General features: G+C 32.8%; 5 protein-coding genes across 7 annotated transcripts in view; 3 read left to right on the top strand and 2 right to left on the bottom strand.

Annotated features, from left to right (window-relative positions):
• LOC139517307 (uncharacterized) overlaps positions 1 to 1,750 on the bottom strand; it is a 14,588-nt gene extending 12,838 nt beyond the window's left edge. Inside the window, exon 1 of the mRNA XM_071308228.1 lies at positions 907 to 1,750. Coding sequence (XP_071164329.1) covers positions 907 to 1,162 — 256 coding nt within the window. The 5' untranslated portion in view covers positions 1,163 to 1,750. The remainder of the gene's footprint in view (positions 1 to 906) is intronic.
• Positions 1,751 to 14,099: 12,349 nt separating this feature from the next.
• Positions 14,100 to 17,677, top strand: LOC139517306 (glycosyltransferase family 92 protein F13G3.3-like). Its single transcript, XM_071308227.1, has 2 exons — positions 14,100 to 14,775; positions 16,777 to 17,677. The coding sequence occupies exons 1-2, from the start codon at positions 14,237 to 14,239 to the stop codon at positions 17,666 to 17,668; spliced, it is 1,431 nt and encodes a 476-aa protein (XP_071164328.1). The 5' UTR covers positions 14,100 to 14,236; the 3' UTR covers positions 17,669 to 17,677.
• Positions 17,678 to 38,881: 21,204 nt separating this feature from the next.
• LOC139517305 (uncharacterized) lies at positions 38,882 to 66,348 on the top strand. 3 transcript variants are annotated; one of them, XM_071308224.1, is made up of 5 exons: positions 38,882 to 39,154; positions 53,935 to 53,965; positions 54,852 to 54,995; positions 63,348 to 63,593; positions 65,766 to 66,348. In XM_071308224.1, the coding sequence occupies exons 1-5, from the start codon at positions 39,071 to 39,073 to the stop codon at positions 65,804 to 65,806; spliced, it is 546 nt and encodes a 181-aa protein (XP_071164325.1). In that variant the 5' UTR covers positions 38,882 to 39,070; the 3' UTR covers positions 65,807 to 66,348. The 3 variants fall into 3 exon arrangements, with proteins under 3 accessions (XP_071164325.1, XP_071164326.1, XP_071164327.1); XM_071308225.1 differs by lacking the exon at positions 38,882 to 39,154 and adding an exon at positions 48,139 to 48,560; XM_071308226.1 differs by lacking the exon at positions 38,882 to 39,154 and adding an exon at positions 53,689 to 53,839.
• Positions 66,349 to 92,285: 25,937 nt separating this feature from the next.
• On the top strand, positions 92,286 to 92,879 carry LOC139515406 (uncharacterized). The gene has a single exon (XM_071304976.1). The coding sequence runs from the start codon at positions 92,286 to 92,288 to the stop codon at positions 92,877 to 92,879; it is 594 nt and encodes a 197-aa protein (XP_071161077.1).
• A 12,098-nt stretch (positions 92,880 to 104,977) lies between these two features.
• On the bottom strand, positions 104,978 to 133,002 carry LOC139517304 (uncharacterized). Its single transcript, XM_071308223.1, has 5 exons — positions 132,589 to 133,002; positions 111,681 to 111,711; positions 110,533 to 110,676; positions 105,989 to 106,231; positions 104,978 to 105,286 (listed from the first exon to the last, which is right to left on the bottom strand). The coding sequence occupies exons 1-5, from the start codon at positions 132,589 to 132,591 to the stop codon at positions 105,255 to 105,257; spliced, it is 453 nt and encodes a 150-aa protein (XP_071164324.1). The 5' UTR covers positions 132,592 to 133,002; the 3' UTR covers positions 104,978 to 105,254.
• Between the last annotated feature and the right edge of the window lie 11,177 nt (positions 133,003 to 144,179).

The raw sequence follows: 144,179 nt of genomic DNA, 5'->3' as shown, positions 1-144,179 counted from the left end.
CCTTTATTCCTAATGAGGTTGATAAAATGCAAATTATGCTTCTAGCAAAATATATCTATAAATAACCATTGATAATTGTAAAATTTTCGAAAATAATTTGACCTATTTCAAGGCTGCAGGACCATATTTCCTGCTCCTATCGCAGATCAATGAAGTTACTAGTTCCATTATATGTTTTGCTTCAAATTCCCCATAGTAAAGCTGCCTTAGTTACAAAATGTATTTTGTTCTTGTTTTGTTCTTACTGTTTTAATTTGTCCCTGTTGCTTTTATTACGTCGAATATCTTCAATTCTCTTTGCTTTCAACAACTAAAGCTAGATAATAAAGTCAATAATGAAACACAATTTAATCGCAAAGACACATACATGTTTTATATCATAAACTCGTAGTTTGAATATCTCTAACCTCTTCGTATGTTACATGAGAGGCTTGTTGAATGCCAAATACATGAGCTTCTGAGCTATAAAATACTTAACTACACTTCTTTCATTGCAAATTCATTATCTCTGCTTGTATTTTTTACGTGTTCACATAAATTATTCAAGAGTTGGGATATTTGTGTCTTATACTTGCCATGAATCAACACAAAACATTAAAGTTCGTGATACATTAGTGTACAATACGTGAAATACATTCAACCCAAAAGCATAAAAAAAATCAACATCTGGTAAATTTACTCGGTTGTAACATTACACTGCTATTAAAGAAAAAATATTTGTAATACAAACTAAAGCTCTCATCAGCGTTCAGAAACCATTCTTATGAAAGCTTACGGTACATTAAAAAATCAGTTTCATATTTGATGTGTTAGTATGAATCGATATATAATTGTTATATCAATTGAACCACACGACAGAGATTAGTACAGAATAATATGAACATGTGTTACAATAAGTAAACCTACCTAATCCTGGAATGATAATATTAAAGATCAAACACATAATAGCTACTGGCTTCATCATGACTGGGATAGAATCTCTCAGACTAGATTCCGTATCCTCCTTCTCCCGTTCCTTTGATTGAGATCTTGGTGTACTTGTATGGTGTACGGTTGGCGGAAAATATCCTGGTAACACAGGTCTCCCGTAACCTTTAATCTGTTTCCTTTGAAGGCGAGGTGACGGTGTCGGGGTAGAACCACCACTATACACAACCTGCATATTCCTTTTGAAAATATATGTCACTACAGATTTTAATGGATGAACTTTTATCTAATAGTCTACACCATACCTTCAAACATATAGATCAATCATCACAGTAGGTTTTGAAATCACATGTACACTATAAAGAAGAAAATCACAAAGTTTAAAGAGATATCGTTTAAAAACTTTTTGATTACGAGGAACGCAATATATCAATAAAATAAAAGAATAAAAAATATCCATATGTTTCTTGAGCACAGCTTTATTTTCCTCATTGGCATTAGACAGTGTTTAGATTTGAAATGACAGCCTTCATCGATCGGAGTCTGTTCATTTTATATAGCTCTATCTAAAACGGATAGTTCTTAGAAACAATAAGTAAATGCCGGTTGCCATTATTTCGATCAATAACTACCAATTAAATCGCAATAAATTTTAATCAGATAGACCATAACAATAACGATAAATTTATCTTATTAATAAATTGACTTAAAATTGAAAAAGCCACATTTTCATCCCACTTTTCATAACGAATTACAAATCACACATTTTCACAGCTACAGCAAATATTTGTTGTTTTAACACAGCTTACTGAATTGAACATTCACCGGTTGCCAAGTTACATGTAAACAATAGTATGAAGTGAAATAATTAATGTTTTGCCTTATACATGGAAGGCAAATCCAGAATATATGAATAAATAACAATAAGTCAAGTGTCAAAGATATTATGACCAGAAAGTAATAAAAAAAAGTACAGAAAGTTAATAATTTAAATGTACCCAACGTGCCGAAGTCTTCGTTACTTAGATTTTAAGAGGAAGAAGTCTCGACATCAGATACGTTTAAAAATGAAATCGCAGATACCACCTACATAAATAAATGATAATTAAAAATAAAAGACCAACGACCTATCAATCACGCCAATCAACTTAGTTTTATTCAGTTATGACGTATTTATATTACATTTTTTTTTATGAAAGTCTATGTTAGTTTAGATTAACAATAGGTTAAAAAAAGATAAGAAAAAACAAAGGATGCAATCAAAAACTACAAGTCGAAATCAAGATACACAACACCACGGTCAAAAGAAATACTACGAAAAAGTAAATTAACAAACATACTGTACTCCAAAGAAGATTCAGAACGGAAAGTCCCTTATCAAAAGAAGAGTCAACAACACACTAATTCAAAAACTAAAGATTAGGGAATTCAAACTCCACCAACATTGAGGTTAACTTAGCTGTACCGGGAGGGTACAATATATACAGTTACTTCTTAACTGGTGACACTAGCTGTGTGACGTTAGTTACATGTAGCACTAAGTGATAAGTTGAATTCGTTATCACAATGACTGAGGAAACGAGGACGAGATTGTGGCAACAAGTGGTAAGTCATTGTTTTCCCAGAAAATCTTACTCTTTTTGGAGTGACTGGTACAATTTCTTTTTAAATACAGGACATTATACCCTGATAAAATAAAAAATCAATTCACAAACCTTAATAATATAAGACAAAACCATCAGTCTTCATGACTCACCTACGATAGAAGAGGGGCATTATGTTTTCTGGTCTGTGCGTCCGTTCGTTCGTACGTACGTCCGTTCGTCCGTCTGTCCCGCTTCAGGTTAACTGTAGTTTTTGATAAAGTTGAAGTCCAATCAACTTGAAACTTAGTACACATGTGTCCGATGATAAGATCTTTCTTATTCTAATGCCAAATTAGAGTTTTTATCCCAATTTTACGAGCCACTAAACATAGAAAATGATAGTGCGAGTAAGTCATTTGTGTACTATGTATGAAAATGCTATTTTCAATTCTCAATAGATATTTGAGTTTTGATAATAACACAAAGGCTGAAGCACATGTCTTCGAAACAGTATTCTACGTCCACACACACACACACACACACACATACAAATACACACACTTTAAAACATTTAGAGATCACCATACGGTCTTATACAATAAAAAAAAGTTTATTAATCATATAAACTTTAAAAGTTGACTAGTAGAACTCTTCCTTTTTGTAAGGAAAACCCAAAACTTGGGATTCTAGTTGCTAAGTCGTCAGTTGTTTATGTAGTGTTTTGTGTCATGACTATTATTTCGACTTATGAGTTTGGATGTCTCTCTGATATCTTGCGCCTCTCTTGTATAAAGGGCCCAAAGTGACTAGTAAAAACTAATTGAAACAGGAAAACCAACGGTCGAATTTATGAAAGAAACGAGAAAAAAACACACCAACAAACGACACCCACTGAAAAACAGGTTTCTGACATAGAACATGGTGCATAAACATGACTGATTGCAGAAAAAAATTATAATATATTTATCTATATCACCGTATACATTTGAACGGACGTCCCATGGTATTTAACTTGGATGCACAATCTTCAGCATATACATTCCAAATCAGATAGGAAGTGTCTGTCCCACACATCAAATCATTGTTGTTGTTGGCGCTTTTGTAAGGGTGATTTGTATAAATACTCTCCTATCCATATATCGACGCTAATGTTCATCAAAAGTTCAGACGTGTATGCGTATTTAAACAGTCCTCAAAGCAAAAAAAAAAGCCAATCAATGCCTTTTGTGAAGCGAGGTTATAAAAGTTCATTGAACATAATTAAGAATGCGTATGAGATTGTCTTAATATTTTGACCTGGGAACTGAATTGGCTTCGCACAAGACATATGTTAACAAATCAGCAGTTACAACAGGCTTATACTTGTTTGGCTTTGTGGCTGTGTTGATCTGAGTGTCACTGAATTATACTACTAAATTACTAAATTATAATCTTGGTATTTTTGATAACTAATTATATCATTGTATGAGGAGTTCATACATATATTACAATCAGGACAATTTGTTCTGTCCCAGGACATGAGACTACAGCTGTTTACTCAAAATATGCAATTATTTGAGGTATCAAAGAGTAAAACAACACCCAACGGTATTATATGTATTAATATTGATTTCCTAATACCTTTTTTGCAATATTTTATTAGTTGGTAAACTGCTATTGGCATTATAGAAGATTAGTTATAACATTGTGCATTAAGTGCCGTTTTCATGTCATTTTTTGTAGTATTATTGTTCTTCCTCTTGACAGGAGGTTTAAGTGCTTACATACGTAGAAAGTAATTTACCTAGAAGTACGTCAGTCTTTATATGATTTCGATTAAGCAAAGACAAGTGTTTAAAAGATTTAAGAATTACATGAACCTTTGAAAGTTAAGTTGATGATTTTTGAAATTTGAATTGTATGATTACCATTCATATGGAGATAAATAAATGATTGTATGATATTTCTATATGTTTTACCCTCCTTTTACCAAAGGGTGAATGGGGACTAGAAATATGGTCACTTTGAAACTTCTTTCGACAAAGACAGGCGTCTGTTTCGTTGTGTGGGATATACAAGTACGCAGCCACGTTTGATTGAAATTGGAAAGTTAAATCCTATTTCTCGTGTAGAGAGAGTGCTATTCTCTGTGCATGTTAAGAACCCTTACAACAACTCTTTGATGGGTCTGTAGGTGGCCTGTTGCAAAGTAAAATTTCTGTTCCTACCCTATTTACTCTCATTTATCAGGATAAATAGGATAGGACAAAGGTATCAACATCGCACATACAAATTCATCAAATATACTTTCAAGTGAACTTCTTATATGCCTTGGTCATCGAGGCCCCTAAAAATGAAGAAAATAACAAGGGGACAAAAAAAGATATATCGAGACAAGCAAGGTAAGGTGAATACTTGATTTCATCGTGTTGTTTCTGTAGCAACTCTATCAAAGCCAGTGCTACTTCTAGTGTTTTAGACAAACAAGACATACAAGAAGACGTTTCCCAGTCTCTTTCAACTTATTTATTAGAAATAAAGTAGATCAAAATACCAAACTCCATTGCAAATTAATAAACTGATAAAATCAAAAGCTATCTATCGACAGAACACTTCAAAACAGCTGACATAGTCCTGGCTTAGTACAGGCAATGTCCGAATCGGGTTTAATAGCTAAACCTCCACCTTGTATGACACTTGTTTGTAGTTCCGTTATATTGAACAAAATTGGCGAACAACTCAAAACAGACATAGTAGGTTAATGTGACAATTTGAATTGAGATTTTCTCTAAATAAAAAATGTATTTTCCAGATGCAAAAACTTTCTTTATTTGAGGTAGCAGAACACCAGCTTCTATTTTATATATGCATTATGATTAATTAATTGACTCTAAATTCATTAATGGATTGTGCTTCTTTATACTTTATTCACATCTGTTCTTAAACACAACAGAGAAAGAAATTATATGTAATTCTCCACCGAGACTGTGTGTGGCGAGACCATTAACCTTTTTGTGTTTAAATATTGATAATCCAAAATGAAACTATTTATTCTGGAACAGAATCTAAACGTTCGCTGTATCGTTAAAATTTTAATGGAAAATTAATTGGATAATTTTTCTAACATTTGTTTGCAAAATAAAATGCCAGGCAACAGTTAGCAACATTAACACAATCTTATTCTATGTGTAACTGTTCCTAGTCAGGAGGTCATTGAATAGAAGTTCTTTCATAATACATGTATACATTTTAAACGTAAGAAATATTCTGGAATATAATTTCTACTGGAACAAATATTACAGTATTTCTTCCATACGGAAACAAACGGTATATAATAGTTGTTCTCATTGTTGAAGACGGCAACTGCCTATAATTACTTACATCCACATTGTTCTACCTTTGGTGTATATAGTTGTCTCATTGGCAATCATAAAATTGAGAATGGAAATGGGGAATGTGCCAAAGAGACAACAACCCGACCATAGAAAAAAACAACAGCAGAAGGTCACGAACAGGTCTTCAATGTAGCGAGAAATTTCCGCACCCGGAGGCGTCCTTCAGCTGGTCCCTAAACAAATATATACTAGTTCAGTGATAATGAACGCCATACTAATTTCCAAATTGTACACAAGAAACCAAAATTAAAATAATACCACATTTCCTTATATATTTTGTTTGTATTTACATGGACATATTGTATGACATTGTGATAAGTCTTCTGTTTTCTATGTTGTATTTTGTGTACTGTTGTCTGTCTGCTGGTCCTTGTCATTTTTAGCATGTTGTCATTACATTTTGCTTGAAACACGGAATATACCAACAAAACATTGACAGGAATGTTCTAGTGAGAAGAAAGCAGGATAATTCCACGTTTAAAATCAATTATAATACGTCATAAAGCTGAAATTGGCTTAAAAGTGTATAGCTCCTAAATCGTTTTAGAAATTTCAATCAATTGTGTATGTATATGTATTTCATAATATAATAATATAATTATCCTTATTTACAAGATTTATGTCAATCACTTTTTTCAAATGAATACAAATTGTGATGTTGTTTGTCCTATTTTGTCCTTTTTCTTTAATAATATCTAAACTACAACAAGTATTTATTGTTCGCCCCACGAATTTTGTGGTCTTCAAGTTCCTTTGCTGGAATTTTTACATAAGGCATTTTTTATTTTTGCTTCCTTTTTAATTATATTCATATGAACTGACTTGTTTGTCCGTCCTGCTCTTAGCGTTCATACCAATAGAATGTGAAACCTACAAACCAAAACAAAGTTAACATCTATTAAAAACCTATTCCTATAAATCTGAGGAGATTTACTATCCAATCACAAGACTTGACATACAAATGGACGCTATTTGGAAACTTTCCCTAAGAAATAGAAATATGGTTACCTGAACTTCTACCGTACTGCAGTTTTACTTATGGTGAGAGGGTTTCGGTTTTGCTTTTTATGGATACATAAATACACAGCCACGAGCGTTCACTGCAATAGAAACGTAATAGCAGATGTCCCGTGGTTGGAGAATGCCAATGCAGTACTCTTAGGGGTTTCACAATAATCCACTGCATTACACACTTTTTGATGTTACAATTTTAAAAAAGCATTTAGAACTGGTGTATAATGCAAATGTTCAGTGGTTGTCGTTTGTATACGTGTTACATAGTATGAAATTCAAAACAGTGTAGCTGTGGCCATTGATTGACACATTAAAATCATTCATTGACTGGGACAATTTAGGTGAACGTTTGTATGTAACGACCAATGCTCACTATGTACTTTTTAAAGACACTTAAACTATGGGGTCACCAAAGGTTCTCAACACCTAAATAAAGTAATTCGAAAAATTAATCAGAAATAACACGATATTTTGATTTATATCAATTATATAAATCAAAACACAAAGGTTATTCCTGATTAATTTTTCGAATTATTTTATAATTAAAGGCGTTAAGAAACCTTTGTTGACCCCACAGTTTAAATGTCTATCGTAGGTACGTCATGAACAGTGGTTGTTACAGACAAACGTTCACGTAAATTGTCCCAGTCAATGGATGATTTTGATGGGTCAATCAATGGCCACAGCTACACTGTTTTGAATTTCATACTATTTGTTTTTCGTTCATTTTTTGTACATAAATTAGGCCGTTAGTTTCGAGTCTCGTTTGAATTGTTTTAGTTTTAGCTTTTTAAGTTCAAAATTTTTGATTATTCATCTGATTGTTAATCTGAATTTTGGTGAAAATTGACAATTTTTGACTAAATTTTTTTTTTAAAGAAAAAAAAACACACGACTTTCTTTTTATTTTCTGAATATATAGAATGTGGTCTTTCAAAATTTGTCAATGACATGTCATGGTATTGTTGGTCTTGGGAGATAAACAGATTTAAAATTTTAAAGTTTTTGAAATTTTTCATTTTCCAATTTTAACACATTTTTAAATGGTTGCTATGGAAACAAACTATTTAGTAAATTCACAATTTTAACGTTTTTATATAGTTTGGGGTTTTGTTCGTCAATACTGTAAATATACATATCCTTTGTATTGATTAACTTTATTTCTATGGGACTTTAAATTCCCTTATTTTATATTTTCAAAAAGGGTCTTTTTTCACATATTCAGGCAAAATGTTGATTTGATGGTTACCATGGCAACGGGCATAATACAGGGAAAATAAAGACAGAATTTTGACCATCTACCAAAGTTCTTATGATATAGGGCAAAAAAAAATTACTTCTGTGACATGCCATGAATCACCTTCTGCATGATTTTTACAAAGACCGGTACTTAAACGACTAGACTGGACGTCAATATTACTAAACGTCTATATAATATGATTTCGACGTTAACATACGACGTTACCAAAAGTGACACCAACATCGAGCGTAACGTCTTTACATTGTCATTTCGGGGCCTTTTATAGCTGACTATGCCGGTATGGGCTTTGCTCATTGTTGAAGGCCGTACGGTGACCTATAGTTGTTAATTTGTGTGTCATTTTGGTCTCTTACATGGAGAGTTGTCTCATTGGCAATCATACCACATCTTCTTTTTTTATATTTGCGGACACACAGTTAAAGAAAGCCAGATCAAAGACTATTTCCCAGTTATATCCACTATTATTATTATACGATTCTTTATTATTCAATATTCAGGGATGCAGATTTTACATACTTGCAAAGAGTTGACATGGGCATAGTAGTATGATCACATAAACTCATCCTTTCAATAGTAACACCTATATGCAAAAAGGGGCGTCCATGATTGAGTGTGTTAACTGCCAAGTTATGTCAGATTGTATTGAAATTCTTATTGATATTCGTGGACTGTTTAATCCCTTACAACAACTCTTAGTGGGATCGTTAGGGTGCCCGTTGCAAGGCAAAATATCTTCTCATCCAACATAGCCCCACTTTACTTTGTAAATATAAAAAAGAAGATGTGGTATGATTGCCAATGAGACAACTATCCACAAAAGACCAAAATGACACAGACATTAACATTTATAGGCCTTCAACAATGAGCAAAGCCCATACCGCATAGTCAGGTTCATTTGCCGTCCTTAATCCTTGTCCGGATTTAGTTTCTAGTATTATAATCGGATATGTACAAAGAAAAGCAACTCTTACATATTCGATGAATAGATTTTATAATCAATATATAGATACAAATTGTCAGTTATCTAAAAATGTGAAACAGTATTACCACAATTTGTTTGTAAATGAATGGAAGGCTCAGATATTTAATACGTCAAAATGTTTAAATTATAGAAAGTACAAGTTTGAGTTTGGTTTTGAAGATTATTTAACTACATTGCCTTTTGATCTAAGAATTAATTTGTGTAAATATAGGTGCAGTATTCATAGGTTACCTATTGACTGTGGTAGATTTTATAGCATTGATAGATCAGAAAGAATATGTGATTTATGTAACAGCAATGTGCTAGGAGATGAATTTCATTATATATAATATGATTGTACTTTCTTTAATGCTGAAAGGCTGAAATTTTTGCCTGCAAATGTTTGTAAAGTTTAAAATACTATGAGTTTCTCTAATTTAATGAACAGCAAAGATAAATTTGTTCTTGTTGGCTTAGACAAGTTCTGTAAAATTGTAATGTCAATTAACAAATGATATTTACCTTCCCATTTATTCATGCATTTGTAAATATGTTTGTTCATGCATTATATCTTATTTGTTATATTGTTGTACTATCATGACTCATATGAGGCCTTCAGTGAAATAAAATGTTTCATGTTTCATGTTCTATTTATTATGTAGGTAATTGTGGAATACGGTATTCCACAACAGATCTGAATATTGTATACAACTTTTCTACCGATGTCCGAACGTTAGGTGTAATTTATATTAGAGTTTCAATTCGTTACTCAAAAAAACAGCAAGCATTTTTTATGTTGTCTCATTTACTTACAGTGATTTATATTATAGTTATTGACCAAGCAAGTTGGTATAAACGATTTAATCTGCACGGCTCTGGTGACCCTAACTAACCCGAACGACGTAGGAGTTCGTGTTAAAGGGTCATCCAGAACGTGCAGATTAAATCGTATATACCGATTGGATTGGCCAATAACTGTTTTAACACATTTTACGTGAACGTTTTAGAAATGTTGACGATATTCCGCAATCCACGGATAGGAATAGGAAAGTTTCTTGTAGGGTAAAGAAACGGGAAAATAAGACTTTGGTAAGTTTTAAATTAAAAACTTTTTTTTTTATATTAAGACTTATTCTAAAATTTGCGATTTAATGGTAGATTTTTTTTTATCGTTTCTATTAAATTTATTCCCAATTTTTATTTAATTAGTGACAATTAAGACTTTGACAAATAGTGTATTTTTAGATCGTGTATGAAAAAAATTCATAAAAAAGGGTTATTGAGTTTGAATTAATTGCTTTTGAAGTTCTTTCCCTCAATGATATGCTTAGAGAAAGACAAACCGAGGAATATGTTATATTACCTAAATCTAAAATGTTAAATAAATAGAAAATACGTTTGTCTTTCCAATCTTTTACTCCCCCAACCCCACAAATTTCTTTTTATCTACTGTATTAATTTTTAAGACACGTCCATCTAAAATCTTCCCCTGTTTTGAAACAAAGTTAAAAATGATCCTCATTAAATTTGACCCAAAATAGTCACTTTATAGGAATAGATATATTCAAAATGTCGTTATAAATTACATTGAGTCTAAAACTAATCCAAATCAGATTTCTGTTATTCGGATATTCTTAGATACATCTTTTTTGGCAGAAATTACCAAAAATTGTTGTAACTATCTTTCTGACTTTAAAACACTGAATTAAGATTTACGTTGTACATAAAATATGATGAAATATTTTATGTCCCAGCTGAGATAAAAAAAAAAATAAGGAATGAGGAACCCTTCTTTTTTTTTTACTATTTTGAAACTACGATGTTTGTACAAAGTTAAACTTTGTCGTAATTTTAAGGCAGATGGCGGATTCGGGGTGGGGGCGAATAAGTCGTTAACCCTTGGATTGGAAAAAATGTCGTGTTTAAGCATAAAATCGTCAATATTGTTTTTTAGTCTCGCTAAACTCGGTGATATTTGTTTTAAATTTTAACGAATAACGCCCCTTTCAAAATCCAGGAACCGCCCCTAAAGGTAAAAAGATTTAAACTGTGCAGTATATCTGAGGTAGTTAATGTACACCTTTGCTGTGCATTATCCAGATTATAGCACAGTAAGAACAAAGATATTTTACCCATGTCATGTGTTAATTTTGGTTAACGTATTTTGAGGCTTTGGACTTCTTTTTTTTCTTTATTTTTTATTTGTCCATTTGCGAAAGGTGATTTTCTTAGGACAAAGCGGCATAGCTGGTTTTGTGTAGTTTTTGTGACTGGTTTAAACATAAAAAATCCGAATAGAAGTATATACAAAATCACAGAAAACGAGAAAATAACACAGATGAATGATCATTTGGTATATTTGATGCGACAAGCTATTTATTAACTAGTAGTTGGAATACCTATAACATGTTTTGGATGGCCATAAACACAGTAAAATACAATATAATACATTTTTCTGAAAGTAATCAAACTTACAAGCGAGGCAAAACAGTTTTTTGATATGTTTTTTGTTTAAATATTTACCTCAATTTGTTTGAACAGAATCTCATTGATATACTGAGAATTACCTCATCTCATCTCATTGATACAATGGGACTTGTCTGGCCGCATGACACACTGGGGCTGACTTCTTCTCTTTGGTACGATGGGAATTTAATTTACCTCCATTTCATTGATGTAATACGAAGTAGATGATGATTTTTCTTATATGCATAGTCACTTTGTTGACAGGCATGTTTTTTAATTATGAATTGGCTGTTTTTAATCATAAACATAATTGTCGTAAATTGTTTTGTTATTCATTATGCTATTAGTTTTCTCAATTGACTTGTTTCATATTTTTTTTATATCGGGGTCTTTTAAAGCCGATCATACGGTATGAGTTTTCTCGTCGTTGAATTTCGTACGGTTACATCCACATTATTTGAACTTTGGTGGATAGTTGTCCCATTGGCAATCATAGATTACCACCTCTCGTTATTTTATATACACAATTACACTAGTAGATTCACATTATCGTTGGCCAGTTTAACAAAATGCATTGCATCATCTGTTACTAGCCTTGAAATTTCCATGCTTATAAGTCTAAAATGAGGTTATTGAACATTTCTCTATTACACACTGAAACAAAACATTCTGTCAAGTTGTTATGAAATATTTGTGAAAATAAAAATGACTAGAATACCAACCAGAACAATGAGACTCCGTTTTCGATGGCGACTTTTTGATTGACGAACGCAAGAACTAAATTCCTGTATTATTGGCGCATAAATATTTCCAATGTCGTATTTAAAAACTTTGAATTAATCAAAATTTACTTTTAATACAATCAGTTATTTGCTCTTTTATTTTATATAGAAAATGTAGTTACACTTGTTCTGATAAGGTCCGGGTTCAAAGTTTGTCTCAATGAGAAAGCTTAAGCTGTTTTTTTTCTCATAAATATGTCTTTTAATTTAAATTTGTGATTCATGTCATTAACACACATGACATGTGAAGCGCAACAGTTTATAAGTAGTTGATACCACATATATAAAAATTACAGGGGCGAATCCAGGGTTTTTGAAAAAGGGGCATTATCGCAGAAAAGTACATATCTAAATCTAAAATTATTGTATCCGTTCATAAACATGCATTTCACTTTGGTATTTCTGATATATCTGATTTTTTTAAACTTCTTATTGTATTCAACATTATTATCATTAGGGGGAGGGAGGGAACCCGCTAACATGTTTAACCCCGCCACATTATGTATGTATAGTTGCCTGTTCCAAGTCAGGAGCCTGTAATTCAATGGTTATCGTTTGTTTTTGTGTTACATATTTGTTTTTCGTTCATTTTTTTTATATAAATTAGGCCGTTAGTTTTCTCGTTTAAATTGTTTTACATTGTCATTTCGGGGCCTATTATAGCTGACTATGCGGTAGGGCTTTGCTCATTGTTGAAGGCCGTACGGTGACCTTTAGTTGTTAATTTCTGTGTCATTTACATATGATTGCCAATAAAACTCTCCACAAGAGACCAAAATGACACAGAAATTAACAACTAAATACTTTTTTTTTTATATTATATGTTTCTTTTTTCAATTTAGTGTAACAACTTTTTCATTTCTATATATTCTACTTCTTGAGTATTACACACATGAAATGTTCATATTTGTATTAGGAAAGGGATTTGTATAAGTAAACAGCCTGTTTCCGGATCCTATTTAAATCATGTAATTGTATTAAATATTGAAAGTGTGTATGCTATATGGATAAAACATGTTAACACTAATTTTAGAAACTGAACTTAATTATACCTCCTCGAGAGGCGAGCGGAATTTTTTAACGGTTTTATTCGGAAAAAATACATAAATCGTGAGAAATAGAGAAATCTTGCGATCTTGCCCAATATGCAAGCCAACCCCTCCCCCTGAATCTGTCACTGATTATTTTGCCATTAGAATAGAAGGGCACTGTGCCGCGGATAAGTTTATAAATCTATTTATATTCAGTGTCAATTTGGAACAATTTTTAGGAAAGGTTTTTGAGCAATCGTATTTTTTAATTGAGAAAACGGATATTGAAAGCGCTTTTTTATGTGAATTTTAAACATTTATGTATCTATATCACAAATGTTTTAAATGTTTGTTTATTTTGAAGTAAATATGTCATGAAATATATATGTTCCTTCCTGAGTTTATTAAAGTTCCAGTTATTTTCTCTAATATTTTTTCCACAGGTACAAATCTTACAGAACACAAATGTTACAGAATGTTACTTGTTATTGTGTTCGGTATAGAATATATGTAACATCAAGAACAGATATTATAATATTACATTATTTATAACAAAGTTTCCACGGGAACGTCTAGTATAAATATACACATGAAATTAAAAAATAAAATCCAATACATCATAATTTGAATAGAAAAATACATGTTATGTATTTTTCTAAACAAATTATTACGTTTAATTCTTATTGACTGTTTCAATATTCTAAAAATAAATCAATATTCTCAAGGGTATTTATGTAAATGTGAGTTGTTCATACCCGACATTTAAAACGTGTCGTCACGAAATCATCGATGTATTTACCTGTGTTTGTTTATAAATCGCCATGAATCTCATGAATGGGGACGTGTTCTCTTCCCAATAAACCTGTATGTGGTGTGTATCGTATTATGTTACCACTAACGAAGGTGAGAAGGATATCTAAACAGTTACTTAAATGTGTTATACTATCCAGTGTAATCGGACTTATTATACCTCTTGTGATATTCTGGAGGGGAGAATACGTTCATGTATTAAAATATCAATGGGTACCAGGAGAAACATGTCAAGACATACCGGTAGTGAGAACGGACAATACAATAGAAAAACGGGAAATCTCAGTAAAAATGACGATCCAGCATGGTTGGCAGGCTGTGGATAATGAGAATTTATTTTATTTGTTTTCCAGTTTCTATGTAGTGGATCGCGACAGTCGTTATGTTTTGTTAATAGGTGCAATGGATAAACGGACATACGATGATCTACAGTGTGCTGTCACTGACAACAAAACAATTAAATACGTCCCAGCTAGATATATGGCTATGTGGGATGATCAACTGTTATGTACTCAGATCAACCCATACTACACTGTAATATGGGATGATCAAATACTTTGTAGGTAAGTCAAACACTGTGTCCAAACTGGCACGGGATCACATTTAATTTTTAATTCAGCATGCCGGCTTCATACGTGCTAAATTTTGAACTTTTTGAACTCAGTTACTTAATCAGTTTACCTGTAAATTCATAAATCAAATTTAAAGTATAATTTCACCGCATCCCCTTTTCTTGTGTATGAAGTCTATGTCGCACGACATCAAGCAAACTGCAAGCAATATTTTTTTCTTTTTCCGGGGTTTGTAGCATAAATCAGAACCTTGGGTTTACATCCTCGTCCGTTTGTCTCGGATGAATAGTTATCTCATCTACAATCATATTACCACATATCTGTTATTCTATACAGCCAACTGATATACTTCCTGTTTGAACCCTCTTCTTAGCGAAATAAGCATAGACATACACGAATGGGGTAATGTTGCTGTAAGGAAGCCATAAATAAAAGTGTATTTATATTCTATTGACAAATTTCTAAATTTATCACATATTGTTTTGGAGTATTCACTTTGATAGTACGGATACATGTTTTGATAATAAACCCCGTGGTGTAAAACGACGAAATAATTTATTGGTCAATTTATTGAACATTTTGTTGAACGCTTGAAAAAATCAAGCAGGCACATACGCGTTCTTTCTGTTAAAGCAAATAATAGAACTTTGTATACCTTCATCATCAATTTATTTTCATCCTTTAAGGTTCATATGGACCCTTTGGCTAAAATGGCTGCAATTTCACCTCAAAATTTACTCTGAGTACCACATGAACCTTAATGTGTCTATGAGGATTTATGTCTTTCACTTTGTTTCTTTAAACAAAAGTGATGCTTAAATTTTCCAACATAGTATCTTTGGTTCTTGCCGACAAACTTTGGCTTTTTATAAATTTGTTTGAATATATTCAGAAAAATTAAAAATCATAACATATACAGAAAAAACTTGGTCTCGCTGAAATATAGAACCGAGCAGTTTATGCAGCAACATGCAACTTGTGTGTTTTAAATGTTAAAAGGCAATTCTACCGAATTATTTACATTTCACAAAAACTGAACTCGCGAATTATTTTGTTTATGTTTTAGAATTATGGTATGGACAGGGTGTTCATGATTCCACTCTTCCAACTCCTACGTCTTTTCCCAGCTCTCATTTCTCTCTGCAAATTCAAACTTCATCCCCCTTTACTAACAAACTTAAATCGGCCTAAGAAGCTTTTCCAGCATATTCCTATGTTTACGCCTCTTCTTCTTCTTGCTTCTCTTTATATACCTCTTCTTTTGGTCTCCGCTCCATTCATTGGGAGGTTCCCTTATCTCTGCCCTTCTCTGTTGTAATAGGGCGAAGAGCAGTGACTGGTTTGCATTTTTCAGATTCGTTAAAGCACCATGTTTGCTATTACATCTGGTCTTACCATTAGCATACTCTTAAATTATATGAGGTGAAACCCAGCCCCTTACACATTCGGCTTTCCTATACTGTTTCTTATATTAAAAATGTGTATTAGAATTTAGAATATCAATTGGTTTATGCAAGCAGCGAACAAATGAACATCAATCACTAAAATAATAACTTCCACGTGGAAAATATGGATAAAGGAGCATAATATATAAACAACTATAGAGCTCCAATTGTTTTATGCTATTCCGTATCAAAATAAAGCTTTCTATTCTATTCTATACATATATACATTTTTAGAAAGTTTAAACTTTTCTTATGCTTATGTTTAAGCGTTCCTGAAATTAGTAAATATAAAAAGGATTTCGGACGCACGGATGTGTTTTAGCGTTTTTGTTTTTATTGAGTATATATGAGATATCTTTCAATAAATCATTTTTAACTATAATGCTGATTTAAAAATAGAAAAATATGTATGCGAATGTGCTAAAGGACTGATTTACGTAAGGTACAGCCATTTCATAGAAACGTGACATTAGGTTTTAGTTCTCATGGAGTCTTGCATTTTAATCATTTTGATAAATCAATGAATAACATGTTTTGTTTACTTCAGATATAGTCCTACATTCTTTACATGTGTCTTGCCAAATAACTTCTATCCAACGAGTGTTACACTTTCCAGAAAATTCTGTCAACTACCATCACAGATGCTTCCAGTTATATATCCTACCGAGATTATCAAGAAATTTACAATCTGTGTGGCACCACTCCATGGACCATATGATAATGTCAACGAATTAATTGAAATGATAGAATTGAATAAAATATTAGGTGCTGATCATTTCACTTTTTACAACTTTAACATTAGTAGTAGAGTCAATCGAATTCTCGACCATTATATAAAACAAGGCATGGTTGACATTGTTCCATGGAATATGCCTATTAACTTAACTAGAATACATTACTACGGACAAATGGCTGCTTTAAATGATTGTTTATATCGCAATAGGCATAAAAGCCGGTATATTGTTGTGCAGGATATGGACGAATTTATAATACCAAAAAAACATCGGACGTGGCATGAAATGATGTTAGATCTGCCTTCTGGACTGAATGTTTATAGTTTTCAAAGTGTGCAGTTTAGCGTTGATATTCAAGATATTGAAACTAATTTTAAAGGAAAGGAAAGTGTTAAAAAGTTTAACCTTGTCACGTTATTGAAGCAAAAACACGGTCCTGTTTATGATAGAACTACTCGCACAAAGTATATTGTCGAAGCTAGTAGAATAAAAGAGCTTGGTATTCATAATGTATGGCAACTAAGAGACGGGTCCACCGGAAACGAATACCACGTTCCACCAGAGGACGCTTTAATGTTCCATTATCGACATTGGTTTAACGAAAAAGAAATATTTACAGGAAAACATAACCCTAGAATGATGATGTATAAGGATAACCTACTAACAAATATTCAAAAAACTTTTGAAAAATTAAAACTTATTTAAATATTGTCATTTCTAGGATTTATACATGAATACAGAACGACAGTTATACAACAACAGATACACCCATTCAAAGAAACATCTTTGGATTTAACATTTGACAAAACCGGGAAAAATAGCACTGTATAGTATCTGAACCGCATAATTAAATATTTAGAGTTCTACACACTATTATTAGGATACTATATGGATTATATGATACTGTGCATATATTTCATTTACATATACACACATTGGATTAAACACAAGTCAACAGACTTGTGGAGTCTTCTCCATTTAACATATTTAACAATACAATTTAGAAGAGCATGCAAACAATACATACTATTTCAACATTTGCATACCTTAGTTTTAAAATTTTATTGTCGCAAAATCAAAGAAACAAAAGAAAAAGAACACAAAAAGAAAAACATAACAAATCAAAAACAAAACAAAACAAAACAAACAAAACAAAACAAAACAAAACAAAACAAAACAAAACAAAACAAAACAAAACAAAACAAAACAAAACAAAACAAAACAAAACAAAACAAAACAAAACAAAACAAAACAAAACAAAACAAAATACACAGACAAGAGTGCACACGCTGAAATATCTCGCCTTCTTTTCTTATCATGGATATTATGTTGATAGTTCTAAATATAAATCTTTATTACAATTGTCACATAACCAAGAAAACATTTAACTAAACATTGACTAATGAACCATGAAAATGAGATCAAGGTCAATTGAACCATGCCAGGCAGGCATGTACCGCTTACAATTCTTTCATACAACAAGTATAGTTGACCTATTGCTTATAGTTTAAGAAAAACAGACCAAAACACAAAAACTTAACACTGAGCAATGAACTGTGAAAATGAGGTCAAGGTCAAATAAAACCTGCTCCACCGACATCATAAAATATTTCCATACACCAAATATAGTTGACCTATAATTGCATATAGTATTAGAAAAATGACATAAACTCAAAAACTTAACTTTGACCACTGACCCATGAAAATGAGGTCGAGGTCAAATGGCACCTGCCAGCTAGACATGTACACCTTACAATCTTTCCATGATACACTAAATATACTAGACCTTTGCTTATAATACCTGAGATATGGACTTTACCACCAAAACTTAACCTTGTTCACTTATCTATGAAATGAGGTTGAGGTCAAGTGAAAACTGTCTGGCGGGCATGAGGACCTTGCAAGGTACGCAGATACCAAATATAGTTATCCTATTACTTATAATAAGAGAGAATTTAACATTACAAAAATTCTTAACTTTTTTTTCAAGTAGTCACTGAACAATGAAAATGAGGTCAAGGACATAAGACATGTGACTGAGGGAAATTTGGTAACATGAGGCATCTATATACAAAGTATGAAGCATCCAGGTCTTCCACCTTCTAAAATATAAAGCTTTTAAGAAGTTAACTAACGCCGCTGTCGTAGCCACCGCCGCAGCCGGATCAATATCCCTATGTCGACCTTTCTGCGACAAAAGTCGCAGGTTCGACAATAAGATGAGATTTTAAAGAATGAAGACATTCAGATTTTCATCACACAGTAAGTTCTCTTTATGATTTAAAAAGTTTGAATTTTATAGAATTGTTCCGAACGCAGGAAACAGCTGGGGGTTACAACATATGAACACATGTAGACTAACCGCAAAATGGTGGCTTGCCATTTTTAAATGCTAAGACGTCGTACGTCAGTTGAAGCATTGATATTGTTTGATTTGTGGTCTTTATTCAGGTAAAATGAATCGCTTTACAATAAATCAATTGTTACATTAACATAATGCTTATAATTTAAAGGTAATAAACATTAAATACGCATTAAGTACAGAAATGGCCTTGTATGTCTACAGATTTATGTTTTCAATGAAGTCGACTAAATATATTTCATAAGGTTAAAAAGGGCAATTTAAAAGTGGTATTATGATTTTCTGCTATATTGGGTCGTTATAATAGATATAGGATAAATAATCGTAATGGGTTTTTCCTTCACTGAGCAATTTTGAGAAAGGAATGCAATATTTATTTAAGTGAACAAAAAAATTATGATTTTTTATCTCTATATTACGACTGCTTTTGCAGACACTGATTTATTGATTGATACAAAAATATTGAAACCAAAATAATTTTATTTATAAAGAGTCAAAGAAACGTCAGCAATTTTCTAATCATGTATTTGTACGAAGAAAAATGATACAGTGACTAGTTAAGGTCTTTCCTTTCACTATAAGAAATACCTGACTGGCTTCTGATTATTTTTATTCTTTAAGCCAAACTTTAATGGATTTCCCCAAAAAGTACGCGACATGTTAAAATTATATTAGGTATCAAGTATCGGTTGACCAAAAGCTATTTTGTGGTTAGGGTACCACCCGTAACATTTAGCATGAATGTTTAAAGCCGCCACTTCTTTGTGTGCCATTTCGAAGACAGGAGAGTGTAGTACAATTATGTTGTTGGTTAATATTCAATTTGGTTTATTATTAATTTGATACCAAACAGACAACAATAAAATATAAACATGTATATATATACATGTAACACATGTACATGTATAGTAATACAATGAAGGGTTCGTACCGCTAAAATTAATTAAAAAAATGTTGCTATTTTCTTTTTAGATAAATATTTGGAACTGATGTCGGCGACGTTATCATTCAAGGGGGAAACATTAGCTTCTCGTGCTTTTAGGGGGGAAAATTGGCTTGATCCTGGTTTTCCCCATTAACACTGAGGGGGAAAAGTTGGATCATGCCAATTTTTCCGGGGGGAAACATATAGCGTTTTTCTCCCCTAACACAGAAACCCTTGTTATCATTTTAAATCCGTAACCATGATAGGTAGAAAAAAAACCGAAGGATGGAATTTATTCACTACCAGACCCTGGTTCTTCGTTACATTTGGATTGAAAAGATTCAACGACTCATTGGTACAATTATGTACCCATAAAAATTAACCAATGTCGGTTGGCCACTAAAACGCAGAAACTGTAAGTTGTAGCCACCTAGGATCTTCACAAATGATGATCATTTCATGTGACCATGAAAATACCCCAAGGTAAAAGTCATGACCTAGATTTTGACCTTAGCTTACTATCGGATTTACTCAATAACCGTAAAAGATGGCTGATAAAATGTAAAGGAGCTTCTGTGTTTCTTGTCTAAATCTGCATTTGTTATGTTGGTCCAAAACTATTGGACCAACTATTATGGACCAAGGGCACCCAAACTGTTTTGGGGTCCGAATTGAAGGTTTCTTTGCTATTAACTCAAAAGTGGTTAGAGATAGAAAGAAACTTTGAATTGCAAAAATTTTCAGCATAACATGATCTACAAAGTCCAGAGGTCAAGGTCCCGAGCAACGGTCAAAACAAAACCCTTAGCAACCATATATTTATGAACTTAGAAGGCTATGAATAATATAAATACAACATTTTCAATACTGGAAGTAATATCTTTATCCTAAGGAATAATTTTTGTTCTAAGTAATCACTTGTTACGAACATAAAAGTCCTTAGCAACTTATATTTTTGAACTAAGAAGGATATTGATAAAAAGGAAAAAGGAAAGACCTGTTCAATTGTTCATGAACAATTGAATTTTAGTTTTTCTTTATTTTTCTATCTTCTAATCTTTTTAAAATGTTTTCATTTAAAAAAAAAATTCTATTTACATAATCACGTTTTCCCTGTATATTCCTTACAACTAGTATGTAAGTTTTCTCCACCTGTAGCTTGAAAACAAACTTGGTACACAAATCGGGCTGTTAATTTTACTCATTTGAATTGTTTTACATTTGTCTTTTCGGGACTTTTTATAACTTGTTATGCGGTATAGGTTTTGCTCAATGTCGAAGGCCGTACGATGACCTATACAGTTGCTTAAAAATCTATAATTTTAATTGTATATTTAGACATCACATGAAATAAAGTTCATTTTGTCAACTATATAGATTTCTTTCATTTGTATGTGTATATAGACCCCCAGACTACCTCATGTTTTGATTCACAGGAGCTTGGAGAATAAATCCCCAACATGTGTGTTATTGTTTAGTAAATATTTTGTAATATTTTAACCTTTTTCACTCAATAAATTTGTTCTTATCCATACGATTATGCAATTAAAGTAGTCGATATATAATGACCATCTTTTCTTGTTTTCTTTGAAAATAAATATTAATAGAATATTAATTGAAATAAAAACAGTTAAGAACAAGAATGTGTCCCCAGTACACGGATGCCCCATCTGCACTATCATTTTCTATGTTCAGGGACCGTGAAAATAGGGGGAAATCTCTAAACTTAGAAAGATCATATCAATGGGAACATGTGTAATAAGTTTCAAGTATATTGGGACTTCAGCTTCATAAAAAATTACCAAAAACCAAAAACTTTAACCAAAACTTTAACCTGAAGCGGGACAGACGGACGGACGAACGGACGGACGGACGCGCAGACCAGAAAACATAATGTCAATAAATGGGGCATAAAAAGGGGTCCATTCCCTAAACACCTGTGTTTTGGTCGGGTTAATACTTTCATTTGCTGTTTAAGAATGATGTCTTTCATCATCTAAAATATGCTGCTTCATCGATAAATCCCCAGTGCGTTACATAACTTCAAGGATTACAACCAATGGCTGCCGCGGAGTAAACTATTTCCTTTCTCAATTTTATTTGTTTGAGGTTTTAGATTTCAGACAGTAGACGACCTTGGTGCTTCATACTTTGTATGCAGATACCTTACAATACGAAGTTTATATCTGCCATATATCCATTGCCATCGATCTCATTTTTATAGTTCGATGAATGCTTAAAAAACATACATAACAGGCAGGATTCATATGAACTTGACCTCATTTTCATGGTTTATTGATAACAAATCATCGTGGTTTTGTCTGGGTTTTTTTTTTAAAGTACTATAGGTAATAGGACCTATATGTTTGGTGAATAGAATGATTGTGTACATGTCTGTCTTTTAGCTTCATACAGGGCCGTAACTACATTGAGGCTCATGTTTTAAATTTCAAAAAAAAAAAAACTAAAACAAAAGATTGTCTTCATATCAAATTGTTTTCACTGAAAGTGTCTTGCAAGAAGCAAGTTCTCTTCACTCTCTGGTGTCGCCCCTGCATATTTTTCGTAATCCATGTTTCTATTTTGCTTTTGGTTTTCAGAGTTGATGGTCTATTGTTTCAGTAGTTCTGTGTCCTGGGTTTGTCTTTTGTACATTTATTGTCCTACTTAATGACTAGTCTGAGTGTTGATTTTCATTTGTAAACGTGTCACACTGTGTAATGTTGCATGTCCACCGATGTCCAGGCATTATGCGAGAAAATATTTTAAGAATATACGATGCTACTGGACACAGTAAAAAGTACTCGTTTCTGCATGGAGAATTGAACTTGATGTCAAAGAATACGAAACTGCCTTTCTTGTATATAAAATCATATCCAATTTTTCTTAGTATGGATTGCAAAATTAGGTATATTATGTAGGTGAGATATGCACAGAAGTGATAGATATGTATTATAAATATAGAAAATTGAATATCTTAATCAACAAAAAAATAATAAAAAAAAATAATTGTATCATATACCCAAGCGCCTGTGGATAAAACTAGATAGCTGACATGCATGGTTTAAATTAAAGTAAGACCACCAATTTCCCGGTATCAAATCATTTGTTGAAAAAAACATCAATGTATTGTCATATGACCTTTTACATTCAAGGGTTAAATTTGCATTAAGTCGTGTTCAGACCCTTTAACAGAAAATAAAAGAATATGAAGTACACGTGCACGGGAGCTAATCGCACACAATGTCAATGTATAGAAAAATATACAAATGATCAATGGTCAAAGTTTTTATTCCTGTTCTTCATCTTGATAGTTGCTGGAGGGTCTTCAATAATGAAAGAATCATAAATACCGTAAAACAAGGTCAATATGGTCCCTAGTGTCGACTTGAGCAGTACTAGTATTAAACGTATATTACTGCACTAATGACTGTCACTATATTTAAATCTAGTCATAAAAAAAGTCAGCACAATACAAGACAAGAACAGACAGACAGATCCGGTATTAATGATTATGAGAATTACAATTTTTGCTTTATCCTACATTGTACATATCGGTCTTTTAATGTTTTGAATTTCCCTAAAACTTTTAAAGTCTTAAATAACAATGAATCTATGTTTTTGCTTTGAGACCAGAATATTGTCGAAAAAATAGCTATAAATGATTTGCGTTTCTATGTAAGAAAGAGTCCGGGAAACGCTCAGAATGCACGATTTTGCGTTATTTTTCTCAGAGCTTCTGGGGGCCTTGAGCGGCCCCCAGACCCCTCGCCAAAAATTTATATTATATAAATATATTTGCCTCAGTATTAAAAGGGGCTAGTTACGGCCCTGTCATATAACCATGACCATATTTTCACAAAACATTGACTATGTTAGGTCTGATTGTTCACCCTAACACTACACACTTTCAACATAAATATAATCATAAGTAAAGCAGGTTAGACATTTCAGCGTATGCACTCTTGTTATGTTTTATATATTATTAATTTATTATATTCTGCTACTGGTAAATTGACATGTATTGTAAGAAGCATTTTGTTTTCTACTTATAACAGTAGGGGTTATTATCAGCCATCTATAAATATACAAAACCGCAGATACTTTATGATGTTACCAAGACGTTAATGTACACATGAAGATGCGACTCTGTAAACTTTAGTGTATTTTCACATCATAGCTGTGCTTGTGAAAGAGATACAAGGAAATTTGCCCTTCATCTTTTTATTTCTTTGGTGATCCTAATGCTAACCACTTTCATACAAATGAGAGGTTAAGCTAGCTATAAAACCAGGTTCAATCCACCATTTTCTACATATTAAGAAAATGAATGTACTAAGTCAGGAATATGACAGTTGTTATCCATTCGTTTGATGTGTTCGAGCTTTTGATGTTGCCATTTGATTAGGGACTTTTCGTTTTGAATTTTCGTTGGAGTTCAATATTTTTGTGATTTTACTTTTTTATTTATTTTGTTACTGTTGATTAATTTCTTTTTAACCAAAGGTAACAGGTAAGTAATCCAGGCTCCTATGATACTTTAATTTGTTTTTTTCCTCTATATTTTGCTGTTGTACATTTCCAAAATAATTTAAGTGTTGATAAAGAAAAATTTGGCGAGTACGTGCATGATACAATACATTATTTTTTTTAAATTCCCTAAAAAATCCCCGGAATTGACAGGGTAGCTTTAGGTTAGACACTTGAAATTACCTAGAAAAAAATATACGTTTTTTCCAAATCTAATTAAAACTTCTATCTATCTTTGCTCGCTTATTAGTTGAATTCTAGCATATGTTTATTATTTCCAAGCATTATTGATTGTGCCTTGAATGAACAGTTGTCGTGTCAATAGAATCAAACATTTGAGGTCATTTAGACCAAGATGAACTATACTCCTGAACAATAACGATCAAACATACATGTTTTCAAATGTATAAATAGTATAAAGATAACTCATATCTTAATTCGTAGGACGAACATATGCATCAAATCCTTTGAAAGTTTTCTCGAAGTGTATATTAGGTTTACGAATTTGTCTGCTGGACTGGAATTTTAGAAAATGATTAAGGTTTTGGTTTTATGCAGTTTTCTTGTCCGTGGGTAAGTAAACTAACATATACACAGCCTATGAATTTTGCAGTCGTATTGTTGTCAGTGGGTCAATATGGAAATCATATAGAGACTAAAACAAAATGTTAAGACTACATCTTAAATCTCGATGTGTACATCTCCTTCTAAAAGCAATATTTTCATGTTTGGTTTACACTCAAATTGGTATGGTCATACAAGCTGGACCTTTAAAAAAATCGAATCTGCTTGTTATGAAATTGAATTGCACTTCAGAATAAATTTTAAATGAAGATCGTGTTTAAACACTATTTATCTAGTATTTTTTCAATATTTAAGAAAGCTTAAAATACAAAGGAGTAAAATGTAGGTTCGGTAAGGGCCTATTTTGGCCTAAAAATTCAGGTGCATCTGATTAAAGATTTTGGACACTTTTTTAAAAACACTCAAGTGTCTTTTTCAGTCGATTCAAATAGTTGATGTGAAAGATTTGAACTAATTTAGTCATTACAGACGCCCAAATTCAAGCTTTAATATGAAAAATATATCAAATATGCCATAAAATGTCACTTTTCAGATGTTTTTTTTGTCAAAAATGAAAGTGGCCGCATTCTTGTCCATTCTCAAACTTTATATGTTGTAGGTATTTTTTTTCAAGTACAGCATAATTTTAAATATTAAGACTGAAAACAAATGCGACCACTTCCATTTGAGATGGAAACCGACTTAAATTAGCTCAAATGCTAAAATTGTGAAAATTTCAGTAATTTTGCATGACAACTTAATGACGCTAGTACGTGATACATATGCATTGTATTGTAAAAAAACCCAGCCAATATGTATGTTACAGAAGTACTTTCCAATAACAAGCTAAAATAGTTAACATTTTAACAACTTTTGTAACACTGATAAAATTGAGAATGGAAATGGGGAATGTGCCAAAGAGACAACAACCCGACCATAGAAAAAGACAACAGCAGAAGGTCACCAACAGGTCTTCAATGTAGCGAGAAATTTCCGCACCCGGAGGCGTCCTTCAGCTGGCCCCTAAACAAAGATATACTAGTTCAGTGATAATGAACGCCATACTAATTTCCAAATTGTACACAAGAAACTAAAATTAAAATAATACAAGACTAACAAAGGCCAGAGGCTCCTGAATTTGGACAGGCGCAAAAATGCGGCGGGGTTAAACATGTTTGTGAGATCTCAACCCTCCCCCTTTACCTCTAGCCAATGTAGAAAAGTAAACGTATAACAATACGTACATTAAAATTCAGTTCAAGAGAAGTCCGAGTCTGATGTCAGAAGATGTAACCAAAGAAAATAAACAAAATGACACTAATACATAAATAACAACAGACTACTAGCAGTTAACTGACATGCCAGCTCCAGATTCAATTAAACTGACTGAAAGATTATGATTTCATCATATGAACATCAGGCACAATCCTTCCCTTTATGGGTTTAGTATCATACCATCATAACATATATGAGAAGAACATAACCCGTGTCATGCCAACAACTGGTTTTTGAATAAATGTGTTTAGTTCCGATGCAAAGACCCTATAAGTGAATCAATATTAACGCCAAAATATGCAATCTTTAATGACCTGACAACAGTATCGTAACTATATCCCTTCTTAATAAGTCTATTCAAAGGTTTTGTTAGTTTTTGAGGTGAATACCGACACCTTTGTGCTTTATAAAGAATATTTCCATAAAAAGTTGGATGTGAAATACCTGAACGTATAAGAAGTCTGCATGTTCAGCTATATTTACGAATGATGTCCTTATACCGATGATAAAATTTAGTAAATGTTTTGACTATTTTGTGATATCGAAAACCCTGGTGTAATAATTTTTCAGTAATACATACATTTTCTCTCGTTAAAATCTAAAACATTGTTACATACACGAGCGAATCGTACAAGTTGAGATATATAAACACCGTAAGATGGTGACAAGGGAACGTCACCATCTAAAAATTGATAATTAACGATAGGAAATGAAAAATCATCTCTTTTATCATAAATTTTAGTATTCAGCTTTCCGTTAGTGATATAGATATCAAGATCGAGGAAAGGGCAGTGGTCATTGTTAGTATTAGCTTTATTTAAAGTAAGTTCAACAGGATAAATTTCTTTAATATATATACTGAAGTCGTCATTATTGAGAGCCAAAATATCATCCAAATATCTAAAAGTATTATTAAATTTGTTTATCAGATGTTGTTTCGATCGGTCTTTGCTTATTTTTGTCATAAATTGTAATTCATAGAAATACAAAAACAGGTCCGCAATAAGTGGTGCACAGTTAGTCCCCAATGGAATTCCGATAATCTGACGATATACGGAATCCCCAAAGAGAACAAAAATGTTATCTAATAAAAATTCAAGGGCATATATAGTATCAAAGCATGTCCAATTGACATAGTTTTTTTGTTTATTGCTGCTAAAAAATGACCTAAAAGAGTTTGAACATATATATTCACATTCTGATTTTTTAAATGCCCATTTTATTAGGTGTGTGAATTTTTTCTTAATGAGAATGTGAGGCAATGTGGTATACAGGGTAGAAAAATCAAAACTTTGAACAGATTCAAAATCACCAATATAAGCATGCAATTTATCAAGTACTTCCAACGAGTTCTTGACACTCCAAAAGTAATTAATTCCACTATTTTCGAAGGCCTTATTTGAACAATTTATTATCAGGTTTTTAATTGTACTGCTATATTTTGGGTTCAAACAGGGGTCTTACTGAGCCTACTCCTTTATGTATTGTCGTACTATCACAAATACATGTTATTATTGAAAATGACTTATTGTCTGCATACCCCCCCCCCCCCTAACTTGTTTTCTTCATAGATTTTATTATTAAAATACGAAGCCGTTACACCACAAGGTGTTTTGAAAAATGTTCGAATTATGAATGAAAGTAGATTTAAAAAATGAATACAATCACATGCATGATCAGGTGGAATCCTTTATTTTCAGGAACGATGTTGGTGTTCTCTGAGAGATGTCATCACTACCCTGATTGTACGAACACACCATGTTCTGGCAATGATACACATGCAGAATGTCATCATGACACGTGCACATGCATTTCTCATCTTAGTAAGCTTATTTACTTTAAATTTATTTTTATCTTAAATTAATACCATATCTTTGTTTATAATAGTTCCGTCGAATGCAAGATGAAAGGATATATTTGCAGTCAATTGATATTATTTTCCATTGGCTCCCTATGTGTTATTTATATTCTTTATATACTTTTCCTTCGTGAGATAGTACGTTAAATATTATGGTCTCGTCATATAATTATAACAAAATGAAAAAAAAATGTATGTAACGAAATGAAATAATGTGCGTAGTTCAGTCAGTATCATGACTTACATTAAGACCTGAACTTTAATTGGAAAAGTTTAGCGTAGGGTCTAAAAGGCTATATATAACTGTTTCGTTCTTTAATAAATAACACATATGAAAAAAAACATCACACAACCAGACATAGAAGGTAGATACAATAAGTTTATAATACAAAAAGTATTTATCTTTATTTAAGTGTAAATTCGACAATGAAATGATTTGCATAGAGTATTAAAGGAACGTTGAACACTACATGGAATTCGAATTGTCTTTATTTTTTGTTTCAGCTTGTGATCAAGTAGCAGATTTCGTGAACGCTTGTACATGTCATACACGTGACAACCACCACCATTGTGTAGATCACATATGACATTATTCACAAACTTTGATTCTAATCATAATAATAAAGGAATAGATACATAGCTTACCTTATCAATGTTGTCCAATCTATATGTAAGAAGTATCATGTATCAATTTTAATAATGTAAAAGACTTTAGTATTACATATTTTTAGTGTGTAATTGGCCTGATCATTCAAATCAAATTGGGAGACTCTGATTATTGCCCTTGAATTTTCTTCCTTTCCCGAAATGTACTGACATGTACATACGATTATTGTTTTATACATACTGTACATCTGATTCCCTGACCTGGGGATGGCTTTTCTTTCCACAATTTTTTTTTTTTATCTTATCACCCTTTCATTGTTTGTATAAGGTTTTTGATTTTCAAATATTTTATCTTAGAACAACACCGAAGAGACACGAACTTTCCAAATGCGCATCTGGGGCAGTAACAATGGCACAGTTAATGTTAATATTGCTTCATTTAGATGTGATCTTTATCATACCTCAGCGGTATTATGGCCATAGTCCAGACTTGTTGGTCTTAAATTGCCGACCTTTATCATCAGGAATGGAAAAGAAGGAGCGACTACCATTACTAACTCGTGACCAAAAATCCCTATAATCAACTGACTAATCGTTAGCAGAAGTACAGCGCTAATGTTGCTGTATCTTCATTCAAAGTCAGTGTGACCTTTAACAAGACTAGTAGCAAACGCGCACTAAGTTCAAAGTGTCCCGGTCTTGGCACTAGTTAGAGTGAACATTTGTTTTATAGTTTACAACTTGCAGAAATATAAAAAAAATAATTATACATCTAAAATTCAGAATAGGAATGGAGAATGTGTCAAAAAGACAACAACCCGACCAAAGAGCGGAAATCAGCCGAAGGCCACCAATGGGTCTTCAATACAGCAATATTATCAACCTTTCCTACCATCTTATAGGTTTTCAATTTGAATTTTTTTTGTATATTGGTCAAATATACTAGTGATCACTGTTTTCTGGTTATATTTACATATGAAATAAGCATAAACGTGGCTCAGTGCAGCACTAGGGATACATTTAATAATGATTAAATTGTTTACAGTATTTTTGTAGTGGAAATTTTCAAGATATTTAAAGACATATTGATAGCAAAGGTTCCTAAGAAAATCACTTACTTTGTTTTTGCAATTTAGAAGTAAATAGCACAAGTCTGAAATTTCTGAAAATTCCGCGATATTGTTTGTTAATATAAATGCGGTATATGAAAATAAAAAACAAAGTTTAGACCCGCTGCGATTTATGCACCTGTCCCAAGTCGGAGCATATCGTTCAGTGGTTGTCGTTTGTTTGACAATTGTGTGGTTCGTAAGTGCTTCTCGTTTCTCGTTTTTTTAATAAATGTTGTGTACTAGTTATCGTTTGGTACAAATTATAATTTATATTGTACAATTTTTTTTTACAAATTATAATTTGTGTTTTGGCTTTTTACAAATTTTAATTTATAAAAAAAGTGCCTTCACAATTAACAATTGTACAAAATTTGACTAAAATTCACCTATAACTTGTAGAAAAATTTATACGGTATGAATTTTGTTATAAAAAAAAACCTTGATGCACACTATTGAGTTTTTATTATATTACCACATTATAAACCTTATTTACAAAATTAAAAAAAAATCCTAGATGGAGTTAGGAAATGTAATTGATACATGTATGCCAGTTAATATGTCTCATCATGGAAGTATTATAGTCAATATAATACTTCCATGGTCTCATTTGCACGATTACAACATCTTCCTATTTATATCAATTAAGATCCATCAACACTGTTATTACAAATACTATTCTCAATATTAATCTGTTTGTACTTGTTTATATTTGCTTAAAGGCTTCTGGTGAGAAAGTATATTTTCGGATAAATAAATAGCTCAAACATGTTATCTTGATGTGATGCACAGAACATAATTATCATTGTTAACCGGTCAACCCACTTCAATACTCTGAATTTTGTCCATTGTTTATTATCAATTCGGTTTCATGTTTAGTACGAAATAAGGCTGAATGTTTATTTTCCCCTTGAAATTCTGTACAATGTCTTAAAAGGAGATGTGGTGTACATGTCAATTTCTGGCAACTTAACCTGCTTAAAAAAGTATTGCCGGTTTATCATTATTTACTGGTACCTTTATTTTTGTTTTTTGGTGTACTATAATCAGTTTTAACCGTGTGGCTGCAGCATTTATATTTGATATGGCATTCCCTGTCGAATATGGAGAACAGAGAAATAATTACAGCTTTTACATTAATGCTAGCAAGACAAATCTTTGTTTGGCTTGCTTGCTTTGTTTGTATCAATGTTTGCTCAAGCATGGTAATTAAGATAGGCGGGGCTTCAGCTTGTATACATCATTCTTAAATTTTATTGGACGTTATGTTGGAGGTTAAGGACGCTAAATTTTAAAACATCACATGACACGTATTCTCATATGTTTCCTTACCTGTAAATATACAATACAGACAGGATTCTAATTCGTCGAAATTATCTTCCTATTTCGCCAGTTCATTTTCACAATCGTAGAAACGGAAGACAAATTTTTTTTCAGAGATCCAACTTAAAGACTGTCGTCAAGCACTTTTAGTAAAATAGCTATTCGAACACACCTACTCTGATTTTGTGATCCATTGGATAGGTATTTCACTTGACCCCTATATTTCATCTTTTAGTACTGTGATTTTTTTTATGTTATAAAGTCAACCTGTAGATTTGCTATATAAAATAATAGAGTCTGAAGCGAGATGATGTATCAAATACTCTTGTTTTGTACATTTTCAAGACAAAATATTCATCTCAAACACGTACACCCTAACATAAAAAAGGTGCACTCGATTTTCTCTTCGATACAATTGTTTCCCATTTTTATGCCCCACCTAGGGGCATTATGTTTTCTGGTCTGTGCGTCCGTCCGTCCGTTCGTTCGTCCGTCCGTCCGTTCGTTCGTTCGTCCGTCTGTCCGTTCGTTTGTCCGTCCGTCTGTCCCGCTTCAGGTTAAAGTTTTTGGTCAAGGTAGTTTTTGATGAAGTTTAAGTCCAATCGACTTCAAACTTAGTACACATGTCCCCTATGATAAGATCTTTCTAATTTTAATGCCAAATTAGAGTTTTTACCCCAATTTCACGGTCCACTGAACATGGAAAATGATAGTGCGAGTGGGGCATTCGTGTACTGAGGACACATTCTTGTTTAAAATATTTTCTCGAGTTGCATAATCGAAGGACAGACATGGAAATAACTGACTGAACTAATAGATTGATATGTTATAAAAACAATATTAGGTCAATTAATGTTGAAGGCCAGTTTCTCAGCTCATATAAGAAAAAAGTTTATATTTTTCTTTCATTGACAAATTATTGCATTTTTACAGGTGAGAAAACATGTGAGAATATTTGTCATGTGATGTTTTAAAATTAAGTGTCCTTAACCTCAGACATAATGTCCAATAAAATCTAAGTATGATGTATACAAGCTGAAGCCCCGCCTATCTTAATTACCATGCTTGAGCAAACACTGATACAAACAAAGCAAGCAAGCCAAACAAAGATTTGTCTTGCTAGCATTAATGTAAAAGCTGTAACATTCTCAAAAGTTACAATTCCATTGAAGAAAAATATATATTTTACATGTGTACAAGATCTGATTTGTGAGACCTATATAAATAAAAATATAACTCGGTGCATGCGTTGCTATTCAGAGAAAATTGGAAATTTAGATGCTATAATTGTTAAATTTATCATCGAAGCACGTATGTTATTTTTTATGCACTGACCGTATATGTTTTCACCTCCAATAGAAGTTTGCTTTTTTAATAAGAATTTTCTTCCTTTACGTTTTGTTGATAATTTCTGAATATTTACCACAAATCAGCGAAATTTGCAGTTAAGAGCTGTTTTCAACTGTTAATAATTTGGTCATATCGGAAGAATCAAATATAACTAAATCATATGTATTCGTTCAGTGTAAAATGTATATTCACTTGTTTGTTTTCATATGTCTTTTAATTGAGTTAAGCATTTCAATTGATATTTATAGTGAGTCTTTCTATGTTGTGATGTTATACTAATGTTTCAGGTAAGGGTGGAAGTTAGTACCTATTTAAACGTTTAAACCCGATGAATTTGTTTGCACATGTACTAAGTTAGGAACCTGATGTTCAGTGGTTGTCATTTGTTGTGGTTCAAAAATGTTTCTCGTTTTTTATATAGATTAGACCGTTGGTTTTCCCGTTTGAATATTTTGAACTAGTCTTTTTTGGGGGCCCTTTATAGCGTCGGTGTGAGCCAAGGCTCCGTGTTGAAGACCGCACTTTGACCTATACTGCTACAATGTATAACGGTTTACTTTTACAAATTGTGACTTGGACGGAGAATGCCTCACTGGCACTCTTACCACATCGGCTGATTTCTAATACATTTTACGCCTGTCTGAAGTCAGGAGCCTCTGGCCTTTGTAAGCCGTGTATATTTTTCAATTAAGTCATTTTTATATGCTTAAGAATTTAGTGCGACGTCCGTCTTCACTGACCTAGTACACATTTGTGTTTAGATGTCAGCTGTCGCCAGCTTCCGGGTGCGGAATTTTCTCGCTGTGTTGAAGACACATTGATGACCTTGGGCTGTTGGGTTGGGTTGTTGTCTCTTTGACCCATTCACCCCCGATTTCTATTCTAAATTTTATAATATGTAATAGTTGTACAGAATGATATCTTTTCAAATAAATTATAAGAAAAAATAACTAAAGTATCTGTGTTTTACTGAAGGAAGTTATACATTTTCTGTGAATTATTGTCCTTCCAAGAACATCTTTGTCATACTCATCAATTGGGCAAGTCCTGAAAGTAAAAATCAAAATTTAGGGTACAAAAAACTGGGGAACCATGTCCATGGAAGTATTCTTAGGCAGGCCGTTAGCATGTTAGATAGTCAATAACTAAAGACTCGAGTTTAAGATTTTCCTGTGGCATATTTAAGGATGTAAACAAAAGTAATGAAATAATCTTTAACATGTGTAGAGTTGTATATATTTTTTTTTATATAACCCCTTATCCAAAAGTATGTGAAGATTTTTTAAGTGCAATAATGTCAAATAAACAAAGGAGATATATTAAATTGACGTACCATATGGTTTATATGCCATGAATAAACATCATTCACAGCAATGTTCTATTTAATTTGATATACAGTCACCTCGATTACCTGTACATACGTATTTATTGAATCAACTTAAGTAAGAACAAGAAAAATAATTGATCAAACGTTGAATATATTTAGTGCCGAAAAGGAGAAGATGAGGGGTTCTCCTATTTCTACACACCAGAAAACTGTTTGGGTAAAACAATTCAAAGGAGAAGATTAGGGGTTCTCCTATTTCTATACACCAGGAAACCGTTTGGGTAAAGCAATTTTAAGGAGAAGATGAGGGGTTCTCATATTTCTACATACCAGAAAACCGTTTGGGTAAAGCAATTTAAAAGGAGAAGATGAGGGATTCTCCTATTTCTTCACACCAGAAAACCGTTTGGGTAAAGCAATTTAAAGGAAAAGATGAGGGGTTCTCCTATTTCTACACACCAGAAAACCGTTTGGGTAAAGCAATTTAAAAGGAGAAGATGAGGGGTTCTCCTATTTCTACACACCAGAAAACCGTTTGGGTAAAGCAATTTGAAAAGGAGAAGATGATGGGTTCTCCTATTTCTACACACCAGAAAACCGTTTTAGTAAAGCAATTTAAAGGAGAAGATGAGGGGTTCTCCTATTTCTACACACCAGAAAACCGTTTGGGTAAAGCAATTTAAAAGGAGAAGCTGAGGCGTTCTCCTATTTCTACACACCAGAAAACCGTTTTGGTAAAGCAATTCAAAAGGAGAAGATGAGGGGTTCTCCTATTTCTACACATCAGAAAACCGTTTGGGTAAAGCAATGTAAAGGAATGAGCAACATGAAGTACTGCTTAATACCGTATTAGCACTAAAAGCAATTAAAAAAGGAGAAGATGAGGGGTTCTCCTATTTCTTCACATCAGAAAACCGTTTAAGTAAAGCAATTTAAAGGAGAAGCTGAGACGTTCTCCTATTTCTACACACCAGAAAACCGTTTGGGTAAAGCAATTTAAAAGGAAAAGCTGAGGCGTTCTCCTATTTCTACACACCAGAAAACCGTTTGGGTAAAGCAATTTAAAAGGAGAAGATGAGGGGTTCTCCTATTTCTACACATCAGAAAACCGTTTGGGTAAAGCAATGTAAAGGAATGAGCAACATGAAGTACTGCTTAATACCGTATAAGCACTAAAAGCAATTTAAAAAGGAGAAGATGAGGGGTTTTCCTATTTGTACACACCAGAAAACCGTTTGGGTAAAGCAATTTAAAAGGAGAAGATGAGAGGTTCTCCTATTTCTACACACCAAAAAACCGTTTGGGTAAAGCAATTTAAAGGAGAAGATGAGGGGTTCTCCTATTTCTACACACTAGAAAACCGTTTGGGTAAAGCAATTTAAAGGAAAAGATGAGGGGTTGTCCTATTTCTACACATCAGAAAACCGTTTGGGTAAAGCAATGTAAAGGAATGAGCAACATGAAGTACTGCTTAATACCGTATAAGCACTAAAAGCAATTTAAAAAGGAGAAGATGAGGGGTTTTCCTATTTGTACACACCAGAAAACCGTTTGGGTAAAGCAATTTAAAAGGAGAAGATGAGAGGTTCTCCTATTTCTACACACCAAAAAACCGTTTGGGTAAAGCAATTTAAAGGAGAAGATGAGGGGTTCTCCTATTTCTACACACTAGAAAACCGTTTGGGTAAAGCAATTTAAAGGAAAAGATGAGGGGTTGTCCTATTTCTACACATCAGAAAACCGTTTGGGTAAAGCAATGTAAAGGAATGAGCAACATGAAGTACTGCTTAATACCGTATAAGAAGCACTAAAAGACCAAGGCATGACAAAATTTGAAAAAAATAAATAAAATTGGAAAAATCATTTGTTTAAAGAATAACAAAAAATATGACAGACAGCATTCACTGAATAACAGGTACCTAAAATATACAGGCACATAAAGAATGTATTTGGGTCCCCCTATTTAAATTAAGAACCAAATTGGAAAGGCCCACTACACCAAATCAACACGAAGCACTAAAATCAATTAACAAAATGAATGAAAATACAAATTACCTTTCTTAGAGTACTTGCAGTAACTGAATTAAGACATTTTCCCGTACAACTTATGTTTCGTTTTGTATACCTGTATTTGAGTCGACCATGAACTTATATAAAAACGTATGATTTATCCCTTACATGCTATTACAGTCTCATTATGGACAATACACACCGTGAATGGATTTATCCACCTTATTAAATAACTGTCATGATGAAAATAAAAGAAATGACTGTTCACTGGGATAAATTTTCAAATTTTACAGACATTCTTTACCTTTTCGGTTGTTAAATTTCTTTTCTGGCCTAGGTGCATTAGGGTTACTGTGAAGACCCTCTCCCACAATAATCGGATTCACACTTCCTTTCAGTCCTACAGTACTTAGAATGTTAACACCAGAGTTAGGAGTTTGAAGATTAAAGTCTACGTCGACGTCCGTTGATTCTGGGCCAGCAGAATCGTGACTGCCACCGCCACCTCCAGTGCTTATGGCTGGTTTTTCTTCTTTTTTGGTCTCTCCTCCTCCTCCTCCGCCTCCACCACCACCTCCCCCGCCGCCTCCTCCTCCGCCGCCACCACCACCACCACCACCTCCGCCACCGCCACCACCACCACCGCCGCCCACATCAATGGCCTTGTGTTGCGAAGTCACTCCATCAATAAAGCACACAAAGTAAACCAAAAAACATGCACGTACAGTCAAGAACTTCCCGTTCATTTCTGAAATAAAAGAATCACATTTAGAACACATTCTTCTGTATTGCTTCATCCATGGTAAGACTACAAATTATTATCCAGTTAAGATGGCAGTCATTTTTATAGGAATCTTTCAATTGCTGCAAACAGAATGTTCAAAGGGACACTAGCTGTTAAATTCATGTTCACCGATTTGACTCAAATAATAATATTTGATTTATAACAATGTAAAACATTTATCTAAACGTGTAAAAGTCTAAAATAACAATTTATAGGGCAAAGGCTCGATAATATGTAGCTTCGTTTCGTGTGTATCTCAGTCTAGACGCCATCTAAATAACTATTTAGTTGAACTCCGAAGTCCTCCGATGACCATATAAGCGATGTAAACATTAATATAGATATAAAAAGATTAAGCAAACTCGTGCAATTGGATTTTTTTCTAGGTCTGTTTAATTTCATATTATAGATTAAAAATACTTGTTTATCATAAAAACGACCTGTATAAGAATGATATTTTTGTGTGGATCGAATCAGTCAATCAAATGATTAACATTTGTTTCACTTTCAATGTTGACATTCTTTAAATGCCTTAAATAACTTCACACGAAGAATTCGTGTGTTATCAATCTCTAGCTAAGGGGTCAAATTGAAGTTCACATGAATACGGATTCAATGAGGGCGAATTATTCAATGTCAAGTGAATAATTCATCATTAATGTTTCTTAGCTTATTTTGACAAAATTGAACCATACTGGCTGCTAAAAGCGAATAATTATTTCACCTTTTCACTTTCATTAATGATTGAACAATCACAATTTAGACTCTTTTGTATATTTTATATGTAACAAGTGGTGAGACTTCAATAAAGTATTTTTCTTATCTTGTCTTGTCTATATATCTCGTAGTTAGTGCCCCTTTAATAACGCAAACTTTAACAATAGATTATAGGCTTAGTATATGCTTTCGAGAGAGTTTAATATTTATCAAAAGATAAACGCTTTTTAAATCAGCATAAACGTAAGGAGATGGGGTATGCTTGCCAATGAGACAACTATCCACCAAAGTTCAAATGAAGTTCATGCAATTAAAACCAACTGCACGGCCTTCAAAGAGAAAAATCAATACCGTGTGGTCGGCTATAAAATGTCCCGATATGAAAAATTGAAACAATTCAATTGCGAAATCAGGTATGTTTCTATATATTTTGATTTTTGCTTACCGTTCTACTGACTTGTCCCGAAACAAACTAATATGAAAAGGAAATAGTAATTTTGCAGTTCACTTATATAACAAGAAAGTGTTGCTTTTGTCTTCCTTTACATTGACAATTACATATAAGTTAGATTAATAGAATACATTATAATACATATCCTTCATTTAACATGTTTTTCGTGTATTTGTATTTTTTACTAATAGAAAAATTCATTGAGGCGGATGCATACATAGACTTGAAAATATTTATAAACACTGCAAACAACCGCTTCTTTTGTAGATCTTTCGTAAACAAGTACAAAAAGCTATACATACATGTAATTACGTCATACTGTACTTGCATGGAAGACCGACACAAATTGGAAACCCCGGTCTGATGGCATTGATTAAAACCGTGTGGAAATAAACCACTTATTTCTAGCAATCATTGCAAACAAATTACATAAGTGATAGGACTGTTGCCAAACCGTCAAGTTAACGACAGAACTTGAATGTTGATGATTTTCTCTAACCTTTATTACTAATTAACTTAACATGTTCGAATGAATTGTCATTTCTAGTAGTTCGTTTACATTAACCAAAACTTACTGGCACACAGTTGTGTTTTCCCAAAATGTCTCCACTTTGTGGCTCTTTCTTCCAATTACCCTACTTAATACAGTATATTGTATATACAATTACTTGTAAGGTAATTAAAAAACTACTGGCATGCATGGTAATTAGCAGGAGGGTTATAAGTTATGACTGTTCTCTCTAATATTGTCGATGCATCTAATTCAAAACAGAGATGCAACTCGTTCATTATCATTAATAGCATTGGTCAGTGTATACATAGTATCGATTCTAGAGATCTCGTGCACGTAGATATAGTGTGAAATCATTGCCGTTTCTTTGCTTTTGTTATAATTTGAATTTTAAATGTCTTCGGAATGAACACACACAATGCAGTGGGATTTCAGTTGGATGCAACGGCTAGTAGCAAGGAACATACTGAAATGTTCCATAAAATGATAGTAAGTAAATTGGAATGACCTTGCATCAACCCTACAAATATACTAATTCATTGTCGTTGTCTAATCCATTGACTCTCCATTTCATAATGAATTTTACCAGAACATTTTTTTCATTAAGTTTACAACGGATAAAGACCTAACTGACAACATAGGAATAAGTATATTTGTCCATGCGAACATTTTTTTGTGTATTTTATTACGGCCTATCAAATCCGACATTAGTATTTAAAATTCAATTCTTATTTGGCTATTTGAAGTTTGATATTTGAGATTTGGGACTCAATATTTATAAATTTTATTTTCTAGATTCGAAATATAATTTAGTGAATGTCCTATTGGAATAAGTCTGTAGTTTACTTGTTTGTTAATATTCATTTTGGACATGCGAATATATTTCAGATGATGTTTGTTGTTAAGAATGGAAGTAAGGAGAAATAATTCACATTATCCTTAAAATTTTATTGGATATTTTTATGAAATTATATTTTATTTTGGCTCCTTTAAATGAAAGTCTTTTCGTTTGTTATACTTGTACTCTGGGAGTTAATAACAGGGGGCTATCAGTTGTACTTGTTTGTGCTCTTTGATTCCATGGAATTCCCAGATGCATGTATTCTTATGCATGAAGATAACAGGATGTACAAGAAGTCGATTGTTCATTGATAAGAAAATTAATTCATATTAATTGTATAAATTTAAAAGAATTCCCTTGTGTTTTGTTCTTAAAATATGACCACATGGTTGATTACCACTTGGTTAACCGATACATTAGTACGTGTAAAATGTATAAGCAAGAACACACACGTAGTGTATGGAGGTCGCGACAGCTGACAGCATCAACTTTCTAATTGTACTGTAACTTTTTAAAAAAAGTTTGTGGCAAATAAATGCTTGCGACGAATTAAACAGATTGATAGTTTTGGATAATATTAAAATCATTTGGTCTAAACATAAGAAGAGGCCGGAGACGTCACTACATGAACATCATTGATAAAAAGATAAAACAAAATCTTAATTTAATCTTTTCGATGAACCATATCATTTTCAAAACTGTTTAAGAACAATTTCGTTTCTTTAAAAACATAAAAAGATCTGTTAGTTTTTTTGTCTCAGTGTATGTAGTGAATGTAAGGATATATGTTTCGACGACATTAGTCGTGTTGGAAATTTGTCCAAATAGCTCTTGCCAATTGATGCAATTTCATATTAATAGGTGATTGACCCTAAATTAACAAATTGTAAGTTATCCGTTCTATATTTTTCAATATTTTAATTAGACTAAAATATCAATGCCTTTACATTTTGCCACTAACTAAAAAGATTTTTTTTTCATAGTTTGTTTAAGATATTGCAGGAATTTCGAATATCGATGCTCAAATTCAGGTAATAACTATTGAATAAAAGGATCACTCTAAGTTAACAAATAGAGGACCTTAAACGATTCTTTTCTTTTAATCTAATTTGAGACTTGCACGTAAATGCGCCAGTAATTTAATAGTTATTATAATTATTCCTGGCACAACAAAACATATGTAGTCTAAAGGTAATGGATGCTCCAGCTTCATTAAATATAGAATGTTAAATATAAAATTGAGAATTGAAATGGGGAATATGTCAAAGAAATAACAACCCGACCAAAGATCAGAAAAAAGCCGAAGGCCAGAAATCGGTCTTCAACGCAGCGAGAAATTCCCGAACCCGGTGGTGGTCATCAGCTGGCCCCTAATTAAGATTGTGTACTAGTTCAGTGAAAAATAGACGTCACACTAAACTCCAAACATATAAATGAACTTAAATTTAAAAAAACATATACAAGACTAACAAAAGACCAGAGGCTCCTGATTTGGGACAGCCGCACAACTGTGGCGGGGTTAAACATTTTTTGTGATATCTCAACCCCTATACCTCTAGCCAATGTAGAATTAATTATAAACACACGCATAATAATAGGCACAGTAAAACTCAGTTTAAAAAGATGGCTGAGTCCGATGTCAGAATAGGTATCAGAAGAAACTAAGAAAAATGATAATGATACATAAATTAACAAAGGACTACTAAGCAGTTACGAACATGCCAGCTCAAGACCTCACTTACACTGATTGAAAGAGTGAAAGATTATGTCTTCATCATATGGAAATCAAGTACAATCCCTCACATTAGGGGTTTAGTATCATACCATCATAAGATATATGAGAAGAACATAACCCGTATCATGCCAACAACTGGTTTAAGAATACATGTGTTTATTTCCGATGCAAAGACCCTATGAGTGAATCAATATTAATATGAAAATATACAATCCTTAATGACCTGAAATCAGTATCGTAACTATATTCAGAGCCATCATATGTTGTTTCGATGGGTCTTTGGTGGTTTTACTCATAACAATACAAAAACAACCTCCGCAATAAGTTGTGCACAGTTATTCCCCATGGGAATTCCGATAACCTGACGATATACAGAATCTCCATAGCGAACAAAAATGTTATCTAGTAAAAATTCAAGGGCAGTTATAGTATCAAAGCAGGTTCAAATGACATAGTTCTTTTGTTTGTTGTTACTAAAAAATGACATAAAACAGTGTGAACATATGTATTCGCATTCCGACTTTTTAAATGCCAATTTAATTGGGTGTGTGAATTTTTCTTAATAAGATAATGAGGCAAAATGGTATATAGGGTAGATAAATCAAAACTTTGAACAGATTCGAAATCACCAATGTAACCATTATTTTCAAAGACCTTATTTGAACAATTTATTACCAGGTTTTTGATTGTACCAAGTGTACTAGTAAGTAGAATATATAGTTTATTAGTGGAACAGTGGCTTGAAGACGAAATAAATCTACATGTATATTTGTGAGGAGTTTTGTGAACTTTTTCTGAGTAACTATATAAAAAATGAGCGCTGTTATACATTATACATTATACATGTTCATGTACAATATACATTCGAAACAAAGAGAATCAATAGTAAAGCACGTTCTACATGGCTAGCTGTCATAATAAGTTTGATATCTTATAAGATTGATATCTACAAAATAAATAAAACAGTCGTGTAAATAACTACACTTACAATGTAAAATCCCCGACTACATTAAGTATTTATGTTTGTTCCTCACATGTGTGGTTTAGGGTAGAATAGTCAGAATTCATCCCATGGTAGACATGCCAGGAGGTAGACAATTTGTAAATGACGTAAATTAGAGAAGCTCCCCGTGATCAAGGTTTTTTTTTTATTTCTAACTCGTGTTTTTTTTTCTGAATCAATTTATGAATTTTGAACACCGGTATACTACTGTTGCCATTATTTCTATATATAATTAGGTAATAATAAAAAGAAATATATTTGCTACTCATGAGTTGTGTACACGAAAGACACAACTGACATACGAAATGATGACGTTCGTATATTTGAGGAGTTTTTACAATCACCGGGTCGATAACACTGCTGGTGAATGTGTGGTCCCCCAGGGTATCACCAACAAAGAAGTCAGCACTTCTGTGCCTACATGAAATTTCATTGATGTGTTCATTTACTGTAAATTTACTGTTAACAAAATGTTGAACTATTCAGAATATGGAGGGTTGCTGTGTCCATAGATGTAATGTATTACATCTATGCTGTGTCCAATAAAAATAATAACGAAATTATAATAGTAAATATCATTATACTTAAATAAGTTATTTCACTTCTTTTACTAGTAATAGGAATTAGTTGTTTCTTTAAAATCTTATCAAGTAATACTTTATGTGACTCTATATTTGAGAGATGATTTTTAAATGATTTTTAAAGTCAACAACATTCTTATAGAATATTTTCTTTGAAATAGTGAAGATGAAATCTGAAATAAACAGACATAATATAAAATAAAGATTATAAACAAACCAAATAAATAAAGCGTACTGGGGACAGAACTGTCATAATCTGTTCTATGAATAAGATATTACTGTCACAAAACAGTTCTAGGTAGTAACTGGTCGAATCTGTTATAGGGTAAAACTATCCAAAGCATGCTAAGAGAATTTATGACTAGAATGATTTGTGCATTGAATTGGCAACAAACGTTTTTTTACATGATTATATGAGAAGTTATATTTGAGTGTTCGTCATATTTTGAAATAATTCAAGTGACATAACTCTGGAACTAAAGCAACACAAAAAACAATGCAGATATGTGGTATGAACTCCAATGAGACAACTGTCCACAAGAGTTCAATTGAAGAATATAACAGCATTTATATGTCTTCGTATGGTATTTAACAATGCGATTCAGTCGTACTATATAGTCAGGTGTAAAGTGACCCGACATGAAAAATGTTAAACAATTCAAACCAGACAACTAGTGGCCTAATCTGTAGAATACAATTTTCAAAGAAAAGTATGAAAGACATTAACCAATGACAACTCCTTAATTTCAGGCTCCTGAATTAAGATAGAAACATAAAAATGTCACGGTAGTAAGCATGTTTGTAAGCGCTTAGCCCTCACATAACCTAGGAAAGTGGTGTTATAACACAGCATAAACACAAACTGTAAAAATTAGTTGTAAGTGACTGTTTTTCGTGCTACATACAAAAAATGTACATGAACATGTAAATTATTTCTGTTGCAAAATTACAAAGTACGGTTCAAATGGAGAGTAGAATGATCTTCTAAGATACAATTGAGTATGGAGAATAAAGCCATCTCTTTCGGACGAATAACCAAAACAAAGTGGATTAAATAAGGAGGAGCTGTAAACAATAACAAAAGTAGTGATACCATGGCACACAAGTGATGTTTTCTTAAGCACTTAACACAAGAAGAGAACAGCAGGTTATATGAGTTTTATGTAAACAAAGTTCATAATGTTGCTATGTCAACAACTTCGTTATTTTATTTATTGGCTATATACATCATACGCAGTGTTTGTGCTTTTGCAAAGTTTGGGGAGATACATTATGGTAAAATAATTCCAACGACAAAGAAAGGACTCTCGGATAATTAATACGAAAAGAGCTTACAGTAATTTTCCTTTTATTTTGTAGATTTTTACACGGATTATTGTATAAATATCGATACACTTGTAAAAAAATAAGTGGATTTCGGGAATATTCAGTGGAAGTTTGTCAACACTTCAATTATGATTGATGGGGATAAAACTTTAAGAGCCCAATTTTGGTATTATAGAGAATTGCTTTATATGATCAGAAATTAACAACGTTATTGTCTTAAAGGATGTTGAAGTTAATAAAAAACTAATTAAAAATTAATAACAATTTCAGAGGTTAAAAGTGCCCTTACCAATTTAATTTTCATGTATTAGCTAAAAGTTAGTTATCTGTTCATATGAAACCAATTATGCCATCAGATTTCTCACTTCGTCAGTTGTTTGCGTAGTATACATTTTTTAAATAGACCATTTGCAAAAGTTGTTAAAAATTGTGACTTTCAATTTTGACACCTCTCTTCAAAGTTTTAGAACAGTATTAATAATTGTCTATAACTGTTGTACTTTTGAAAACCCAATTAAGGTAGCAGAATACAAAGATTTTGTCACTCCCAATCAGACAACTTTAAACTGGTGTAATTCATTTCATCTTTCTTTATATTTTATAAATGAGGTACCAAAAGAAAGAAAAAAGATTAATCTTTCAAGTTGTAATAATTACATTATGACATAATTATTACATAATTAATTATTATGTAATTAGTTGCTATATTTTGATGTCCACACTTGAATTAATTTAGCTTCTTTGTTCTTCATAGCATCCCAAAAAATAGATTCTTGTACAACACAGCTTGACCTCCAAAACTGTGTCTCAGATTTCCAAAAACATCAACAGAACAAATTTTATACCCAATTGAATTTAGTGGTCTCTTATGAATTGATGTTGCAAACCTCATTGAAGATTTATGAGAGAATGAAATACAATAAGAAAAAACTGAGACACACAGTTTTGGAGGTCAAACTGTGTTGTGCAAGAATCTATAAAATATTTTGGGATGCTATGAATAACAAAGAAGCTAAATTCATTCAAGTATATACATCACAATATGGCAACTAATTACATAACAGTTAATGATGTAATAATTATGTCATAATGAAATTATCACAATTTGAAAGATTAATCCTTCTTCTTTCTTTTGGTACCTCATTTATAAAATTTAAAGAAAGATGAGTGGAATTACATCAGTTAAAAGATGTCTGATTGGGGATGAAAAATCTTTGTATTGTGCTACCTTAAGATTAAGAAAACGCAAACTTGAATGATGAATCGAGATTTTTGTTTGACTATATTTATAGTCAGAAGACCAGTGTTTAATAACAATAAAACCAAATTGAAATAAAAACACAATTCAAAATAAAATGTTATCATTTCCCCTAAATACCAAAAAAATTGCAACGAAACAGAGACACTATTTCTAATTTTAAAGCGAGCCAAACAAATGAGTTGTCCGTTATGCTGCATAATTAGTAGTTATTTCATTAAAATGTAATATGACTATGATAAACACGCACAGAACAATGGTTCATACATTTAGATTTTAAAGTTGTATATTCGGAATGAAGATTGATTGTTTTTGGTGTTTATGCCCTTTTCACCACTATTGGCTATTTCGTGACTACAAGTCGGTGACATATATATACTAGTAGTTAATTTATGTGCCATTTGGCTTCTTGTGGAGGGTTGTCTCATTGGCAATCATACCACATCTACTTATCTTGATATAACGACAGCATAACAATTACTCAAACCAGATAAATTTAATGCATCAAGCGGCTTTATCGTGTCAAATGAATGGGAATGGGAGTATTTTTTGTCTTTTATATGAGACTAGGTCAATATTTTGTACTTGAATATAAAAAGAATACCTCCTTCTGTTATATCTGACAGAACTATTTAGCTATATGCAGTATGCAGTTGTATCTCAACGTTTGTTAGATAATCATGCAAGACAGTTTCTTCATTCCTGTACCATATCAATTAATGCCAATACTTAACATTACTACCACGCACATATGTAAACACTAAAATTAATAATAACATACAAGAGCCAATGTTAACGGCCATAACTTGGTAAACCGACACTTGATCGGTTATGTTTTCAAATTTTAACAAGATGATACACGATCGGTAGATATAAGAAAAAGAAGATGTGGTATGATTGCCAACAGATCGGTAGGCCTGTTAATTAAGCTGATTGTTAAAAATAAAATGTGGGGTTAAAAACAAATTGAAAAGAGACTACATGAACTTGTCAGAACGCTTATTTACAAAATAAACCACAGACATAAGGGAATAAATAACCTTTTCACTAAACAGAAGTTACAATATAAGAAATTCAATCAAACGAGCTGTTTTAAAAAATGTAGTGATTGATTGATTTTTGGTGTTTGAACGCCACTTTTAAGCACCGCATTTAGGCTATTTCGGGGCGGCCAGTTTTTATTGATGAGAAATGTAGTGATGATCTTGTAATATTTGTCTAAGGAAAATAGTATGACATAAACTAATTCCCCTTTATAAACATATATACAATGTACATAAAAAAATAATAAAATAGCACGATATGCCTAGAAGTTACGCGCGATGTTCGTACATGTTTACAAGCGTAACACCACGTCGCGAATATTTCGTAACGTTCAAACTGAAAATTCGACTGAAACGTTGTTTTTAAGCAAGTGCGACATTCTTGTAAGACTCCGCAAAATCGACGGTGCTTTTTAACTACTTATCGAAAATTGATGTATTTTATTTTTTTGAAAATTTAAGAAAAATAACATTTAAAAAAATCATAAAGTTCTACCATTATAAGAGCAGTGATAAGCAAACAATTGACGTAGATTTGAGTTGAGTTCGTTTTTACGTCAAAAAATGGCGGTGCGACAAACTTGTAAGCCTTTGAAAAATCGCTCACAAATTACCATATATCATTTTTCAGGATATTTGTCTTTAAATTCATAAAATTAAGCAAATTAACATTGATTTAGTAAATACAAATACTAAAGTTTTTTCATTAGATAAATGTTTTTTGATTCTCAAATCTGGAATCCCAATTTTTTTCCCCCGCGGGACAGATTTGCCCTTGTAGTATGGAACGTGGTTTTTTTCTACATTTTGTATGATGTCATCATAACGTCATAAAAAATGCATCAAAGACTGAAGGAACCATTCTGTTTAATAAAAGAAAAAAAACGTTTTTCAAAATATTAAATAGTTTTGACGAAAATCATAGTTGATTGGTTACAATAAATGAAATATGTTACGCGGGACAACCTTTTTTAAAATAAAGCTTGTCGTTTTTATTTAAAAAATCCACCAGCAGAGGTATCGGACACAGTGATGTAAAAAATTGAAAACAACACGTTTAATTATCACTCTCTCACGTACTACTTTCACCGGCAGCATCATATCGAAAGTAGGAAATACTTTTGAAAGTCTTTCAACCACTACACTAGTTCGTGGTTTCATAGAGACTGATAGTTAACGACATTCTGCATATATTCTGATTAAATCAATGCTTAAATACTGCAAAAATGCATTGTTAACTGACAAATGTATAGTATTCATTATTAAATTGAACGACGAAGGACATTTAAAACCATTAACCAACATATCCATATGTTTTCTTTCAAATACAACTTAATGCATATGGATTTTTTAATATTTTCATTATAATTCAACAAAACGTACAGACGATATGGATTGCAACTTCCTTGTCAAATAAAGCGGCAAATGCATGGTCATACATGGTCATACATTTTTGTCAATTAAGGGTCGATCCTTTCATTGTTTTTATTGTATGAAAACAAATAAATGAACTGCACTTTTCATTTACAGATCATACATTTACTTTGGTTGTACTTCCCCAGTACAGCTTTCATATGATATATTAACCATAATACTATATTAAATATTCCATCAGTTGAAGTAATCAAGGCTGAGTGAAAAAATCAAAACGTATATACAAAGTGTTAAGTAAACAGATTTAAATCTAGCTGCATTCATGGCAAAACGAAAACAAGACTCGTATCTTAACTGTCATGCAAGTTCGAATGAGCACTGCGCGGCTGATATTGTTTTTATTCTTAAAACATGTATCATGGTTTTTGCATGAGGTAATTAACTCGTATTTATAATTTGTTTATTTTGGATGACAACACAGAAAGCCATGAAAACTTTCTAAAAATAAGTTCGAACTGACGTATGCAGATAATATTTAATGTAATTATTGTTTGTCATACACACTAGAGCGTCTGTACCTAAAATAATTATATGCATCTCCTCAGATGACACTACTTGTGTGTAAGGTTGTGTGATGGACAAAATATCACTACCGTGTGTGTGTTTATAGATATGGATAAAGATATAATATGGCATCAAAAGATGAAGGACATAAATGGAATGCAAACTCGGTGGTAAGTAGTAACACATTTACCGACCGTTTTGTTATCAGTGTAATTTGGATCTGGAATCGGGTCCCAGTCATTTCTCTTTTCTTTTTCCATTCAGTTCCTTAATTTTGTTAATTCGAATAGAGAATTATTCTTATCTTAAAACTTTGCCCCATTTTGGTAGTTCCTTAAGAAATTCTTGAAAAATTACCGACACCAAAGAGAAATCATTGATGATTTGAATAAAAACAGAGTATTTTTTTTCACTTCCTGGTTAAAGCTGTAAGTCAATTTTTGTCATTAACATATCAGGCCTTCTTATTCAGATTAAAGTCTTTATACATATTCTACAATCATGTATACTATCACATGAAAAAGATAGAACATTTTAAAAAGGACTACTTTTAACTTTTAGACTGTGACCATGGTGACCATACCATCACGTCTATATTTTTCCTTTTGTTATTTTTTTTTTTGGCAAACGAAGAACAAAGGTGAGGGATTATGTTTTGATTCGTCATACGGATGGGAATTCACCCAATGCTTACTTCAGTGGGTTCCTTATTATTGACCGACAGGAAACATTTCTGGCAAAGCATTGATGCTGTTCTTTTTGTGTGGCTTGAATCTCATCCACTTCACTTCAACTTTAGATAGTTGTCGCATTGGTAATCATACTACATCTTCTTTTTCTAATGTAAAACACACCTTTTTACCAGTAAATTGATTTTGAACGGAAACTGCCATTTTGATCTGAACAAGTCTAAAAAGACTGCTCACTCAGTAAGTAAGCTATGTTTAGGCTTTTTTTCAGTCACTGAGGTAAATTCAGCACTTCACTTGCTGTCTATCAAGATCTGTTCAGACTGTTTTCAGATTGTTCAGTAGCTTGTTTTTTTCCTGTACAAAACAAAAATATACTGAACCGCATGAAATGTACTTAACAAAACTAATTCGACTGCAAGGGAACTGAATTTACAATTAGAAAATATCTTAAAAATTACTGGAACTCTTCAGTAGTCTAAACAATTTTAGGTTCAGACAATGTTAAGATCGAAATAACCGTTTTGACTAAATTGAATTGAATTAATTTCATAATACTATCAATAATTCAAGCGTTTAAAAGCCTGTCTTATGGCTTATTGTTTGATAAATCATCGGTAGTCAGAATGAATTCCAACATATCTTTTGTGGTGAATGTATGCGATTTCGTCTCTGTGAAGACTATAACTAAACAAATATCACATTTAAACGTTAGGAATAATTAAATAAATGAGATGATGCAATATTTTGCAGTTAGACACCAAACCATAAATGCTCAAAAAGTATAGACCTCTGACCGTTCTACATGTATCTCCATCAAAACATTCAAGATAAACCCACGAAATAAAACTGAACATGCGATGTTTCTGACTCTGGACACATAAGTGGACATTATGATGATTTCAAAGATGTAAGTAATCAATCTACTTTTGTGTCGATATCAGCGGAATCAACAGATAGAAGGTGTAGATACGAATTCTGAATAAAAAAAAACATTTAAAAAAGCCTATAATATTGGTGTCACAGCCCTCAATAACATAGGTACAAGAAAAACAATACCGAAAAAACAAAATAATGACATTCACATAACATTATTTATTGTTACGAGGTCGTATTATATGTCCCGTTATGTTTTGTTGTTTTTCAAATGTATCCACCCGTACATTCTTATTGGGAATTTAAATCAGTCAACCAGTTTACACGTGGAAATTTCATCGCTGTTAAGTTCTATTTGGCTTTATGTTTCGTCATGTCTGACGAGGAAATCCAAAATTGCCTCAAGGCGCATCTACAAAAGACAATGCAGTTGTGAAATTGAAAATCGCTATCAAACTGTAGAAAAAGTCCATCAAGATAATGCCGCTTGCAACAAAACTATCAAGATTGGCGAAACACGTGTTTGGGACAGCGTCATTGAGTATGAAAGTCAACCTTTTACTGAGGACTATGATGATGAGTGCCGGATACGAAACCAGGCCTATATGAACAATATATATAGAAGTTTATTATGAGTGTCCAAAAAAATTTGCTCCAGAAAACCACTGTTGTGGCTTTAGTGAACCAGATGAAACAGCAAGATGCAACACAGATAAACAATACCAATATTCTTGTATCAAGATCTAGCACTACAATGTCTAGTGCACAGAAAGATGGGCAATTTGCCAAAGAAATTTGTTACTTCTGTTGCGTCACAGGACACTGTACTGCCATTGCCTAGAAAAACCAACAAACAAGTGAGGTACTATCTTTAATATTTTGATAACATTAAACTATGTTAAGACACAAACGAGTATGAGAACGAGTAATTTTAAATTTTTTGTATAAAGGTCGAAAAACGTTTATTGGTTGTCATTTATAAAATCTTCTTATACTGAAAGAAAGCAAAAAGTACAAAAACGTGCGTCCTTTAACAACAAATGAGTCTTGTTATCAGTAACGATTTCTTGCTGTACAAACACGTGCCTTCTGATAGGGAATTTAAAATCATTTGACGGTTTGCATTCAATCTCTTTTACATTTTCAATTGCATATTGCTGTGAAGGTCTGTTGAGTTTAATTGTTTCTAATTTGTACTGTCTTTTACATAAATTCAACCAGCTTTTCCGAATCGTATAAAAAATAAATAAATGCAAATCTACACATCAATATCATAACATTTTGTTTTATTCATATAGTTGAGAACGGATTTATATATTATGTGTTAATGTATTTTGTAGATTGTACAGGCTGAACGTACTTCTAGATACAAGAATGTGATAAGGACTGCTATTTACGTAACACCTGTCATTCAACCGTTCACTTGTAAAGGTTTTTGCTGCATTATTAAACGACTGAATGTTGGAAATTTTCATCCCACAGAATTGTTGTGTTTTGTGTCATTGAGCCCTGTATAGAAAAGGAATGCTTAATGTTCGATAGAACCTGTAGAGAAATAGAGCATAATTTATCAAAAACATGTCTTCTTACAATCGAAAGTAGGCTGTTTCATTTTTCGGGTAAATATCAAAATGCAACGTCATATAAAAAAGAAGATGTGGTATGATTGCCAATGAAACAACTATCCACAAAAGACCAAAATGACACAGACATTAACAACTATAGGTCACCGTACGGCCTTCAACAATGAGCAAAGCCCATTACGCATAGTCAGCTATAATAGGCCCCGATAAGACAATGTAAAACATGTACGGTACCAAAACTAGGTCTTGTGCAATGCAAGTTAACTTGCATACAACATTTCAATACAGAAAAAAGATTGTTTCAATCGTGTCGTAAACAGAAGTTGAGAAATTAAACAGTACTTTGACAAAAAAAAAAAGAGAGGCTTGTATGTTGTCTCGACTTTTATATTATTTGTTTAAGCGTTTCTCCGTAGTGAATGATCTTGCGTGTTTTTGAGCTGTATTTCTGACACGTAGTGTTTCATTTTAGCGTTATTTTTTTAAATATTGTCATAAACCAGGTGGTTTGGCTAGCCATTAAACCAGGTTCAAACAACCATTTTTCTTAAATGTCCTGTTCCAAGTCAAGAATATGGCAGTTATTATCAAATAGATCGTTTCTATGTTTGTTTGAGTTTTGACTTTTGAACACCGGTATACTACGGTTGCCTTAATTTAGTAGTATTTCATTCGGGCACTGTAAGTATATTTTGTATAAATGAACATTTTTGAATAATGATAAAATATATTCTAGTTCCTACTTTTTTTAGGAATTTAACGAAGCTTCAAATTGTACTTTGAATTAATGATTTTGTAAGCTTATATTTGATATTAAATATTAGATACTATTTAAAACATTTGGCAAGGATGAATTATCAAAAAATTAAATGAGCTCAATTATCTTAGCATACATTGATAATCTTTCCTTTTCCTTCTAGCTGGGGAATTTGCACACACAATTTTTAAAAGCATAGGAATAATTATGACGAATGTAGCTGTAGTAAAATTATTGAAAACGTTCATATTGTATTGATCACAGTAGTACAGGCATACTAAATGCATGCTAGAAAATATCAATGGTATCATTATAAAAATACTAACAATTAAATACAAGTTATTGTATAAACGTTATTGTCGGCAGTTATCTGTGGGTATACACGTACATGTTTTCAGTGCAATATTTCAAATGGAAAAAAATATATGCTTAAATTGTAATACAAATCTTAATTTATAACTTCTGTTTAACCCAATGAATGAGATTAATCATAATGAAATATTTAAATGTCTTTATATTTGTTAAGTTCGATTACTAATATTCATTTCTGGCTAACATGAGATGAAACCAACACCCTCACACAGATTCTAAATGTGACCTTTCGGAAGTCTTAGTGTATATTTCTCGTCCTGTTTTATTAAATGGGACGTTTCCATGAAATGTGACCTACCAACTGATGAATATCAATTTGTTGTTGTACAAGATATAATGTTTTTTTTTATGCCACTAGACTTTAGTAAACGTATGTGGAATAAGTCGGAAACTTGTTAGTCATTTCCTACTGTTCTATTGCACGGCCTTGTAAATGTCTTCTGCTTATTTGTACTTTCATATATTGAGCTCACATTAACATTATCTTATATACCAACAGTGTATAATATATGGTAAAAAACAGAAAATGAAATTTGGACAAATACTGTTGATATCATTCAAGTAAATGTGGTTATTTTATTTTCAATTTGAAATCCCCTGCAGAGGATTGTTGTTAAATCTGCAATATCATTGTGTAATTTAGAATTCATTTCTATTTGTTTTGTTTTATTTACGTTTACTTAAAATGTTGTGTGTTTAATACTAGTGTCTTATAAGTCGTTTTCGGCTGTCATCCTTTTATAAATGTTAAGTTCTTATGATTTTAATATATACTATATACTGTAATGAATGGTGACTCTTAAATAAAATATATCAATTATTTTATCCTAATATTACTCATGTTTTAGTTTTTTTACTATTTTTTTTAATTTTCAAATGTGTAGTATTAAAGTTTTGAAGGCTTATTCAAACTGGCGAATGATGTTGTATACAATAATTTATTCTGACAATGAACCCAGCTATACTTAGTATACTATATAGACTGAGAAAATCAATTTCAACGTGTATATTGTAATTACGAGGGTGAATTGCCCAATTAATCCTGAGTGTGATAAAATTAAACAATTGTCCATTTTTCCATATGCGATAAACACGTATGATAAGTATTTATAAACTGTCAGAATTGTGAAATGTCATTTTTGAATAAGCATCAGCTGCTTTTCTTCTCCCAGGTAAGATTATATTGGAAATTAGAAAATACGTGAAATAAACGGAAAATATTAAGTTTAAGTGTACATTTATGTATGTTCTTGTTTTTCTTCTTCAGCTAAGCCAAATACAAGAAGATAAAGTACGAGGTAAACAAATTTAAATTACATATGTTTTATGTCGTTCATCTTTTGTTTTTAATTCACAGTACCCAAATTGCAAAGATATAGTGTCTTTCTTGACACCTGGTGGATTTCTTGCTGCAATTATCCGTCGTCATTTGTTGTTCAATCAGTGTTAGAATCTTTTAAACAACTGCGTAAATTAGACCAAAGTATTTGTAAGAAATTTTGTTTCTAAATCATTCCTAATGAGGATGCAGATCTATTAAATAATCGTTGTTTCAAATAAAAAAAAGTATACAACTGAATTGCCCCAAATCGTAACAGGAATATGAATAATTTGAACAAAGACTCAATGATCTTCAATTATTACCAACAGTAAAATAAAATAAAACAATAGCCAACAACTAACGAATATTTTGACTTTGGACAGGCATTTGAAAAATTGGCGGATTTAAATTAAACACACCAGTGAAGAGCCGATGTTTAAATCTCAAACCTGAGGAAATTGCACGAATCAGTTAACTCAAATATCAGACGAATATTATGGTATTTTAAGATTTATCCGCGAAATGTGTATCTTATTTTTGGACGTTGGCACATCGTAAGAAGTCGGCATAATGTGAACAATTACATGTATACCTTTTCGAGATATATGTTGATCACTAAACGATTGGGCAGATGTAATGTAACTACTGAGAAGTGGGAAGTAGACAATAGGAACTCCGAAATCCACGGAACAGTGGAAAGCAACATACAGTTACCCTTCAGAAGTATCTTACATGCACGTTAAAGCTCAACAACGTTTCCCTCTTGCTTGATGACATTCTAAAAACATTATTTCAAATAAAAGACCTTTACACAAAAGTTATTTGCAATATATTAACTTTGATCTTAAAACTTTATATTACAGAATATCGAGAAGCGTTTAATTTGTACGATAAAGACCATGATGGTGTTATATCTACACATAAATTAGGTGTCATACTGAGATCTTTGGGACACAACCCAACGGAACTTGAGATTCAAGAAATGATTGATGAAGTCGATCATGACAGTAAGTAAAACAGTTTACAAAGTTTGATGTCAAAATAGTCGTTACTGAAATATCAGGCGTAGATTTTACCTATAGATTGCAAACTGAAAAGTAAAAACGCAATTTAATTGCCTAAGATTTCATTTACATTTTACCTTCGTATTTTAACTATCATTGTTATTTTTTCATGGATTCATTCTATTTTAATCTATTAAAAAATTAAGAATAACTTTATATATTTGATTTTTTATGGATTTGAACATGATCGGCGATTTGGTTTTATTTTCTGAAAAGTTACCCTGACATAAAATTTTCACAAAATTAATCGTCTGGTTTTATTTCGGTTCAACACTTTTTAAGTACACGTAAAACATTATTTTTGATGGAATTCTTAACGTTAAAACAAGCTCAGTGAGAAATACTTTTTTCTCAAATAAACAGCAAAATACAGCCAACATTTAATGAAAAATAGTATGTTTTAAGCCTCGGTTTACTTTGCCTTTTGAAAAAAATAGAAGATAGAATATGGGCTCTTGAAAATACATTTGTGTGTGTGACATCTTGTGTCAAAACATCTTATTAGTTAAACTGGTGTGTTATGTCAAAGGGGTAATTTCTTAAATCGGGTCATTTTGCTAGATATTAATATTTTTCTTTATTTGCAAAAGTTTGAAGCCGGTTGCAATACTATAGATATATATTATAGAATAAATTCGAATCAATTAGTTTTAATTTTTTTTTTTATATCCATGACGTTGTCAAATCTCTCAAATCCACTAAGAAGATACAAATCAAAGTATAAACCCGAAATAGCTAGACCGAATGCTTCTTTTCTTCTATCAGTTTCCACACTAATATTGATGACTATGTGCCGATGCGTGGGTAAGATTTACAAATTAATTACACCTTATGTAAGAATCCTGGGTTTTGATTGGTTGATAGCCAGTGTATTTTTCACCAATTTACTGCTATCAAATGAATATCGTTCATTTTTAACGTTGCCGGGGTATATGCCAAAAGGATATGCCTTTTTTACCCTCTCTGCCGTGGTATTTGCCAAAAAATACCCTATCCGACTGGACGCTTGCAACGTCACGATCATCAATGCGTTTTAGACATACGGTGTAATTAAACAGATATAGCATGTTCTTGAGGGGTATTTGCGAAAAATACCAGTCTTGAGAATGAATTTCCCTCGCCTTACGGCTCGCGAAATTTAACATTCTCTCGACTGGTATTTTACACAAATACCCCTCTTTAACATGATATATCTGTTCAATATATTTACATTAAGAAATAAAGAAAAAATAATTTGTTTTTGATTTTCACTGTACATATAAGATAAAACTATTTACAAGGGGTTATAATTATATGGTGTAGTATTGGTTGAAAACAGATGTAGGAATCTGTTCTTTGAAGCCTTCAACTGTAGTGCATTGGACAGTATCAACTGGTAAAACTTTTTAGGTTCCATTGGATAATTGTCCTTGATGAGTGACTGTGAGTGTTTTGTTTTGTACGACTGTCTGATTGTATTAATAAGTTCGAAGAGTATATTGATACTAAGTGGTGTATAATTTTGAAGAAAAATATATTAAGTCTTGTTCTTATTCTTCTAAGTTAAAGCGTTGGCCAGTTGAGATGATTAAGCACTTTGTCAAAGAGATAGTGTTATAGTATCGATTGCATGTATACCTCAGGAGCCTGTTATTCAGTGGTTGTCTTTTGTTTTATGTGTTACATATTTGTTTTTTCATTTTTTAATATAAGATAAGATAAGATAAGATAAGATAAATTTTATTTTCCAAATTAGGTCCCCAGGGGGGCATATACACATAACATATATAATTGATACAACATACAGTATTTTACATAACATTGTAAAATAAACTATTGAAATAGTCATACAGGTATTATTTGTTAAATAAAAAAGTATTTGACAGTTGCTACTCCAGAGATGTGGCAATATAAATAAGGCCGTTAGTTTTCTCGTTTGAATTGTTTAACAGTGTCTTATCGGGGCCTTTTATAGCTGACAATGCGGTATGGGCTTTGCTCATTGTTGAAGGCCGTACGGTGACCTATAGTTGTTAATGTCTGTGTCATGTTGGTCTCTTGTGGACAGTTAAATAAATAAATAAATAAATAATCTTTATTTCAAGAGGATGATCCCATTAGTTAAAACTAATCTTCCTGAGAGTCCTCAAAATAATAATAACATATTTATAAGTACATAGAGTATTATAAAGTTATATTATACACAATATACAATTGTATTTAAATAATAATGAAAAAGCATATTAATTTGCACAATTGATGAAAAATTTGTAACATTTTGTTTTAAAAGATACAAGTGTATTACTCAGTTGTCTCATTGGCAATCATACCACATCTTCTTTTTTATACCTGGCTGCTCGTCTTTGCACAATTTCTATTTGTGATTTTGTATGTGGGTCCCAGATGCAGCTATCATACTCTACCTTTGGTCTCACAAGTGAAATATAGGCCTTTTAATTATTAACTGAATGTGAGCTGACTTTAAGGTTTCTTTTGATAAAATTAGGTTGTGTAGTTGCAGTTGCTGTGATGTTATTTGATGTGTTTGTGAAATTTAAATCAGTTTGTATTCTTAAGCCAATACATTTAGTAGATGTTTCTTACTGCAAAGTGTGCCCATGTAAAATGTAATCATATGGGAGAGGGATTTTCTTCGTTGTGACTTGGAGGACTGAACACTTGTCCAGATGGGAGAACATGAGCCAATCATCTTCCCACTTTGCTGCTGCTGTTAGGTCTTGTAATTTTTCTGAGTCATGTTTATTTTTGATGGTTTTATAAATAATACTGTCATATGCGAAAAGTATTAGAGTGCCATGTGTAATATATTCATTTAGATAGTTTATGTACACCAAGCATAGGTTAGGACCTATGATCTTTCCTTGCAGTACTCCTGATGTCACATGTATTTGTTCAGATTTGGTGCCTTCCAGTAATATCGTTGTGCAAAGTGAGAGAAAGTCATCTATCCAATTCAATGTTTTGTTGTCAACACTAGTGTTTAAGCTTATAAAGTAGTCTTTTGTGAGGGACTTTGTCAAATGCTTTGGCAAAGTCCATCACAATAACATCAGGTTGAATGTTATCATTGCTATATTTTGCCAGTTCTTGTATGAATGATACTAAATGGGTTTCGCCAGATCTTGAGGAGCGAAACCCATGATGTAGATCATGAGAATGTTGTTATTTTCTAGATGTGCCATGATGTTACTTGCTAATATGTACTCCATGATCTAACATAGGATGCATGTTAGGGATATAGGCCTGTAGTTGATAGGATTATGTTTATCTCCTTTTTTGAATACTGGGCATACATTGAAATGCATCCAGTCAGTAGGTATTTTTCCAGTGTTCAGGGATTTTTCAAAGATTAATGTTATTACGGGTGCGATGTCAGTATTAAGTTCTATAAGCACACGCCCATGTGCCATCTGGCCCTGTGGCCTTGTGTGGGTTAATCTTTAATTAGAGTTTCAGTATGCCTCTCTCTGAAATTTGTATGTTGCTCATTTTTGGAGGATTATAAATTCCCATGTCAGGTATTGTTTCACTGGATGTTTCTGTTGAGAATACATTCTGAAATTAGTTGTTTAGTATATTGGCCTTTTCTTCGGTGTTATCACTAAGCATGCCATCTTTTTTTAATGCTGCAATGCCTGCACTTTCATTTTTCATGTTTTGATGTAACTGTACACGATCAAATATTATGTTCTTGATGTAATTCCAGTAAGATCTTCTCATATCTGTTTGAATTGATTTTTTGAAATTCGAATAAAAATGCGTACAGATTATCAGGTTGTCTGCGTACTTATATCATAAAATATCAGCTACAAGTCACAATATGAAACTTTTTGTCGAGTAAGCGCAGCGAACGAGTTTAAAAAGGCTTTGTATTGTGTTGACTAGCTGTTAATCTACAATACCCACAAGCAGACTACCAGATAACTGATTTATTGGCTTGTAATAGGGTATTTTGCATGGTAGAAACGAGCGTTTTCTTTGTTTCATCAGCTAACCTGAAGGCGTTTGTATGCTTTTCAACTTAGTACTTTATTTAACCTTTTAATCTTTTTTTTTTTATTTGCGCGTCACTATTGAATCTTTTGTAGACGAAACGCACGTCTGGCGCAAATACAAATTTTAATCCTGGTTCCTATGATGAGTTTATTGATAAGTTCGGGTCAAACTTATTATCGTTGGGTCATACTTATTAACGTCAGTACAAACATTATGACGTCGTTGATATGTCCGGTTCAAAGTATTTGACGTCACAAAGCCGTGAAATGCAATTTTATTCAGAGCTGAACAGAATGTAATAGACTATAATTGCACGACCGATAGGTCGACGTATGTAGCGTCTCCTGCTTTGCGTGCATCACCCGTTATGCGAAAATACATTCAGTCAAAATGTTACAATCGGGAATAGGCGATAATCGATATAACGTGACGGTACCCAAATTGCACCTATTTTGACAGTTTTTCATCTACGTTTTTTTATGATGAAGACAAAAATGTCCATTCTGTGTTTATTTTGTAGCCCTATCCTTCTTTATTATAAAGGTACACCAATTTGATTTTTATTCCATATGGAATCATAGAAAAATTGGTCTAAACTGACCTCCAAACCATCAATGATTCTGAAATTAGGAGTACCCAAATTGCTTCCATGCTTAAATTCACATAGTCAAAAGTCTAATAACAAAGCTTTTGTTTAATTTCTTTAAATATTTTGAACAATTGGATATTAGTCCATGCTTACTCTTCATTATTTTTTAAATGGATACTTGTAACATATTGTATTTGCTCATTTTAAAAAGATGACGTTTTGATGACGTCGCATGGCGACGTTTCAGTACATTTTGCTTTTTCAGTAAATACTTCATCTGTTGATAGATACTGTGAACGTTTTGTGCATATCTAAATAGTTTTACCGATGTGCTTAGTATCAAATCATAAAAAAACAAATTGTTTAGTCTCTAGAAAATCTAGCTAAATAGGTGCAATTTGGGTACTCGGTGCAATTTGGGTACCGTTACGTTATATTCAGATCAAGTGATTCTTCTGGTATTTTAAGACCAAAGACCGTGAAAACCTGTCGTAAATGAGTTGACACATTAATGGTGATAGCGACGATAAAATATGTTTATGCAGTGTCGTTTTCAGTCTCTTTAACGAGAAGTGTAATACCTAAATATACTATAATAGGGGTGATTTGTCAATCCCTATTGTTAACTATTCATTTTTAGACTTTCCCTTTTCACCATCTTGTGCTCGTGTATGTAATAACGTAATGGATTTTTACAAAAGAAATCTTTTTATTACTGAAATACGATTACATCAAGGTTTTCAATATCACAAACATTTACTTAATTTTATCATCGATAATAGGAACACCATTCGTAAATATAAATCAACATGCACATATCTTATACGTTCAGGTATATCGCATCCAATCTTGTATGGTATTATTCCACACAATGCACAAACATGTCGTCATTCATCTCAATAGTTAAACAAACATGTGAACAGAATTATTTAGAAGGGATATAGTTACGATATTGTTGTCAGGTCATTTAAGATAGCACTTTTTTGTATCAATATTGATTCACTCGTACATTCGTATATCCCGAACGGACGTCTAACGGATGACTTTTTTTCAATCCGTTCATGTCCGTTAGACGTCCGTTCGTATCCGTAAAGCCTCGGTCACACCTTACCGGATAGCTCGAACGGACGCCTAACGGATAACTTTTTTTCAATCCGTTCATGTCCGTTAGACGTCCGTTCTTATCCGTTAGACGTCCGTCCATATCCGTTGCATGTCCGTTCAGCGTACGTTTTATCCGTCGACGTCCGTTCTGTCCGGTGGAAAATTTTGAGCATGTTCAAAACTTTGAACGGACGTCCAACGGATAAAATGTCCGTTGAACGTCCGTTTTGTACGGTACTCGTCCGTTTCGTTTCCGTTTTGTATCCGTTACGTGTCCGTTATACATCTGTTGGAGGTCTGGGAGATAAATTCACCAACGGACTTCTACCGGACGTTAAACTGATAAAACGGATGTTGAACGGATGAGAAACGGACTTCTACCGGACGTATAACGGATAAAACGGATGATGAACGGATCTGAAACGGATAAATGCCAATTGAAAATTTCGCGTGAGAAATGCCAATTATTGGTATGTCAGATTTCATAAGGTTCATGAATTCATAATCGATCTTAGAGTATAGGCACGTCTTCACAATCAAGCAGTTCTTATTCAGGCCAGACAATGCCCTTTGGCGGCATTTTGAAGAACAAACCAAAACCAGTTACACAGAAACATTTTGAATATTTATGCGATTTACATGTATTATTATTGTCGCCTTTGATTTTTCCGTAAATCTTGTTCATCCGTTTTATCCGGTACGCTTCCGTTAAGTGTCCGTTTTATGCGGTACTCGTCCGTTGGATGTACGTTTGACATCCGTTCTGTCCGGTACGTTTCCGTTTCTCGTACGTTGCATATCCGGTGTGTGTCCGTTATGCATCCGTTACACGTCCGTTTTATTCGTTCAGTACATCAACGGACTCCCAACGGATAACAATTTTGTCAACGGACAACTTTTATTTTCATCCGTTAGTCGTCCGTTCGTGCTATCCGGTAAGGTGTGACCGAGGCTTTAGACATGCGTCCATATCCGATGCATGTCCGTCGACGTCCGTTCTGTCTGGTTGAAAATTTTGAGCATGTTCAAAACTTTGAACGTTCGTCCAACGGATAAAATGTCCGTTGAACGTCCGTTAGGCGTCCGTTTTGTACGGTACTCGTCCGTTTCGTTTCCGTTTTGTATCCGTTACGTGTCCGTTATACATCCGTTAGAGGTCAGGAAGATTAATTCACCAACGGACTTCTACCGCACGTTTAACGGATAAAACGGATGTTGAACGAATGAGAAACAGACTTCTACCGGACGTATAACGGGTAAAACGGATGATGAAAGGATCTGAAACGGATAAATGCCAATTATTGGTATGTCATATTTCTTAAGGTTCGTGAATTTTTCTTATTCATAATCGATCTTAGAGTAAAGGCAGGTCTTCACAACCAAGCAGCTCTTATTCAGGTCAGACACTGCCCTTTGGCGGCATTTTGAAGAACAAACCAAAACCAGTTACACAGAAACATTTTGAATAGTTATGCGATTTATATGTATTCTTATTGTCGTCTTTAATTTTTCCGTTTATCTTGTTTATCCGTTTTATCTGGAACGCTTCCGTTAGGTGTTTTTTTTTTTATGCGGTTCTCGTCCGTTGGATGACGTTCTACATCCGTTCTGTCCGGTACGTTTCCGTTTCTCGTACGTTGCATATCCGGTGTGTGTCCGTTATGCATTCGTTACACGTCCTTTTTATTCGGTCAGTACATCAACGGACTCCAAACGTATAACAATTTTGTCAACAGACAACTTTTATTTTCATCCGTTAGGCGTCCGTTCATGCTATCCGGTAAGGTGTGACCGAGGCTTATGGTATTTACATCGGAAATAAACACATTTCTTCTGAAACCAGATTTTGGCATGATCAGAGTTATGTTCTTCTCGTACATTTTACGATGTTATGATTCTAAACTCCTACTCGGAGGGATTGTGGTTCATTTATTTCTGATGAAAACATCTTTCAATCAGTGTAATTGGGGTCAAGAGTTGGCAATTCAGTACCTACTTTTAGTCCTTTTTTATTTATGTTTCATTGTCATTTTGCTTAGTTTCTTCTTTTACCTATTGTAACATCGGTCTCGGACTTCTTTTGAACTGAGTTTTACTGTACGTAATGCTGAGTGTTTATTTATTTTACATTGGCTAGAGGTATAGAGGAGGATTGGTATCTCTTAAAACATGTCTAACCCCGCTGCATTTTTGTGCCTGTCTCAAGTCAAATATCTGGCCTTTGTTTGTCTTGTATGTTTGTTTTTTTTTGTTTTTTGTTTATTTGTATGTTTCGGAGTTTAGTGTGACGTCCATTTTGTCTGAACTAGTACATATTTTTGTTAAGGGGTCAGCTGAAGCTTGCATCCGGTTGCGGATATTTTCGCTGTGTTGAAGATCCATTGTTTGCCTTGAGCTGCTTTCTGCTTTTTGGTCGGGTTGTTGTCTCTTTGACGCATTCCTTATTTTCATTTTTCCTTTTCTATCTTCATAAAATCAGATATACCTATTATAAACAAACATTAAAAGTTACAACTGAACGGTAACAACTAATTCGGCCATCATATTTGTCATGCCAATTGAATAAATAGGTATTTCGTTATTCATCCGAATCACATATTTTGTAGGAACGGGTTCAGTTGAATTTGAAGACTTTTTAGAGGTTGTGATGAGTAAAGACCTCGATGAAGAAGATCATGAACTAGCGTTAAAAGAGGCGTTTAAAATGTTTGACAGGGATGGCAATGGTTACATTGACGCTGATGAACTTAGATTGTGTATGATGAATCTTGGTGAGAAATTAACATTAGACGAAGTTGAAGAAATGATTAAAGAAGTTGATGTTGATTACGACGGAAGGATGAATTACGAAGGTAAAGTTTTTGGAAATAGAAGTTCATACGAAAGTTACATTACAGTTGTAACTATCGGGATATGAAAACAAACTAAACACCAATTGATCAGAATTCATATTCAAAAATGTATTTCGCCGAACATCAGTTTAAAGCACAAAGTGAGTCCCCAATAAAACTATGAGGTATTAATGAATGCACCGAGAAAAAGTATTGGAGAGTTTTAAGAGACATTTTCCAAAGTTGCAACCAAATAACATATTCAAACAGACACGAAGTCAGGAATGTTCATACATATATAAATTTTACATTTAAAATCAAACTATATGAACGTTTTGTTACACAACGACACAGAAATTGACATCTATAGGTCACCGTACGACCTTCAACAATGAGCAAAACCATTACATGTTTTTCAATTGCTAAATTCAATCTTTTATCAAATGCCAACTTCTCGGAATATCATGCTTTTATGATCATCAGTATTTTGTTTGCCCTTGGTAACGCTTAATATAGATTCGATTGTGGGTTTGATGTATAAACGTTTGCATATAACAGTTAGTTCGCTTTCTGGCTGTTCTGTCAATCAATGACAGAACCGTCAGATTCCAAAGTAATGATAGAATTGTGAAATAGTAGTTAGGCAAATCGATTTTTTTCTAAGAATATGGAAGTACACGTCAAAACATAGAACTTAAATTTAAGAAATTAACAAAAATAATACACACCTATGATTTTATTACCATGCGCACAATACGAATTTCTTTTATAGAAACTTACGTAGGTAGTTCTCGTATCAGCATAAAAAATAAGGAAATCCAAATAAGTTAAACGTTTCAGAGCATTAAACCACAAGCTTATGTAGGACAGCTTTAATCGATTAAGTGTAACTCTACACGAAGTAGTGGTGGCTCACGTTAGAAATTAACTGTTTATTTCAGCATGCACCGTTCTTTTCAGTTAACATACTTTTTTGTCGGTTGCTGCTGAATAACATTCCTGAGAGTACAAAATTATTTTAGGGTAATTTAAATTATTAAATATTTCATTGTGGTGAAATCTTATTACTTTGTTTTTTTGTAGTGATAACTGTACAAATTAATGTTAATCTAAAACATCTTATACTTTAGCTTAAACTATTAGTTATCAATTGTTCTGCTGAGGAGCAAAACACTAACGATACTTTTCTATTTGAAAAATTGTTGTTCAAAATCAAATGATATTTTAGTTAAATGGTTAGGAACTAAATACTATTTAAACATTTAAAAAAATGATTACAGTACGAATGAACTTATTATTAAATTAATATTACAATACGAATGAACTTATCATTAAATTAATATTACAATACGAATGAACTTATTATTAAATTAATATTACAATACGAATGAACTTAATATTATTAAATTAATATTACAATACGAATGAACTTATTAAATTATTATTACAATACGAATGAACTTATTATTAAATAAATATAATCAATCACAAAACAAAATTTTAATAATATCTCCAGCGATTTTATCTTATAAGCGTAAGTGATGGCAAAGTCCTTCAAATTACAAACATAATGATTAAGAAACAAAACTTCATTACCCGTAAATCAATAACAAATTTGAAAATAACAAATCTTATGTTTCTGTTTTGAATGCTATGGTATTAACAATGGTGTACCTTAAAGGACGAAACACAAACTGCATATTCAATTAAATTATTTCAGTGATGGTTCGGTTTTAATTATTTGTTCGTTACAAAGACACACGTACTGCAAGACCTGTGTACCAAATCAAACGGTTGGCTGACTTGTGTCAATTATTTCTTTACACAAGTGTTCCTATCTTCGTTGTAATGTTATTCTAAGCATCGTGTTGATAAGTTTATCAGCTTTTGTTTTGTCTTAGTTGTTGACAGTTTCTTAGTACTAACTATTATAAAAAGTTTCTGTCTGGCACGTTCGAAGAGGTTAATTATAATACCAAACAGTAGTTCATTAACGAAATGTGTTTTCATTTAATTAATGACAGTAAATCTGTACAGCAAACGTTCACGACATTTCTTTTTCTGGCAGCGATACAAATAGAATTAGTGAAGGCAATAATGAAATTTTCGACGCGATATTATGTACTAGCAATGTAGACAGTGTGGTTTCTCTTTCTTTATTAATCAACATAATTATATATCATTTTGTTGCAGAATTTGTGAAGTTGATGTGCACAAAATATCCTTTGATGTGATATTTTTACCAGCAATGTGATAGAAATATGGAATAAAAAGAAAAGTACACACCAGCCAACTACTTCAACATTCTTATTCATGATATTCGTGACCTAATGCCTTAAAAGTTATACGTCATATATGTTGTCCAGACACTCAACTGACATAAGAAGTGCAAACAGCGGGACATCTTTTGAATTGTTTCAGTTTCATGAAATCGTAAATTCGGAAAACACCGATATACTCTATTACAACGAACTACCGGTATCTAGGAATGTGTTTCTGTTTTGTGTTTGTGAGTGTTGCAATCCAGTGCAGCAGCGATTTGAATAAGTCAATCTTCTTTTCTTCATATTGCTACATTGTACCACGAAATGGCTGTTCATCTTTATTAACTATATATTGTCATTCACCAACATGATGTATGTTAATGTGTATATATGAAAATTTATGCAAGTTGAGCAGATGCGTACAGTTGTAGAAAGAATAAAATATCACTTGTTTGGTTCAAAGTCGGGACTTTTTTGTACAATTTATAATAAACAAAAGCTTTAACACCTCACAGCTTGCTATTAATTTGCACTCCAAAATAAAATATAGCACCTTCCAATCCAGAAGAAAGCCAGATAAATGCTTTTGACTTAAATACTTTTTCTTTTTTATAATACCCGTCTAGTTGAACTCGTGGTAGTGTGGTCACCTTGATAATGACAGTTTGTAGTTTCAATCCTCGACCCAAAAAATGTGTTGTTTCACCACCTGGTTTGCGACTTTTATGAATAGGAGCAGAGGCTGGTCGTCTCGGACATCCTGGTAACCAAGCTTGCACTGTGTCCAACGACCTAAACCATTCAGCTTACAATGCTATATGTTTTTTAGATTGCCAGTTTGAGTGATTAATAACTATTTAATTCCAGCGACAAATTCCACTTAGATATTCAAGAAGATAACGTGATTATCTGTATACGAATCAGAAATAATGATAAAAATGGATAAATATTTCGGCACGACAGTTCGTCTTAAACACTGTCAATCTGTTTTTAAAGCATGTATGTTAGCATTTTGATTCGGATTTTTAGTGTTATCTTCTTTTGTCATTAAGTTTAAATGTACATCTAACAAATCAAACCCAACATTTCTGCTAATATTGGATTACCACTGATTTTGATATATGATCCTATGAGATAATACAACAATTGTTTCAAGAAGCCATATGTTTTCAAACTAAACCCGGATTCCTGTCAAGTTTATTTTACGTTTATTTTTATATTCGCCTGAATTGCTGCACGTGTTGTCATGTCGGACCATTTCATGACACCTGTTATAGTTGCTTCAATTTATGTCATTTGGTAATCATGCTACATCTCCTTATTTATTACCGAATTTTTGAATGTTATTCTAATTCATTTCTTGTACAAAGCTTAGTGCATGAGGCGTGATGTGATTCACTATCCGGCTTTACTCAGAATAAAGTATACATATACATAGGGTTAATTTAAGAGATTTAAACATTGGTTAAGAACTTTCGCTCTTATTTAATCGTTAAGAAAAGCGAAAAACTTAAGTCTTTTATATGTTCTTGTTCAATGACACTCTTTTTAATAAGTTTATCAGGTACATTGAACGTCATAAACTATTGTTGTACATAAAGAAAGTAAACCGCACAATTTATTTTGTTTTTTCATGGTTTAAAATACAGATGTATCAAATCATAAGATAATTCATTTAGAATATAAGATTTATAGGAAGAACGACATATTTAAAGAAAAATAAACTTTTGTCATTACAATAGTCTTGAAATTCTTATTTCTGATCCGCTGTTCTCAAATTCAGATATAAGAGAACCAAGTTGTGATGAACATTAAGCTGGAAATAACACCGCAAAAGTGTCCAAAAACTGCATAAAGATTACGCTTGAACACACAAACCTGTGAATTCGGGTGAATTTGAATTTAACAATAATTTGACATTTGTCAAGTAACAATTTGAAATATCAAATAATAGCATATCTTTTCAAGTACATTTTCTTATACATAGCAATATTATCTGATACTTCTTTTCAAAATAAATAATAAACAAATGCCCAAGGAAGACGACTAAAAATTAACCAAAGGAAACACATAAAATATAAAGGACAAAATAATGAGAAAGATGATATTAACAAATCAAAATTAAGAAAACCAACAAACACCGGTTTTGAGATATGATGATGCTGTATTGTAATGTGTGTAAATCTAACAATGTTTATGAAATAAATAACAAATAAATCACGAGAAACGGTGTTCTTTTCTATTTGAAATCAGGTTTGTTATTTTAAAAAAGCATTTGATGCAGATATGACAAACATCAACTACTAACATTCTTTGATCCGATATTTCATTGGTAATTAACATATTTTATATGCTATCTGTACACCGTTGTTTTAAAGTAAACTACATTTCGTGCAATTTATTGCATATTCTTTTATACTTTTTATTAGAGATTAAATGGGGAAGGGTTCATATCTAATGACACACCACGACCCAAACACATATGCATGTGTCTGTCTCAATTAAGAAGCCTCGTCAGTTGTTGTCTTTTATCTTATATTTTAATTTGCTGCTTTGGTAACATTCGAGATTTTTTTTAAATTTTTGATGGCAGATCCTTAATTATCATTTTCTGGTTAATGTATTCACAAGGTACATCGCCAAATAGTTAAACATATGCAATACGCAAGAAAAACTAAAATTTTGATGAACTCCAATAAAACAAAAATATAAGCAAAAACATGCATCCTGCTTTGCCAGGAACAATCATCAGAAATATTACAGCCAGTATTGGTTAGAGGCAACACTAGCGTACCGATATTCACAATAGTACACAAAACAAAACATAGAAAATTAAAGCTGAAAAAACAGGTCACAAACCACAACATAAAAATAATGTTTGAGCAATACGAACAATACCAAAAACTTGATGTGATCTCAGGTGCTCTAGCAGGGTAGGCAGATCCTGTTATATATGTGGCACCCGTGGTGTTGGTCGTGTTTGTAAAAGCACCGTGATCAATCTTATTTGTAAGTTTTATTTGGGTAAATGGGGACAGGATTGTAATCACGACAATCTGAACATATCCATCGTCATCTTGTAAGCATATATTCCGTAGCGGTCAACCAACATGAGATAATGTGAGTCGTCCGTCAGATTGACGAAGGAATGATTTCAACTTCCCCATTTGGAAATCTTGCTTTAATAGCTTCATTGTGAGCAGCAACACTCTATCAAGGAAGTCATGATTTAAAAACAAGACCCTGGTTATCATATTAACTAGGAGATATATAAACATAGGCAGGTGTTTCAAGAATGTGCTACATAGAAATTGAAAGTTATCAAGTCGCCAAAGGTAGATGACAACTGCTCGGTTTGAATTATTGTTTAAAAATTGTAACATTCCAAGTTTTTATAAATATAGTTTCAATATTTCAAGAGATAAACAAATCAGAAATCTGTTAAAATCAAAACTGAATTTATGTCAATATAATAGGAATGTAATTTCTTTCGGACGATACAGATTTTGCGGGAATGACTAATAAACTCTTTGCAAGAATTGTTAGCCTAGGGTAACTGTTCTAATTTTCCCGGAGATTCGTAAATTAGGAAATCAATTGCACTTGGTCTTCGTTGTCGGTTAGGTTTTGGTGCGTCATTGCAATCCTGAGAAATTTTTTCAGACACTGATATTTTGTTTAACAAAATGTCATCTAGCTTCGACTCCAATGCATCATCAGCTGTTTAACTTTGATTTTTGTCCAGAAAGGTTAAGCGTTTATAACGAGGATCCAAGATAGATGCCACAATTGGTGTTTGATTTCCAATATTATCGTCGGTGGGTTTAAATCGCTGTTTGATCTCGTTAGCAAGTGTACTTTTAACTTGACGAACAACCGAGTTGTCGGTATCACTGGAATTCAAACTTTTCTCCAGTAATCCACACACGATAGGGTAGAGTTGCGAAGTTGAAATGTGCTGTTCAGTAGACATGTACGTTGTAACATTAAAAAATCCTTCAAAACGGTGGAAACATCCGACACTTTATTCGATCGTTTAATAACAGTACCATGTCTTGTTTCTTTGTACACGAGGGGTCTAGAATGATATCGTTGGAACTCGTCTCTGCTCGACTGGGCGTTCAATCATATGTTGAATTGAATTCCATCTTGTTATCACGTCCTGTATTGATTCGTGTTCTGGTGCATTGAACAGTTTCTGTCGTTTTACAATTTCAGCAGCTAATGTCCTTTTGCTACGATCTTGGACACAGAACCTAGCTCAATTGACGGCTTAATGCAGAATGTTAGAGCCTAAATCATTTCATTCAGGGCATCTGCTACCTGCATTTTTCATATTACGCACATTATCGTGTACAACAGTGTCTGTTTAAGTTATAATTTCAAATTCACTTGCAATGGATTGTAACTTTTCTGCAATATCTAATCCAGTGTGCTTCTCCGGCAATTCACGGGTACACAATGCGTTATTCTTCTTTCCAAATTTTCTGTTATATGTCGTTCCGTAACTGTTCAATAAATGTTGTTCGACGTAGAAGTCCATGTATTAGTTTTTTCAATTCTCTATTCAGATTGTTCTTTTGTTCATCGTGCAAGTTATCTATCCTAGATCTGATTGTGTTCCGCGATGGTACTTGATAATCTGGGATAACAGTATTCATCAGATTCAGAAATCTTTCTCCTTGTACGATACTAAGTGGTAGATAGTCTTTCACAATCATATTAGTTATAGCCATGGTTATGTTTTCATGAAGTACATTATTTAACTTCCGCGGAGAATTTACAAAACTGGTTATTGCCGTCTCATTGTCGGTTTAGCATACAGTTTTTCTTCGGCAGGATGTTTCTATAATACTAAAATTACGACAATTTGTCAGCCGTCATCACGTAAAAACGACGAATCAAAGAATTCAACTTTATATACAACTAATATAGTACAAAGGTGTAGATTAAAAATTACACCACTCCAGGCCCTTTTGTTTTCCACGTAATTAATATCGCCAATAATTAGGAAGTTCCGGGTCCAGTCCGATACCGATACCAATAGTATAATCACCTGTTACCTATTACCTTATCTGTACGTTCTGCAACTGACAGGCGCACCACCAAACGGTGTATTCAGGATTAATATGCCATATAAACGGGTCATAATCACAGGGTTGACACTACTAAATTGTCAAATTGTTACCTATTGTAGTATTTTAATCCGTAAGACTTTCTAAGATAACAATACGAATACTAAAAATCTGGACTAAAAATTCAATTTGTTAGCGGGCATGACGTAAAACAGCGAATCAAAGAATTCAACTTTATTTATAACTAATATAGGACAATGCTGTTGATTAAAAAATACTCCATTCCAGGACCTTTTGTTTTCCAAATAATTAATATTACCAATAATTGATAAGTTCCAGTTCGACGGGTTCAAACAGAAAGATTTGAAAGCAGAGAAAATTGTGTATCTTATAATCGGCATGACTTTATCAGATGACAGTACTAATACTAAGATAAGGCTTGCGCATAGTTATATACTTTAATTCAGTCACGGACCCGCGATATCACGGGTGTGTTCTAGTAGTTCTTATATGATTTAACATGTTTGTAAAAACATAGCCGTATTTGACACAGCCTTTTTCAACTTTTGATCTTCACTGCTGTACAGCTTTGTACTTTTTTTCGCTTTCGATCTTTTATATCTGGGCGTCACTGGTGAGTCTTGTGTGGACGAGGCGCGTTTTTGACGTATTGAATTTCAAACCTGATGCTTTTTGTTATTCATTAATCATGTGTTTCTTTGTCTAATACGTTCTCCTATTTATTTGTATTGTAGTCCTGTAATATTATGTTGTCATTTTAATGTTATATTTAACATTGCCATTAAAGTGCGAGGTTTGGCATGCCACAAAACCAGGTTCAACCCACCATTTTTTCCTTTAAAAATGTCCTGTACCAAGTCAGGAAAATGGCCATTGTTATATTATTGTTCGTTTCTGTGTGTGTTACATTTTAACGTTGCGTCTTTTTTTTTTTCTCTTATTTTTGAGTGTAATTTCACATTGCGATAAGACGTGTCACGGTACTTGTCTATCCCAAATTCATGTATTTGGTTTTGATGTTATATTTGTTATTCTCGTGGGATTTTGTCTGATGCTTGGTCCGTTTCTTTGTGTGTTACATTTTAGTGTTGTGTCGTTGTTCCCCTCTTATATTTAATGCGTTTCCTCGGTTTTAGTTTGTTACCCCGATTTTGTTTTTTGTCCATTGATTTATGAGTTTTGAACAGCGGTATACTACTGTTGCCTTTATTTGTAGTTTCCCAACAATATGTCGGCGACACTTCACAAAGTTGACATTTTACGGTTTTATCTTTAATACTGCGTTTAAAATATTTCCAAACAGAGAACCTCGGCGGCATTTTAAATGATCAACATCATACAAATGTATATTATTTTACACTTTAATACTAATCCGTGATTACTATTTAATTTCCCGAGGAATGTTTTCAAGAAATTATTAGTATGAAAAGACGATGCCAATATCCCAAAGGACACAGATTAGTCGAGTATTACTTTGGTATTCGACACTTGAATACTCGTTGATATCCCTACAATATATACAAAAATTCACCAGTTTCAAAATATTTGTTGAGTTATTGTGTAAAACTGGAAAGTCCCTTATTTTTGAATGAAAAAAATCCTACAATATGGAAACATAACATCTAAATTTATAAAAATGGAAGCGGAGCTTTTTTCAATAGATAAAACAATTCAGCAACGATTCATAAAAATTGGCGACAGCGTTTTTGAATTAATATCGAAGCGTTGACGATAGACGGACGAACAACTGTATATCATACGTCTCGTCTACAAAACGACAAAATTGATGCTTGAACAGGATAAGCTATTCTAACTATGTTTGTAATACTCGCACTGCAAATTTCCACTCGGTGACAATCTGGAATCCGACTCAATCGGCTAATTTACTGATCAGACGACAACTCTTGTAGTTTAGATCTCAGATCACGAAGACACATGTCGCTCTTGAGACGAGACACACACAAATCGTCAACCACTTCGTGATAATGTAAACATATAGAGTTTAAAATTTCAGTTGTTCTTCGTCATAACACATTACATAAGTACACCCTTGTAATATAGTTCAAATATTGCAAACATGAACAAGCATAACGTACATATATTTATTACCAGTGACGTACTGACCTGATAACGACCACCTAAATTACGTTGGCGACTGTAAACTTTTGAAGTGTAGTTGAATTAGGTTATGTTGATGAAAATTCAATCGATTTGCTTTGTGAGACAAAGATTGTAATGTGGTGTGTCGTGGTATCAGTCTAGGGTAAAATATAGACAACCAAACGTTTGGCTTTTGTCACGAAGTGTATTCTATCTCATATGGTTGAGGACACACGCTACTGAGGAGCATGACAACAGCCATTAATCAATTACAAAACTTTTAGATGGTTATCTTATTTATTTTAGACATATTTAGGCAATTGCACCTTTCATTCTTCCCATAGTCTCATAGGGAAGAAAAGTAAAACTCGGATTTTCATTTTGATATAATCACACTGGATCTAATACTACCGATAATTGATCATTCATCACTGTTTTATTATACTTGTTGTAGAGGTAAATAAATTATGATTGAATTCAACCATCAAGAGAACAATTCCTTTTTTGTATTAATGAGTGTGAAATTTAGAAATCTAATGACATCAAAATTGTATGAGGTCATCAAAATCTAAAAATTTTTGGTTATAAAAGCCCCTTTGTAAGATTTTTTTTTATTAAACTGAAAACATACCTTGGTGTTACGTTTTTATTGCCTCTCATTATGTTATCTAACAAATATCAAACAATAGTTGTCTATCTTTTTCCATTCGTTTTTAGTTACTCAAAGAAAATCTACGATAAAATAGACGAATCCCAAAAGTTCAAGAAAGAAACCACAAGCTTGTATAAAAGGAGGAGAAATTCTCTAAATGTGAAAAGAAGCCGGCAGATAAGATTCCGACCCATTCCCATTCATTTGACTTCAAAAAATGTTAAAAACAGGTTTTAAGACATAAATAATATAAAACTAGAAATAACATATAAAGGTATATACACACTAAAAAATTGTCAAAAAGACACATCAAGCTTTAATCAGTATGAGTCTACTCAGGGAAGGGATTAATACGTCCACAGTGAATACCAAAGATTTGCAGTCATTTAGATTATTCATTTTTAAACCGTTGCACGGCAAATTTATTTATAAAAAGTATTTGTGAATCTGGGAAGAATGCGAAACCTATTGCAAATATCTTTTAATGAGATCCCAACCTCTGAGGAAGTTTTTTGTATTAAAAACATAATCGAATAAAACGGCAGTTGTATTGATGAAAGTGAATCTAGAGACAAAACATATACATTTTACCCCGTTTGTTGGTTGAGAGATGACTCCTAGATTTTTTTAAAGTTCTATGTATATATATTTTTATCATGGGTGTAAGTTACATCTTGCATTAAACCAGCTTATTACAGTTCAACATACACAGCAAAACATTAGTACAAGGAGGTAGCAAAGAAAGGAGTCTCTAGAAATAGACAGAAAGACAAAACATGAAAACAAAAAAACCGACTACTGACGTGGAATATCAAACTTCCTTTTACTGTTAGATGCGACACTGTCCTTCAAACATAGATCAGCTACATGAGTTATTCTTTAGTTGTTATTGTTATGTTCTAGAAGGTTATAGAAAACATAATTAAACGGATAATAGTTGTCACACTAAAAAACACAAACCCTAAGGAATATTTAAATTGGAAAGTCCTTCATTACGTCACAAAATCAACAGCTTAAATACATCAAACAAATGGAAAACAACTGTCATACTCCTGACTTAAAACAGTCATTTCCATATGTAGAAACATTGTGAATTAAACCTGGTTTTACAGCTTGCTAAATTCTTGAAAGCAATGTATGAACAAAACAAACAAACATGATAGGTAAAAACGCCAAAGATTAAAGCTACAGTAGTCCATATTGTGTGTTATAATCTTAATACAAAAAATTCCGTTTGACCCAAAATTATATGTTTTATTGATTTTTCATGTTAATGATACAATGATATTCTAAAATCGTCGTTCTACCTGTATAGGTATGATAATGACTGTTTGTGGGCCATGCAGAAAGGATGATTTGTTTTGGATCGGTATTTATGTTTGTAAACTAAGAAGACAGATTATTTATTTTCTGCACTTTCCATTTTCAGTAAAACAAGGGACTGATTATTTATTTTCACAACTATATTTATATTAATATCTAAAAACATACAATTTTTAAACCTTTTTTAATTATAAATAATACATGCAACTATTATGTACTATTTAATCAGAACTAATTATCATCCTCTGCGGAAATGAAACTTACCAACCGCATATACAATGTATTGCCTACTTGCACGGTATTAAAGTTTGGTCATATTGCCTTTTTTTTAAAGTATTGCAAAACAAGTTTTTTGGAAGGGTTTTAAAGCCGCTAAAGGCCCCCCAAGAAGCTATAAAATATTGCTTTCTGTGTGTTTCCCAGACCATTTCTTATAAATCTGAAAATGCAATTCCGTTTAAATCATTTTTTGACAATATTTTGGTCTCAAGGCAAAATGTGTAGATTTGGTGCAAGAGACTTAAGGTTTTAGGGACAACATCAAAAGACCAAAATGTAGAATAATGCAAATATGTAATTCTCATAGACAATTATGTGGCTGCTGTTTTTTTTTTAAACTCGTGATCAAGTTAATAACAAAATTACTAAATTACAAAAGGAATGCAACACTAACAGAATACAGAATGAACAAAAGGCAAATAAATAAGAAACATTGATCCCGAAAAAAAACAGAGGCCATGTCCGAGGAGAACAGAACTTGCTTCTTGCAAGACGCTCTCCGTGAAACAATTTGTTATGTTACAGTAGACAAACTTTTGGTTTTGAAATTTCCTACATGAGCCCATTTGCCTCAATGTAGTTACTGTCCTGTAATAAGAGTGAGGTAAGTGTTCCCGAGACAATTTACCTCAAGTTAAATGAAACCCATTTTCGGTCATTTGAAGTATATTTAAATAATATTTATACTTTAAAAAGATTTGGGAATTGTTTCCCGATTTTTTTTTGGGAAAACAAGATGAATTCTTTGAAGATTCTGGTGCCATCTCATACTTTAAAATAGACCTGTTGAGTTATTTATTTTCAAAACATTGTAAGTCAGGTTATTTATTTTCAAACTACCACAGAACAAACCATTTATTTTGGCGATTACCAAGGCTGAGTTATCTATTTTCAAAATACTCCTGGCCCCCTCAGAATATCAAATGGTCGTCCTCTAACTATTATAAAATTGATAGAATAAAATTCATAACAGTGTGGCTGTGGTCATTGATTGACACATTAAAATCATCCATTGACTGGGACAGATTAGGTGAACGTTTGTCTGTAACGACCACTGCTCACGACGTACTTTACGATAGATATTTAAACTGTGGGGTCACCAAAGGTTCTCCACGCCTAAATAAAATAATTCAAACAACTAATCAGGAACAACCTTTTAAACTCTGGGGTCACCAAAGGTTCTCCACGCCTAAATAAAATAATTCAAACAACTAATCAGGAACAACCTTTACGTTTTGATTTATAATATTGAAAACTTGTTGTCGAATTATGTCATCTTTTTAACTTTTATCTGGTCTAAAATTTTATTTTAAAACGAATGCATGATCAACTTTCAAAAGTTGTGCAAAATCAAAACATATAGACAATATAATAGAAAATACTTCTGCCAGGACTGTCTTTTTCGTACTTGCAAGTTATTGGACAGTAAAAAACCTATTGTGAAATTTGCATTTACGTATATCGTAATTTTATATATACGCAAAATGTATAACTTGGTGCATATAGGAAACTTGAACTGTTCTGTTCACTACTATATTTGTGAAAAATCCTTGGCAAAAGAAACGTATTCATTTTGGTCTCTTGTGGAGGGTTGTCTCATTGGCAATCATACCACTTCTTTTTTTATATCAACTTATTTTTTTTTAAAGCGACCCAATTTACATAGTTATGGACGACTTCGTATATTTTATGATCGCAAATAAAATATGAATATAATATACTGTGCACTGTAGTTCGCATAATCATTTTTTTCTTTTTTTTATGGATTTGTCGTCTTTCTGGGAGTGATTATTTATTAACGACTCTTTCAGCTCACTCACAAATAATTTAAAACCAAGTCTTACATTATAAAAATTTCCAAATGTTTAACATACGTCCCAGCCATAGATAAGGACTTACATTCGCAAGGTCTTTCATTCATTTTAGCGAGTTGACCCAAGTAATATTGCGGACCATTTGTCCATGCGGTTTCCGTGTTTTTTTTCTCTCTCTGTTATCATCCACTCATCTTTCGTGTTTGCCATGCAAAGACCTTTTAAAGCTTTCATGCTATACAGTATGTGTTAACTTTTGCTTATTTTTGAAGGTCACACGGTGACCTATAGTTGCTAACGTGTGTTGGTCCCTTGAAATGAATTGTCTGATTGTCTATCAGACCACATATTTTTATTTTTATATATGCAGTTATATCTTTAATAAAATTGAGAATTGAAACGGGAAAAGTGTCAAAGAGACAACAACCCGGCAAAAGAGCAGAAAACAACTTAAAACAACCTGCGGATCTTTCGTATCTAAGGAATTGCTATGAATATGTTAATTTCAGGTAAATAGAATTAGCCATACTCAAGTTATAGATATGATCGTCAACTTTTGCAACCGACTGCTATGTATAAGGCACCGACCATTCATCTTTTGTTGGACCACGACTTTTTCATGGCACAGACAATTTTGTTTTCGACTATTTTAAAAATATACAATGTTTTTTTTTCAAAATCATACAGAGACAGATTTTTGTATAACTAGGTTTTTAAAATTTTTGTAATGGGAACAAACTGGAAGAAAAATCGAAAGACGTTTAAAAGAATTCAACTTTATATACAACTAATATAGTACAAAGGTGTAGATTAAAAATTACACCACTCCAGGCCCTTTTGTTTTCCACGTAATTAATATCGCCAATAATTAGGAAGTTCCGGGTCCAGTCCGATACCGATACCAATAGTATAATCACCTGTTACCTATTACCTTATCTGTACGTTCTGCAACTGACAGGCGCACCACCAAACGGTGTATTCAGGATTAATATGCCATATAAACGGGTCATAATCACAGGGTTGACACTACTAAATTGTCAAATTGTTACCTATTGTAGTATTTTAATCCGTAAGACTTTCTAAGATAACAATACGAATACTAAAAATCTGGACTAAAAATTCAATTTGTTAGCGGGCATGACGTAAAACAGCGAATCAAAGAATTCAACTTTATTTATAACTAATATAGGACAATGCTGTTGATTAAAAAATACTCCATTCCAGGACCTTTTGTTTTCCAAATAATTAATATTACCAATAATTGATAAGTTCCAGTTCGACGGGTTCAAACAGAAAGATTTGAAAGCAGAGAAAATTGTGTATCTTATAATCGGCATGACTTTATCAGATGACAGTACTAATACTAAGATAAGGCTTGCGCATAGTTATATACTTTAATTCAGTCACGGACCCGCGATATCACGGGTGTGTTCTAGTAGTTCTTATATGATTTAACATGTTTGTAAAAACATAGCCGTATTTGACACAGCCTTTTTCAACTTTTGATCTTCACTGCTGTACAGCTTTGTACTTTTTTTCGCTTTCGATCTTTTATATCTGGGCGTCACTGGTGAGTCTTGTGTGGACGAGGCGCGTTTTTGACGTATTGAATTTCAAACCTGATGCTTTTTGTTATTCATTAATCATGTGTTTCTTTGTCTAATACGTTCTCCTATTTATTTGTATTGTAGTCCTGTAATATTATGTTGTCATTTTAATGTTATATTTAACATTGCCATTAAAGTGCGAGGTTTGGCATGCCACAAAACCAGGTTCAACCCACCATTTTTTCCTTTAAAAATGTCCTGTACCAAGTCAGGAAAATGGCCATTGTTATATTATTGTTCGTTTCTGTGTGTGTTACATTTTAACGTTGCGTCGTTTTTTTTTTCTCTTATTTTTGAGTGTAATTTCACATTGCGATAAGACGTGTCACGGTACTTGTCTATCCCAAATTCATGTATTTGGTTTTGATGTTATATTTGTTATTCTCGTGGGATTTTGTCTGATGCTTGGTCCGTTTCTTTGTGTGTTACATTTTAGTGTTGTGTCGTTGTTCCCCTCTTATATTTAATGCGTTTCCCTCGGTTTTAGTTTGTTACCCCGATTTTGTTTTTTGTCCATTGATTTATGAGTTTTGAACAGCGGTATACTACTGTTGCCTTTATTTGTAGTTTCCCAACAATATGTCGGCGACACTTCACAAAGTTGACATTTTACGGTTTTATCTTTAATACTGCGTTTAAAATATTTCCAAACAGAGAACCTCGGCGGCATTTTAAATGATCAACATCATACAAATGTATATTATTTTACACTTTAATACTAATCCGTGATTACTATTTAATTTCCCGAGGAATGTTTTCAAGAAATTATTAGTATGAAAAGACGATGCCAATATCCCAAAGGACACAGATTAGTCGAGTATTACTTTGGTATTCGACACTTGAATACTCGTTGATATCCCTACAATATATACAAAAATTCACCAGTTTCAAAATATTTGTTGAGTTATTGTGTAAAACTGGAAAGTCCCTTATTTTTGAATGAAAAAAATCCTACAATATGGAAACATAACATCTAAATTTATAAAAATGGAAGCGGAGCTTTTTTCAATAGATAAAACAATTCAGCAACGATTCATAAAAATTGGCGACAGCGTTTTTGAATTAATATCGAAGCGTTGACGACAGACGGACGAACAACTGTATATCATACGTCTCGTCTACAAAACGACAAAATTGATGCTTGAACAGGATAAGCTATTCTAACTATGTTTGTAATACTCGCACTGCAAATTTCCACTCGGTGACAATCTGGAATCCGACTCAATCGGCTAATTTACTGATCAGACGACAACTCTTGTAGTTTAGATCTCAGATCACGAAGACACATGTCGCTCTTGAGACGAGACACACACAAATCGTCAACCACTTCGTGATAATGTAAACATATAGAGTTTAAAATTTCAGTTGTTCTTCGTCATAACACATTACATAAGTACACCCTTGTAATATAGTCCAAATATTGCAAACATGAACAAGCATAACGTACATATATTTATTACCAGTGACGTACTGACCTGATAACGACCACCTAAATTACGTTGGCGACTGTAAACTTTTGAAGTGTAGTTGAATTAGGTTATGTTGATGAAAATTCAATCGATTTGCTTTGTGAGACAAAGATTGTAATGTGGTGTGTCGTGGTATCAGTCTAGGGTAAAATATAGACAACCAAACGTTTGGCTTTTGTCACGAAGTGTATTCTATCTCATATGGTTGAGGAAACACGCTACTGAGGAGCATGACAATAGCCATTAATCAATTACAAAACTTTTAGATGGTTATCTTATTTATTTTAGACATATTTAGGCAATTGCACTTTTCATTCTTCCCATAGTCTCATAGGGAAGAAAAGTAAAACTCGGATTTTCATTTTGATATAATCACACTGGATCTAATACTACCGATAATTGATCATTCATCACTGTTTTATTATACTTGTTGTAGAGGTAAATAAATTATGATTGAATTCAACCATCAAGAGAACAATTCCTTTTTTGTATTAATGAGTGTGAAATTTAGAAATCTAATGACATCAAAATTGTATGAGGTCATCAAAATCTAAAAATTTTTGGTTATAAAAGCCCCTTTGTAAGATTTTTTTTTATTAAACTGAAAACATACCTTGGTGTTACGTTTTTATTGCCTCTCATTATGTTATCTAACAAATATCAAACAATAGTTGTCTATCTTTTTCCATTCGTTTTTAGTTACTCAAAGAAAATCTACGATAAAATAGACGAATCCCAAAAGTTCAAGAAAGAAACCACAAGCTTGTATAAAAGGAGGAGAAATTCTCTAAATGTGAAAAGAAGCCGGCAGATAAGATTCCGACCCATTCCCATTCATTTGACTTCAAAAAATGTTAAAAACAGGTTTTAAGACATAAATAATATAAAACTAGAAATAACATATAAAGGTATATACACACTAAAAAATTGTCAAAAAGACACATCAAGCTTTAATCAGTATGAGTCTACTCAGGGAAGGGATTAATACGTCCACAGTGAATACCAAAGATTTGCAGTCATTTAGATTATTCATTTTTAAACCGTTGCAAGGCAAATTTATTTATAAAAAGTATTTGTGAATCTGGGAAGAATGCGAAACCTATTGCAAATATCTTTTAATGAGATCCCAACCTCTGAGGAAGTTTTTTGTATTAAAAACATAATCGAATAAAACGGCAGTTGTATTGATGAAAGTGAATCTAGAGACAAAACATATACATTTTACCCCGTTTGTTGGTTGAGAGATGACTCCTAGATTTTTTAAAAGTTCTATGTATATATATTTTTATCATGGGTGTAAGTTACATCTTGCATTAAACCAGCTTATTACAGTTCAACATACACAGCAAAACATTAGTACAAGGAGGTAGCAAAGAAAGGAGTCTCTAGAAATAGACAGAAAGACAAAACATGAAAACAAAAAAACCGACTACTGACGTGGAATATCAAACTTCCTTTTACTGTTAGATGCGACACTGTCCTTCAAACATAGATCAGCTACATGAGTTATTCTTAAGTTGTAACTTAATTGTTATTGTTATGTTCTAGAAGGTAATAGAAAACATAATTAAACGGATAATAGTTGTCACACTAAAAAACACAAACCCTACGGAATATTTAAATTGGAAAGTCCTTCATTACGTCACAAAATCAACAGCTTAAATACATCAAACAAATGGAAAACAACTGTCATACTCCTGACTTAAAACAGTCATTTCCATATGTAGAAACATTGTGAATTAAACCTGGTTTTACAGCTTGCTAAATTCTTGAAAGCAATGTATGAACAAAACAAACAAACATGATAGATAAAAACGCCAAAGATTAAAGCTACACTAGTCCATATTGTGTGTTATAATCTTAATAGAAAAAATTCCGTTTGACCCAAAATTATATGTTTTATGGATCTTTCATGTTAATGATACAATGATATTCTAAAATCGTCGTTCTACCTGTATAGGTATGATAATGACTGTTTGTGGGCCATGCAGAAAGGATGATTTGTTTTGGATCGGTATTTATGTTTGTAAACTAAGAAGACAGATTATTTATTTTCTGCACTTTCCATTTTCAGTAAAACAAGGGACTGATTATTTATTTTCACAACTATATTTATATTAATATCTAAAAACATACAATTTTTAAACCTTTTTTAATTATAAATAATACATGCAACTATTATGTACTATTTAATCAGAACTAATTATCATCCTCTGCGGAAATGAAACTTACCAACCGCATATACAATGTATTGCCTACTTGCACGGTATTAAAGTTTGGTCATATTGCCTTTTTTAAAAGTATTGCAAAACAAGTTTTTTGGAAGGGTTTTAAAGCCGCTAAAGGCCCCCCCAAGAAGCTATAAAATATTGCTTTCTATGTGTTTCCCAGACCATTTCTTAATCTGAAAATGCAATTCCGTTTAAATCATTTTTTGACAATATTTTGGTCTCAAGGCAAAATGTGTAGATTTGGTGCAAGAGACTTAAGGTTTTAGGGACAACATCAAAAGACCAAAATGTAGGATAAAGCAAATATGTAATTCTCATAGACAATTATGTGGCTGCTGTTTTTTTTTAAACTCGTGATCAAGTTAATAACAAAATTACTAAATTACAAAAGGAATGCAACACTAACAGAATACAGAATGAACAAAATTTAAAGGCAAATAAATAAGAAACATTGATCCCGAAAAAAACAGAGGCCATGTCCGAGGAGATCAGAATTTGCTTCTTGCAAGACGCTCTCCGTGAAACAGTTTGTTATGTTACAGTAGACAAACTTTTGGTTTTGAAATTTCCTACATGAGCCCATTTGCCTCAATGTAGTTACTGTCCTGTAATAAGAGTGAGGTAAGTGTTCCCGAGACAATTTACCTCAAGTTAAATGAAACCCATTTTCGGTCATTTGAAGTATATTTAAATAATATTTATACTTTAAAAAGATTTGGGAATTGTTTCCCGATTTTTTTTTGGGAAAACAAGATGAATTCTATGAAGATTCTGGTGCCATCTCATACTTTAAAATAGACCTGTTGAGTTATTTATTTTCAAAACATTGTAAGTCAGGTTATTTATTTTCAAACTACCACAGAACAAACCATTTATTTTGGCGATTACCAAGGCTGAGTTATCTATTTTCAAAATACTCCTGGCCCCCTCAGAATATCAAATGGTCGTCCTCTAACTATTATAAAATTGATAGAATGAAATTCATAACAGTGTGGCTGTGGTCATTGATTGACACATTAAAATCATCCATTGACTGGGACAGATTAGGTGAACGTTTGTCTGTAACGACCACTGCTCACGACGTACTTTACGATAGATATTTAAACTGTGGGGTCACCAAAGGTTCTCCACGCCTAAATAAAATAATTCAAACAACTAATCAGGAACAACCTTTACGTTTTGATTTATAATATTGAAAACTTAAAAAAATCTTTACTTGTGTTTTTGTTATGTTTTGATAATTAATTTTTATGATATTGCACGTACTTTCAGAAAAAAATGATTTAACTGGTTTTAAAAGTTACAATGCATGTGTTGATAATTATCTTTTTTTTCGGACGTTATAGGGATTTATCAATTGCGGTTGTCGAATTATGTCATCTTTTTAACTTTTATCTGGTCTAAAATTTTATTTTAAAACGAATGCATGATCAACTTTCAAAAGTTGTGCAAAATCAAAACATATAGACAATATAATAGAAAATACTTCTGCCAGGACTGTCTTTTTCGTACTTGCAAGTTATTGGACAGTAAAAAACCTATTGGGATCAAGCCTTGTGAAATTTGCATTTACGTATATCGTAATTTTATATATACGCAAAATGTATAACTTGGTGCATATAGGAAACTTGAACTGTTCTGTTCACTACTATATTTGTGAAAAACCCTTGGCAAAAGAAACGTATTCATTTTGGTCTCTTGTGGAGGGTTGTCTCATTGGCAATCATACCACTTCTTTTTTTATATCAACTTATTTTTTTTTTTAAAGCGACCCAATTTACATAGTTATGGACGACTTCGTATATTTTATGATCGCAAATAAAATATGAATATAATATACTGTGCACTGTAGTTCGCATAATCATTTTTTTCTTTTTTTTTATGGATTTGTCGTCTTTCTGGGAGTGATTATTTATTAACGACTCTTTCAGCTCACTCACAAATAATTTAAAACCAAGTCTTACATTATAAAAATTTCCAAATTTTTAACATACGTCCCAGCCATAGATAAGGACTTACATTCGCAAGGTCTTTCATTCATTTTAGCGAGTTGACCCAAGTAATATTGCGGACCATTTGTCCATGCGGTTTCCGTGTTTTTTTTTCTCTCTCTGTTATCATCCACTCATCTTTCGTGTTTGCCATGCAAAGACCTTTTACAGCTTTCATGCTATACAGTATGTGTTTTGCTTATTTTTGAAGGTCACACGGTGACCTATAGTTGCTAACGTGTGTTGGTCCCTTGAAATGAATTGTCTGATTGTCTATCAGACCACATATTCTTATTTTTATATATGCAGTTATATCTTTAATAAAATTGAGAATTGAAACGGGAAAAGTGTCAAAGAGACAACAACCCGACAAAAGAGCAGAAAACAACCCAAAACAACCTGCGGATCTTTCGTATCTAAGGAATTGCTATGAATATGTTAATTTCAGGTAAAATAGAATTAGCCATACTCAAGTTATAGATATGATCGTCAACTTTTGCAACCGACTGCTATGTATAAGGCACCGACCATTCATCTTTTGTTGGACCACGACTTTTTCATGGCACAGACAATTTTGTTTTCGACTATTTTAAAAATATACAATGTTTTTTTTTCAAAATCATACAGAGACAGATTTTTGTATAACTAGGTTTTTAAAATTTTTGTAATGGGAACAAACTGGAAGAAAAATTGAAAGACGTTTAATCTTCAAATGTAAAACCATCTCAAAAGATGAATGGTTGGTGCCTCATCGATCCAGTAAGATTCGTAAGAAAATTACAATTTGACCTGAATTTGTATAAAGCCTTTACCACATTAGTAGCAAATTAAGCCCAATAATTCAATAAAAATTTGTAAAAAATAACTCTTGTACATATTTTGGAGTTAATAGAACCTTATTTCAGTTTGAAATCTTCTTGTATTTCTTAGCAACCTTTCTACAATCGAATTTTTCCATAATTTTGAAATTCTTGAAAGTGGTCGTTCAATTGTCTGCTTTGACTATGTAGCTTCTACGAACGAATTTTTACTTCTTATCAAAGACATTTTTTTAAAACCTGATATCTACTTCTTTAATTTAAGTGAACAACTTTAATTAAACTTCCGGTTTATTTTTAAATCACAACTAAATGAACTAAATCACAAAGAACAAAATATCACATAATGCAAAAACGTCAATAAACTCGAAATTGAATGTTACATCTCAAAAGGTCTTTTGGTTTGTCGTGGTGTGCATAGCATTCCTGTTGGCATATTTCCTGACCAATTGCAAAGGAAAGGACCTTGAGCTCCTGAAAAAAAACATGACTTTATTCAAATTTGTCTGTTCATCAAAAAATTCTAAAACTCTATCTCCAATGTAAACATTAGAATGTATGTCTTCACTAAAATGTATATAACTTTTGTTCAAACTTCATGCTTATCAGATGATTGTGATCGTATTTGGGGGGATTATCGATATAAATTTCCTCATATAAAATTTTCTTGTACTTTGCCAAAATACAGATTTTACCATGCATTTTTCAAAAACATATTAGAGACAATGGGTCACCGTGCTAATTTTGAAGATAAATGTCGTGCAAAATTGTCGAATTATATAGCTTATTCACGAAAATAATTAAAACAAATCTTGAAAGTAACACTGATTGTTTTCAATATATACATTTGTATGTTTTATTCAATTCAAAATTAAATCATAACGGTAATGTACATTTTGTACACAAAAGTCAAACCGACAAGAAGGTGAACATTTACCAAGTAGTCAAAAAGGTGGGGTCCACATATTCTTTTGATACAAACGGGCAGCTGGGGTTTCTAATGCACCCCATTCGTATATTTATTTTTTTGAATACCAATAATCATTCATATATTTCATCAAAAATCATATCCCATTCATATATAATTTCTCGATTGCCACATACTGACTTTTACATCTTAATTTGATTAAAACTGACTTTTACATCTTAATTTGATTAAAAACGATAAGATAGCGCCCCCCCCCTTTCACCCCCCCCCCCCCAAAAAAAAAACAAACCCCGAGGTCGAAGTACAATCCATATGGTATAGCTAACTGTAAGGGACCCTTAAAAAAATGCGTACCAAAAAAGAAAACAAAAGCATTGGCTTGACAAGTTATATACAGCATAACAACAAAAATAATGTGACAGGGTTCAATAAGTTTTATCGTCCTGAACATGCATGAAATATTTGCCACTGGACGTTAAGCAAACAACAATCAATAAATCAATTCAATAAGTTTTTGATCGTGAAGCCCCGCGCATACATGGCCAGTTTCCTATAAATACAACAATAATAAAAAAAAATATATATATGGGTACAGTGCGTGATAAAATTTGGTGAGGTAATTTGATGTTTTCTATATACCACAGTTCATTTCAACGCACAGTAGACAGTACCAAGTACCACTATACCAATAATAAAACTTGCAATGCCGTAATACATGATTTTACTTAAATCCATATATTATTTGTGAAACCTTAAAAATTTCAAAAGGGTGTAGTTTCTGAATAAAGTTAATAATTATGTAGACTTTTGAAGTTCATACTTTTTATTGCCTTAAATCGGCAAATTTATGAAATTTTATTTACGAAAGCTATAGAACGACATGTTTTTGAAATTACAAAATGTACAAGAAACCTTTTGATGACAAATTATAAATCGTTATTGTAAAAAAAATTCTTGCCGAAATATCTTTCATTTATTCCATACCAAATTTACCCTTATTACTTATTATTTATCATAATGTGGACCGGTCATTTTTACAAGTTCTTGCACAATTGGATTATTAATAGTTTACTTTCAAACTGTTTACATTTTTTTTTCATACACGTGTATGGATTAAATCTGGGTAAAGTTTTCCTAATAAAATTTCAAAAATTTGCCGACTTAAGGAATGATGTTTTTAAGCTCGGGGTTTCGGGATTGTTCCTTTCGGGATTGATTCTTTCGGGATCCGGGAATTCTTTTTCGAATTTCGGGATGTCGGGATTTGAATTTCTTTTAATTCGGGACCTCGGGATTTCATGTTTTTAAGGCCAGGACCCCTCCAACCCCCCTTCCTCATATATTACGTATGTATACATCGTAGTCCCTTTTCATACACGAAATACATTTTACGGGTGGCTACACCAGGTAAAAAAATATTGTTTATCTTACAGCCGATTTCAATAAGTATGTAGCTAAAGGTAATATCTTTGGTTAGCTTGCTTGCTAGCTGCACCGTGAAGTCATTTTAAGGTTAGGTAAACTATCCTCCTGTAAGAGTAGACTAGTCCGACAAATATTTAACCAATCTATCTTTCTATAGGACTAGGCTACTTCGAAAGGAGGGTAGTATACCCTATCTAACAATGAACTCACGGTTCAGCTACTAAGCAAGCTGACCAAAGTGTTTACCTTTAGCTACATATATACTTATTGAAATCGGCTGTAACAAAAAAAAAAACATTTTTCAATCTCATTATGTTATAATTGAAATTAATCCCAAATAAAGTAGTCAAAATATGTCTGATTTGCCTTTTTTTCCCCACATCAAAATTCAATCCAATCGTCTTTTAAAAGGCCAATTACGTCTACCTCACAAAATCTTGGTAATGGTTTATAGCTCAAAACAAAAAAAGACAAAAGAAATATATGGAGTACTCCTATTACTGAAATCTAGCTCTAAATAGTTTTGTTGTTATACAATAAAATGTTCTGACGGACTCCCATGGAGGTGATTGGTATAGCTGTTCTTATAATTATATATAACTGAGCTGTTAATGAAATATTAGATATATATATACATACCAGAAAGTGACTGCGTCGAACCATCTTGATATAGAATAACAGGTCCCATAGGTTGCTGGACGAAGGGGCGCGAGATAACTGGCCAAGTTTCTATTCCACTAGATGCTGGTGAAGATGTACCTGATGTTACGGTACATGTACTTGGTACAGGAAACTTTACTGGAAACACATTGTTTTCCTCTAATGTTTTTCTAGCGGGATTTTTGATAGAAGAAGCGCCAGTATAAAGTTTTTTTATCAAAATTTTGAATGATGAACTGAAACGTTTTCGACATTTCAGACACATTATCAGGAACTTTCCCGTGAAAATGTTTCTCCAATTTTGCGATATCCTGATTAACAAGCCCCGATTTAGGAACAAACATACCGCTTCAAGTTTTAACTAGATACTGGTCTTTCTTGCTGTTGATCAAGGCACCACGAATCTTTTGTACAAAGCTGGACCTGGCACTGTTCAATCCTTTCAATCTAGTATCGTATTCATTTGTCTTGTTCCTCAGTTCTTTCTCTAACCTTTTTAAGTCTTCTGTTGCGCTGTCCATCAATGAACGTTCGTCGGGGTGTTTTGAAGGGTCTCTACATTGTTCCGATGTTAGACATTTATCAATTGTACAGTTTCTCATATTGTGATTCAGACGCAAGTGACAGTTTGAACACTGCTTTCCTCTCCCTTTATTGAGATTACGGTTAGCATACTTGTTATTCAGATGTTCGAGATGTTCTCCTGCACTTTCAACTTGGGTCTCGATTTCTATCATTTCTTCTTTCAATGTTTCCAAGGAATACTCAATTGGTTATTTATATTCGAAAAGATCAAAAGTCGTTTCAACGGCGGTTTCGCTATCCTCCTTTTCGAATGAAAGCTCCTTACGGCTGCTTTTAGTCGGGTAACGTTTCGTTTCATCAGAAGACAGCTGTTTCTGCAGAAATGGTGAGGATCCCTCTGAGACACGGATATTGACAACTGGAAAATCACTTAATACAGGTAGAGCTCTTACTACACGCAAGAACCTTGTAAAATTGTTCGGTGTCAGATCCACAAAATCCCCTTCGTCATCTTTGTACTCAACTCTTATAACTGGCATCCGGTTAATATACTTAATTTGTCGGATTACGTCCTCTAAACCTTGATATCGCCTACGGATAGTTGCATAAATTCAATGGATATTGCACTGCAACGCTCTTTTCCATAATATTCAAATCAAATTTTTAGATCAAGCTCACCAATGTTTGGGATGGTTTTTGAAAACGCCATAACGTAATCTTGCAAGCCTTGTTGTCGACCTCAACATCAATTGTGAAATTCATGTGGCGGCAAAAAGATGCGGGAAAAATTGGACCTTTTCATTTGCTGTAAGCAGGGAGGGGGAGTGATAAATTCATAATACCATATTTGGTTATATCAGTGTCTTCAAAATTAACACCCCTTAAAAATAGAATGTTCCATGCATTAACTTATAACAGGTCAATCATAAAACATAAATTAGGGATTAGCGGTTTAAAGCCGAGACTGACTATATTTATAGGTATGAACGTTTTCATATTCATTTCTTTCATATGATTGATAGAAATTAAGATTAAACCGAACTTTCAAAAAATATCTGACAGTTCAACAAACACAAATCGCAACATCCGATTACTAGAACATGACAATATTTTATTTATATATTTAAAAGGTTAAACAAAGGCTACGAACAACACGGTCCGCCGTCCAGATAAAATAACTCAGTATAATCACAAATTTTAACGAGGTTAGATTAGTTTTAAGTGCACACTGCCCTTTTTTAAAACTGTCTTCACAATATATGAGCATCCTAACAAATGATGAATTACATAAATTAGGCCGTTATTTTTCTCGTTTGAAGTGTTTTACATCGTCATTTCGGGGCCTTTTATAGCTGACTATGCGGTATGGGCTTTGCTCAGTGTTGAAGACCGTACGGTGACCTATAGTTGTTAATTTCTGTGTCATTTGGTCTCTTGTGGAGAGTTGTCTCATTGGCAATCACACAACATATTCTTTTTGTCGAGCCTTCGACTTTTGTCGAAAAAGCGAGACATAGTGATCCTACATTCCGTCGTCGGTGTCGTCGTTGGCGGCGTCCACAAATATTCACTCTGTGGTTGAAGTTTTTGAAATTTTAATAACTTTCTTAAACTAGCCTGAATTTCTACCAAATTTGGATTGAAGCTTGTTTATGATCATAACATAGTTTCCAGAAGTTAATTTTGAAAAAAAAAAAATCCATTTGTTCCGTATTTTACTTATAAATCATGGACTTAGTTTTTCTGCCAGGAAACATTACATTCACTCTGTGGTTAAAGTTTTTAAAATTTTAATAGCTTTCTTAAACTCGCCTGGATTTGTGCCAAACTTGGACAGAAACTTGTTTATGATCATAAGATAGTATCCAGCATTAAATTTTGTAAAACAAAAACATCCATTTTTGCCGCTTTTTACTTATAAATTGACTTTCTTAAACAAGCGTGGATTTGTACCAAACTTGGACAGAAGCTTGTTTATGATTTAAAGCTGGTATATAGAAGGAAAGTTTGTTAAAATTTTGTACTTGTTTTATCCGTATTTTACTTAAAAATGGACTTAGTTTTTCTTCCGGTAACATTACATACAGTCTGCAGTTAAAGTTTTTAAAGCATTTATTAGATTCATAAACTATCCTGGATTTTTACCAAACTTGGACAGAAGCTACTCACAATCTAAAGACAATTTTGAGTGGAATATTTTTTTCCTCATTTTTGTTGCGCCTGCGATTAACAGCAAAAGTAGGCGAGACACTAGGTTCTGCGGAACCCTTTTGAATTTTTTATATTTAGTATGTGTGTACCTTGCAAGGTCCTCATGCCCGTCAGACAGTTTTCATTTTACCTCAACCTCATTTCATGGATCAGTGAACAAAGTTATGTGTTCGTGGTGAAGTTCAAATATCAGATACTATAAGCAATAGATCTACTATTTTTGGTTTATGGAATGATTGTAAGGTGTACGATCAGGTGTTATCTGAACTTGACCTCATTTTCACGGTTCATTGCTCAGTGTTAAGTTTTTGTGTTTTGGTCTATTTTTTTTAATATAACCAGTAGTTCAACTATATGTATTGTATGGAAGGATTGTAAAGTGTATATGTCTGTCTGTAAGGTATCATCTGACCTTGACCTCATTTCATTGGTTTTTTGGTCAAGTTTGTTTCTTAGATAATATAAGCAATAGGTCAACGTTATTTAATGCAGAGATTGATTGTAAGGTGTACATGTATGTCTGGCATGGTTTATTAGAACTTGACCTCATTTTCATGGTTCATTAGTCTATGTTCAGTTTTCTTGGTTCAGTCTGTTTTTTAAAATCTATAAGCAAAGGTCAACTGCATATTAGGTGATTGTAAGGTGTGCATGTATTTCTCGTTCGATTTATGGTAGACCTTGATCTCATTTTTCTTGGACCATGTTAAGTTTATGTGATACTTGTGATAAAGCTTTATATGTAGAACTATCAACATAAAATCAATGGTTAGTAAAGAAGGCGAATGATTTCAGCGTGTGCACTCTTGTTCTCATTGTGGAAGGCCGTACGGTTATCTATAATCGCTAACATCCACTTTATTTGAAGTCATCTTCCTAATTTTTTGCCGTTAATGTAAAATTTTTATTAAAGGTCATGAAACGAAATAACATTCAGGGACGTCAGTATAGTGAAGGGAAAGCGCTAGGAGATGACTTGCGTGGTTTGATAGTTCATGAACTTAAAGAAAGTGGCGTCCATGTTGGAAATTCGATACCTAAAGGAATTGCGCCGAAAGTAGCCGAGAAATATAAAATTACTAAACAAACTGTGCATAATATCTGGAAAAAGTATAATGAAGATTTATCTGTAAGTAGAAGACCGTGTGCCGGTGGTCGCCCACGGAAATATGGGATTGATGAGATAGAGTTCGTCAATGTTTTGAAAACAGAAAGACCTTCCGTTGAACAGAACACTTTAAGAGACCAGCTCCTGCAGTATTCTGCCATTAGCAGCATCTCTACAAGTACAGTATCAAGAATAATAACAAATGACCTAAAATGACGTATAAGCGTATTGCACATTACAAGAAGAATAGATTTACGGTACGAAACCTTCAATACACTCAACAGTTTTTAAATTATGTCAGTAATAAAGATCCCTTCATCCTAAAGTTTATGGACGAAATGGGAGTTAAGCTTGTGGACGGACAGCCAGTGTATGGACATTCAAGGAAAGGAACTCCATGCGTAAAAATTACAAGATATGACCCTCATGCAAATTTCACAGCTAGCTTAATTATTGGTATAACAGGTGTTAAATACGTGAAAATAATTGAAGGGGCGTCAGACAGTGGTGAATATTTACAGTTTATAGGGGAAGCGTCACAGAGTTATACAAATGACGGTGAAAGTGTTTTTCAGCCAGGAGAATGTTTAGTTGTTGACAATGCGCCGACACACCACAACATGTCTGAAAGAGTTCTACGTAACTGGCTTCCAACAGTAGGAATGGAATACTTATTCTTGCCCGCATACTCTCCAGATTTAAATCCAGCGGAACATTGTTTCCGTAAAGTAAAATATACAGATCTTCAAATTAGTATAACAAAGAAGTGTGTACAGTTTCAAGCAATAATCATAAATAGTTTTTGAGATACGGCGCGACATGTAAAAAAAAACCCTCCCCTTTTTTACAAAATACTCAATAACTCAAAAATAAAATTTTGACTCATCACCAAAAAGTATACAGATCTTAAGATTAATATAACAAAGAAGTGTGTAAAGTTTTAAGCAATAATCAAGAAACGTTTTTGAGATACGGTGCGACATGTGAAAAAAAACACACCCCTGTTTTAGATACAAAGTGCCGTAACTCAAAAAGTTTAAATCTTATTTTCACCAAAAAGTATACAGATCATTTGACCATCATAAGAAACAACTATATTAAGTTTCATGAAATTTGGATAAGTCGTTCTCAAGTTACGGTGCGACATGTTTACGCCGGACAGACGGACGGACAGACGGACGGACGGACGGACGGACGGACAGACGGACGGACGGACGGACGGACAGACGGACGGACACCGGGCATTTGTATACCATAATACGTCCCGTCAAAATTTTGACGGGCGTATAAAAACTGCTCAAATCGGATAGATTTGGCCCTGTATTACGACAAGATTTAAAAGTCGCAGTTTACAAAGCTTTCAATGAAATAACATTAATGGACACACGATCTTTTTTCAAGACAACTGAATATATGAACATTTAACATGTTTAAGCTAATATACTTTAAATCGCGAGGTTTCTATCAAAAAGATCAAATGTATCACATTTTAATATTTTATTCTATACAAACAGTTGGAAAAGTTTGCATATCACATGTATATATTCATTTTATGTTATTGGTTTCCTTGTACAATAGGGCAAATGTAACTGACAAGGCTATTTAGAAAAAAAACATATTATAGTTTGGGAACAACCATTTTAACTTCAAGGGAGGGGGTGTGGTTTTTTTCCGAGTCAGAAAATTTATTTAGTTTTTCGACACTACCAATCAATTTCTTTTTTCTTTCAAAATTTAACACTATTGGGTATGGGGAAATATGAATTTAGATATATTTTTTGTCATCATTTTGCTTGACCACAATATTTGTTCCCCATCAAATTGGGGATTAGATAATTTGTTAAGGAAAAATCCATACCCTTCTTTTTTTAAGTTAATGGTCGTTCCCTTAAAATACAAATGTTGAAATTGGGTCATAGTCATTTACTATTAAATCAATCTTTCAGTTAGAATATATTAGATCAGATATAAGAAGTAGTTATATAAAATTAAACATATATTTTCTTTAATGTAGACTTTTTCTCGGGGATTGATTCCTTGTGAATAGTTTTTTGTTGGTTTTATTTTGTTTTGTATAAAATTGATTCTGAAAAATATGCAAACGCCACTTTCCAAGGTTGGGAGAGGGTTGGGCGCTTTCAAATGTTTAACCCCACCTGGCACCACATTCTTATTGTGCCTATTCCTGCAGTTCAATGGTTGTCTTTTGCTCATAATAAAATAATTGTCATGATTTACACAACGTTACTTTTTCCAATATAAACATTTCCCTTTTTTCCCTTTTTTTATTAGTTTACAACATTTTAACAGAAACCACCTTGTGACTTCGAAATTAAGTAGACCATAAAGCGATGTTCATTATCTTTCTTATGTTATAAGTTTAATTTAGTCATTTTGCGTCATGAATTGGTATTGATACCATATTGTATGTTTTTAATATGAAGAAAGGGGTAGTCCGGTTGACCTATACGTCAATGAGACACAGAAAAAAAAAACGACAACAAATAAAATGGAGCAACATTCATTCTTCAACAAAAGAATAAATCACAAGAATAATAATATATGAAAACACTTATTTTTTATTATTTAATGATATTAGCTATAAATATTATCCACTTAAAAATGAAACTGTTGTATGTGATGGTATAAAAATCATTAAAAACAAATTCCTTTAAAGCTTTGTGAAAAGAAAGTTTAATTTTATGTATCGAAATGTGTAACAAGTGATTATTTAAATCCCCACTGGAAGGCCTCTGATAGACCGAGTGAGCATAAAATCAACGCCAATGACAAACATGTTATAGGTAAATTTTTCAGTTCAATTAGTAACAAACGTTTTACCGTCGACCACACTGTTATGAATTTCGTTCTAAGTTATTCGTTTCTAAGCTCCTTGTTAGTATTTATTACATTTTCTCCCAAAAGCTGTTAAAAACCATCGGAGTAAAACTACTAGCGGTAAACTACTTTTGCCTTTATTTAAGACTTGAATATTTCAAGACGATGTATAATAGCATATTGGGTTGCAGACACAAAAACAAATCTTCGAATATGCTTTCTCTGTGCAAATTGAAATTAAAATTTCAATATCCACGTTATGGTTAGAAGTTTTGAATTCCATCTTAAGAATTATGAATATTAATGAGCACATGATATTAGTTACATAGTGTGCTAGTGACCTAATACAGAATATATGGGATTTACTGACCCCATATATACCGTATTAGGTCACTAGCACACTATGTAACGAATTTATCTTACTGACTATCTTAACGTGTGAAATTTAGACTAGTGATCTCTCAAAATGAGCAAGTCTTTAATAATTTTAGCATACATTGATCCTACAAAAACAGATGCCACAATAACAACTTGTAAGGTTTACATGTGTTTTAAGAATTTATTTCAATCTTAATCATCAATTTCTTCGTCTGTTGAAACCTTCTTTTTTTTTTCTCCGTACCGGTTTGTTTTTATAAAGGGACGTAACACCAATACTTACCGTGTATGAAATAAGCCCCGCCCCTTTTCACCTAATAAGGAATATAAAGGGACGTAACACCACTACTAACCGTGTATGTAAATAAGCCCCGCCTCCCTACCAACCTAATATGAAATATACACGGTCTTCACGCGGACGCTTTTAACCAATCATTTTCCTAGAAATGTATAGAAGGTAAGATAAATAACGATTCCTGAAATGCATATGTTCTGACTTTATATATGGAGACAAAGAGGAAATAGGTATTGTTATTCAGTATCAAAGCACTTATTATAAATCAATTTTAATATCAAAGTTCCTTCATATTTTTATCGCTTTATCGAAAATACAAAAATACGTCGATAGAGAAAAAATTTGCATCGATGCTAACTTAAATGTCAAATGGAAAAAAATCTAGCTTAACCTTTTCAATCTGTTGCAAAGATTCAGCTTTACCGTTTGGATATAGATATTTTTAAAATGTAGCACAGCAGAAACATGCCGGACTTTCATAACCTGGATTTGTTCTTTTCTCAATCTATTTATGACTTTTAAACACCGGTATACTATTGTTACGATAATTATAACACATCTGTCGTCATCTGCGATACAGATATCAGTATTCTATCACGATGAACAACTGTTGATGGCGTTTATTTTACGAGTGGACGACTTCAACTTAACCTTTCAAACTTTTAATTAATTTATATCTTCATTGTGAGCACCATCTATAAAAATATCATCATAGGACAAAAAATGTGTGGAATATCGGTTTACCTGCGAGATATATACTTTATATTCAAAAGAGGGGCGAAAGATACCAGAGGGACAGTCAAACTCATAGTTCGAAAATAAACTGACAACGCCATGACTAAAAAGGAAAAGACGAACAGACAAATAATAGTACACAAGACCCAACATAAAAAACTAAAGACTTAGCAACACGAATCCCACCAAAATCTGGGTGTGATCTCTGGTGCTTCGAAAGCGCTACTTGAATGTTACTACATAGTTGTGTAAAGTCGCGCAATTGGAAAGTTGAACGAGTCTCTTATGTCGTACAGTTTTATTCTCAACTAACTTTCGTTGTCAATTTCTAGACTTAAATCAAGATATGAGGTAGACATTACTGATGTATTCTTTATCTAAAGTTCGATAGGAAAGATGCGTTAAAAATGGTCACCAAACTTTGCACTATATAGCAGAACGTGAGTTAAGAATAAGAATAAGAATAGGAATACTTTATTAATCCAATTATGGACCCTTGTGGGTTTTAGATTTCCTACAATGATTACAATTTGTGTTATAACAATGAAATAATAAAATGAAATACATCACAATAGAACACTGAACAGTTATTGCATGCACATGGAAGAGAAAGTAATATGGGAGACAATCAATTTCTGTAAGGATTATTCCCCTTTAAACAAATGAAACTTTAAAAATGAAATGCAGCCTCAACTGCTTAGATATAAGGGTATTTTTCTCCCACGTACACAGAGCAACCAATTACTAGATATTTATGTATATAATTATATTTTGTTTACAATTGCAAGAATATGATAAGCACCTCAGAGATTTGACTGCAGTTTATTAATGCATATATAAGCATTTACATATTAATAGATGAAATATGCATACACATAGATAGAGAAATGTGTATTTAAATTTAATTTTTTGAATTTAAAATATATATATATATATATATATATATATATATATATATATATATGGATAAACTAAAAGAGATTTAGTCATTTACACAATTTGTGGATCTCAATTCAAAACTCTGGATTAGAAAAATACTTAACTTTTTAAGTATATGTTTATCTTCAGTGGTCATTAACCATAGAAATTATGATTTGCAATCTAAGTTATTAAAATTTTGACAGTGCTCATGAGCTTGTGCAAACAATGATTCCCGACATCTAAACAATTTAAAATTTGGTGACTATGTGGAACGCATCTATCCCATCGAGTTGGAGATAAAGGATACTACAGATACAGTTAAGTCGGCTTCATATCTTGACTTACATCTGGAAATTGACAATGAGGGTCGGTTGAAAACAAAACTTTACGACAAAAGAGATGATTTCAGCTTTCCAATTGTGAACTTTCCATTTCTAAGTAGCAACATTCCAGCAGCACCTGCATACGGGGTATATATCTCCCAATTGATACGATATTCCCGTGCTTGCATTTCCTATCATGATTTTATTGATAGAGGGTTACTGCTCACAAGGAAGCTATTAAACCAAGAGTTCCAAATGGTGAAGTTGAAATCATCCCTTCGTAAATTTTACGGACGCCATCACGAGTTGGTTGACCGTTATGGAATAACCGTTTAACAAATGATATCGGATATGTTCCTTACGTCCTTACTACAATCCCCTTCCCTTTCATGAATGTGACCTACCGAATTAGACTATTTACCGGATTTGTAATCACATAAGGTAGCAATACACAGTTAGGAGTTTAGTTTTGCATTATGGCCCCTGTGGATTTTTCAAATAGGAAAGTTATTGTGTAATAAAATTCATTTTTAGACAGCTGAGTGCTAATTTAGCCTTCAAAGATGGTTTATAGAGCATCAAGATTATTTTTTACATGTTTTATGGGCTGTTTTCTGATTGACAATCCGTATTTTCATAGCTAGACCGGCCATTGGTCCAGAAATTAGTGTAATGTTTACAAACACTTTTTTTCTACACGAAGTTTTTGACGCAATTTTACAAAAAAATGAGATGAAAGACATATGATTTTCATTGGATTTGCTGAATGATATATGTACACAGTTTCAGAAAAGGTATTACTTCAAGCGATTGAAATTCGACTTTTAGCCAAATTTTGGGGAAATATGTGACATCTTTTCACCCCTTTTTTCAATATTTTATAACAAATAAATGCAGATTGTTACCATGGACACACCCAAAAGAAATTATATTTTACCATTTTATATACTGAATATAAAATCTATGGAAGATTCTGATTACATTCATATGCCCATATATATGACACAAACAGTAAGCTTGATATTGCAAGAAAGCAATGAAAAGGGGATGGTAAAATTTATAAGGGCAAATTTTAATATTTTTTCCTAACTGTTTATTGCTACCTTATGGCATACTTACCAAGCTCAGAATTGTATAATTTAAGACTTTTCATGCCACAAATCTATTGATATTTAGATTCTAAATCAACTTCTGAGGAAATTAAGTGTTTAAGAATGACAATACATGTTAATTTTATTGTTTACAGTCCTTAGCAACCAAAATTAGGCATTTTGACACAAGGCTTACATTTGTACTCTATCGGCTTAACTCTTGCTTCTGATGGATTGGGCTGCATGTAGTAGCCTAAGTATTGAACGCGTTGGTTTTTTTTCTTGCGAATACATCAAATTATTGTTTTAATCAAGATTTCATGTTACATTTTGGCATATTATAAATGTATAGTTAAATCAGAAGTAAGAAATTGATTCCCTATCACCAAGTTTTTTAATCAAGTCTTTGGTATGCAATAAGCATAAAGATTAACATTTTTATGCTTGAAATTGCTAAATACTGTACTATTTTGCATCATCAGAGATCTTATTAAGATTTTCAACATTAAAAAACTGACAAAAGAGGTATAGTTTTTAACATTTTGCTAAAAATTGAGGTAGAGACAAGATTTTACACTTTGACTTGGCACCTTTCTTTAAAATCAGTTTTTGTCGCGTTTCAGTGTCAACTGCTAACCTTCATAAAATATTCATTACTCCACCAATTTTCAAAAATAAAAGGCCATTTTGCTCGATTGAGCTAGCAGAACACAGAAAATAAGTTAAAAGGGAGAATTTGAAAAAAATATTTACTATTAAGGTAGCAATACACAGTTAGGAGTTTAGTTTTGCATTATGGCCCCTGTGGATTTTTCAAATAGGAAAGTTATTGTGTAATAAAATTCATTTTTAGACAGCTGAGTGCTAATTTAGCCTTCAAAGATGGTTTATAGAGCATCAAGATTATTTTTTACATGTTTTATGGGCTGTTTTCTGATTGACAATCCGTATTTTCATAGCTAGACCGGCCATTGGTCCAGAAATTAGTGTAATGTTTACAAACACTTTTTTTCTACACGAAGTTTTTGACGCAATTTTACAAAAAAATGAGATGAAAGACATATGATTTTCATTGGATTTGCTGAATGATATATGTACACAGTTTCAGAAAAGGTATTACTTCAAGCGATTGAAATTCGACTTTTAGCCAAATTTTGGGGAAATATGTGACATCTTTTCCCCCCTTTTTTCATTATTTTATAACAAATAAATGCAGATTGTTACCATGGACACACCCAAAAGAAATTATATTTTACCATTTTATATACTGAATATAAAATCTATGGAAGATTCTGATTACATTCATATGCCCATATATATGACACAAACAGTAAGCTTGATATTGCAAGAAAGCAATGAAAAGGGGATGGTAAAATTTATAAGGGCAAATTTTAATATTTTTTCCTAACTGTTTATTGCTACCTAAGCAACACGACGGGTGCCACATGTGGAGCAGGATCTGCTTACCCTTCCGGAGCACCTGAGATCACCCCTAGTTGTTGGTGGGGTACGTGTTGTTTATTTTTTAGTTTTCTATGTTGTGTCATGTGTACTATTGTTTTTCTGTTGGTCTTTTTCATTTTTAGCCATGGCGTTGACAGTTTGTTTTAGATTTATGAGTTTGACTGTCCCTTTGGTATCTTTCGTCCCTCTTTTATTATACAATGGACACTTTATTAAAAAATGAAACTCATCTTCTATATCATTATGAGAACAAATATTACAAGTCCTCTGTGACCTTTCTATAGATTTGTTCAACGAATAGTGCTTGCATCTATTCATTTTTCCTTAGAAGCCTCTGTTTAAAGTGTGCCTCGTGAATAAAGTTACCGAGGCGTCCAAATTGATTTAATGAAAATACTGATTGCTTGCTGAAAATCTGGTCTTCCAAACGAACAAATATTTTTCAATGAAAAATCAAGCACGTGACGTTACGCTATTATTACATTCACCATAACAAAAGTTAAATAACGAAAGATCAAATTCTACAATAACGTTTAGTTATCTTATTTGCATTTACAAACATGGAATAGGCGATTGTTAGAAGATCTCCAGACATCAGACCAATTTAGATCTAGCTGATGAAAATAAATCACTTTCCGATATGAAATCCATATTTGTAGTAAAGAAAAACCGAAAGTAATTAGCTGGAAGAATGCTTAGTTTCTAAATGGTAAAAGTATACCAACACATTTTCGAAAAAGGAATATTAAAAAAATGAATCACATTTAAAGATATCAACTTTTTTTTAATCGTTATTATTATTCATTTTTGACCCTAATGAATTACATCTGCAACTGAAACTCTTTATTGCAATTTTGATGATTTGTGTGAACTGCAAGACCAAATAAATGCTGATAGGCAAAAGTGGCTTTAGTTTGCAAACAAAGAGAACCTAAGCATATGGACCACGAAGATAGAAAAAAAATAATGTTCTTGGTGTTTCAGAAGTTGTTGTTTTTGGATCATATATAAATTAACGGGATGTGTGCTTTTAACTTACTTATAAAATCAAATAAAAATAATCCTGTATAACTGATGTGTGTAGAAACGAATGATTTGAGTAAACCTATGTGTTCTGTTTTGGAAAAGCGGAAGTTATCTTTCCTGAAACGTATAGAAATTATCAAAACGTTTGGTAATTATTGTAGTTTTTTTTATGTTCCAGCACTGCATGGGCAGACAGTGGAAAAATGAAGGATCTCCATATTTTCCGCCTATTACCTATTTGAATCTTCAAAATGCTTCATAGATCGTAAGTTAATTTTTAAAACTGCTCCAAATTTTTTGTTTTAGAAAAAAAATAATAAACTGTCTTACAAATGTAGGTTGTCAGAATTTGAAATCAATATCTCAGAGCTAAACTCCGAGAGTAGAGAGTCAGGCCATTGGAGCTAATTATCTAGATTTTGGGCAGAGGCGAGATTTACCAATAACACATCAATCATGCAAAGAAAGATGATACCAAAAGGTTTCTGGCTTTCAATCAAATAGACCAAAGAAATGACAAGTTTATTTTCTGAAACATTTTCAGCATACTACATACGTGTATGTATATAACATACCATTTATCCTGGTATCTATGATGAGTTTATTTACAATGTGAAAGTAACATAAGTAAAGTTATCTAAATAAGGTCAACACTTATTATTAAATACCAAATTTCAATGAAAAAGTGTCCATTTGACACTTTTTCATAGGACACTATTATGTCTTACATGTGCATATTGTTTACATTTAAATCTGTTGTAACCTTTCATTCGAGGTAGGGGTAGTTAAGAAAATTAGTGTTAGTTTAAACTCTGAGAAGTTCAGGGTATATAAACGGTGAAAATATGCCACACAGCCCTATATTTTGACCTTTGAAAAAAATTGTGGTGCATATGAACTTTCAATTGTAGGATAAGACTTTTTTCAAAACTTCATAGTAAAAGTTGTACAGTTTGAGCCGTAAAAGGAGTTCCTATAGGAAATTGCATTGTCAATATTTACAGAAATGCAACCTATAATACCGGTAATACCCCGGTATTATAGAGCTGTGTACATCATCTAATATTTTGTTGTGTTGTTGTCTTTTTGAGGTATACCCACGTGTTTTGCTCGCTCGATGTATCTAGAGATTATTTGCACCAATCCTAATTCGAATAACGTGAATTGGTATAATGCGTCTATTAGTTGAACTGTATAATAAAACAAAAGTTTATATTTTAATTCATGAAAACAAAAATCGCGTTATATTTATATTATTTACTACTATTTTTCAATAAGATTTGATTAATTCTTTCTAGACCGACGCCAATATCTGACAGAAGACGACACAAATATATCATATTAACGTATTTAACATACAAATATTGAAAAATAATATCCGTTAACCAACTGTTGCATGCGTAAAGTAATTTTCTATCAGATAAATTCATACGTTATTATTCATGAAAATGGTAAATAATAAATTTTGTTGACAAGTGTTGTAATTTTATCATTAAAACCTTTTACTTCAACGACAGATTCCATTATTGAAAAAGTTAGCGATAGTCAGAGAATGTTTTAACGTCGTGCTGATATTGATGACTTCACACTCTTGAAATATTTTAACATTTTTTCGTTTATAACCAAATGTCAATCATGTTGCAGTGTTCAAGCAGCGTTATCGGAAATTCAAAAATGAAATATTGCATGATTGTTATAGCAAATACAAAGAAATAATAGATAGACTAATTCCGATAACAGATAAACTAATTTAGATCATAAACCTTTACACATGACGACAGACAAATTTAGAAATCAATAATTTGCCTGAACAGAAATTTGATTTCATTCATTTGCTGTAGGGTTCAAAGATATATACAATGAAGCCAGAAAACATTATGGGTTACAGTTGTATACATGAAATGCAAAGTAACAAAAAATTCCGACTGGAAGGAAAATTCAAAACGGAAAGTCCCTTCCAAATCAAAAGTTCAAACACAAACAACTGTCATAATCCTTATTTGGTACAGGCATTTCCTCATGTATAGTATGGACTTTAGTGGATAACATCTGGTTTTAAAGCTAGCTAAACCTCTCACTTGTATGAGATATGCTAAACATTCCTATATATTGACAACAATTCTGTGTGTATGTGCCTGTCCCAAGTCAGGAGCCTGTAATTCAGTGGTTGTCGTTTGTTAAACAATGAGCAAAGCCCATACCGTATAGTCAGATATAAAAAGCCTCGAAATGACAATGTAAAACAATTCAAATGAGAAAACTAACAGCTTTATTTAAGCACAAAAAATGAACGAAAAAACAAATATTTAACACATTAACAAACGACAACCACTGAATTACAGGATCCTGACTTGGGAAAGGCACATACATTCATAATGTGGCGGGGTTAATAAACATGTTAGCGGGATCCCAACCCTCCTCCTAACCTGGGACATTGGTATAACAGTACAACATAAGAACGAACTATAAAAATCAGTTGAAAAAGACTCAACTCATCAGATGGACAAAACTACAAGTGGACGTGGCTGGGTACTCTTACATTCCAACAACAAAAAGACACTAGGTACAGATCTGAGAGTACTCGCAGTTCACTGACAGCTAGTTTAAAGCCACTAACAACTAATAAAAAAATCATGCATCTAAGACTAAATTATCAATCCATACACATCCAACATCCAATGGATTTAGTGTAAAGTCGTCATAAACAGTAAAAAAAACCCATAACCTTGTGCAATGCCAAGAAACAGGTATCGACGGATTGTAGGTTCATGAATGTGTATATGTATATAACATACTAGTAATATTTAATTGCTTTTAATTGACTGATGACAAAATCAATATTTATACCAATGTTCAATGATCTTATTACAGTGTTGAATTTGTAACCTTTTAGAATAAGTTTATTTAAAGGAGCGATAGGTTTACTAGGATCATTTCTAAATTCTTCCCGGGCACGGTTAGTAACATTTCCGTAAAAAAGAGGATGTGCTATCCCGTTTGAAATAACTTTTCTACTGGTACAACCAAACTTCAAAATCAAATATTTATATCTATGGAGAAATTTATTAAAGGTTTTAAGTAATTTATTGTAACGAAATCCCTGGTTTAATAATTTACCAGTAATACATAGATTACGTTCGTTAAAATCAAAAACCGCCACAACAGACACGGGCGTAGCGAACGAAAATGGAAAATTAACAATAGGGAACGAAAAATCGTCCCTTTTGTCGTAAATTTTAGTATTGAGTTTCCCGTTTCAAACCAAAATATCTAAATCTAAGAAAGGACAGTTATGACCATTTAAATTTGATTTATTTAAAGTAAGTTCCTTGGGGTAAATTTTCATGTATTTAACTTTTTCTAAATAAAGGCAACAGTAGTATACCGCTGTTCGAAATTCATAAATCGATTGAAAAAAAAAACCAAACAAATCCGGGTTACAAACTAAAACTGAGGGAAACGCATCAAATATACGGGAACTACCACAACAGAAACACAACATTAAAATGTAACACACACAGAAACGAACCAAATAACAATGGTCATTTTCCTGACTTGGTACAGGACATTTGTAAGAATTTTCTTTTTGGGTTGTTCCTAGTTTTGTGGCATGACAAACCTCCCGCTTTAATGGCAATGTTAAATATAACGTTAAATTGACAACATTACATGACAGGAGTCAACCATTGTTAACGAAACTTATAAAAAGCGACATTTTGCTATTGTCATATATCGCCTCATTTTACTGAGAAAATATTTTGTTGCAAAAGTAGCAAACAATTTTTATTGAAAAAAAACATGTAGTGCAAGGATATTAATTTTGATATACAAAGTATGTTAAAGCCTTGACTTTATTGTAAAAGGAAGTTGACATACATTCAATATACATTTCTCGCAACAAACAAACATGACAACATTCAATATCGATAATGTCACTGTCACTGAACAAGGATATCAGTTTGCTATGTAGTTATTAGTTCCAATTACTGGTTATAATGGTGGTGATATCTTGATAGGTAGATGGTGTCTTGATCGGAAACTTTTGTCGTTCTTTGGGAATGATAAGTATATGTTAGATATGTTACAGTTTAAAGAATTTGTCATTTAACATCACTTCGTTTGGCATACCATTTTGACGAATTCTAAAAGAAAGAATAAATAAAGACAATTTTGAATAAAAAATGAAACATGTAGTATTTCAGAGATAAGAACCACTGGAACAAATTTTTATGCATGACAGATTCCTTGAATTAATACATTTTATCATTCGATTTTTATCTTTTTTTTTTTAAATGTTGATGTTGGATTGTGTCAAATATTTATAGTTATTCCTATCTAGGTTTTTTTTCTAACTTTTTGTACTGGAACAAAATCAATGAATATATTGAATTAACCTACGCATTTCCTACTCGTTAGTCTAAGTATACATTATATGTTATGCCATATGAATCTTTTTATTGATGATATAACGTTATAAGCATAATTATTTAAGGAATCTTGAATGTATGTTATCATTGTATGATTTTGAATCAGTCCTCTGTGTATCATAATAAGAGATATTATCAACTGTTATTAAAGACTGTTTTATCGTTACCGGGGTTCAGCAAGTGAATCAAAGTTTACATAATGAAGCAATGTTTCAGTTTTTTCAATATTTTTTTTCATTTTTAGGGAGCATTATTGAGGTATATTTCTTTGAAGTTTTATGATAAAAACAATGTGTAAATGTTGCTGTCTTTGAAAAAAAAAAAACCCATCACGACAATGAAGATAAGTTTTGAAATTTTCAAATATTTTGCAGCTAGTTTAGAGTTAAATCACTATAAATGCAATATACGAGATACCTGAATAATTTATTGCACCATCTTTATCAGCATCAGCAGCACGGATCATTTCCTCAATTTCTTGGTCATTTAGTTTTTCTCCTAAACTGTGCATAACTGACTTCAACTCTGATTTACTGATATAACCATTTCCATCCTTGTCGAATACACGGAATGCATCTCTCATTTCTTTCTCGGGGTCCATGGTCGAATAGTAACGAGACATCATTGCTACAAATTCATCGAAATCGACAGTACCATTCCCTAAAATACATTTAAATATGTGAATTTAAGATTTGTTATGAAAGTTTCAAGAGAAAAAAAAACAGTTAAAGCTTTTTAACCTGATTTTCTCCGTATAAAGATACGGTTATTTATGTGGTGTTGAACGGCGGGCGAGCGAAATTCAATGTCAACAGTTTCCGTTCAATAACTTCTTAAAAGAGGGACGAAAGATACCAAAGGGACAGTCAAACTCATAAATCTAAAACAAACTGACAACGCCATGGCTAAAAATAAAAAAGACAAACAGAAAAACAATAGTACACACGACACAACATAGAAAACTAAAGAATAAACAACACGAACCCCACCAAAAAACTAGGGGTGATCTCAGGTGCTCCGGAAGGGTAAGCAGATCCTGCTCCACATGTGGCACCCGTCGTGTTGCTTAAGTGATTACAAATCCGGTAAATAGTCTAATTCGGTAGGTCATATTCATGAAAGGGAAGGGGATTGTAGTTACGACGTAAGGAACATATCCGATATCATTTGTGAAACGGTTATTCCATAACGGTCAACCAACTCGTGATGGCGTCCGTAAAATTTACGAAGGGATGATTTCAACTTCACCATTTGGAACTCTTGGTTTAATAGCTTCCTTGTGAGCAGCAAACCTCTATCAAGAAAATCATGGGAAATGCAAGCACGGGAATATCGTATCAATTGGGAGATATATACCCCGTATGCAGGTGCTGCTGGAATGTTGCTACTAAGAAATGGAAAGTTCACAATTGGAAAGCTAAAATCATCTCTTTTGTCGTAAAGTTTTGTTTTCAACCGACCCTCATTGTCAATTTCTAGATGTAAGTCAAGATATGAAGCCGACTTAACTGTATCTGTAGTATCCTTTATCTCTAGTTCGATTGGATAGATGCGTTCCACATAGTCACCAAATTTTGAATTGTTTAGTGAAAGAACATCATCTATATAGCGGAAAGTAGAGTTAAAGGATATTGCTAACTTCTTATCTTTCTTCCTAAGAAGTTCCTGCATGAAGTCAGCCTCATAATAATAAAGAAACAAGTCGGCGAGTAGAGGGGCACAGTTTGTTCCCATTGGAATGCCGACAGTCTGTTGAAAAACACGTCCTCCGAACGTAACAAATATGTTGTCAATCAAGAAATTAACTTATTATTTTTATCTGCAATTGCTTAACTGTTCAACCAATACTTTAAAAATAAAAGTGTAAATATTGACAATTCACAATTTTACCGCTCAGGAGTTATTGTTCTTAATATATTGGAAACATGACACTTTATGTAGTTTCTGTACAATAAATTATGAACTGTTCAACCAATCAATGATTTCAAATTTTAAAATGTTGCCAGTAAATATGAAATGAACGTCAAGTTCAATACTGACGATTTTCACTTTTAACGTTCAAGAGTTAATGTCCTTGATAATTTTAAGATTGTGTTGTGTATACTCTCCACCAGAGACCAAATGCCATAGAATTAAACTAAACAACTATAGGTCACCGTACGAGCAACACCAAGATCGCATAGATAGCTATAAAATGCCCCGAAATGATAAATGAAAACTAATTCAAACGAAAACATCAGTTGAAAATCGTTCGTCTTTAGATCGTTTAAAAGCAGGAAACAAGAAACAAAAATAGACCTGACGTGGCAGTATATTAATCCATGATCCCTCATCACTAACAACAAAAAATACACTTGAGTCCTGATCTGAAAGCACTTACAGTTACTGACAGATAGGTCAAAGCATATAACAACTACTTAAACAAACCATGTGTCAAAGACTTAAATATCGACAGTGCACATACAATAGATTAAATGTAAAGACGACATTAACAAATATAGAAAAAAACATGACTTTCCAAATGCCAAAATACAGGTATTGACAGATTGTAGAACCGATAATGTGCATATGCATATAACTATAATATAGTTTGTTTTTAATTAACTGATATCAAATTCAATATTTATCCAATAAAGACAATATTCAAAGATCTCATTACAGTGTTGACCTAGTTATCTTTTAGAATACATGTATTTTACGGATCAATAAGTTTACCAAAATCGTACCTAAAATTTCGAGCTCAGTAACCATTATCCTAATAAATATTAAGATATGCTATGCCATTTGAAATAAGTTTTCTACAGGTACAAACCAAATATGTTTCTATGAATGAATTTAGTCAAGGCTTTTAAGTGATTTGTGGTAACGCTATCTCAGAATTGATAGTATACCACTAATACATAGATTAAATTCATTCAATGCAAAACGACACTACAAACACGGGCATAGCGACCGAGTGGTGATATATAAACACAGAAAGATTGTGCCAAAAGAAAAATTACCATCCAGAGAAGGAAATCTAACAATAGGAAAAGAAAAATCGTAGATTTTGTGTAGTGTTTCCAGTGTAAATCTGAAATATCTACATCTAGGAAAGGACAGTTATTACCGTTTTTATTTGCTTTATGTATGTCGTTTCTGTTTATTAACCAATGCTTATCATATTTTATATGCTGTTACTAATGACGAAGTGACGGTCAACTTCAATTCGATGATTTTCAATTTTTGCCTTTCAGGAGTTATGATCCTTGATAACTTGGTAAGTATGAACAGAACGTGGTATATGGCAATCAAAAAATGAAAAAGCCTTTAAACTATAGATAACCTTGTTTGCTGTCAATTTAACAGCTCATTTCTTGCTACAAAATATCACAATATTTAATTTAATTTAGTTTGGCTTTGCGCAAATTATCAAAATTGTAGATACATGTGTTTTTACTGAATTTCTAAGAAGAAATATAATTCGAATCCCATAGTTAAAAATTAGTCCGATTAATATTGCGCATATGTAAAACAGTTACGTAGAAGTTGTATATTTGAATGTCGCCTTGAATTATCTTTAGGCGATATCCAAAATTGTTCATTATCCTACCTCCTATACATTTTTAGGAATATGATTGGTTTAAAGCGTCCGCGTGGAGACTGTGTATATTTCATATTAGCTTAGAAGGGAGGCGGGGCTTATTTCATACACGGTTAGTAGTGGTGTTACGCCCCTTTATATTCCATATTAGGTTAGAAGGGAGGCGGGGCTTATTCATACACGGTTGGTAGTGGTGTTACGTTCCTTTATAAAAACAAAACGGTACTGAGAAAATAATCTTAAAGGTTTCAACAGACGAAGAAATGGATGATTAAGATTGAAATAAATTCATGAAACACATTTAAACCTAACAAGTTGTTATTGTTGGCATGTGTTTGTGTAAGATCAATGGAAGTATTTCTTAATGCTACCGGTATTGAAGACTTGCTCATTTTTATAGGTCACCAGTCTAAATTTCACACGTTAAGATAGTCGGTAAGATAAATTCGTTACATAGTGTGTTAGTGACGTAATACAGTATATATTGGGTCAGTAAATTCCATATGTTGTGAGAGCGAAGACCATATGGAATTTACTGACCCCATATATACCGTATAAGGTCACTAGCATACTATGTAACTAATAATATTGAACCGGAGAGTATAATATTTTAATATTCGTTCATGTTGATAAAATTGTGGGCGGACAACATATAAATCGGTCAATTTAATTCAATCTTTAGACTACTATTTTCCTTCAAATAAAATGGAATCTTTAGATTACATACAATTGTAATAATGATTCCTCATATTGATATACATTCATATCATTATTTTTTTTTTTAAAGTTTTAAGCAATTACTGGCAGAGAGGTTTCGTCAATGTGTTTGGTGTAAGCCACAAGTTAACAATTTCGAGAAGGAAGTGCGATTCCCAGTACCAAAAAATATAATTTCGAGGAGGGAGTTCCCAGCACCAAAAAAATACAATTGAAAATAAACTCATCATTCCATTGGTGAACAGAAATCAGATTATTTGCCTATTCAACCATTTTTTAAATTGACCACTCGAAGGAAACAATTAAATATAATTTGGTAACTCCATTTCAGCAACAGATTTAAGAAAGCATGGTAAATAAATAGGCTGATGTTAAAGAAATTGTTTTTAAATCATTCTGAAATTTCCGTTATGCTCATTCGCTAACACAAAAAATATCAAGAACTACGACGAAATAACATTGATAGAAAATATTAACACCCGAATACCAAGGTCGCGTTGTTAATAATAGTAATAGACTGGAGATAATGCAATTATAAACAAATAATGCTTCGACAACATCCAGTCTGATATCCTTTTGTGTTCTCTTCGTGTAATTATCTTGTGATTGGCATATTAATACGATTAATGATAGCAAATATCAGAAGTTAAAAGGCATATACCGTCCTTGTCTGCGTCTGAAACCATTTTCTGAACGTCATCGTCTGTTGGTGTCTGACCTATTGACCTCATCACACCTCCCAATTCCCTACAGCATATGACACCGTCTCTGTTCTTGTCGAACAATGAAAACGACTCTCGCCAGTCTGCCAAAAAACATGAATGATAGTAACAATGATGAACGATACAGTTGTTATAGGTGATAAAAACCTTCACGTTATACACGTTTATCTGTACTTACATGCCGTATAGTATTACTTTTAAGCATGTGTGTTGTCATGTTGAATGCACACAAACAATGATATACAGATGTTATTCATTTCTTATTCAGTAATCAGTACCAAATATAAACCTGAATTGGTGTAAATGATTATTTCATCAATTGCATAGTTTTTCTTTTAATATAATGTGCATATTCTATCTGCGTTTAGAAGCTATGTTTTCCTCGATCTGATCACAATTCTGTGAATACGGTCTTGTTTTGTCCATTGTTATGCAAGGCATTTGATAACGTTTTTACGTTTATAATTCAATATAAATAAATGACACTTAGAATCATTTTCATACGGACAATCGCAATACATGTTTGTAATAAAATTGAATCTTTTACCTGTAACTTGTTTGTCATCGGCTACCGATAACAGTGAGTTTACTTTCACTCGGTACGTCAGAAGCCTTCCAGGTTGGATTTAAATAGTTAAAAGAGTAAAGTTTATGCAGGTCTACGGGAAGTTTAAGTTTTCAACATTTAAATCAACACACAAGGTTTAGTCTTTTACTAGTTATTCGTATTATTTGATTTAGACATTTAGAACCTTTGGCGACCCCACAGTTTAAATGTTTATTACACGTACGATATGACAAGTGAACCTGAGCGCCATTACATGATCTTGTTGACGCTGCTATTAAAATGAGTATACTCTTTCTTAATGTTTATCATCAGTACAAATTAAGTTCCAATCTGCCTAAAAATTAGGCAGTGGTGAAAAAATGACAAACAAAAACCCATTCAAGATGACAATAATTTAGGTTCAAAATGACTAATAGTGCACGAATATAACAATCGTTTCCTTTTGATATTTTCAAAGTTGCATGATTCTTACAACGACTGGCACTTAAATATTCGTTAGACACACATACAGATGCTTACCACTTATCGTTTCTTCTGAAAACTGACCAGCCTGAAATAAACAAATACAGCTAATATAGTCTCGTTACAGAAAATGTACAATGTTAATTGGTTATTATAAACAGTTTAGCAGTGAAAACATATAAGAAATTCCAATGGCCCGAGTCAGCAGGGTTTCAATCGGCATAATCTTAATAACGTTTGAATAAGTGTAACACGTTTTTTTTTAATTTTAACAACTCAAATCATTTGATACGCCAGTTTCATTAAAAATTGTTTTTACTATTTTTTGTGGTAGTTAGCCGTTGCAATGTCAGTGAATACGTGTACATCAAGCTTTACATTCAATGTTTAAGGAAGTTAACACAAGGCATTTGATGTAGTGTGACAAAAATGCAGTTTAGGCATAAGACAATATTTGTAATTTATTGTTGAATTATAATCTATAATTAATTACCCGTTTGAACAATGCGTTAACGAAAAATACATATAAAATCGTTCTTTTATCCTTGGTTGTTATGAGACGCGTTAATTGTTGCTATGGTGTTCTCTTCGAGGTCCGCGCTCTGGTATATACACCGATTCATTGTGTAAGTTTGTCATTTATTATTTGGGTGTCAACGAATAATAATCGCTTCTAAAAGGAATACCAGAAAATAAAGAAGTTAGAATTCAGAAGTTTGCAAACCTAGTTGAGTTGAAAGCGTTGTGGTTTTGAAGCAAGCGGTTTTTAAAGTCTTTACGATTGTGAGAGAGAGCGCATGCGCAAAGTAGTAGCAGGATTTTTTCAAACCGCGACGAAGAAAGAAGAAAAATAGAGATATTATCAGGAATATACATTGCATTTGAACATTTTTCATACCAAAACACTTCAAAACATTGATACTCACCATCGATACCAATTTAAAAGTGTACATTTAATTTAATTGTCATATTACCTGAACTTGAACTGTGAGCGAACTTTTCACCCGCCATCTTTGTTTACAAACAAATTTTTTATTTATCACGGAACCATAAAAAAGTGATTATGTTGCATTAAATTAATCAGCTTGTAAACCTTCCCCAATATATCGCTTTGTACAGAAACTAACAAAAGAAACAACTGTCAACTAGCAAATGTCAAACTCTAAACTGGTAAAATTCCTGAACAACACCAAGGAACAGCCAACTACCCAAAAGAAATATACACCTGTAGTATTTTCGGACAGTAAAGGAAATTGGCTCAAAAACCACGTAAATAGATCACACTCAGTAGAAAAAGAAATTATCTGGTGGTGTAAGAGTGGCGCCAAAATAGCTGACAGACTTAAATGGCTACAAACAACCCTAAATATTAAAACTAGAGAATTAGGAGCTATATGGATATATGTCTGGCTAGGCACTTGCGACCTAACATCTTATAACAAGAAATATATTTCAATCAACACCTACACTGATGAAACTATAGATCATCTAATAGATCACTACAATAAAATTATTGAATTAGTCCAACAATACGATAGCTGCAAAATAACAATACTTGAAACACCAGTATACTCAATCTACCGCTGGAACTGCCATCGTAAACACAAAACACCTGAAGAATTTAAAGAACAGGACAATATACTTACAGATCAAGTCATCAGATTAAACTTCAAAATCAAAGAACTAAATACCAACATAAATAGTCACTCTCCAAAATTTTCAAACGATTTACAGACAAAATCTAAATTTAAAAAAGGAGACCACAGAACATCAACAACCAGGACACAATACAACTATAACCTATACGCTGACGGAATCCATCCAGACAACCTTTTAGCGAAAACCTGGCTAAAGAAGATCGCTGAGCAAGCACAAATTAACTGTTGGTAATTGCTGTTGTTGTTTCAGTCAGCACGGGCTCTTCCGAGCTAAACTGAAGACCTCAACAGTAACCCAACATTTACAAAAGCTTGATACTCATAGAAAAATCTACAAGATGAAAATATTTACTTTGATAATAGCAGTGACCCTGATATATAACATTGGGCAATCCATCTTCAATGAAAAATCATGGGACCATCGTCACTTACTTACAAATCTACTAAACAACAAATGGTCATCAGCAGGCCGTAAACCGATGACATTACCAGTTAAGCCAAATAAGAACTATTCAATGGCAATACTAATTCTCCTCCTTGCAGGGGACGTAGAGCAAAACCCGGGACCAAGAACAAAACAACAAAGCATCTACCCATGTGGACTTTGTGAACACCCAGTCACATGGAACTGCGAAGGAGTATGCTGTGATGACTGTAACATCTGGCATCACAAAACATGTATGGAACTATGTTCTGCAGACTACGACCTACTGCAAAGATCTAATGTACAATGGCTATGCTGTAAATGTGAAAGCATCAACGTTTCTACTTTCACTTTCCACAGTTACGAATTGAACACTTCAAACTATTATGATCCTTTAACCCACAACAGCACATTCGAATCAATTACGTCAAATGCATTCAGTCCACTTAAAACCAGCAGTCCAAAAGGAAATAATTCAATCAATAACAACACATCAAAGGGAAATAAGAGCAAAAACAGAACAAACAGCAGCAACGTATTCAACATACCAAAGAAACAAAACTTAAGAATCCTTACACTGAACTGTAGAAGCATCAAGGACAAGACATCTGAATTTTCAGCTGCAGTCAACTACATCAAACCTGACATCATCTGCGGCACAGAGTCTTGGCTGAAAGGTGAACATCCTGGAAAAAACCCAACTAAAGATGCAATTAAATCTAGCGAAGTTTTTCCAGAAAACTACACAGCCTACAGAAATGATCGAGGTACACTGGGAGGAGGTGTTTTCATCCTTGTACAAAACGACATTATTGCAATTGAAAAACCAGAGTTTGTAACTAAATGTGAGATAGAATGGGTAAAGATACAAATGAAAGACAAAAAAGATCTCACAATAGGCTCATTCTATATGCCACACAGAAACATGGAACACATAAAGGAATTAGATAAATCATTAGACCATATTTCAAACAAAAATCAAACCATCATGCTAACTGGAGATTTCAACTGCCCAGACATAAACTGGAACACCATGTCAGTAAACCAAAATGCACAAGACAAGGAAATCCAAATAGCTCTAATGGAAGTTATCATATCACACTCACTAACACAGATACATGAAACACCAACAAGAGGCAATAACTTACTGGACATAGTGCTGACTTCAAACCCGTCACTCATCAAAACATCCTCTAATGCTCCAGGAATATCTGACCACGATATGATTGTAACAGACTGCGACACAAAACCACATTATCAGAGTAAGAAGCCACGCAAATGCTACATATACTCCAAAGCAAAATGGGAAGATCTACACAAAGACCTGACTATCCTTTCAACCAACATCATTGAAATGTATCATTCAGGTGCCACAGTACAGGAATTATGGGACAAGTTCAAGACAGACCTTTATTCTAACCTTGACAACCATATACCATCAAAACTCATCCGATCTAAAACCAGTCTACCCTGGATCAATCATAAAATCAGGAAAATGTTTAAAAAGAAAACAAGGCTATACCAACAGGCAAAGAAAACCAACAACTGGACCAACTACAGGCACTTCCAAAAAGAATGTAAGCGGCAAATCAGGAAAGCTGAGTATAACTACATTAATACCACAATCCTAGAAGGGCTAGAAAACAACAACTCAAAACCTTTTTGGAAATATGTAAAATCAAGGAAACAGGACAACATAGGAATAGCACCCCTTAAAAGCAACGGCCACCTAATCAATGACAGCAAAGGGAAAGCAGAATTACTGATCAAACAATTCAGCTCAGTATTTACAAGAAATAAAGACAAAACTCTGCCAACAACATCAAAGCACATAAAAAGCACAATACCTCCTTTATACATAAATACAGATGGAGTCGAAAAGCTGCTGAAAAAACTGAATACATCCAAGGCATCAGGACCAGACGGCATACCAAACCGTATATTGAAAGAATGCTCAAAACAACTAGCACCTGGACTTACAATGATATTCCAAAAATCCATCAACACTGGTACATTACCAAGAGACTGGTTAAATGCAAACATATCAAGTGTCTTCAAAAAGGGAGACAAACATGCACCAGAAAACTACAGACCAGTATCCTTAACATCTGTACCATGCAAGCTACTGGAACATATAATCTGTAGACATATACTCAAACATCTAGAGAAGCACAGAGTACTTACATCACTAAACCATGGCTTCAGGTCAGGCTATTCCTGTGAAACCCAACTGCTAGTCACACTACACGACTTCATGAAAGCCTTCGACGCAGGAAAACAAATTGATGTAGCTATACTGGACTTCTCCAAAGCGTTTGACACTGTGCCGCACAACAAACTACTGCACAAAATGAACGAATACGGTATAAGAGGACCACTAAACAAATGGTTGGAGATGTTCCTAACCCAAAGGAAAATGAAAGCTGTCGTAGATGGGGAGGAATCAGAAGAAGCTTCAGTTGACTCCGGTGTACCACAAGGTACAGTACTAGGACCCCTTCTCTTCCTCTGCCACATAAACGACCTTCCAGATTCAGTACAATCATCTGTCAGACTTTTCGCAGATGACTGCCTCCTGTACAGGAACATAAATAGTCAACATGACCACACACTCCTACAACGAGACCTCCAAAACCTAGAAGTATGGGCCACAAACTGGGGCATGCGCTTCAATGCAAAGAAGTGCTATATACTTAGCATTAAGAATAAAAGCCAGAAGATGTACAGCCTAGACGGACATGTACTACAACAAGTCCAACACAACCCATATCTAGGCTTACAAATATCAGAAGACCTAAAATGGACCACGCACATCTCAAACGTTGCCAAGAAAGCCAATTCGACACTCGGCTTTCTAAGAAGAAATCTACGCTTCTGCCCAAAAGATTGCAAAAAGACCGCATATATATCATTAGTACGATCAACTATGGAATATGGTGCCATAATATGGGACCCATATACACAACATGATATAAATCAATTGGAAAGAATACAACGCAGAGCAGCTAGATTCATCACAGGCGACTATAGGTCTAGAGAAGAGGGGTCGGTCACCAAAATGCTAGCCGAGTTAGAACTAGACAACCTACAAACAAGAAGAACAAGTCAACGGCTAGTATTTCTGTACAAAGTGGTTGAGGGGTTGGTCCCAGCTATTAATCCCGACGATTTTCTTGTTAAAAGTAAACCCAAGAGGAAAATCAAACCTAAAACATTTGACAATTTTGTATGTGCCAATATAGTGACAAATTCAGTGAAGAACAATTCTAAGGCACTAGATACTATTCCAAGCAACACCGATCCCTATAAGAACTCATTCTTCGTCAAGAGTGTACTACATTGGAACCAACTAGAGGATCGTATTGTATGCGCAGATACAGTTGAGAGCTTCAAGGCTGCTCTCCAACACCGCCAATAGGTGTCTCTCTCTCCCGTTGAGTAAAAGCCAGAATTGGTATCTTCAACGTACACATACAGATACAGATACAGATACAGATTGCAAGCTACCGGGTTGTCCCGATACTGTAATTTCCCTCGGGAATGGTCGCAGTCCCTCGAACAGGTGGTTTGTAATAGTCTGGTGACTTTTGTGCTTCGGAGACTAAGTATTACAATTATTGCAAGCTACCGGGTTGTTTCGAAACTGTAATTTCCCTCGGGAATGGTCACAGTCCCTCGAACAGATAGCTTGTATTAATCTGGTGACTTAGGTGCTCCGGAGACTAGGTGCTTCAAAACTAGTTGTCTCAGGAACTAGGTGCTTCAGAGACTAGTCATTTCAGGACTAGGTGTTTTAGAGACTAGGTGTCTCAGAACTAGGTGTTTCAGGAACCTAGGATTTTTGAAGCTTGTTCTTAAGTTTAATATAATTGTTTGTCAAATCAGTTGGGACCTCGGAGGCAGTAAAAGGATCAAGGATAAATTGAGGTTATAGTTTTCAGAATACTTTTTGATATGCAGTTATTTGTGTAAATAGTGTTATTTCTTTATTAAGTTTCAAAGTTTCAAAGTTGGTCTCGTAGTTTTGAAGGAAAGCCTCCAAGTTGAAGTTTTTTTTGAGTTAATTAAAAGATTGATATTGGAGTATCTCAGATTCTTTGAAAACGGATACGAACATACAGTTCATAAGCCAAACACGTTACAAAATTAGTTAGCAGCGGTGGGATCTGAGAAACTTCAGTAGTATATGTAAATAATCACATTGTTTTATTGTCATTATTTCCTATTTGTCCTTAATTGCAAGTAGCAACACACTGTTTTGTAAATTCATTGATTGTCAAATTGTTTAATAAAATATATTTGAAAACTTGTTTAATTTATTCTTCAAAATATGTCCCGAACATACAGAGAAGATAAAACGATGTACGACCCTTACAGTGTCGAAACAAGAAATTTGACAAGAGAGTTAGATAAATTAAACAAGGAAATAGAGTGCTTAAGATCTAAGAGTTTTGAAAATACCCCAGACTTTTCTCAGTCAATTCCTATCAATCATGAAACATGGCCAAGACAATCTGACTCTGGATTTGGTACTTCCAGAATTCTAGACCCCGACTTTTGTACAAGCAGCAATATAATCCAAAGTTCAAATGTTGAGAAAGGGACCAAGTCAAAAGTTATGCCATGGCCTGCAATACCTGATAAACATATCCCAGGTTCGGTAAAGTTAGCTCCAGAGATGAAAAATGATTCAGACTCTGTTTTCGAGACACATTTTGTCTCTGAAAGGTTAAAGAAAAATTTGCCAAAACCACACTTTAAATTAGGTGCATATAGGGGAGACAACAAAAGCAAAACTATCATAAAGCCCGCTACGTTTGACGGCCAAGGATCATTGATAGATTAAAAGTCTCATTTTGGTGCCTGTTCGCGTATAAATGGCTGGACAGAGTCAGAAAAGGGTTTATATTTGGCAGTCTCATTGAGAGGACAGGCCCAGGGGGTACTAGGAAATCTACCGTCAGATAAAAGATTTTAAAGAGCTTGTCAGGTCTCTTGAAGAGAGATTTTCGCCTGCCAATCAAACGGAATTGTATCGAACACAATTACGGGAGCGTCGTCAAAAGGCTTCAGAAAGCCTTCCGGAATTAGGTCAGGACATAAGACGCTTGGCGAACCTTTCATATCCAACAGCCCCAAATGACGTTAGGGAAACACTTGCTAAAGAGCAGTTTATAGACGGACTCATGAGTGTAGACATGAGGCTAAGAATAAAACAAGCTAGACCTGCTGACTTGAACGACGCGATTCGACACGCTGTTGAACTTGAAGCTTTTAGTAAGGCCGAAATTAGGCAAGATAATGAGAAGGGCTATTCAAGGGCTATAACTAGAGACGGGACCAACAGTGACGCTAGCGACAAAACAGTAGAGCTACTTAAAAACATGCAGACAGCTTTGACTGATCTGCAGCAAGAAGTTAGAGCTTTAAAGCAGACTCTGGCGCAATACCAGAATCACAAGAATCGAGGATGTTTCAATTGTGGAAAATTTGGACACTTCAAGAAAGATTGTCCCGATAGTAGTGTGAAAAGAGGACATTCAAACTCCCAAAACCTACCCGAATTTTCACGGGAAAAACAGAACGGTGTGATAGGAGTTAACAAATTAGCAAATGAGGCCGATATGTTTATAGAAGCTAAAGTTAATGGTTGTAAAGCCAAGATGCTTATAGACACAGGAGCGACAGTATCTCTAATTTCAAAGAAATTATTTGACCGTATGGGTTCCCATGTTCTGTCACCAATGGACAGAGAGATATTGACTACCAACGGTTCTCCATTAATTGTATTTGGGAAAACCATCATTGATATTGAAATAAATGGTGATGTCTGTTCCAACATAGATGTGATAGCAGATCTGAACGTAGATGGTATACTGGGAATAGACTTCCAAAGGAGCCAAAGTTGTGTAAATAATATTACTAAAGGTAATATTTGGGTAAATGGAAAAGAGACCCGTTTACATTTTGAAGGTCAGATAGGCTGCTACGGGGCATATGTAGCATCGGCTGTACAACTGCCTCCTCGGTGTGAAGTACTGGTGTCTAAAACCATCACAGAGCCTGTTCTACTATTCAAAGAAAAAGTTAGTATTGTAGATAAACATAAAGGAATATTGGTTACGAATCAGGAGAAGAACTTATCACATTGCTACCAGTGAGGCAAAGTCTTTAAGAAGTCGGCTTGTCGCAGACGTCATATAAGAGGTTACACAGGAATAATGACGTTAAAATTATTGAGCTACCAAGGGAACATGACGTTTACTCTAAAGACGGAGATGTGAACCGAGAAAAAGTCTCAGAAAATGACAGCTCCGAAAACGAAGATAATGTTATCAAAGAGCCTGACACAAATGTTAAGACTTCCGATAAAGTGTGTCTGGAAGGACTTAGTAAAGGAAAGACAACACGAGAAGAGAAAACTGTGTCTCCAAAGCAGAAAGAGTTATTGAAGTACAGAAAATATATAAAGTCTGTTAGAAGTATGTTAAATAGAAATGAGGTTGAAAAGAAAATTCGGAAAGAATTTCAATCTCTGGTTGGAATTTAATCGGTTATTGTGGATAGCAATTGTTCTGTTTTTTTTTATATATAAAATATTAATATAATTTTTATTGTAAGTGTTGAGGTGTATTGAAATACACTCAACACAGAAAAAAATATATCAATGTGAGTTCGTCGGATGGGGACGTTAAATCCGAGGCCCCATGTACAGGGACATGTCACGCCCTGTGCATGTAAAAGACCCCTTCTGCAGATCTCGTTAAGAGTAGGCTCCTTGGGGCCGCTGCAGAGGCAAATTTTTTTAGAGACCTTTTAAACTTATTATTTGGCAATAACGCTCAAAATTACAGACGTTATAATAGACAAAAAAAAGTATGTTAGTCATGCGAGGACGCATGAAATCGGAGGCGTGGGTAATGTGACAAAAATGCAGTTTAGGCATAAGACAATATTTGTAATTTATCGTTGAATTATAATCTATAATTAATTACCCGTTTGAACAATGCGTTAACGAAAAATACATATAAAATCGTTCTTTTATCCTTGGTTGTTATGAGACGCGTTAATTGTTGCTAGGGTGCTCTCTTCGAGGTCCGCGCTCTTGGTATATAAACACACCGATTCATTGTGTAAGTTTGTCATTTATTATTTGGGTGTCAACGAATAATAATCGCTTCTAAAAGGAATACCAGAAAATAAAGAAGTTAGAATTCAGAAGTTTGTAAACCTAGTTAAGTTGAAAGCGTTGTGGTTTTGAAGCAAGCGGTTTTTAAAGTCTTTACGATTGTTGCAAGCTACCGGGTTGTTCCGATACTGTAATTTCCCTCGGGAATGGTCGCAGTCCCTCGAACAGGTGGTTTGTAATAGTCTGGTGACTTTTGTGCTTCGGAGACTAAGTATTACAATTATTGCAAGCTACCGGGTTGTTTCGAAACTGTAATTTCCCTCGGGAATGGTCGCAGTCCCTCAAACAGATAGCTTGTAATAATCTGGTGACTTAGGTACTCCGGAGACTAGGTGCTTCAAAACTAGTTGTCTCAGGAACTAGGTGCTTCAGAGACTAGTCATTTCAGGACTAGTTGTTTTAGAGACTGGGTGTCTCAGAACTAGGTGTTTCAGGAACCTAGGATTTTTGAAACTAGTTCTTAAGTTTAATATAATTGTTTGTCAAATCAGTTGGGACCTCGGAGGCAGTAAAAGGATAAAAGGATAAATTGAGGTTATAGTTTTCAGAAAACTTTTTGATATAAAGTTATTTGTGTAAATAGTGTTATTTCTTTATTAAGTTTCAAAGTTTCAAAGTTGGTCTCGTAGTTTTGAAGGAAAGCCTCCAAATTGAAGTTAGGATTTTGAGTTAATTAAAAGATTGATATTGGAGTATCTCAGATTCTGTGAAAACGGATACGAACATATAGTTCATAAGCCAAACACATTACAGCAGTTTGTAGATGTAACACGGTGAAGTCGCGGCAGATCAAAGGAAAAACTGAAATGTATAGCAATCTTGACCTTTGGAAACTAAGAAACCCATTCAATATCTTAGGGTAAAGTATGTTTTCATGCTATTCGACAATATGTGAGACAATAACTCCAGAAAGGAACCAGTTGAGCAGCTATTTGACCACAAAAGGAGATTAAAAATAGTCATGTCCATCTAAGGTAATCTTTGCAGGAGAAAGTTGAAACCTTGGTTCCTTTATAATTTCAAAATTTATAAACGAACAATTTTAGAAAGATTGTTTTAAATCGTGCCAGTACCGAAATACTGACTACTCAGCTTGTGATATCATCAGAGACTAATGAAAACACCAATCTCTAAATTAAGTTAAAAAAAAAGAAAATCACAAAAATACTGAACTAAAACAAATATCTTACAAACAACAGCAATAACACATAGAAAGTGCTGAATTGTGTCAGGTCATATCTATTCATTGTTCTCCTGATTTTATGTTTTTTTCATTTAAAATACGTTTTTTTTCATCATTTAAAGGTAAATCAATACAAGCGCTTTAGATGTATGGAATTTATTCCATTTTGTTTTCATTTTTTGATAACTGCTAAAAAAAAACCCATCTATAATTTCAATTTTAAAATCAAAACTTCGAAAAAAAAGACATGTAAAACGTCACTGGAACACCACAGCATGATAAATTGTAGCAGCGAGGATCAGGAAATAACCAAATATTCATCTTGCCATCATCATAACGCTGATAAGGAAACAATAGTTCTTGTATTGTTCATTTATACTAATCAATAAATGTAATTATTTAATATGTCACTAAAGTGTTCAAGCTGAATGAATTTTCCATATCAATTTTATTTGAACCCTTAGACTTTCCAGCAAGTTTTATGTTAAACTTCAGTTTTCAGTAGGTTCTGTGGAGGTACAAAAAATGGTTCCCCTTCAATCAAAGTTGCTTTACGTATCATTTATTTATTATTGTATCATTTCATACATATTTACCTATCAAAGGGTTACTTTTATGGTCCAAAATAGGGGGAAATGAGTTGACCTTTGTTTCATTTATAAGAAACTGTAAATTTCAAATTTTAATTAATTCTTTCTAGTACTAGTTATACAGCAAATAATTTAACCTCTATTAATTGCATAAAGAATAATAATCCTCGCTGAAAGTTTCTACTCTCGTTTTCACTGTTTGCAAGCATAAGTTACAAGGTCATCTCAGGTTACTAAAAATATTTAACGAAACAAAAAGTAAACAAATGAATAACTTTTTGTTACTTATTTTATAAAAAAACCGGATGTGACGATTTTTTTTAGTAGCTTTGCACCTTTATTGTAGAGGATGCTCGAGTAAAACAGTCGATTCCTGTCGAAAATAAACTGACAAGGCCATGGCTGTAACAAAAAAGACAGAAAAAACACAACATAGAAAACTGAAGACTGAGCAACACAAACCAAACCAATCAGTTAAAATAGGAATCCTGTTGACCTCGGTCATTGGAAACAAAATATGACATTACACTGCAGCAATAAAGGAAGAATGCCTTTTAAAAATTAGCCATCTCATTACCACTCTCTTCATTGCCTTATTCAGTGTTTCTAATCAATCTAGGTATACAAATGTTATTCAATTTCGGAAAAGAAATGAACCCAAATAAGTAACAAGACTAGATTGAGTTTGTTGTGATCAGTATTTAGATACGATGAAACAAATCTTCGATACATGTAATTGAAGAAAGAATTTGCTGGGAAGCAACCATTAATATCATCAATCAATTGAAATCAGAGTGCTTTATTATATTATCACGATCTGAGTCCGTAACTGCAAAATATAACTAGAAACATCCGGAATCTGTCTCATTCGTTTTATGTGTACATAAAATCTTTTACATCATAGTTAATGATTAACAGCACTGAATTTACCCATATTAATAACGCGTTATATTTGAAATATGAGAAGATATTAATTATTCTTACATGCTTTTAGCAGAAATTTAAAAAAAAAAAGAAAAAGTTGGTATGACGAGACTCTCTTTCTTGATACAAAACAAACAGGGAAATGCCTCACACATTCCTTTATATGACAGACTGAATCTGGAAATTATTTGTTATTTACACTTTTCAGATGGGCTCAGATCAAAAGCTTCTATTAGTTTAAAATCAGAGTATTTAACTTTAAGTACACATTTTTCGTTACGTATATGTGTATACTGGAAATATACAACCGAGAAATAATTAACCAAGCTCATTTTTTTCGAATATTTCTGTGACTGAGAAATGTATTCGACTCATTCGAGTGTTCAACACAGTGATATGTACTTTGACTTGAAATACAGCTATAAAGTTTATCTAACAAAGTTATTCTCTATACATGGTCTTATAATGGTTTCAAGATAACAAATGTATTAATAGATATAGGAAGATGTGACATGAGTGCCAATGAGACAACTCTCCATCCAAATAACAATTTATAAAAAATAAACCCTGAAAGGTCTAGGTACGGCCTTCAACATAAAGGGCCGCCACAAAAAAATACTAGTGTAAAACCATTCAAACAGGGAAACCAACGGTCTAATCTATATAAAAACGAGAAACGAAAATTAATTGTTTAAAATGGCCATTATTTATCTTTTATATCTTTGAAAATTATGAAATGCAGTTCAAGGACGTTTTTGTATCAGTGTTACAATTATTTACCAGAGTAATGTCGTCAATGGATAGAAAATGGGAGAATGATAACAAGGTACCCATATGGAATTTACTGACACCATATATACCGTATTAGGTCACTAGCACACTATGTAACTAATATTATCCGACTTGAAGATAGACAATGCGATGATGAACGGAAAAGACAAATCGAGGAAAAGATCCTGAAAACATACAGGAAACTAAATACAAACATACACGAACCTCACCAAAATCAAGAGCTCAGGTGCTCCACCAGCGTCTCAAGATTAAATAAACAGCTGCGCCATGAGCGCATGATACGCCCGACGTCTTCTGTGGAAGTTTTATGCAATTATAATCATAAATAGTTTCTGAGAAAGTTTTAAGCAATAACCATATATTGTTTTTGAGACAGTGCAGTACATGTGACCCCCCTTTTTTAAAAAAAAAACTGAAAATCACTTCAATTTAATTTTGAATCAAAACCAAAAAGTTTACAGAACTTGAGATTAATATAACAAAGAAGTGTGTAAAGTTTTAAGCAATATTCAGAAATTGTTTTTGAGATACGGCGCGACATGTAAACAAAAAACCTCCCCTTTTTTTTACAAAATACTCAAAAACAAAATTTTGAATCATCACCAAAAAGTATACAGATCTTTAGATCAATATAACAAAGAAGTGTGTAAAGTTTTAAGCAATAATCAAGAATCGTTTTGAGATACGGTGCGACATGTGAAAAAAAACCACACCCCTGTTTTAGTTACAAAGTGCCGTAACTCAAAAAGTTTTAATCTTATTTTCACCAAAAAGTATACAGATCATTTGACCATCATAAGAAACAACTTTATTAAGTTTCATGAAATTTGGATGATTCGTTCTCAAGTTACGGTGCGATATGTTAACGCCAGACAGAGACGGACAGAGAGACGGACGGACACTGGACATTTGTATACCATAATACGTCTCGTCAAAATTTTGACGGGCGTATAAAAACCCTCACCTTTTTTACAAAATACTCAATAACTCAAAAATAAAATTTTGAGTCATCACATAAAAGTATACAGATCTTTAGATTAATATAACAAAGAAATGTGTAAAGTTTTAAGCAATAATCATAAATCGTTTTTGAGATACGGCGCGACATGTAAAAACCCCCTCCCCCTTTTTTACAAAATACTCAATAACTCAAAAATGAACTTTTGAATCATCACCAAAAAGTATACAGATATTAAGATTAATATAATTAAGAAGTGTGTAAAGTTTTAAGCAATAATCAAGAATCGTTTTTGAGATGCGGTGCGACATGTGAAAAAAAACCACGCCCCTGTTTTAGTTACAAAGTGCCGTAATTCAAAAAGTTTAAATTTTATTTTCACCAAAAAGTAAACAGATCATTTGACCATCATAAAAATATTTATATTAAGTTTCATGAAATTTAGGTAAGTCGTTCTCAAGTTACGATGCGACATGTTTACGCCGGAGTATCTCGGTCAATGTGTTAAAAAAATATACTTAAATGTTCCTTATTAGAGCAACATACTTTGGGTTTCTGTTTATGGTCTATTATATTCGTTATAAAATAATCTGTGATTAAATTCTGTGCGTGAAAGTCATCAAGACTAAAAGCAATATGACATAAATGTCACAGAAAACTCGATATTTATTATCGTAAATACCATATGCATATTGTTTACCTAACATATCAATTGACATTGACAACTCTTACATAAGGCAATCATCAGATTCTTATCGTTCATATTGTATCATGTCAGGAACAAATTCAATATATACACTTTTTATATTTTCATTTTCGTCATTCGGTTATGATAAATTTCATAAGTTAATACAACTATTTCATTGGAAACCCGTTTTTTTCAAATTATCCGTTCCTCATTCATCTTTTCAATTGCACAAAATGAAAAGGTGAATATTGATTCTTGCTCATTGGAAAATTGTCAGATGGCAATGGGTTATGTTTAAATATATGAAAAAGTAGTTTTTAGTTGAATTACTCAAGTACCGTTTTCTGCTTTTGATGGACAGAAAATCATCATAGATTTTAGGATTTGATTTTGAGTTTGAACCAGACGCGCTTTCGTCTATACACCAGTCTCATCAGTGTCGCTCGTATACAATGAAGTTAAAAAGCCCAAATAAAGTACGAAGGTGAAGAGCATTGAGGACCAAAAATTCCTATAAGTATTTCCAAATACTGTTTATAAGATAATATATTCCTGAGGTAGAAGAGTCTTAGTATCTCACAAGTATAAATATATTGTTGTCATTTATATGATCCAAAATTCTTATCACTGATATATCTTGTCATCTTTTGCTTTAGAAAAACAGTCAAACCTGTTATAAAATTCCCCTCTATTAATCCTGTGAACAGCAACATCCATAATCATTACAACAAAAATTCTTTACCTAGCAGAATGTGTATCAATAACAGGAGTGTTTTGGCCTCTTTAAGTAGTTAATTTAGCTTTGTTATACGGAAAACAGTTTAGTGCGATCATGGTGAACAGAGGATAACAAACCCTCTTAAGTCACGGTATGATCTGCATGTGTTGTATATTTGGTATTGCTTATATTTAATGGCGTTGTACGGATGTGCAAGATATTTGTTTTACTCTTTTTTATAAACTAGAAAATTCCTTCCCATATGAAGGTGTTGTTAGAATATTTCTATATAGATAAGTCATGTTGTCTATGGGGAGATGAGTAATTTCTGTATATCCCCCGGCTCGGACTGCCAATATCTATGTGCAAGTCTAGATATGTAGTAGATCTATCTGACATGATTGTAGTATGATCCTTTATTTTAGTTATTATATTATAATAACATAGTCTAAAATATTGTATCACTTAGTAATGGATTGATGATTGCACTGTTACTTTGCCTGATGCCCAATTATTAATGATCATTAATTGAGATACAATTAAAAACTGACAATATAATTCTATGCTGAGGATCTTTTCCATAATATTCTGAATAACGTTTACTATTTATATTTTCAAATAGGATAAAATGCACGTATGGTAATATTGTCTTCATATAGTGAAAAAAATATTCAATTGAACGAACACACTGAAGACCGTATCTCTCTCTGTGTCTCCTTAAAACGTTCTGTAATTCTTCATGATCCTAAATGTAGAATATTTGTGAGTATCAATATGTACTTAAGACTTGTACATTTGTTTATTGTATATCTTCTTTTTTTTTTTTTTTTTTTAACAAATCTGTATTTATATATTACGATAACAAGCAAATTACTTCATCGCCATTACGTAATCATATATATACCTCAACATTCTATTTGTTAAAATGTGGATTCATGCAACGTTCTCCGAATTCTCCCAAAAGTAGATTTTCTGCAGTTGTGTTTGCTCTTGCCGCCCCCTGAACAAATAATGACGGTCGTAAGTTTACACAGTTTTAAGCCATTATTGTGCAACAAAGCTAATAATAATGATTTAAGCAGTATAGGACACGTAAGAACCATTTATTCTAGACTGACATGAACATATATTTTTTTTCTAGAAAAACCTATTTTATGTAAAACTAAGAAAGTTCATTTTCTATTTTTTCCAATTTTGTCCTGCATATGGTAGGATGTGAAAGTTTGTCATATATAAGTTGACTTTTATTTCTAATAACTTTTTAACTTGTTAAAAAACTAATTAATAAAAAGCCGAGTTTCGATTTAAAATTTGATGAATTGATTTTGAAAAAAATGGACAGAAAACAATGTTTAATAGTAGATGTGATTAACAGATTCAGGATTTCTTCAATGCTTAAGCTTAGCAGATTGTTATATGAATTCATGGAGAACTTAAAACATCTGATCAACCTTGATGAAAAAATTTGGCATCTGTTAGATCAATCTATCACATTTATTTTTTGAAGATTAAGATAATCATGAGGGTTTCTGGAGGTTATATCAAGCCAAACAATACTGACATAGTACTTGTCTTGTGTATTATAGCATAAACACTAATTACTAGTAATTAGTACAAATTATTGTAATCATATTGAAACTATGGCAACGAAAAATATCAGATGAATCTCAAAACAATGCAGAGGTAATGACATCGTTGAAGAAACATAAATAAACATTGCACCAAACCATGTTGGCTCATTCTTTCGAAAAAAAACTTGAAATACAAGGGAGGCGAAAGGTTCAATGGCATAGGTCGAAAACGAACAAAGCCGATGAAAAAAATCAAAAACGACCAAAATTAATCTGCCCCTCCTAAATAACTTTTGGGAACATAAAATCCGTCTACGATAAACTTTGCTTGAGGGAGTTGCAACCTTCAATACAAATACATTTATGAAATACATTCCGTGGTTATCGTTTGTTGATGTGGTTCATATGTGTTTATCGTATTATATATATTATACCGTTGGTTTTCATGTTCGAATGGTTTAACACTAGTAATTTGTATTGCCCTTGTTTTCGGTGTGGGCCAATGCTTCGTGTTGAAGGCCGTGCTTTGATGTATAAATAAATGGTTTAATTTTTACTAATGTGACTAGAATGGAGAGTTGTCTCATTGGCACTCATACCAAATCTTCTTATACCTATGAACTGAAAACGTACAAACAGATTGTTTTGTTTAAATCATGCCAGAACTGGAGCATCAACTACCAGGAGTATGGTACCATCGTCAAATCACAAAGTATTTGGCAAAGATAGTCAATCACACAAAACAAATCTTTTCCAATCACTGATGATACAATGTATAAATATAGATTCTTACATCGGTACCAGTGGATTATCGGATTTATCCAATCGAGATAGTTTGATTATCAATTTTAAAGTCCGAGCCTCGTCAATTACTTTAAAATTCATAATTTAATTCAAAGAAACAAATATAATGAAAGCAAAATGAAAGTTATATACATACATTTAAAACAAAACAATCCATACACGCCACACAATTCATATGTCAAAACAAAAAGACCCATATAGCATAAGAGTCAAGATTTAATAAATTGTGAACAACTTCAATGATTCGACCAATGATCTTTATTAACTCTTTGATATTTCCAAATAGATATAAAGTATAGGGATATAAGTATTCATAGACGGCATTATTACTTTGAATAAGTACATAGTTTAGTCCAATTAAATTCATTAGTACACGACTTTATTTATTTTATTTCCTGCAATTAGAATAATTGAGAGAAAAAAATGTCAGGCTTATGACTTCGTACGTTTTAAATGTTGAAATTTGTATTCTCACGTATTTTCGAGATTTTATTTTAATAACTCGTTTTATTTGATCAGGGTAAAGGTGCTAATAGGTAGGCGTAAATCTGAGGTGTACACGGACAAACGGCTTTATGCACAATTTTTAATTGAATAACATACGGATAACATTACGTTAGATTAAAGGACTCTTTTCATTTCTCGGTTAAATAAGACCGTATCAAATTTAGTAATTTCGTGTACATATTTTTATTGTTCGGCAATCGTTTGGTAGTGACAGTTACATAAAATACTGTTATTTTGCCCTTTTCTTTAATGCAAAAATGAATACTAATGTTGGTAAGCGTTGGTGGTAATTGTTCAATACACCAACTAATTAATTACTTTACGTCAATAGGTGATAAAAAGTTTTGTCTCAATTTAATTACATCCCAGCTCCTTTGTTCTTACAGGGGTGATCTGAGCCGGATCACCACTACCAGATCACCCCAGTTTGAGTTTCTTTGTTATGCATGCTTTCCTTTGTTCTGTAACAAATCCACTATAAAACTTACACATGTATAATTAATTATACGGAAAAGACTATCTATCAAAATTCACGTAGAAAAAATCCAGTGTAAATGCTGGGATTCGAACTCAAGACCTTTACCATATCAGGCCACGACACATACCACTGCACCAGGACGACTGGATACGAAATAAGAGTAATTTGACATACTTAAAGGAAGCAAGATCTTTTTATAAGTGGGGCGAGTTGTCAGACCTTTATTCAGTGGGGTTTTAACCTTTTTCGTTAATTAGTGAGTTTTCAGACTGATTGTTCAATTTGATTTTACATTTTTTCAAAGTGGGGCAAGTCGGTGAACAAGAGTGGGACGATATTTTTATAAAGTGGCGTTATAGTGTGGGCCGATTGGCAAGTGGGGCGAGCTCACATTATTTGATATCTACTCATCGTGTTTGGGGATCAAAAAGGGTATACATCATATAGTAATATATAAAGTATATTGTTATGGTTGTGTGGCGTTCTAATCTATATTTTATGAATTGTAAATAGTTTTTCGTCTAATCTAAAACAGCTGGGATGTAAAATAGTTATCCCAGTCGGACTTGGTGTGTCAGTGTTAGATCACCCTCTGGCCTCCGGCCATCGGGGTGATCTTACACTGACACACTGCGTCCTTGTGGGATAACTATTAAGGACACTTATTGCTCAAGCAATAGATGTACTCTTAAAATGAAAAGAATTAAGGAGCAAATGGTTATCAAAAAGCAATGATGCATTGATTTAGATAAAGATTTTTTCTTGAGACTTGATTACAATCAGTTAAATGCATTCATGTATGATCATTACAGAATTAAGAACGTGCACAATCAAACAGATTTTTTCTTATTAAAAAATATGATCTTTTAAAAAAAAATATATATACAATTCTTCTTTTTTGTAACAACTCTCCGATATAATACAAAAACATGCATAGAAATAGTAGCAGTGGTTAGTTTTGGTAGATGATATTTATTTACGGTTTGATGGGAAAGTAAGCTATAATAGATTGATTGGTTTTCCCGGGAGGACTTACATTGCCGATCTTATCGTAGATTTGTTTATTTGCATTATCAATCGACAAAATCTGCAGCTATTAAGCCAAAATATTCTCTCTATATAATCCTGTTGAAAAATACGAACGAAGTTTTCCACTAAATGTCATTGAATTTACCATCCAAATAAAAAAAATTACGATATTATTCCAAGGTATATATCGTGAATATCGCATGAAACTAATAGTGTGCACCGTGATGCGAAGCAATGCAATGGATGGAAGTGACTTAGAGGCATTCAAAGCTTTTTAATACAAGCAGGGCCTTTTTATACTAAGTATAGAAAGGCCCTGATACACGTCATCTTTAAAATGTTTAGTACTTGTTGATTACTAGTATATCCCTCTCCTTGAATTGTTATTATAATTATGGGCTTATATAATGTTTAACAGACAATATTTATTCTAAATTGAGAAGGAAAAACATGATGGAGAAGTCCTTTAAAAGATTGTACAATCAAATAGTTTTTATATCCAACATATGTCTCGTATCATGCAACTGAAATAGATAAAAGCATAACAAATTTCAGAGTACGATGCTAATGAATCCCTACAATATTCATTTCTATAAAACGAAGAATCTTTTACGAGATTATATATACTTGTGTCTAAATAGAACTTTTATGGATATTACACCTAATGACGCTTGCGTTTCTGACAACAAATAAAGTGTACCATTTGAACCAATTGAACATGTGTAAAACGTTTAAGACAAACATTTAATTTACATTTCTTTGATGTTTGGATATTTTAGCTAGTCAATAGCATTTGGTATGCAGTTGTATTAGCATTGGCATATCTCATTTTCACAGAGATTATTTAACCCTGTACCTTCAGTAGTGGTGAGGGTCTATTAATTTTATATATTATGCATGATAGTTTATATGTTAAGGTAATGAACTCAATATTTACATCTTGGTACCAAAATTACATACAGACGTGACATATTTCTGTGTCAACAGTTGTAAACAGAACATAAAATCTCAGAAACAGAGTTCCGACACTTACATAGACCGGCCATAGCCAGTTTTTATAAATAAAATATTAAAATTACTATCTCAGAGAAGTTATTGTTGGTGAAATGTATACTCGTGTATTACACCTTTTACAACTGCACTTAATTATAGCAATGTATACCACTTCTAAGAACAAACAAAGAGATCTTTGAACCCATTATTGACTGATAATAACCTTATACTTAAATTCACTAGAATGTGCATTTTCTTTTAGATAAACGACGTGGATATGTAATCAAATCGTGATATCAGGTAGAAAATCGTGCCATGATGGATGTTCATTTATTTATTCCGCATCTTGAGCAAATATGTTCTCATTCATATAAACATTAACTACAACAAATTAACAAGCATTTACTTGTAATTTCATGTTTGTGTAATAGAATAAAGAAGTGATTAAAATCCACTTACCATCTGAATGTATATATGTTTCAATTAAATTTCCTAGTTTTCTTTGATGAATATATACTTTTTTTTGTTATAGATTTCCTACATAGGAATCATCTATATTGAAGATTTATCGTAAACAATGACAAAAATCCTGGAGAACATAACACGTTTCCTCTGCCCGTGTATTAGTTATGAGGAGAACAATATAGATCGTCAAGACATAGACAGTGATTAGTGCAGATAGAAATCATTACGTCCATATGTATTACCGTAATCAACGCTTAACCGATAAACACACGTTGAAGGTTTAATGACGTTTTGATTAAGATAGAACAGTTATTAAAATTCAGATTAACTTGAAAAATTGTTATTTACTGAAGTTTTAATCACAATAATAAATCGTTTATTGAATAGAAGCCATCGACTGTTGTTATCGTAGAAACCAGAAAACGGAACGATCATCAACATTGCATGATTATCATTAAATTAGAAGCTTTTTGCCTAGTGATAATGTAGAAAACACAGATGTTATAACGAGAACGATCACTAATTACTTAGCCTCTTACTTGTACATATATCAGGTTAAGTAAGCGTGAAATTCTGTGATACACCCTTACCGCCGATGTTTCAAAAACGTTTAAACAATATCTTTATTGCATTGTTATTGTTCTTAATAATTTGCCATTATTTGCAGATAAGCTATATATTCATTTTATTTATTAACAACCGAACAAGCTCAACTATTTACTTTACATTGTACTTTAATAAAAATGTTTTGAAAATAAATGAAAAATAAAACGATGTGTGTTCACCTTTGATGTGCTTTTAAGTGCATGCATCGTTTAATATAAACATTTTTATCGCTAAACATTCTGGAACAAGGCAGCTGCTTTTTAACTATTCGGCCCATGTTGGATTTTTTTTGGGTGTGAGAAAAACTTTTAAGTGCTTGTTTTGTGAACAAATAAATAAACATTTAGTGAAGTTTTTAAATCTGTCCATGCACAAAAATACCAAAAATGTCAATTTTAAATAAATGATTTTTTTTTCTGCATTTACAAAAAAACTGGGTCGACGCAAGATTTACGATAAAAAAAGTATTCATCACTAATTAAAAATCGGGTTAGGTGACTGGCGATGATCGAATGTTAGGCATTGAATCAAGTAGTCCAAGTATTACATCATGTTTCAGAATTTTACATATCAAATATATTCAAAATCAGTTTGAAATTTTGCATCGAAAGACATTGCTAACTAAATGTAAATGTATAAATTCGTATCCAACATACAATACTGTATGGGGTTTCGCGCGATGTTCGTACCTCATTGGAAAATCTCTGTAGTTGGAAAAATGCAAGTCATGTCGAGGCCAAGTCTTACTTCTAAAGTGTATGGAGTTTAGAAAGAAACATATTCACCTGCAATTATCGGTAGAAGAAAACAATAAGTTCCCCGTATATGAGCATCTTACCGACATAGCGGTTGCTACTTTGTGTGGCAGAGACACAACACATGACTGTTTTAATAAAGCCTGTCTTGATAGAAAATGCACCGAATGTGGTGTGCGCCAACTTGATTTCTCCGATCAGGAACTTAGTGACCACCAAGCGGCTACAACTGTAAGTTGGAAAAAATATGAGTATTTAACAGTGAAAACGCACATCAGTACGAAAATGCTCAAAGCCATCTGAAATGTTTGCACACTTTAAACATGTTTAAGATCATTTTGCAGGTCATCAATTTCGCGCATACTGGCAAAATGCTCAACACAAATCTCTAAAGGAAAATTAACCCCAAAATAATTGTATTGTGATTCATGACTATTCAGAAAATTATGCATGTAAGGAAAGGGAGGAGATGCAATCGACATATTTTCAGAGAACCGAAGTTACGATTCAGGTTTCGATCATTTATATACATTCTGTTTTAGAGCTGGATGGTGTTGAAAGTTTTCCCGATGATTCCTGTATCGTAACCGAACATTTCTTCGTAATCTGTTCTGATGAAAAACATAACCATTGTTTTACTAGTAAAGGTCAGTCTTTGGTTAAAGAATATCTTGATTCGATTAGTTACAATGTAAATGTTTTTCACGAATTTACGGACTGGTGTTCCGTGCAACATAAATCTCGCAATTGTTTCGCTCCTTTGCGAAATATTTGTGATGAAAATAATTACGATCAATTTTTATAAGTAACTATTTTGAAACAAGTCTTGCAAAGGGGCCTCAGAACGCTGCTGGAGTTTTTTTTTAAATCACGTCGATTTAGCAGTTTTGCGAGGCAGCATCGTTGTATAAAATACGCATGATTATTTTAACTACTGTGAAAAAAACCCTAATGGATACGAAGTCACATTATTGTAGGAGGTATCCAGGGTATAAGAAGTTAACACCAAGCTTTACATTCAGAACCGGAAAAACTAACAGTTAGGTATATGTTATGCTATGCGTGAGAAGAATGTGTGAATGGAAATTATAACATGTGTACAAACAACGCCATTGGTCGCGCCTATTAGACCTGATGACAAAAATACTATAGACGACGAAAACGACAATGAATATACAATGTCCGACTTGATTGTAGAGGGAACAGTACTCGCCCTTTATACTGATGAAAATGCCGAGTTTTATTTATCGCGCGCATATTCTTGTCCTGAAAAACTAAGAACAAGTGAAGTTTGCGATTGGGGTGTTTTTTTAGAAAAAACACAAAAAAAAAGGTAAAAAAACCTTTAAGGTGGTATGGGAGTCTAAATTAAAAATGATAGAATTTGTTCATACTTTGCCAAAACGTTGTATCTATTGATACATGTTGAAAAATATAATAAAAATGATAGGTCACCGCGCATTTTCTCAAGCTACAGGACGGGACAAAATGACACATTTTGTATGGATTATACAGGAAAAAAAACACCATTTTGTGATTAGAAACTAAACAAAATGATAGAATTGTTAAATACTTCAGGAAAAGATAGCTTTCAGACACTGCTTTGAGAATATCAAAAGAAAAGATAGGGTCACCGTACGTTTTTTCCGGCTAAAATACAAAATAGGAAAATTCCATACAGAATCCTTCTGAAAATGCACTTTTTTAGAGTTACCTCCCCTTAAAATGCCAATTTAAAAAAAACAAAAAAAAACCAACCATAAATAATAAACATTTGCAAAAATATCAATATTTAGAAGTTATATTCTTATAAATTGATACTTTTAAATGAAATTGTACATTAAACATTTGGATTCCTGCATCAAATTTTGCTAACTTGATGGAAAATCTGGACCTTTGATTCTCTGTTTTTTACAATCCAAGATGGAGGAAGACACCCATACCACCTTAAAATGCGACTTTTTGTAGATAAAAACGTCACGACGTTCAATTACGCTTACCTGTACGAACATCGCGCGTAACGTCATTACATAAATAGAAAGTCGTTAGGAAATTGGCAATATCAAAAGCTCAAATCCGTCAAACGAACGGATAACAAATGTCATATAATTGACTTAGTACAGGCATTTTCTTATGTAGAAAATGGTTGATCAAACCTGGTTTTACAGTCAGCTAAAACTCTCACTTGTATGACAGTCGCATGAAATTCCGTTATATTGATGACGATATGTGAACAAAACAAAGAAACATATAAAAGGTAAAAATTTCAAAACGTAGGGGTACAGCAGTCAACATTGTGTTATAATCTTAATCACCACAAAACAAGCAAATATGTCATCAAAGACAAACAAAAAGGCACATAGACAAAGCACATTAGCAAAAACGAAAGACACAAATTACCATAACACCGATGGGATTTACAAGTACTGAGCCACGTCAAATGGATACTGCCAAACATAGTTTAAACAGTACCAGTAACATTTTACAAAAAAAAATAAAAGAATTCTTTAACACGTTATTCAGATAATAAAACACGTCAGTATCTAGAATCTTTGCTTCAAAACCATCGTGTATTAGTTGTGAAGTTGATACGGATATTTATCAACAAGGTCTTATAAGTATTTCCGATGAACATTTTAGAAAAAGGACGACAAACACCTTGTTCATCAACTTTCTGCTTAGACACTGGTGACGTTTTACAAAGTATTAATTAGTCATTTCTCTTTTAAGTGCTGTCGACCATGGGACCTTTGTTATTTGCTAATAGTAGGGACACATGTAAACAATTCAATGGTGATTTTAAATTGCTACTTTAGTAAAACCGGTAACGTTTGTGTAATTATACAAATAAAACACAAATTAGTACAAAATTATTTTTTATTAAATATGCTGTTGTGTATCTAGACATGTTGAGCTTCTGTTCAGTTTTAACCTCATGAATTAAGCCCTTTAAACCAGGTTAGGGCGGTTGACGCCTTCAAACTTGTTAAGCACACTATATTCTTTGTGTGCCTGTCCCAAGTCAGCAGCCTTAAGTTCAGGGGCTGTTGTTGATTCATATCTTCTGTAAATTGTTATGTTTTAAATATGACCATTAGTTTTCTCAATTGAATTATTTAGTGTTGTTCATGTCGGGCCTTATGTAGCCGTCTTTACGGTAAGTGTTTTTTCTCATTTTAACTTTGGTGGATAGTTGTCGCTTTGGTAATAATACCACTTCTCCTTATTTTTATATTATATACTGTGGAGAACAAAATATGACCTCATCTTGCCTCGTCGTTTTACTTTATTTATATAACTAAATATCATTTGCATCAAACTTTTTTCTTGTTGATACAACTTAACTTCGAACAGATTTGTAATTGACAATTCTACAATAGACTCAATTATCCTAATCAGTAAAGGAAATGATTTAAAATGAATCCATTTATCAGTCCATTGTAATAGATTTCTTTTCTCTCAAGAACCCGCTTAAATTGACTGTCATTACATTGAACTTATAACTTATACAATTGAATATAACATTTTGGTGTCGATCTTTCTTGCTTTCTTTAAAAAACTTACTCCACTGTAAAATATTGTATATTGACTGTTTTAGTCCAACACTATTAAATTAAAAACTTAAATATCATACTATCCGAATCTTACGTTGATGTTGAGTACTCCCAGATATATTCTTAGTGTCTTTTTTGTTGTTGTGGGGATGTATAAATACCTTGCCACGTCCGGTCTGTGTTTTATCCGACGTATTTCTGCTTTGAATCGATCTGATCAGCCCTTTCCAACTGATTTTTATAACTTTGTATTTATATTGTGAGGTTGCACCATGCTCCCGGGTTAGAGGAAGGGTTTGACGCCAATAAACTAGATTAATCCCGCCACGTTTTGAATGTGCCTATCCCAGGCCAGGAGGCTGGCCAGGGAGGCTGTACATCAGTGGTTGTCGTTTCTTGTGGGATATCATATTTGTTTGTCGTTCATTGTTTTGTACGTAAATCATACCGTTTGTTTTTCTAGTTTATATTATTTTACACATGTAATTTCTGTGCCTTTTAAGACCGACTATGTGATATGGCTATACTCATTGTTCAGTGTAGAGATCTCTAGTTGTAAACTTATTAGTCATTTGGTCTCTGGTGGAGAATAGTCTTTTTGGCAATCATACAATACCTTTTGAACATCGTATCTTGAATTGAAAAAGGACATGTTTACATGTATATGTATGCATACATATCGATGAAGGCGTTTGTAATATGATAACAATGGCGTAAATTATAAAATTTCATTTTTATGTTTCCGTGCTATTTGTGAAAGTTTATAGATACCATTTCCGAACATTCAATATTATACATATGTATTCACTGGTTGTTGTTAGTCAATGTAGTTCATACGTTTACTCGTTTTTTATATAGACTAGACCGTTGGTTTTCTTATTTGAATTGGTTCACACATTTTCATAGCGGGCCCCTTTATAGCTTGTTGTTCGGAGTGAACCAAGACTCATTGTTAAAGGTCGTACTTTGACCTTTAATGTTTACTTTTTACACGTTGTCACTTGGATTGAGAAATGTCAAACTACCACATCTTATATCTTTTAACTCATCAGAGGGATACGAATAGAAATAAATCTAACAAAAAACACAGTGTGGGATCGGCCGGGTACTTGTACATTCTTACAAGAAAAAGACACCAAGTGTACTCGCAGCTAGTTCAAAGCCAAAAACAACTAATAACAAGAATGTGTCCATAGTACACGGATGCCCCACTCGCACTATAATTTTCCATGTTCAGTAGACCGTGAAATAGGGGTCAAAGCTTTAATTTGGAATTAAAATTAGAAAGATCATATCATAGGGAACATGTGTACTAAGTTTCAAGTAGTTGTGACTTTAACTTCATCAAAAACTACCTTGACCAAAAACTTTAACCTGAACTTCGCACTTTCATTTTCTATGTTCAGTTGACCATGAAATTGGGGTCAAAACTATAATTTGGCATTAACATTAGAAAGATCATATCATGGGGAACATGTGTACTAAGTTTCAAGTGGATTGGACTTCAACTTCATCAAAAACTACCTTGACCAAAAACTTTAACCTGAAGTCGGACGAACGGACGAACGAACGGAGGCACAGACCAAAAAACATAATACCCCTCTACTATCGTAGGTGGGGCATAAAAAAGATCAAGCATCTAAAGATTAAATTATTATTGAATATGTCTATTTGCGTTTATACATTGTTGTCAATATAATGAAATATTCAACACTGTCATACAAGTGAGATGCTTGAGGTTTTGATTTTATATTTGCTATAGTCCGTTTGACTTCTAAAAATCTACAGAATATAAGTCTTTAATTTGTCTCTATGTATGTTAATGTATGATACACATGTATACGAACTCTTGATTCTTAATATTATAATTTTGGGCCAACAATTAAAAAATAATACCCATGTGGTCACCTTTCAAGAACTTTATTGATAAAAAAGGGGCTTTTTGAAATAAATAATATTTTTAATCATGCATTATCTCCCTTTCTCATATGTAACGAAAGGAATGAACATTACATTCCTCCAAAGATTCCAAAAGAAAAAAAGAAAAAACTCAGTAAGTGTTCAATTATTTTCTTGCCAAGTCAAAGCGGAGAGTTTCGTTTCTTTCATGGCTCAATACCACAAAAACCTCCCAGCCACTGTTTGAAAGTAAGTGAAAGCTTTATAAAACAATACTTGGATCAGAAAAAATCATGAAGTAAAAAAATGTGTCAATTAAAAAGTATAAAATTGACCAGTTCGACAAAGATCTGTTAAAACTTCTCTGCAAAATTTCATTCCGGATAAATTTGTGTGACATTAAAAAAATCATATTAGCTAATCAAAATACAAATTATGGAAAACTCTGAATGATTTATCATGCTTCAGATATATAAAAGTGGTTAAAAACAGAAAAGGTTTACCAACGTATGCAATATCTATTAAAGAACATTTAAGGAAAAATGTGAAGAAAGTTTAGACTGTGACATTCATAAAAATGGGGCGATTTTCCAGTTTTAAACTTTGTACAAATGTTTATTTTGATGCAATTACTATAAAAAAAGCAAGCTGCTCTGTGTAAATGTATTCTTGATTTAATTCTTTGGTTTATTTTTTTAGATTAAACTCAAGTTTCCTGATGGTAGGTCACACCCATGAGGATGTCGACCATTTTTTCTCCAGGATTTCCGTTAAATGCTACCAGCAAGCAGCTGTCATACTTCCTGACCTACACCAGCTCATATCAACGTCAGTCAAATCTATGCCATATATTTAACATATCACCAGCCTTTGTGACTTTAGAAAATTGACAACATCTGATTACTCACTTTGTGACCATTCACAATTTTGTATTTAGCAAGGCAGATGCCAAAGTGACTTTGAAATTTAAGTACTGGCCACTGCATGCATGTGACAGATGCCATACCCGATCTGGAAATCCCATCAGAAATGGAATGCATACCCCCAAAGTTTAGCACAGTCGTGACAAACATGAGTGGAGATCTTGAGAAGTGGATGTCGACTAGAAGGTATGTAACATTGAATTTTCAGTACAAATCCATGTTCTGTTTATATTTTATAAATCTAAAGGGAATATTAAATATAACTTGATAGCAGCAACTTGTTTAATTTCAATAGAATAAGAAACAAGCCTTTGACAAGTATTATTATCATTTTAATTAAATAAGAAGTGTTGATATACATGTACCATCCAATTTTCCACACTACAAAATAATGGGGGTATATAGTATTTGACTCATCTGTTTGTCAGTAACTTTCGAGTCTGAATGCTTGCAGTAAATATTCCCTATCTGATAACAACCATACTTGGATATATGCGCACACCTAATACAATGGAGGGATTATATGTATTTTGAGTTTAACACATTCTTTGTAGTGAGATATGAGAAACAGATATCTCTTCAAATGCTTCCTCGTGTCAACCATAAGATAATTAAGTTTATCAATGTTTATATGCACAGTCTACTTTTATTGTTTATTTTAGGCGTACATAATCATTTATTGTCACTTTTAATGATGTGCTTTGCCAAAGAAGTATAAGTATCACTTGTTGAAGATTTATTTAATTTAAGGAAAAATGTAATGATGTCATATATCTCCAGTGAAATTCAAATATTTATTTAGGTCTTAGTAATTGTGTGTGATCTGTCATTGACAATATTATTCTTATTTCAGAAATTATTATATTGATGTTTAACTCACTTGGAATATTTACCAAATCACAGTTCTAAAAGTCCCTGTTTTTCATTTAAGATTTATGCAGGAACATCTTTATTGGCAGAAAGAATATCTGGAAACATTCAACCATAGAAAAGAACGACCTAATGTGCCTCTTCCAACTAATTTCCCAAAGTATAGCGATCCAAAGAAGCAGACACCAACTTTGGAATCCAATATATAACAGATGTCATTGACAAACATTTAAAAAAATGCCAGAAGAAATCAGTGATTCGCCTTGTAAAGAAAAGACGTTGAGTAATGTCACCCATGACTGAAAATAATGTATATTATTATAACTGATATATTCTATGTTTCTTAGGGATGTACATAGGTAAAATTAAAAAAAAGTCCAGAGTTTAAAATTGATACTATAAGTCGGAAGAGCATTGGTTAGCAAAATATGCTAAAAACATTGAAAGGTTTTTGAGATCATTTCGAGATATTTAATTTTTAAGAAATGGAGGAAAAATGCTGACTCTGACTTTTACCTTAAATTTGCATATATACATATACTATTTGGGTCTCAAACAAATATAAAATCTTTTAAAAGTGGTTGTTATGGGGCAAGTTATTTTACCATGTATCTTAGGGGAAAAACAAGAGTCTGAACATCTGACACAAATTCATAAACCTGACCTAAATACATCCTTAAGAACATTATCTTTAAAATAATGTAAAGAATGATATTTATAATACATGGATAAGTGTTAAAGTATATATTCATATTCATACCATTAAACTTTCAGGATTGTTCTTGTTATATTGTATTATTCATATACCTACCTTTTCATTATCGTATGTGTTTTTTGTATATAGAACAAATTCATATATCATGAGTTCTGTGGAAATACTATCAGTAAAGGAAAAAAAACCACGTGAATAACATTAATAAATGATAAAGTGCAAGCTATTTGTATGATATATTTTTAATTATGAAACTAAATTAAAAGAGTAAATGGTCATGATTAAATTTAATGGTTGTGATTGTGTAATATACTTGTTTTTCTATTACAACAAACTGAATGTGTATCAATGGATGTTTGAGTCTTTATAAATAGTTTATTAAAAGTTATTATTATAGGTTGAAACTTGTTTTTTTCAGCATGATGCAGTTTGTTGCAAACTGACTGGCTTCCAAGGTAAAAGTATATGATTTAATAAAATTCAAAAAATGTTTTTTTTCAGCTTATCAATGCCTTTTTGTTGGTTGGTACCTTGAGTTTTTAAAAATCAATATGAAAAAACAAAATATCTATTTATGTACTACTAACTATGATGAATAAACATAATATTGATATGTGAATTGTGATGTAGACTGTTATGATATTGTAATTATGTTATATAAATGATATTGTAATTATTGTATTTATTTATGTTGGCCTGATTTGTGTTGTGTGGCCTGATAGTTGTTTACAGAATAATCTTAGAACTGTGCAGTTTAGAAATTACTGGAACAATTACAGAATGATTGGAACTTTCCAGAATGATCCTAATAAAAGATGCGTTATATAAACTTCTACATTTTACCAGAAACTTCTGTTGTAACTTTCTAGGATGTTCCATTATAGACTGTTCTAGAATCTTCCATGACAACTATATATATACAGACACTAAAGTTAAAGACTCACTCTTGGATTTGGACTTAGACATCGATAGACATTAATATTCATAGCATTTGGATTGACATTTTTACTCTACAAACAACATCATACTGGATTGTGACCTTAGAAGTGAACGTAATTTTCAGATTGGATTCCGAAAGATTTCCGGATACAGATAAAGATAAAAGATTGGACTCATATTTTGACAGTAATATTTGTGTTATACTTCTTGTTAACATTTGTATAATAAATCTTGTTTAATTTTTTAATTGATTTGTGTCTTTTGTTGGCTACAATTTAAAGGCGATTTCTGGCCGTAACAAGACAACAATATGGGGACTTTGCTTCCTTTTGAAAAATTATTCACAATTACAGTAGTAAAATTTGTAATGTGTCCTTTCTAAATTCATAGTATATGTCTACATGAAACTGTATTATTATTATTCTACAACGAAATTTGTTTTACATGCACACGTATAAAAATTGCGGTTATATATAAACGAGTCTAAATTGAAAACTACGTTCAAAGCTATGATTGCGTTGGATAAAAACCGCAATTTTTATACGTGTGCATGTAAAACAAATTTCGTTGTAGAAGGGTCTAAATACAGCACAAACAACATTTTCCAAAAGACCAAAAAAGTGAAAAAGTATATTCAAACAAAACGCATTTGACTAACAGGTCGAACAACTGATGTTCTTAAACCCTGCCGACTGCCAAATAAAATTGATCACGAGATGTAACAAAATGGATCTTAATATAAATTCAATACTAAACAGAAAACGACAACCTTGTGGCCAAGATGTTATGCCACAAACACAAGGTGTCAATATATTTTTGGTACACCAGATCTAGATTTCGACAATATATGTCTCTTCAGTGATGTTAGGGATCGAAACGGTATTTGGAAGGTCATATAATTTACCCTCAATTTCAGATAGACTCTTTAATTTTAAGAGTTAGTATAGGATGAACGGATCATATAAACCGGAGGGAAAATATGATACAAGCCCAAACGAAAAAAATATAAACGAGTCTAAATTGAAAACTACGTTCAAACCTATGATTGCGTTGGATAAAAACCGCAATTTTTATACGTGTGCATGTAAAACAAATTTCGTTGTAGAAGGGTCTAAATACAGCACAAACAACATTTTCCAAAAGACCAAAAAAGTGAAAAAGTATATCTAAACAAAACGCATTTGACTAACAGGTCGAACAACTGATGTTCTTAAACCCTGCTGACTGCCATTGGCGATTGCCAAATAAAATTGATCACGAGATGTAACAAAATGGATCTTAATATAAATTCAATACTAAACAGAAAACGATAACCTTGTGGCCAAGA

The sequence above is a fragment of the Mytilus edulis genome, chromosome 3, assembly GCF_963676685.1.
Source record: "Mytilus edulis chromosome 3, xbMytEdul2.2, whole genome shotgun sequence".
In the NCBI taxonomy this organism is placed as follows: Eukaryota; Metazoa; Mollusca; class Bivalvia; order Mytilida; family Mytilidae; genus Mytilus; species Mytilus edulis.
This window is presented reverse-complemented; position numbering and strand designations above follow the sequence as displayed.

Coding starts and splice junctions, on each gene's coding strand:
- LOC139517306 (XM_071308227.1), top strand. CDS start 14,237: ATGGGGACGTGTTCTCTTCCCAATAAACCTGTATGTGGTGTGTATCGT. Junction 14,776..16,776: donor GATGATCAAATACTTTGTAG/GTAAGTCAAACA, acceptor TGTTTACTTCAG/ATATAGTCCTACATTCTTTA.
- LOC139517305 (XM_071308224.1), top strand. CDS start 39,071: ATGAACACACACAATGCAGTGGGATTTCAGTTGGATGCAACGGCTAGT. Junction 54,996..63,347: donor TGATGAAGTCGATCATGACA/GTAAGTAAAACA, acceptor CATATTTTGTAG/GAACGGGTTCAGTTGAATTT. Junction 63,594..65,765: donor CGGAAGGATGAATTACGAAG/GTAAAGTTTTTG, acceptor ATTTTGTTGCAG/AATTTGTGAAGTTGATGTGC.
- LOC139515406 (XM_071304976.1), top strand. CDS start 92,286: ATGACGTATAAGCGTATTGCACATTACAAGAAGAATAGATTTACGGTA.
- LOC139517304 (XM_071308223.1), bottom strand. Junction 106,232..110,532: donor TTCAGACGCAGACAAGGACG/GTATATGCCTTT, acceptor AATGTATTTTAG/GGAATGGTACTGTCGATTTC. Junction 105,287..105,988: donor TGGTGCAATAAATTATTCAG/GTATCTCGTATA, acceptor TCTTTCTTTTAG/AATTCGTCAAAATGGTATGC.